This window comes from Dama dama, chromosome 24 (genome assembly GCF_033118175.1).
Source record: "Dama dama isolate Ldn47 chromosome 24, ASM3311817v1, whole genome shotgun sequence".
Taxonomy (NCBI): Eukaryota; Metazoa; Chordata; class Mammalia; order Artiodactyla; family Cervidae; genus Dama; species Dama dama.
Window position 1 is genome coordinate 61,965,788 of NC_083704.1, and position 140,736 is coordinate 62,106,523.

General features: G+C 51.1%; 5 protein-coding genes across 9 annotated transcripts; 3 read left to right on the forward strand and 2 right to left on the reverse strand.

Annotated features, from left to right (window-relative positions):
- Window positions 1-57,614: 57,614 nt before the first annotated feature.
- On the reverse strand, window positions 57,615-65,909 carry LSM3 (LSM3 homolog, U6 small nuclear RNA and mRNA degradation associated). 2 transcript variants are annotated; one of them, XM_061128965.1, is made up of 5 exons: window positions 65,771-65,909; window positions 64,464-64,574; window positions 62,316-62,411; window positions 58,169-58,208; window positions 57,615-58,020 (listed from the first exon to the last, which is right to left on the reverse strand). In XM_061128965.1, the coding sequence occupies exons 1-5, from the start codon at window positions 65,789-65,791 to the stop codon at window positions 57,917-57,919; spliced, it is 372 nt and encodes a 123-aa protein (XP_060984948.1). In that variant the 5' UTR covers window positions 65,792-65,909; the 3' UTR covers window positions 57,615-57,916. The 2 variants fall into 2 exon arrangements, with proteins under 2 accessions (XP_060984948.1, XP_060984949.1); XM_061128966.1 differs by lacking the exon at window positions 58,169-58,208.
- A 114-nt stretch (window positions 65,910-66,023) lies between these two features.
- On the forward strand, window positions 66,024-89,253 carry XPC (XPC complex subunit, DNA damage recognition and repair factor). Its single transcript, XM_061128958.1, has 16 exons — window positions 66,024-66,186; window positions 72,303-72,498; window positions 74,413-74,543; window positions 76,927-77,050; window positions 77,958-78,042; window positions 78,870-79,027; window positions 79,271-79,391; window positions 80,875-80,964; window positions 81,755-82,630; window positions 83,828-83,988; window positions 85,105-85,186; window positions 86,004-86,138; window positions 86,431-86,600; window positions 87,098-87,191; window positions 87,597-87,686; window positions 88,515-89,253. The coding sequence occupies exons 1-16, from the start codon at window positions 66,099-66,101 to the stop codon at window positions 88,719-88,721; spliced, it is 2,808 nt and encodes a 935-aa protein (XP_060984941.1). The 5' UTR covers window positions 66,024-66,098; the 3' UTR covers window positions 88,722-89,253.
- On the reverse strand, window positions 89,131-109,610 carry TMEM43 (transmembrane protein 43). 3 transcript variants are annotated; one of them, XM_061128961.1, is made up of 12 exons: window positions 109,391-109,610; window positions 100,125-100,274; window positions 99,055-99,189; window positions 98,417-98,511; window positions 98,012-98,061; window positions 97,711-97,780; window positions 96,899-96,969; window positions 95,857-95,978; window positions 95,506-95,580; window positions 94,982-95,083; window positions 94,299-94,416; window positions 89,131-90,087 (listed from the first exon to the last, which is right to left on the reverse strand). In XM_061128961.1, the coding sequence occupies exons 1-12, from the start codon at window positions 109,400-109,402 to the stop codon at window positions 89,921-89,923; spliced, it is 1,167 nt and encodes a 388-aa protein (XP_060984944.1). In that variant the 5' UTR covers window positions 109,403-109,610; the 3' UTR covers window positions 89,131-89,920. The 3 variants fall into 3 exon arrangements, with proteins under 3 accessions (XP_060984944.1, XP_060984943.1, XP_060984942.1); XM_061128960.1 differs by lacking the exon at window positions 89,131-90,087 and adding an exon at window positions 90,559-92,436 and having other exon boundaries at window positions 94,982-95,062; window positions 109,391-109,609; XM_061128959.1 differs by lacking the exon at window positions 89,131-90,087 and adding an exon at window positions 90,559-92,436 and having other exon boundaries at window positions 109,391-109,609.
- Window positions 109,611-109,805: 195 nt separating this feature from the next.
- CHCHD4 (coiled-coil-helix-coiled-coil-helix domain containing 4) lies at window positions 109,806-116,182 on the forward strand. 2 transcript variants are annotated; one of them, XM_061128964.1, is made up of 3 exons: window positions 109,806-109,942; window positions 114,383-114,481; window positions 115,153-116,182. In XM_061128964.1, exons 1-3 carry the CDS (start codon window positions 109,921-109,923, stop codon window positions 115,449-115,451), a joined length of 420 nt encoding a protein of 139 aa, XP_060984947.1. In that variant the 5' UTR covers window positions 109,806-109,920; the 3' UTR covers window positions 115,452-116,182. The 2 variants fall into 2 exon arrangements, with proteins under 2 accessions (XP_060984947.1, XP_060984946.1); XM_061128963.1 differs by lacking the exon at window positions 109,806-109,942 and adding an exon at window positions 113,254-113,465.
- A 10,238-nt stretch (window positions 116,183-126,420) lies between these two features.
- On the forward strand, window positions 126,421-127,612 carry LOC133046083 (non-histone chromosomal protein HMG-17-like). Its single transcript, XM_061128957.1, has one exon. It carries the CDS (start codon window positions 126,518-126,520, stop codon window positions 126,788-126,790), a length of 273 nt encoding a protein of 90 aa, XP_060984940.1. The 5' UTR covers window positions 126,421-126,517; the 3' UTR covers window positions 126,791-127,612.
- The last annotated feature ends 13,124 nt before the right edge of the window (window positions 127,613-140,736 follow it).

Here is a 140,736-nt window from a genome sequence, read left to right on the forward strand (position 1 = left end):
AAGGTGCCCCAGCCCGTGTTCTTGGTGGTGACGCTGGGCTGTCTCCCGGGCTGGTCCTCTCTGGGCCCCCTTCCCTCATCTCTGGGGGGGCTGAGAGGTGCAGGAGGCCATGGAGAAGCAGGCCGGGGGCTGGAGGAAGACCGCAGACCACCCAGGCAATCCCATACACCCAGGGTCTTTCTGTCTCCCCCTCCCCCCCCCAAGCAGGGTTTCTCTCCTGGTTTTGGTTGCATAGCTCCCCGCCCCTGCCGTGTCCTTAGTCAAGCTTCAGACAGGCTTTCCCGTGGCACAGAACCGGGCAACGTCCAGCGGGATCTCCCTCGGAAGGGGGCAAGTGGAAGGCTGGTACCGCCAGCCTCAGGATGCAGCCTTCACAGAGGTTCCCATGGCAACGCGGAACCACCTGTGCAGACAGCCTGCTGGGAGAGTCCAGCAGGGGCGGGATAGCTGCAACCAGGGCAGGAAGACACCTGTTTGAAGTCTTGGTGCTCATAGATGATAACAATAATAGAAGGGCTAGCACTTTTTTTTAAGAAAAAAAAAAAAGAAATTGAGATGTAACTGACGTGAGGCCTTGTGTCAGGTTCAGGTACACCCTGAAGATTTGAGGCGTGTATGCGCTGCGCCGCGGCCACCTCCACGAGACCACAGCCTCCAGCCCGTCACCACGTACAGACGCAGGGTCTCTCCCGTGATGACAGTGTTTAGGATCACGTTCAGCACACATCACCAGCCGCAGGGAAGCGCAGAGCCGGTGCTTCCTCAGCACCGAGGCGGGCGGGGCGCTCAGGGCCGCCACCTGCATTTACTCAGGAAGCCCTGCCACTCCTCCGCGGAGGCGCCGTTCTTGCGCCCATCTCACGGAGGGGCACACCGAGTCCTCTTGGCGGCAGCGGGGCGCGGGGCTGCCCTGGGATGGAGCCCCCGTGCACACCCCATTCGGAGGGGACGGCTGGGCTCCCCTCTCCCATCAGAACAGGATCCCCGGAGGAGAGCGCCCCCCAGGAGAGGAACCAAAGGGACACGGGAAAGAACACACAGGGAGCTCATAGAGGGCGCAACGGGAACCCCACGGAGAACCGCCCTCCCCTCCTGAGCCTGGGGAGGACCAGGCCGTCTGATAGAAGTCCTGAGCTGGTGACAGGTGGGGGGAGCGGTAGCAATGGGCAGGCAGCGGAGCGGGAGGGCCGGGAGGGACACCAGGATACGCGGATGCGCGAGCGCTTGGACGGGCAGCCCCCCGTCCGGAATCGCATCCGCAGCCGTGCGGGGCTGCAGTGCGAGGGGGAGGTCTGCGCCTGGCTCTTCACTGCGGTCCTCACGCGTAGCTCACGGCTCGGTCCCCACGGGGGACGGTGAAGTAAACGGTGCTCCAGTTGCACGTTGGCACACGTGCGGCCACAGAGACACACCGTGGGAGCCTTTTACATGCTGATTCGGAACGACCCACAGACGCAGTGAGGTGAGCGCAAGGGGTCCAGTGTGTGCGTGCTCAGTCGTGCCCGACTCTGTGAGCCCGTGGACGGCAGCCCGCCAGGCTCCTCTGTCCATGGGATTCTCCAGGCAGGAGTCCTGGAGTGGGGTGCCATTTCCTTCTCAGGAGGACGACCCCAACCCAGGGACGGAACCTGAGTCTCCTGAGCTGGCAGGCGGGCCCTTAAGTAGAAGAAAGGGATAAACTGGACCTCAGCAAAATGAAAGATGTGTGTGCTGCAGGGGACTCTGCCAGCAGGAAGAAAAGACAAGTCTCCGGCCGGGAGAAAGGACCTCCAACCCCGTCTCTAGGAGACTTGTAACTGGAATAGACAGAGAACGCTCCGAAGCCAACAGCGAGAAGCCTAACAGTTCGGTTGGGAAACGGGCATAGATTCTCGTCACGGAGTTCTCGAAGCTGGATGGCAAATAAGCAGGAGAAAAGAGGTTCCACATCGCTATCCACTGCGGGAATGCAGGACAGGGCTCTGGTTAGACAGTACTGTAAACCTCCTGAAATGGCTTTTTAAAAAAAACTAACAGTTTCAAGGGCTGACAAGGCCACAGAGCAACCGGAACTCTCAAACACCCTGGTGGGTAAGAAGGTACAGCAGTCTGGAAAAGAGCTTGGCAGTTTCTTAGCCGTTAAAACTTAGGCTTACATACAACTCAGCAACTGTACTTCTGGATATTTCTCCTAGAAAAACCAACACTTTAGGCTCATACAGAGACCTGTGTGTGAACATACACACCAGCGTGATTTGTAAGAACCAGAGACGGGAAACCACCCGACTGCTCTTCAACAGGTGACTGAATAAACACACCAGGTGCCTCTACTGAACGGAATACTACAAAGGCATCAAAAGGAACGAATTAGTGATATGCAACAAATTAAATGGCTCTCAAAGGCATTGTGCTGAGCAAAAAAAAAAAAAAAAAAATGCCGAGCTCAGAAAGTTACGTGCTGTATGATTCCATTTATTTAACACTGTCAGAGTGATATAATTACAGAGATAACAGATCAGCAGTTGCCAGGGCACAGGGCTGGGCAAGAGTGTGATTACAAAGCGTTTGATGTGCGAGCGTTGCTTTGTGGGGATTGGAACAGTGCGACACCCTGATGGTTACAACATCTATGCATGTGATACAATTTCACAGAACTATGTACCAGAAAACAAAACAAAACAATTACTACATGTGAAAACTGGTGAAATCCAAATAAGGTCTGATTTTGGGTTAATAATACTGCACCAATGTCAGTTTCCTGGTTTTGACAATGCGCCGTGATTATGTAAGATGTTATCACAGTGGGGAGCTGGGGGAAGCAGGGGAAAGGTCCATGGGAACTTGCTGTACTATTTTTGCAACTTCTCGTGAGTCTTGAAGTATCTCAAAATGGAAAAAAAAAATTAAGTACTATTGTTTGGGGGCTACTTGGCTCAATTTGATTTTCTTTGCTGTAAAAAAGAATAATAATAACAAGGTAAAGAATGTGTGTGGAGCGAGGCCCATCTGTGTGATGTAAACGCAGGATTCCTGTTGGTGACAGAATGTGGTATTTCTGGAAGCAGACACAGGGGCCTGGGAATGCTGGAGCCACGCGGAGGGCAGCTGGATGGCGGGAGTGCGGGGGCATGAGAGAGAGACCTGACTTTTCAGTTTTCCTCTTGAAATGTTCGCCTTTCGTGCTGTGGCTGTCTATCAGCCTTTACAACTTTTCAGGTCGTTTTTTTGAAACCTGAGAGTGGGATCTGTGGTCCTGGGGGAGAGGAGCCATCTGTCTGCCTTCGAGAGGCTGCAAGGACAGCCCAGGATGGACAGAGACAGCGTCCTGGGGACCAAGACTTTATCAGGAAGGTGGTTATTTTACGGAGTTCCCGGGAGGCTGGGAGCACAGAAGAGTAACTGATGGGGCAGGGAGGGCACCCGCTCCTGCGGGCAGGGCTGGGAAGTGATGCTAACCTAAGCGAGGAGAAGTCAGCATCATGGGGACCTCCCGGGAAGAGGGGAGAGGAAGGGTCTGGGGGGCAGGGGTGAGGAGGATCCAGCGTCAGTGACACGGGTGTGCCCAGTTTCAATGACTCGGGCATTTGTGTTCCATGCACTCTTCTGTATGCATGTGAGACAAAAGGTTATAAGACAGAGGCTTTAAAAAAATAAATAAAACGAAAGGAAGGCCACCTTGAGAATGGGAGAAAGTATTTGCAAACCACCTGTATGATAAGGGGTTAATATCCAGCATGTATAAAGAACTCCTGCAACTCAACGACAACGAAAAGCAAAAACCAGACTTTAGAAATGGTCAAAGGAGTTGAGCAGACAAGTCTCCAAAGAAGATACTCAGATGGCCAAGGAGTACTTGGAAAGATGCTCCGCGGGACCGACTGTTAGCGAAATGCAAATCAGTGAGATACCAAGTCCGATCCATCAGGATGGCTACTGAGATACCAGGACAACAGAAGAACAAGCACCAGAAAGAAACCGTTGCTGGGAGCACATGGAGAAACTGGAACATTTGCTCAGCGCTGGTGGGCATGGAAAACGGGATGGCAGTTCCTTAAGAAACTAAAAATAGAATCCTCGTGTGACCCAGCCATTCTACTTCTGGATATGTATCCAAAAGAAGTGACAGAATCTTGAGGAGATGTTTGTACACCCTGTTCATAGCACCATTACTCACAGCCCCAAAGCGGAAGCGACCCAAGGGCGCATAAGCAGAATGTGGGCTACCCATACAATGGAATATTATTCAGCCTTTAAAGGGAGGAAATTCTGACACAGGCTTACAACACCAGTGAACCCCGAGGACATGGTGCTCGGGGAAATCAGCGGGTCACAGAAGGACAAATAGTGCATGATCCTGCTACGTGAAGCCCTGAGAACAGTCGAATGCATAGAGAGTGGACGCTGGCTCCCAGGGGGCTGGGGGCGGGGGTGGGGCGTTAGTGGTTAACGGGGCAGAGATTCAGTCTGGGAAGATGAGAAAGATCTGGAGATGGAGGTGCTGACGGCTGCACAACAGGGTCGACGTACTTAACGCCACTAAACCAGACACACAAAGTGGTTAAAATGATAAAGTTCACGTTGTATCTGTTTTCCCACAGTCAGATTGAGGGCAGGAGGAGACGGGGAGGACAGAGGATGAGAAGGTTGGGTGGTATCACAGGCTTGATGGACACGAGTTTGAGCAAACTCCGGGAGACAGTGAAGGACAGGGAGGCCTGGCGTGCTGCGGTCCAGGGGTCGCAAAGGGTCAGACACGACTGAGTGACTGAACGACACAGAAACAAACAAGCCAATGGAAGGAATGTGGCCTGGCCTCTAACTGGACCGGAAGTGGGGGCCTGAGACCGCCGCGCCTGGGCCTCCTCCCCCAGCGAGGGCCTGTCCGCAGTGGCCGCGTCTGCAGGGCTGGTGAGGGTCAGAGGCCAGGCCGGCCTGCTCACGGGGGTGAAGGTGTCAGAGCTCTCGTGGCTCTGTGAGGGGCCACGGACTTCTCCTCCCAGCCCGAGGTAGGAGGATCTGCGTTCCTTCTCCTCTGGACCCTTCTGCTTTCAGGCCAGAGTGGGGGGTAAAACAGGCCCCTCCTGGGAGGAGCGGTCTCACCAAGCAGACTTCTCAACGCCTTCCCAGGCACACCATCTCCTCGGGGCTCCCTCGACGCTGTGCTGAAGGGGTGGGGAGCTCTCCTCCTGGGAGGATCAGACCCCTCCTTCTGGGCCAGTCTCCCTGCCCTGTAGCTCCTCCGCGTACCCCCACCCCGCGCCCAGCAGTTGGATTCAGGTCCAGACGCCACTGTGAATCTGGAGCCTCTGGCAGACGGCCTCAGCCTCCTGTCCGCGTTGCGGGGGTGAACGGAGCCCAGCCTCCAGGCTCCGCCACTGTGAGGACAGGGATGCGTCGTGTCCTTCAGGGTGTGGACTCCAGGCCGGGATTCTGGGGGTGAAATTCCGGCTCTGCAGTTCCCTGGCTGAGTGGCCTAGGGGTGTGACCTACCCTCTCTAGGCCTCAATGTGCCCATCTGAAAAGTGGGTGTAACTCCAGGACAGACCGGGTCAGGACTGTCGAGAGGGTGAATCCATTAACAGGCGTAAGATTCTCACGGGGTGCTGGCTCCCGGCAAGCACCCAGCAGATGTGAGCTATTCCTTTGTTGTGTTTCGGGGAAGGAAACTGGGGGCGGGGTGGAGGGTGGTCTGTGTGAGGCTCACAGCCCTGGCATTCGCAGTCCTGGCCCGGCGTGCAAGCTCTTTCACCTGCAGCCCCTCTCCCGGGGATCGCAAGCAGGACTGCGGGGTCTCGGGGCTTCTGCTGGCTGCACCCAGCCTCCCCAGGCCTGGTTCCCTGACACCCCGCCCCTTCAGCCCGAGTCCATCTGGCCTGAGCCCTGGGCAGCCCAAACCCTCCTGGAGAAGGACTCTGGCCGCAGCAAGGACCCAGAGCCCAGGGGCTGGGCGGGAGGAACGGGGTCTGGGGAGGTGGGACGGCGGGGTGTGCCGAGTCCGAAGCAAAGGCGGCCCCATTCTCCCTCGAACCCCAGCTCCGCGTGGTCTCCCTTGCATTTCCCGGGGTGAGCCACGCGCCTCGCTGACCTTCAGGCTGCTCCTCTGCCAGAGGTTTGTGCCGGGGAAGGGCGGTCCCTGCTCCTGGTGGTGTCGGCTGGCTCTGCTGCAGTGGGGGCCTGGGAGACGCATTTCCAAGGGGGTGCGTGTGTGCCCGCGGCTGCGGGGAAGCTCAGCGGGAGGAGCGGGCGGGGTCCTGGGTTCCCCACACCTCCTCCTCACGGGCGGCAGGGGCTTCCTCAGGGAGCAGAGGCGGGGTTCCCAGCGCCGGTGTCCCAGAATCCGGCCCCGCGTCCCTTCTGCCGGACTCCGCTGGACACGCAGGAGGGCCCAGGTTCAAGGGGAAGGAGGGTCCACGTCACACCAGGGGTCTCGATGGAAGGGCTGACAAAGAATCCGGGCGTCGTGTCTCCAGACTGACATCCTTAACCTCTGGGGCAAGTCTTGGAGAACATGGGGTTCGAGATGCTCTAACGGGCGGCCATCACGGCGGCTGGAAACCTCCTTGTTGTCTGTGACGACACCAACCCCAGTCCACAAGGGCCTGAGGCAGAGGCCCCCGAGTGTTTGCTCAGGGGCTTACTCTGCTGAAGTGTTGATTTAGCCTGAACGGAGAGATTTTCATGTTAAAAAAAAAAATTACCTACAGTTCTTGAATGGTAGGTTTTACTTAAAAAAAAAAAAAAATCCAGATTTCTAGGAAACCTGTAAGATTTGGTAACACTGGTAACCCTTGTTCCCTGGTGAGGTCACTGGGTGGGGTGAGGAACAGCCACTCTGGTTCCCCACGGTCCCCCACATTTTGAGCTGGCCCCTGTGGGCCCTTGAGCTGGCAAAGTCTGGGTCACTAGTTCTAAGACATCAAAAGAGACTGGGGAATAACCACTCCACTGGGACTCTCAGAGGAGAGGAGTGTGCGGCCGGGAGACGCATGAGGGGCACCTCGATGAAGCCCTTGGGAGAACTTCAGCTCTGTGGGGGGGAATAGTCCTGGAAGGCTTCCCAGAGGAGGTAACCCTGAGTTGAGTCTTGAAAGAACAGATTTGGAAACACTCAGGACTCTAGAAGGTAGTGAGTTTCATCTCCAGGTGGACATCTGAACACTGAGATCACAAAGGACGCAACGGCAAGGCGCTTTCCCTGGGTCCCCAGTCTCTGCGGTCCCCAGTCCAGGCACCCCATTTCCTGGTGAGAACAGAGAGCAAAAACTGGGGCTCTAAGTAGGCAGGGGTTTGAAGGGCACCCAGAGACACAGGGCCCTCCAGACACTGTCCTCCCCGACGGGCCACACTGCCACAGGTCCCCCTGTCAGCACCGCCCCGGAGACTGCGGCATTCTGCGGGGAGCACATGTGACTCATCGGGCGGGGACGTGTGTTTACACAGGTCGCTCATGTGCCTCTGAATATGAGACGTGCTCCGTTGCTCTGTCGTGTCTGACTCTGTGACCCCATGGACGGTAGGCTGCCAGGCTCCTCTGGAGCGGGTTGCCATGCCCTCCTCCAGGGGATCTTCCCGATCCAGGGATCGAACCTGTTGGAAGCCCTGAGCGCCGCGGGGTACCGGGGGACCCAGGGACCAGGAAAGGGCAAGACCCAGGTGGGCTTCGAGCCTCCAGGGCCGCCATTCAGCGGGCGCCCCGCAAGTCCCCGAGTGTCCCTTTTGACTCTGCCATTTCCTGAGGCAGCCTTCTCACACACAGGTCCTGGGAGGTCAGAATCTCCTAAGTCCAATCTCCCAGAATTCTCATGGATTCTAAGAATTCTAAGGATTCTTTATTAAATATTGTCTTTCCATGGTATTTTTGAAAATCACGCAAAGATACTGTGGTTCAAAGATTCCACTTCTAGGCTCCAAGGGTTTAAGACTCGTTCTCCAGGGTCTAGGCTTTTACATCCAGCCCTTGTAAGATTTTATGTGCCCATTGTACTTTCTCATCTAGACCCCTAGCTGGAACCTCACAAATGCAGTGAAGTCAGTGACTTATTTGTATGCTACCCACACTGTGATTTTTCTTTAAACCTAAATAAATTAAAATTGAGTATTTTTCTTTTAATTTCACCTCATTCTAAATAATGACGGTATCTGTGAAATCGTGGATTTGATGTGTGAACCGCTACTTTTCTAAAAACATACCAGAGAAGCTTTGGTAATGTAGACCCTGGCACCCCCTCAAACCACCCCAGGCACCAGCAGCAATTTGGATACCACATTTCAGAAGCCGCCGTGCAGAGCGCCAGCCCCTCATTCCTGAAGGGCAGGAAGCGTGGAAACACCCTCTTGCAAGTGGGCAGCAGGTCGCCGCCCCCTCGGGCAGTTCAGTGGGCACGAGGACGTGAGGCCCACCCATACAGGGGTCTCTGCGCAAGGCTGGGCAGTCCTGCTGCGGGCGGAGGTCAGAGCTGGGCGGTTGGGTGCCCTTCTGAGCTCTCGGCCCTGGGACTGGAGCGGGGCTGGAGCCTCCAGGGGATGCTATGCAATCGCGCCGTCTAGTGGCCAAAATGCAGGCCACGGCGGAGAGGAGCCGGGAGGGGTCAGCTTGAGAGAACTGCAGGTGAGACACGGGCAGGTGATGCAGGCACACAGCAAGCTGGCAGCTGGTCAGACACTAAACGGGCAGGACGGACACAGCTCAGCGTGCCTCCATGGGTCGCTGGTTAAAAACTCACAGTGCAGGCGCGGCCAAGGGTGCTACAAAGATATGCCATGGATACGGAAGGATGCTCAGTTGAGAGGGGAAGGAGCCCCCATCAAAGCAACTCCATGCAGCTTATGCAGACGTGAGTGCAAACCCACCTTGGGTCCATCTAGGAGGGAACGGCTGGTACATCTTCCCCATCCACGCCGCGGCTCGAGCCAGAGCCCAGCACTCACTCAGCCCTCTCCCCCACCCTTCCCCCGGCTCCCACTGCCCTGCGCCTCTCCGCCTCCAGGACCCTAACCTTGGGCAGAGCCAGCATCACCTCAGCCTTCACCTCAGCCAAGAGAGCGGTCCCGAATGCCAGCCAGGGCACGCGGCCTCCGGATGAAGTCCCCCAGCAGGCTCCTGTCCCTCTCTGCCGGCCTGCTCTCGGAGCCCTGACCCTCGCGCTCCACTCCTACCTGCCGAGCTTCCGTCACTTCCTCCAGCCCGCGTCTTCTCGCGTGCTGGCCCCCGAGCCTGAAGCACGCCTGGCTCTGCCCCTCTCCTGTCCGAAACACCTCCTATAACCCACGCCTGGGCACAGTGTCACCTCCCCAGAGGTAATGGAACTTCATCTTCGCATTTTCTGATTTATTTGGGGGAACGAGTGGTATCGTGATATAATGAGAAGAAAGTAAAATTATAAACATTTAAAACAAAATCACGTGTGTAGAGCACTGGCACCCAGTGAATTGAAAGAAGGGAGAGCTCAGTGTGACTGGAAATCTGGGTTCGCAGGGAGGTGAGGACCAGAAGGATGGAAACATTAATCGCGGGAAAGAGCACCACCTTCCAGGAAGGAAAACATGTGAGCAGAGACGTGGGCGGGGCAGCTGGAGGACGCACCTGGGGTTCTGTCTGCCTGGCACATTTAGTTCTGGTGGCAAATCCTCTTTCCCTCTCAGGATCCAGCCTTCCCACATTCTCAGTGTTTGCAGTGAGGCCGATTCGCAACACGGGCGTTATGACTTGGTCTGAGCCAACGAGAGCCTTTCCTGGGATTTTTGCCCTTTTTCGCCCCCTCTGTTAAAGAGGGAGCTGCCTTTCCCCTGGAGCTGCTAAGCGGCAGGATGGATGCCAGATCCCCCTCCCCGGGGCAAAGGCGAAGCCTGAGCGTAAACCTCTGTCTTAGAGGGAGTCGCACGCACGAGAACCGTGTTGGAGCGTCTGGATCCAGACACACCTGAAGTCATTTCCCTCTCGAAGTTTTAGATCTGTGAACCAATAAATGTCCCCTCTTTTCAGGATTGGGCTGGTTTGCCATTTGTTCCCAACACTTGTGAGCTATAGGTTTCTGACTTCCGCGCTAGTCTGGCGTTGGGTAGGGGGGCAGAGGATGGTGGCAGAGACTTGCCGTGGAAAGCAGGGAGGGGGCCGGAGCAGAAGCGGCAGAGCAACAAATGTGGCGGCCGTTTCTTGCAAGCAAGACTTTTATTCCCAGCGGACTGAAGTATCTAGTGTGGGAACTGCAGAGTCTGAACATATGAGCCAACCCAGAAATCTGAAACAACGAAATGCCCTCTCCCCTGACTGCCCACAGGCCACAGTCTCTCTCATCCATCCAGAAATCCTTTGAAAGGACACCCAGGGACGGGAATGGCCTGGGGCAGCTCCCGTTCTTGGCTTCTTGGGGCTCTGGAAGGAAGCCTTCTGAGTCTTCCCAGACCACACTGGGAAGGCCAGGACTCCACAAGACAACTGGGCAGGGGATGAAATGGTGAGGGTGGAATCAGCTGGAGCATTTTCCACGGCTCTCTGCCTGCTCGGGCATCATCTGACTGTCCCCGAGGGCCTCTGGTCGGGCAGGGGGATGCTGTGGGGGTGGACGCTGCTTCTGGCCTAAATCAGGCTCCTCCTAGGAGCTGCGTGAGGGCGTGATGCACAGGAACTCTGCAAGCCCGAGACAGTACCAGGGTCGTGTGTCCCCCACGACGACCAACAAGAGTGCCCGGCACAGGGTCGTGCAAAAGGGATTAGCTTTCTTTCAGAAAACAGAGCCCAAGTCCTTGCTGGGAGTGAGCAGGGCAGGAGCTCACAGGACTGAGGTGGGCGAGCACGCGTGTCACCGCTGACTCTGCAGGGCCCCACACTGCCCCCACCCCCACAGCCATCTCATCCGGCCCCCGCGAGGGCACCACTGCCTCTGAAACCTCCGGCCTGGGGCCAGCCTCAGCTTCCCAGCTTCTAGAGCTGCAGCCGTGAGTGAGCAAAGGTCAACAGAGAGAGGAAAATATCTGTGAAAAGTTGATGCCTATTCGTGATAAAAACTCTAAGGAAAAAATAGTATCAAAGAGAAGTGCCTTAATCTGATAAAGGATATCTGACAAACACACAGACACATACTGACAGATAGACAGACAGACGGACAGACACACACACACACACACACACGTGCACTCACAGAGCTAACATCATTGCTGGTGAAATAGCGAGTGCTTTTCTCCTAAGGATCCCCTAGGATCAAGAAAAGGATGTCCATCACTGACATTTCTCCTCAAGACTGTATGGTAGGACCCAGTCATCTCAACAAGGCAACAAATAAAAATAAAACAAACAAGGACTGGAATGGAAACATACAAACTGTCATTATTTCAGGTGAGAAAACTGTGCGTGGAAAAATCCAAAATAATCTACAAAATATTAGAACGAATGAGTAAATTTAGCAAGGTTGCTGGATATAATCAATGCACAAAAATTAATTGAGTTTTTATAAACTAGCAACATCTAGAAAGTGAAAAAATTTTAAGTCATTTATAATAATATCAAGAACCATCAAATCTTATGAATAAATCTAATCAAAGAGGTGCAAGACCCAACACTAAAAACCATTAAATACTGCAGCCCACCAGACTCCTCTGTCCATGGAGTTCTCCAGGCCAGAATACTGGAGTGGGTTGCCATTTCCTTCTCCAGGGGACCTTCCCAACCCAGGGATGGAACCCAGGTCTCCTGCATTGCAGGCAGACTCTTTACCAGCTGGGTCACTAGGGAAGCCCAGGGAAACTACAGAACACCTAAACAAATTGAGGGCTATATCATGTTCACTAACTGGTCAACTTAATATTATTAAGATGTCAATTCTCCCCAAATAGATTTGTATACAGCTGGTCCTGACTGAGGGTTTTTTTGGACTTTTGTTGTTGTTCAGTCACTAGGTCTTGTCTGACTCTTCACGACCCCATGGATTGCAGCACGCCGGGCTTCCCTGTCCTTCACTGTCTCCCAGAGTTTGCTCAGATTCATGTCCATTGAGTCAGTGATGATAACGTCCATCTCATCCTCTGTCGCCCCCTTCTCCTCCTGCCTTCAATCTTTCCCCACATCAGGGTCTTTTCCAATGAGTTGTCTCTTCACATCAGGTGGCTAAAGTATTGGAGCTTCAGCTTCAACATCAGTCCTTCCAATGAATATTCAGGACTGATTTCCTTTAGGATGGACTGGTTTTATCTCCTTGCTGTCCAAGGGACTCTCTAGAGTCTTCTCCAACACCACAGTTGGAAAACATCCATTCTTCGGCACTCAGCGTTCTTTATGGTCCAACTCTCACATCCATATATGACTCCTGGAAAAATCATAGCTTTGACTGTACGGACCTTTGTCAGCAAAGAGACATCTCTGCTTTTTAATACACTGTCTAGGTTTGTCATGGCTTCCCTTTCAAGGAGTGAGCATCTTCTAATTTCATGGCTGCATTCACCATCCACAGTGATTTTGGAGCCCAAGAAAATAAAATCTGTCACTGCTTCAACTTTTTTCCCCTTCTATTTGCCGTGAAGTAATTGGACCAAATGCCATGATTATAGTTTTTTAACGTTGAGTTTTACAATGCTGTGAAAGCAATACACATTTAGTAGAAACCTGAACTTTGATCTCTGTGCAGGCTAGCATGACGTGGTTATGATCCTCTCTCATGATGCTGGGCAGTGGCGGCTTCAGCTCCTGGTGAGCCCCGCGATCAGGAGGGCGAACAGCCCGCACACTCACCACCGTTCAGTTCTTTGCTTTCAGTGTAGTATTCAATAAATTATAGGAAATATTATCATAAAATAGGCTTTGTGTGATGACTTTGGCCAACTGTAGGCTAACGTAAGTGTTCTGAGCACATGTACTGTAGGCTAGGCTACATGCTGGTATTCATTAGGCTCAGTTCAGTTCAGTCGCTCATTCGTGTCCGACTCTGCGACCCCATGGACTGCAGCACGCCAGGCTTCCCTGTCCATCACCATCTCCTGAAGTTTGCTCAGACTCATGTCCATCGAGTTGGTGATGCCATCTGACCATCTCATCCTCTGTTGTTCCCTTCTCCTCCCGCCTTCAATCTTTCCCAGAATCATGATCTTTCCCAATGAGTTGGTTCTTCTCATCAGGTGGCCAAAGTATTGGAGTTTCAGCTTCAGCATCAGTCCTTCCAATGAACACCCAGGACTGATCTCCTTCAGGATGGACTGGTTGGATCTCCTTGCAGTCCAAGGGACTCTCAAGAGTCTTCTCCAACACCACAGCTCAAAAGCATCAATTCTTCGGTGCTCAGCTTTCTTTATGGTCCAACTCTCACATCCATACATGACTACTGGAAAAACCATAGCTTTGACTAGATGGACCTTTGTTGGCAAAGTAGTAGGTTAGCTGTATTAAATGCACTTTCCACTTAACCATATTTTCAGCAATGCGTTATCAGGAGGTAATTCCAGCTTAAAGTGAGGAAGATCTGTATTCAGTGAATGCCCAGTCAGTATCCCAGCAGGCGTTTTTGAGGAAAATGACATGACACTTTTAAAATTTATATGGACATTCAAAGGCTCTACAGTAGGTCAGACCAATCTCAAAAAAACAAAAACGCAAAGCTGGAGGACTTATACCACCAGATGTCAGGAGTTTTCATAACTCCACAGTAGGTAAGACAGCGTGGGATGGCACAACAGTGAAAGGGACCAGAACACGGAACCCAGAAAGAGCTTGCGGGCAGTTGACACATTCCGTCAGCTGATTTACAGCAAAGACGCGCTACAATCCAGCGTGGGAAAGAGGGTCTTTTTAGTAAATAGTATCAGCTTAGTTGGATATAACCATATGGGGGGAAAAAAATGAACCTTCCTCATGGCACAGACAAATACTAATTTAGCCTTAGATCTACAGTAAAATGATAATTCTCCCAGAAAAAAAAAAAAATAGAATATCTTCATGACCCTGAGGCATGCAAATATTCCTTAAAACAGGTTGAGAGAAGATGCTTGCAGTATATCTGCAAATGAGAACTCACATCTAGAATATATAAAGAACTTTTATTAATTAGTAAGAAACCAGGGAACACCCCAGTTTCAAAAATGAGTAAAAACTTGCACAGCCACCACAAAGATGAGGACACTTGAACGACCGGGAAGCAAGACGCATCGCGGGCCTTCATGGACCCGCTGATTGAATCTCGGTAGGGCAGCATCCCACTCCCCACCACACCGCCCCGCTGGCCAGTGCGTGTGCAGGGCCCGAGAGGTCTGCTTTCCGGGGCGCTTGTCGGTCAGCCCCAGGAAGTGCCCCGCCGACGTCTGCCTCAGCTCCAGAGAGCAGGGCGGCCCACATCCAGGACGCAGCGAGGCCCGCTGTTTCCACCACAGCGGCCGCTGGGACAGGCAGGGTCACCCCGGGGCTCCCCGCTGGCCAATGGGGCTCTGTCGGCCTGCGTCGCCCATCAGCTTCTCCCTCCGGCCCGTTCGGTCCCTCTCCCTTTCTCCTCACAGACGCTGGTCGCTCACAGACGCCTGGCAGCCCAGACTCCGTCACCGCGCCGGCTTGTGGCGGACGCGGACTCAGAGCAGCCGGAACGCTCAGAAGTTCCGCCTGGCTCGGAAGTTACTGCCCCTTCAGAACGTGGTCTGACAGTGTCTACTGAGAGCCAGGGTGCAGAGACACCCTGCGCCCGGCAAACTCCCCCGGGTGGACGTCCCTCTGGAATCACTGCGCTGCCCGCAAAGGCCTTGTCCACAGAGGCTTTATTCCTGGCAGCCCAGACTGGCAGCCTTCCCAATGGCCTCCCGCGAGAGAAGGGATGAATCCACGGTGGCAACGCCTCATCGCACCTAGACAGGAGAAAGCTGTTCTGAACACCACGTGGACGAATTTCACTGGCGATGTATGCTGCCCTGAAGACGCCAGACCCAGGACGGCGTATCAGTGGGACTCCCCTCAGGTGCCGTCGGGAACCAGGCTCACCCCGCCTGTGAGGACAGAGCCAGTGAGGTGGGGAGTCGGAGCTGGGGGGACGTTCTGAAAGCTGGAGGAGCCCCATACCCCGGTGTGAGCAGTGGCTATGCGCACGTGTGTGTGTGTGTGCACATGTGTGTGCGTGCACGTGTGTGTGTGTTAGCTGCTCAGCCATGTTTCAGTCTCTGCAGCCCCATGGACTGTAGCCACCAGGCTCCTCTGGCCATGGGGTTCTCCATGCAAGACTACTGGAGTGGGTAGCCATTTCCTTCTCCACGGGTTCTTCCCGACCCAGGGGTCGAACCTGGGTCTCCTGCCTTGCAGGCGGATTCTTGATAGCCTGAGCCGCCAGGAAAGCCCAGGCACATGTATACACGTGCAAAGGCTGGTGAATCTCTACAACCAAGACCTGTGCCTTTACTGAATGCTGCACCTCGATAAAGAAAATAAGGTCGAAAGAAAAAAACATATAAGAAGGCCCGGGCCTCTATCACGAGCCATGTTTATTGAGAACTTAGTCTGTTCCAGGTCCAGGGCTTGACATGCAGTAGCTCGTATGCTCCTCACACGGACATACAGACACACGGACACACACACACACCCCGACAGACACACCAACATATACTCCAGCATTCACACGCGTCCCTACACACAGAAACACACGCCCACCAGCAACAGGGCACAGCTGAGCGTGCAGCCCCAGAGCCCGCTGTGCAAACGCCCTGTGCCCCTGTCTTCCGTCTTTGATGTGGTCACACACCCATTAGGGGTCCGTGTGCACCCAGGGCCCCCTGCGTGCAAGGACTGGCCATCGGTCAGCTGGCTCTGCAAGGGGAGGACACACCTGCGGGGCAGAGGGTGCTAGGCCGAATGGATGCTGGGATACAGACCTGGAACCCCGGGCCGGGTTCGGACAGGTTTCGGTGTGAGCTTGGATTTCGCCCTCTACAGCCTAGGGAGAGGGGCGACCATCATGCCAATTACCCTCAACCCCTGAGAAACTATGCACCATTCTTGTCCTTTATTTTTGAAACGTGGGGAAAGCCGTGATTCCCTTCACAGGACTGGTGGGCTTGGGGCTCAGAGGACCCTCAGTCACCAAGCTGCGAGAGGCTCCAAGTTGGCAAGTGATGGCTCAGTCACCCAGGGATGGTGGACCAGACCCCACTCAGAAGTAAGATTTTATCTACCCCCAAGACAGCTGTTCACGCAGAGGCCTGGGAAACGAGGCAGGTGGGAGGAGAAGCAAAAAGCAGCCCTGTTTCCTCCCGGCATCTTCAGAGAAGCCCCCCACCCTGCAGACCGAGCCCCGCAGCGCAGCTCCTGTTGAAGGGATGCCGAGTCCTGGCCTGCCTTCTTGCCTGAGGCTGGATAAACATGCAAATAAGAACCACGCTGGCGAATTCCTCCACCCACACTCAGGACCACATCCCCTCCTGAGGGAGCGGAAGGGAACTCAGACCTCATGAGCCCCACCCCCGGGACCCAGGCAAAACACATTCCTGAAGGTCTAGGGCTTCAGGCTGGGTGTCTGGGAACTCAGCGATGGAAAAGTCCCCGATCTCAGGGCCCCTGGAGAGGCCGTGGGCCCCACCACCCCAGACACTGAACTGAGGCATGGCCAGCCTGTGGTTAGGGCTCTTCTCAAGAGAAGCTGTCTTGGCAGGGGATGACAGGAGGTCTACCACAGCCCAGACTTGCTGCCGTCCCTAAGACTGACATACCACTTCTCCTGTGATGTCTTAGGACTTAATCCATGCAGCCGGGACCCCGGGCCCACTGCACGCCTGCAGGGAAGGCGGAGGCAAGAGGATCTTGGTTTTGGTCACCTGGCCCAAGTTCAGCGCCCCCTGGAAAATTGTGTAATACACACATACCAGACCCACGCCTGGTCTCTCTAGCACGCCAGTCCCTGGTCCTCCCACACCTTTGCTCAGTTCAGTCTGAACCCTGTGAACTCCGGTCTCCAGAGGCCTTGGGGTCCACCGGCAGGCTGGTTTTCCCGTGTGGGATCCACGTGCTTTGGCTGGCACCCAGGGTTCCCCTGCTTCGGGTTCCGACCTGGGCTCCCAGGCTTCAGCGCTGCGCCTGTCCTATGTAATAGTACAGTGCCCGGAGGGGCAGATGGCAGCCCCACTGGTGTCTCCCAGCCCCACAAGCAGGAGCTAACTGACAGGGAGGCCCAGGCGGGGGGCATCGTCCCAGACACAGCCAGAGGGTGGGGCTGCCTTGCAGCACCCTTGGATGCTTCCTGGCAGGAAAAATGAACTAACAAATGGACTCACCCAACTGACCCAGGCCCACCAGGACCAGGTGTGGAGTCTGGACAATGAGCCTGGTGATGGAAGGTGCTGGCCTCCGGACACTCCCGGTCCTTGGGGGAGGTCGACAGGCAAGGAAGGAATGAGCACGCAGCATGGGGGCCACTTCTGTGCAAGAAGGTCACCTGGAGAGAAGTGGGCGCAGCTGGAGGTTGGGGAGGTTCAAGGACAAGTGTGGTGTCCAGGCGACCCTTAGAGGGCTGTGGATGTGAACTCCGGGAGCCCAGAGCCCAGCGGAGGGCACGGCATGCAGCGACCTGGGCGCCCTCTTCTCTGTCTCTCTGTCTCTGGGTCTCTGTCTCTGGGTCTCTGTCTCTCCGAGTCTCTGTCTCTGGGTCTCTGTCTTTGGGTCTCTGTCTCTCTGGGTCTCTGTCTTTCTAGCTACAGGGCCCTACCTCCAAAGGAGCCCAGAGAAATGAGTAACTAGCTGTACTCTGCCCCTAAATCCCTAAACTCAAGAGAATTGGAAAGATTTCAGAGAGAATCTAATCCAATCTTCATAAGAAAACTTAAGGTATAACTTACACACAGTAAAATGAATATATTTTCAATGTACAGCTTCCTGGCTCTTACATATGTGTACATGCATGTAACTGCCAACCAGAGGAAGGTATAAAACATTTCCAGCTCCTCAGAAAGTTCCTCGTGTCCTTTTCCAGTCAACTCCCACCTTCACCAAAGCAACCACTCATCTGAATCCTTTCATCAGTTTTGTTAAGTCATTCTGCAAATTCCTTTAAATGAAATTACACAATATGTAGCCGTTGAGTCTGGCTTATCAAGCCCAGCATTATGTTTACGCAATTTCTCAGGACTGTTGCATGTATCTGTAGCTTGCTTCTTTTATTCCTGAGTTGCTGAGTAGTAGTCTATCAAACAAAGTTGTTGCATGGGTATATCTCCACTGGTTTATTCATTCACCTGTTGATGTACACTTAGGTTATTTCCAGTTTTTAGTTATTATGAATAAAGATGCTATGAACTCTTATGTAAAAGTCTCTGTGTGGACCGGGGTTAAAGGACAAAGGAAATATTCTGGTACAAATGGCTGACAACCCCAGTGATGACAGAGGCTTCAGGTATGGCTTGATCCGGAGGCTCACCATCCCACAGCCTCCACTCCGTCTGTCTGCCAGGCTTCCAGCTCTACCTTTCTGGGGCACGAGCCCTTCTCAGCCTCTTGGTCCTCTCCATTTGCACTTAGAGTGTGATCTTTCGCCTTTGCTTATCCAATCAGACACTCTTTATCCAGCAGACGCTGATGCCAAGCGCTGAGCTCCAGGGGAGAACAGTGCGTGAGCAAGCTCTGCCCTTGCCCTCACGGAACTTGTGAGCTAGCAGGAGTGGGAGAAAGACGGACACGGGAGCCCACAGGCAGCTCTCTGTAGGCCAGGAGCTCCACGTGAGAGGAGGCGTTCCGGGAGAGGCGGGGGAGGCTGTCCGTGACTGCCCTACTCGGGGACAATAAAGTGAGACCACAAGGGTGTCTGTTGCTCCCAGCTCTCTGCTCTTTCTCTGCAGTCTCCCCGGGGCTGCCTGGAGGAAGCCTTCCAGATGTCAGAGGTCCACATAGGGGCTGTTTGTTTGCCTCTGATCACAGACTTGTTTACGAAGCAAGGCTTGTGGAAAGCATTCCTTGTTCAAATAGATGATGAAAACCCGGCAGGGGAAGTCCGTGTCCTCGACGGTTGGGGAACTCAGTGTTCTACATCAGTTTTGGTCTCTCCTTAAGAACCTCCCGCTCAGCCACCAGGGCTGGTGGGATGGGTTATCTGTCGGTTGAATTAAATGTGTCCTCAGGCTAGAGTCCTGGGGACTTCCAGGCGGGACCAATTTGTCCCCAAGGGAAGAGTTCTAAGGAAGACGGTGGCCTCTCTCTCCTCCTGTCACTTCAGGATGGAGCCGTTTTGGATGACTGTGGATATTCTGCCCCAGAGAGTTTTTCCTCTCAGGCATCTGTTCATTTTACAACGCTCCTGTCCAGGCCTGGTACTCACCAGGCACTTGGGCCCTGCTCTGGGGCACAGCAATGAACCTGCCTGACCCAACGGAGCTCACAGTCTGGTGGAGGAGACGGACACCCCCAGGTCACCACTCGTGCGTTACATGCGTCAGTTTGGACCAAGCATCTGCCGCGGAAGAGAAGCATGGGGTCTTTGGGGAGCTGATTGGGGTGACCTGGGATCAGCGACAGCTGGGATACAGGGATCGGAAGGATGAGCACAGGTGACGTGGGAAGGGAGGGCAAGCGAGAGGACGGTGCGTGGCTGGCGCTGAGGGGAGACAGGTGGGTCAGGGCGTATCTGAGGGGCCACGAGAACCCAGCGTGCGGGTGCAACATGAGAGCCAGGAGAGAGATTCGGTGGGGACAGGGCAGTCACGCCGGCCCGGTGGAGCCTCAGGCGTGCCGAGAGGTGTGAGGAGGGCCGGACGCATTGCTCTGTCTCCCTCCTCGCGTCACCGCTCTCTGACCCTCCTACTCCCTGCAGGGTCTTCCCTAAACAGCTCTTCGCCCATCACACCCCGCTTAGAACCTGCTAACGGCCCTTCGTGATGGACTGAGTGAGTGAAGTTGCTCAGTCATGTCCAACTCTTTGCGACCCCATGGACTGTAGCCTACCAGGCTCCTCTGTCCATGGGATTTTCCAGGCAAGGGTACTGGAGTGGGTTGCCATATCCTTCACCAGAGGTCATTGGAAGCAGCGGTTTATCGCCTTTCTTTTCCCTTGGGTAGTGTCACGCCATGAGCTCCTGTAGGGCAGGGGTCAGGCTAACCACCTTTTCTTGTGTTCCCGGCAGTGGCCTGAGCTTGGGCCACCACCAGTCCCATCACCATCATTATCATCACGGCTTCCACTAATTAAGGGGGAACCCCACGCCCTGGTCCAGCCCGACTGGACGCGCAGAGGCTCCAGACTCAGAGGAAGTGCTGGGCCCTGGGGTGATGTGTCTGGCTTCCCCAGCGGTCGTCGGAAGGGGGACGACAGTCACTTTCAGGGGAGTTCCGGCTGCAGGGGGTAAATCTGGACCCGTGAGAGACAGGCCATGGAAGAGGCTCCGTGATTGTTCCTCTGCCTTCCTCTCTCACACGCTGCGCCTCCCAGTGCTGTGGGTCCCGTCAGCTCCCCGGGGCCTTCCCGCGGCTCCATGACCTTCTGAGCTCTCTCGCAGCTGTGAGCACCTCAGCAGCGCACCTTGGGTTAGGGTTAGGGTTAGGGTTAGGGTTACCTAAGTTAGGCACCACAGCCTAAGACAAGGCGCAGAAACTGAGCGAGCTGTCAAACCGCAACCACTCAGAGTCAGAGGAGGCCTAGCCTCACGTAGTGCTGGAGACGGTGTGGAGCAGCTGGAACTCCTGAATGCTGCTGATGGGAATGCAATGTGATACCGCCCCTTTGGAAAACAGTTTGGCAGTTTCTTAAAAAGTTAAATACACACCTACCGGATGACCCAACCTCAGACTTGAACCTGAATGTCTTGTTGTTCAGTCGCTGAGTTGTGTCCGACTCTTCGTGACCCCTCGGCCGGCAGCACACCAGGCCTCCCTGTCCTTCAGCAACTCCCGGAGTCTACTCAAACTCATGCAAACTGATTTAGACTAGCAGAAAGCAGGTCAGGGTTGCCTGGGGGCAGGGGTGGGGGGAAAATGGACTGCAAAGGGGCACAAGGAAACTTCTGGGAGGAACGGGACTGTCTGCCATGTTGCTTGTGCTAATGGTTTCATAGGAACAGCTCAATAAAGATACTATTAAAAAGGGAGGGAAAAAAAAGAAAAGGAAAAAATCACGAGGTCCAACCAAAACCATAGAGATATGATAATGCCAATGTTATTTAAGGCATTTTAATGGGTAGAGTAATAAGGAAAGCTTCCAAATTCCTTTTATGCAACCAGCATGATTCTGATACCCAAAACCTGGCAAAAACAGCATGTTAATGAAGGGTGTGTGCACGGGTGGAGTTATTATTAACTGTAAATCAGCTACACTGCATCTGACCTAGTTTCAGAAGTTTTCTTTGTTTTCAGCTTTCACGAATTTAATTACGACGTGGCTCTGTGTGGATTTCTTTAGGCTTCCCCTGTGTGGGGAGACTGGCAACCAGGTAGGGCAGGAAGAGGAGGCACCCTGGCCTCTAAGACTGATGCCGACGACCGGGCTTCTCACTGGGGGGACCCGGAGCGGGAGAGGGTGCTCAGAGCCCCACGGGGGTCCCTGATGCCCCCGTGCAGCCTCTCTGCTCACACTGACCCACGCCCACTCCCCACGCCCACAGCTCCAACCTCAGCATGTACCTCCATCTCCTGCCTCTTCTCCTGCAGTCTCCAGCCTCTCCCTGAGACCCACCCCCACCACGTGCTCATTCCCTGTCCCAGGCTCTGCTCCTGCACGGCCCAGAGGACGAGGTGCACACTTAGGCCCACAGCCCAGCAGGGTGGCCTCCCTCTCCACAGCCCTGTGCCCCGGGGTTCGGATCCTGCCGGGGACCCACCACACCGTTTGTGACGCTGCATCTCTGCAAGGCCAATCGCTCTGCCTGGGGTTCTGCCTTGCCTCTCCCGGGCAGGCCGCGGGCTCTCCCCACTCGGCATGGGACCTGGCAGCAAGCAGATGCCCCTGGAGACCTGTCGGGAGAAGATGCTCCCAGACGTCGCTCCGTGGGGCTGGCCCTGCTCGAGACGCCCTATACCCGACTGTGTTCACAAGGAGGGCACGCTTCTGAGGGACAGGAGTCATCTGAGCACATTATCAAGCCAAGGGGACCATGAGAGCTCCCAGTTTGCAGCGAGCTAGTTGGTCAAAATGGTGACCTGGGGAATCCCAGAGTGCAGCTGGCCTCTGAAGAAAGGTAGTCTTGTTGACGGCTGTGCCCTTTAGCAGTGGATTCTCTAGGTGGCTAGTGCCGGCCCTGCACTGAGATGCTGAAATAGATATTAATATTTTCTAAGTGAAAAGGGCCCACAAGAAGAACCCACATCCTTTCAATAGAATGCCAACTAATAAATGTAGAGTGTATGACTGGAGTGAGAAGATAGCTTGGCAACCATTGCAGGAACAATCGATTTGAGCAAGACTCATCAAAGCATGCTAAACCGTGTGTGGGAACATTCGATGAGGTAGAGGATATTTGCATGGCGGGAGAGTAGTCTCACTGTACAAATTATCTACTGATTACAAAGGGGAAAACCGTAACTTTACAGTGGAGACACCTGGACGACACCATTCTAGCCGAGAGATCAAAGTTAACATCACCGATGATGGGACAAATTCACATCCAGGGCTTCTCGATGAGGTCCCTGGAGAAAGACATCACTCCACTGCAGAGGAATTTCTGTTAGAAAGCATTATCTGAGTCAATCAGAAGGAAACACCAGACAAACCGGGGGACACTTTGTGAAATATTGGCCTGGATTCCTCTCAGGAAAGACAGATTGGGGCTTCCCCGGTGGCCCCGTGGCAGAGACTCCTCCGCCTGCCAATGCAGAAGACACGGGTTCGATCCCTGGTCTGGGAAGACCCCACGTGCCGCGGAGCAACTGAGCCGTGCCCCACGCCACGAGCCTGTGCTCTGCAACTAAAGAAGCCACCGCAGCGAGAAGCGCAGCCAAAAGTGGATAAATAAATAAAACTGTTTTATACAAAAGAAAGAAAAATAAAGGCTGAGAAACCGTTCTGGATCAAAGGAAACTAAAGAGACATGAAAACTAAATACAGTACACAATTCCAGATTAGATTCTGGGCCAAAAAAAAAAATTGCTAAACAAATATTATTGGGACAACTGGTGATATTTGGATGTTTGCAGATTAGATAATATTATCGTCTCAATGTTGATTGTACTGCAGTTAGGTAAATGAATGTTCTTATTCTTAGAAATAGTGAAGTATTTAGGGGTAAAGAGCATCAGGTCTGTGATTTACTCTCAAATAGTTAAGAAGACACAAAATTGTACATGGCAATTTGTTAAATAATAACATATATAATATAAAGTGATATGTATTAAATATATAATATGTACTATATAGAAAGGAAGGAAGGGAGGAAGACAGAGAAACAAAGGAAGGAAGAAAAGATAAGGAAATGGGCAGCACGCGACCATCGATGGGTCTGTGTGAAAGGGATATGGGAGTTCTGGGAGTTCTATGAATTATTCTTGCAACTTTTGGTTAGTTTGAAATTATTTCAAAATATGAAAGTAAAGAAAATAGTGGATACACTTGGCCCCATTTGTAAGTGAGGAAACTGAGGCTCAGCGAGGTTATATATATCAACAGGCCTGAGGATGCTCGGCCGTGGGTTTTGATTTGACTCCTAAGCTTCCTCCCCTCCACACTGGGGTTTGGTTCCAGGGCTGCCAACTGTCACCTGGACGTGAGCACCTCGGAGCCCTGCCCGCTCTGAGTTCCTTGAACCTCTGGGAAAGCTGCCCAGAGTGTTGAGTTGGCCCAGAAACACCATCGACCATCTGGCCATCCCAAGGTTCTCAGTCCTGCCCACCTTTGCGGCTTTGCTCACAACGTTTCCTCTGACTTTTGAAGGGCTGGGCAGCAGCGAAGATGCAGACTCTGAGTTAGGCAGAACCCCAGTCGTGTGATTTGAGTCCGGGGCTTCAGCTCACTCCGTGGACCGCTTATCTGTACCTCCTGGATGGGGCGGGGACTACGCCACGGTGCAGGATGCCCCAGTCACGGTACCCACGAGACCCACGACCATCTTATTAAGAGGCAGATTTGGACTCGCAGGCTCCCAGCTGATGCCGTTGCTGCTGGTCTGACGACCACGCTTTGAGGAGCAAGGAGCGTGTGTGTGTGGTGCCCTCAATGCAATGCCTTGTTCATAATCAATGTTCCACCAGTTCCACGGTGGCTCAGGTAGTTAAGAATCTGCCTGCGATGCAGGAGACCTGGGTTCGATCCCTGGGTTGGGAAGATCCCCTGGAGAAAGAAGTGGCAACCCGCTCCAGTCTTCTTGCCTGGAGAGTCCTGTGGACAGAGAAGCCGGGAGGGCTGCGGCCCAAGGGGTTGCAAAGAGTCGGACACGACTGAGCGACTCACACAACAACAGCAACGGTGGTAGAAACAATAGAGAGAATAATCAGAAGTCACCATCTCTGGAAATCCAGCCCAGGTGTTCGCTCCGACCTCTGGCTTTCTCTGATGAAGGAACATGCACCAGTTTATTAGCAGGGACAGATTTTTTTTTTTTTCCTGGCACTGACTTCTAAGAGAAATCGATCACCTGGATCCTCAGATAAGGGCCTCCGATTAGAACAAAGGACCACGTCTCCAATCCTGCTGCGGAGGCCAGCCACGCGTGAGCCAACAAGAGCGGTCAGGCGGGGTCTCAGGTGCGGGCTGTCTTTGCAGCGCCCTCCTGTCTCAGGGGCCACAGGCTCCCAGCTCCCCGCCTGCCCGCCGCACAGGGGCAGCAGGGCCCTCCCCACTGGACTGTCGTGATGGCCGCAGACGGCACATGCCCATCATGATCACCCGCTCGGTGACAAGACCTTCAGCCTGCACCGGGTGAAACTGCTGAGTGACCAGCTGCTGACGGACCCTGGCTGGAGCTAAAAAGGACATGTGTGATCCTTACCGCAGACCTTGGAGGCAGATGCTGTGTTCACCACCAGCGCCCCACTCTGAAGACGAGAAAGGACCATCCTGCCCCTGGTTAGGCTGCTGGCGGTGAGCACAGCCGGGTTCACCTGCAGGCAGCCAGGTCTTCCTTCTGACGGCGCCTCAGAGAAGACCCTGAATGCGTTTCCTGCCAGTCAGCTGGGTCTAATGCACACCCTTACCAAAGCCCAGGGCCTGGAGCTGACTGTCCTTTGCTGGAGGCATTTCTGCAAGGAACTCAGCCAGTTGGTTCTGGGAACGGTGCTTGCTGGTGATCTGGCTGGAGCTTGAGAAGCTGGAGAGGGAAGCAGGCTTGGCTGGGCCTTTACGAGCAGCCTTGTCCGAGCGGCCCCATCCTGGAGCCTGTGGAGACCCCGGCCCCAGTGTGCAGCCGGATGTGACCTTGTGGCTGTCAGTCTGGCTGAATCGCTGGCCACCCCCCTACACCTTCCTCATCCCAGTGTGGTCCTGAGAATAGCCCTGGCTCTCCCCAAGCCCCTCTCACATAAATCCCTCCCGGGGGAAGGGGGGATTCGGTTCCTGGGCCAGGCACTGTGTGAGCACCAGTTTCATCCCGCCTGTGGCCAGCAAGGGAGAGGCTGTGAGCCCCCAGTTTACAGATGGGGCTCAGATGGAGGGACGTGTGCGCTCTCGTGCGTGACCGACCCAGGTGCTAAGCCCCGGTTCCACCCTCCTCCTGCTCTGCTGGCTACCGTGACCTTGCGTCCACACACCTCCAAGAGCCCACGCATTTGTGTCAGTGGGAGGAGCGGCGCTGGGGCGCTCAGGAGACGGGGACCAGGGCCGTCCCCAGTCCTCGGGGCCAGAGGCGCTGACTCAGCGCGAGTCCACATCTACGCCCAGGGACTGGCTCGGTGACGCCTGGCTGGTCAGAGCTAATCCTGGGCTGCTGCCGGGACCACGGAGAACAGGGGCCCTCTTGCTGTTGAGGTTACCGGGCAGACAGGACGCTAGCCTGCAGCCATGGGGGCACCTTAGCCACCCCACGGGGAGGGACGCCCCTGCCAGGGAAGCCACGCCCGAGGGGAGCGGAGCCAAGGCACAGAGAGACTGACTGCTGACCACATCCTCTAAGGCCCTGTAAGCGCCTGTTCACACTGCCCGCGACACGCAGCGCTCACCTCCCCGACCAGCCCCTGCTGCTCCCAGCTTGAAGCGACTGATTTAATCCTTCCAATCCGAGGGGCGGCAGAAGGCTCTGAGGGCAAGTGGATCTGGTTTCATAACCCAGTGCTGACATTTACTTGTCAAATCTCGATGAAAACTGGAAATATAGCTGTGCAGGAGGGACGCTGTGGGCATGCAAGAGCTATTGCCAGTGCTTGACCCCGGCTAGCCTGTCATATCGTCACTGTGGCCTCTGTTAGCAGACTGAGGCCCCAGACAGCAGGGACCTCAGGTTCCCCAGCACCCAGCCTGAGTGCTCAGGCACCCCAGTCATATATGACTCTGTGCCACCCCATGGACCATAGACCACCAGGCTCCTCTGTCCGTGGGCCTTCTCCAGGCAAGAATACTGGAGCGGGCTGCCATGCCCTCCTCCAGGGGACCTTCCTGACCCAGGGATCGAACCCACGTCTCTTTCTCCTGCATTGGCAGGTGGGTTCTTTACCACTAACACCACCTCAATAAACACTTGTTTAGATAAATCTGAAGTACATTCTGCATCCCCAGCCCCCCGGCAGCAGAGAGCTTCTTGGGGACAGCTGATCCATCACCTCAAGCCTTCTCTTCTCGTCCCTGCCCTCAGCATCATTTCTTTACACAAAAGACTTTTCTTCTGAAAAAAGTACTAACTCAATTATTCTGTGAATATTTATCAGTTACAACCAAAGGAATGAAAATAAGATCCCATGGTATGAAAAACCCCTGATGTTTAGGTTTCTAACATGATATTCAACTGTTTTCCTTATTTGATGTTTTTCTCCAGAAACCGAACAAAACCAATCTGCCCTGAGGTCTGGAAATGTGATCCCGTTCCCACAGTGTCTCTTGCTGTTTGCTGGGAGTGGTGTGGGCACACTTGGCAGTCACCACGGGCTGCTGAAAGGGGACGAGCAGGTAATGGGAAGCAGCTGCTTGGCCTGCACGTGGCTCGAAGCCCCAGATTGGTGACGAGGTGCCGCAGACAAAAGACAGGCAGCTGTGGTTTGGGCGGAGGGCCCCCGAGCAGCCAAGTTCCCCCGGCCAGGCAGGGTCAGCTCGGCTGGCCCCCGTGCACCAGGCGGCTCGTCCCGCGTACATGGTCTCCGTGCTAGAGCCGCGTGCACCCGGAGGCGCTGAAGGAAGGCCTCACTGTCCTCTGGGCCCTGCGGCAGCTTGTAGCTCTCCTCCAAGATGTGACCCACCCGGCGGCCAGAACAACCTCTGCCTGCATCAATTGCACCAGAGGTCATCACATTACCCTTAAAGGGCCAGAGAGTAAGTATGAGAAACACCCAAAGGCTTTGGGGGCCAGGCAGCCTCCGTCCCAACCACCGTGCAGCTCTGCCAATGCAGCCTGCAAGTGGCCACAGACACCATGGAAACGGACGGGTGAGACCGGGTTCCAATAAAACTTTATTTTCAAAACAGAGGCGGCAAGCTGGACTGGGCCCCCCGGCTGTGGTCGGCGGCTCATCGGTGACTCTGTTCAGAACCCTGCAACAGCTCCCAGTCCCCGCAGAGTCAGACCCAGCTCCTGATGGCGGCAGCAAGGAGCCGCAGGGCAGGTGGGTCCCCCAGGGCCACGCAAAGCGCCTTCCAGCCTCCAGGCCTTTACACTGGCTGCTTCCTCAGCCTAGAACACTCTTGGGCCCACTTCTCACTGTTCCATGACTCACCAATCCCATCATTGAGGTCTCACAAAGGCCATTCTTTGAGCCCTCCGAAGTGACCGTCGGCTCACTCCCTACTCGCTTTTTAAAATGTATGATATATTTGTTTTTGGCCATGCTGGGTCTTTGCTGCTGCCCGGGCTTCTCTCTAGGCACGGTGCGTGGGATTCTCACCGAGCGGGCTTCTCTTCTTGCAGAGCACAGGCTTCCGCAGCCGTGGCTCCCAGCTTCTGGAGCACAGGCTCAGGGGTTGCGCCGCACGGGCTTAGCTGCTCGGTGGCACGTGGGATCCTCCTGGACCAGGGATCGACCCCGTGTCTCCTGCACGCGCAGGCAGATTATTTACCACTGGGCCACCACAGAAGGCCCCTGCTAGCTCTTTATCAGAACACCCTGTCTTATTTTCTGCATAGCAGACACCACCGTCTGAATGAATCTCTTCTCTGTTTTAAATTAATTAATTAGTTTTATTTATCTATTTATTTAATTTTTTGGCCACACAGCAAAGCTTGCAGGATGTTCCCTGACCAAAGACTGAGCTCGGGCCCTGGACCACTAGGCCATCCGGGAACTCGGGAATGACCTCTTTCCTTTGTTCACCCTCCCGGAGTCCTTCTCCCGTAGGCTGGGGGAGGGGAGGGAACCTGAGGTCCAGCGGGTCTGCACACAGGCTTGGAGGGCGGCGCTCTGTGCCGGAGGGAGAAGCGGGTGGATGGACAGGCCACCCAGGCCGCGTCCCCATCCTCCACTCCCAGGATCCCACAGCGCTCTGCTGACAGAGCTAGCTTTTACAGTGCCTATCTGTCACCCCCTGCCACTGCTTGAAACCCTCTAGTGACTCCCACTGCTCAAAGTGCAAGCTCCCTGCTGCCTGAGGCCCTGCGCAGTGGACAGCTGCCTGCCTCTCCCCGCCCAACCCTTGTTCGGAAGACAGGTTGCCCTGAGGGTCCACGGACGTGACCCCAAAGGACACCACAAGCGCGGCGGTGTTTTTGCATGATCAGAAAACAGCCTATGTTCCAGGAATTCACTTTGAACAAAAGGATGAGGCTGTGAACACCTGACTCATGACAGGCCGGGAACCCATCCAGTTTCCTCCAGTCACCCGGCCCAGATCAGGCTCTCGCGGTGACGCACTCGGGGCAGAAAGGGAGAACGTGATCTCTTCAGACTGACGCCAAGGCCTGGTGGGGTTGGCAAGGGAGGCGGAGGGGTGTGGAACGCACTGCTTTCAGCGCTCATTCTGGCCTGACTGTCGGGGGAAGGTGGACGCAGAGCGGCAGCCTGGCGCTGTGCGCGCCTGTGTGGCTGTGTAGACGGCACTGTGTGGATGACACGGGGTGGATGACACAGTGTGGACCTCACTGTGTAGACGGGACTGTGTAGACCTCACTGTGTAGACGGCACTGTGTGGATGACACGGGGTGGATGACACAGGGTGGACCTCACTGTGTAGATGGGACTGTGTAGATGGGACTGTGTTGACCTCATTGTGTAGACGGGACTGTGCAGACGGGACTGTGTTGACCTCACTGTGTAGATGGGACTGTGTAGACGGCGCTGTGCAGACCTCACTGTGTTGGCTGCACGGAGGTGAGAGACCAGAAAGCTGCCACTTTAGCGCTTCTTCTCCAATCAGCCTAGGGAGTAACATCAAAGTGGCCTAAATTAGCACTGACTGGCTCACGGATGCTGCCTGACATAGGTACTCGATGTGAGAAGCAACACGACAAGGGCACTTCCATTTCAGGTGTGTGCTGGGAACGACCCTGAAGCATCTGCCCTTCTGAGCTGACGCTCATCCTGCAGTGTCAACAGAGCGCCCACTCTGGGGCCTGATTGAAGCCGGGCCGGTGTACGGGGAATCACGCCTGCCAGGCTTATGAGTGACTACTTCCTGTCTCTGACCGCCGAGCCTGTTTGGCTTCCACTTGCTTTCACTTGACCTCTCCTGCCCTATTGTGAATTCTTATCTCCCGCCCCGAGCAGCTCCCCCTTTCCGATGGTCTCCAGATTGCCCGTGCTGACTCTGGGGTCCTGGCTCTCCTTCTCGGCCTTGGCCTCGCTTGCTCACCCCTCACTGCTGGTGGGTAAGCCGGGCCCCGAGCCCCGGAGCAGGGAGGAGGCGGGCAGTGCTAACGGGACAGATGCGGTCTCCCCACCCGGGCGCCTGCACCTCTTCCAGAAACGCCATCCCTCCGTCACCCCCCTCCACCAGGGCACCCCCAAGGCCAGGAAACGCTGACTTCCTGGGCCTGTCCTTGTCTCTCTCTGACAACACTCTCAGAGAACACGAGCTGTCGAAAGCCTTGAGAGCGGCCCTGAAGCCATCTATTTCCTGCAGGGTGCTGATTCCGGGTGTGAGCTCCGAGGCGGCTGTCAACATCCACTCTGCCTCTCACTTGCTGGGACTGGCGCTGGAGCCTGCCACATAAGTTCATCACTTCCCCTTCTCGCCGGCACAGGCTCTTGTGCTTCTCCTGCCTCTGGCCATTCATGCTCAGCAGATAACTGCGGCCACGGCCCCGTGTGGAACACGGGCAGGGTTCCGAGCGAGCCAGATATAGCCCGTTATCGCTGCGGTTACAGTGTGTGGGCTCATTGAGAAGTTTCAGGACGCTTTATCAATGGGGGCCGCTGTGCCAGGAGCTCTGGCGTGGCTCATGTGAAGGAGCGGAGGTGCAGATGAAGGCTGTGGAGACAGCCGGCCCGCTTATCTGGCGTGCTTTCCCGGTGAGGTCAGACACCAGCGCCACGCCGTCTCCCCTGGTGGAAACAAACCACAGAAGGCCAGAGCCGGATGCCCGGGGAGGCTCCACGGAGGGAGAAAGGAGACCCAGCATGAGGACAGGTCTTGCCCAGGGTCCTGCAGGGAGCTCAGGTCAGAGACTCAGGTCTCAGAAGAGCCCCACTGCCCCTACAAGCAGCGTCAGGCTTCCAAGGAGGAGCAGAGGGTGTGAATGCCTTGCTTTCCTGCCTTTAAAAACATACAGAGGTCAGCAGGAAGTCAGGAGCGAGCTGTTTCTTTAGAATCCCATTCGAAGCAGGACTTTTCATTCCCATCAAGTGTCTGTATTTTAAAAATGATTTCATTCAGGACTTCCCTGATGGTCCAGTGGTAAAGAACCCACCTGCCAGGGCAGGGGACAGGGCTTTGACCACCAGTCCGGGAAGATCCCACATGCCTCGGGGCAACCAAGCCCACGTGCCACAGCCACTGCGCCTGCGCTCTGGGGCCCGTGCGCCGCACGAGAGAGGCCGCTGCGAGGACAGCCTGGACGCTCGGCGCTAGAGAGGAGCCCGCACGGCAGCGGAGACCCAGCGCGGCCAACGCTGAGTGAACAGACAGATGCAGATTTCAAGTTTAAAAAATGATAACTTCACCCGTTTTCAGATTTTCTTGGGTACATATAAAAATAAAATGATATTAGAAGAAGCACACTGAGGACTATTAAGTGACGATAGGTTTTATGTCAATGGCACTGCATGGTTCAAATGGAAAACTGGGTTAACTCCACTGATGTTGGTTTTTTAAAAAGCCAATCCAGTTCACTGATGCTCATCCAGCCAAAGGTGACATGTGTGACAGCTTGTGAAGGCTACTGTAAATTTAAAGTGCAACTCTAGAGAAAAAAAATCATCTGTTTCTGAGGTGATAACATGTACAAAAATTTTATTGGTGCACAGAATCATGATAAAACAACTTTCTGCTAAACAGAACTGCATTGCGGGTGGGTTCTTCACCAACTGAGCTATCAGAGAAGCCCTCTATTCTAATGCTGCTGCAGCTAAGTCGCTCCAGCCGTGTCCGACTCTGTGCGACCCCACAGACGGCAGCCCACTAGGCTCCCCTGTCCATGGGATTCTAATGAGTAGAATTAATCATGGTATACACAGACTTCATAGTTGTCTCCAAATAAGCTGCAGTATTAAATATATGAAGGTTTGTAAGGCCTGTACTTAGGGTAACTATGTTAGAGTATTTTCATGATAAACGGTGAAAACAAAAACAAAAAATCCCCAGGTCACAGCTCTAACGACTAGATGAGTTCCCCAACTATCCGTGAGATCCATGGGGAAGGAAGACATCTGTCTGTGCCCACTGATCTGTCTATAAGTACGTACTGAGCACGCCCACCCATTCCTGCAGCAGCCCTGCTCCGAGCACGGGGGCTGTGGACGTGAACCAGACGTCCGGGTCCCACTCTCACAGAACTCAAGGGGGTGGTGGGTAATAAGCAAATAAGAACAGAGAATGTAGAGAAAAGAGAATTTCGGGTGATGATAGGTGCTTTGAAAAAAAAATTATAAAGCACATTACAGGCACAGAAAGTTCAGAGGACGCGGGTGGTTGTTGATACAGGGCGGCCAAGGGAGGTACTGCAGAGAACTGATGTCTGAGCAGAAGTCTGAGGGAATAAAGGAGCAAAAGCCTCGGGGGCACCGTGGGGAGTCGTGCAGCGCCAAGGGGTGGCCCAAGCTGGCAATGTTGATCTGGGGGCTGCTGACCTACAGGAGGCCTTTAAAACCTTCTAAAAGGCAACAGGATGAAACGACCAAGGGAGTGAGTGTGGCCGGAGCAGAGGAGCTGGGGGAAAGAACGCCTCAAGGAGAGTCAAAGCTGTGTCCGCTGCTGCGGAGTGTCAGGAAAGAATGAGGAGTCAGCGACTCGGAAGCCACTGCTGGCCGTGGTGGACGGTCTCAATGAAGTAACAGGTACAGAGGCCTGACTCTGAGGTCAGGAGGAGAGGAGGTCCTCACCACCTGGAGACAGGAAGTGAGGACAAGTCTTTTGAAGACTTTTGCTATCTAGGGTTAGCACTAGGGTACAGGGTCAAGACAGGAGACAGCTCTCAAAGTTCCTCGAAATACAGCGCCTCCCGCCCACCCCCCACCCCCCCACCCCAGATCCCACATCCCCATGGCCAGGAGAGAAGCCAGCTTGGAGTGCTCTTAGCAAGGCCTCCTCCCTCCCACCCAACCCTCAGAACCTCCCCACTGCCACCCATCTGCTCTGGAGACAGTCAGGGCCCATCGCAACATTGCTGTGTGGTTGTCAAAAGAGAGATATTAATCATATGTATAATATACAATAAAGGTACCAGGACAACTTACTATAAGCACAAAATGGACAAAGTGTCCTCTGAAAGAGAATAATGGAGGAAAATGATTATATTAGAAGTCTTGGAGAAAGGCTTTCTCAGGAAGTGGCTTTAAAGCTAAAATATAAGTAAGAATCTACCATGCAACAAACGATGGGAAGATCACTGCAGTGGAAACGCGTGTGCAAAGGTTCTCAGGTGAGATGCAGCATTGAAAGCTACAAAACTGGAGGAAGACTGGGAGGACGGGGCCTCTGGGAGGTTGGGGTCAGATTTTGCAGGGTCCTGCAGACTGTTGGCGGAGAAGGCAATGGCACCCCGCTCCAGCACTCTTGCCTGGAAAATCGCATGGACGGAGGAGCCTGGTGGGCTGCGGTCCATGGGGTCGCTAAGAGGTGGACACAACTGAGCGACTTCAATTTCACCTTTCACTTTCATGCATTGGAGAAGGAAATGGCAACCCACTCCAATGTTTTTGCCTGGAGAATCCCAGGAACAGGGGAGCCTGGTGGGCTGCTGTCTATGGGGTTACACAGAGTCGGACACGACTGAAGCGACTTAGCAGCAGCAGACTGTCAGAGAAGGCTTTGGGTTTTCTTTTTCATTCCAAGTACAATGGGCAGCCACTCAATGAGCAAACCATTATGTCCATCTAAGCACTCACTATTTTATGCTTGAAAAGAAAGGAAAACAGTCAGAAGCAAGACATGAAGCTTCCTCGAGGAAATGGGGACAGACAGGGCCTCTTCTACTCCTAATACTTGGTTCCCATATAATGGCCACTGTTTCAAAGTGCACACTGAACTATTTTTTTTTTTTTTTTTTTTTTGCACACTGCATCTTAAAAGACAGCACTCCAGAGTGAAAATGGCAGAGTAGGGAACTATAAAATTTCATTATTCCACAAAAGGAGCAAATAAATTGGCAGGAGAACCAAATGTATTGGGACTTGAGAAACTAATGAAACGCTCACAGCAACCAGGAGAATGCTTAATCAAAGAAAAAAACCACCAGAATCTTAATAATAGAGCCTTGTGGTGTTCTGACTTACCCTGACTCAGCAGTGGCCTTGAAAACAACAATCTACATTCCTGGTATAGTGTCTAGTATATAATGGAACAGAATAAATCTAACCCCCAGAGAACTGTGGTTGTTCGCTTTGACCTGTCTTGTGGCTCCCTAAAGGACCAGTTCTTTATTGTAGCTACCACTAAACTCTCCAAGGACTGAGGCAGTTATCCACGGGGCATTTGCCAAAAACATTTAAAGGCAAATGTATTAACTGCTGCCACTTTAGGCAAAGGATAATAGTTGGGACAAGCTGTAGACAAATCAAGAAGCTTAGGAGGAGGGACTACAGACGGAGACATCTTAGGGAAGGGTTTAAAAGCTGGGAATCTAGAAGGTCGCCTGAATGCCCAGGAATGAATGCAAGCTCAGGGGACCTGTCATTGTTGCTGCTCAGTCACAGTCACGTCTGCCTCTTTGTGGCCTCACAGACTGCAGCACCAGGCCTCCCTGTCTTTCACCATCTTTCGGAGCGTGCTCAAACTCACGGTCATCGAGTCGGTGATGCCATCCAACCATCTCATCCTCTGTCACCCTTCTCCTCCTGCCTTCAGTCTTTCCCAGCATGAGGCTCTTTTTCAATGATCGGCTCTTCACATCAGGTGGTCAAATTATCGGAGCTTCAGCATCAGCCCTTCCAAAGAATATTCAGGGTTGATTTCCTTTAGGATTGACTGGTTGGATCTCCTTGCTGTCCAAGGGACTCTCAGGCATCTTCTTCAGCACCACATTTTGAAAGCATCAGTTCTTTAATGCTCAGCCTTCTTTATGGTCCAACTCTCACATCCATACATGACGACTGGGAAAAACATAGCTCTCACTACACTGACCTTTGTTGGCAAAGTGATGTCTCTGCTTTTTAATATGCTGTCAAGGTTTGTCATAGCTTTTCTTCCAAGGAGCAAGCGTCTTTTATTTTCATGGCTATAGCCATCGTCTGCAGTGATTCTGTAGCCCAAGAATATAGAATCTGTCACTGTTCCCACTTCCCCCATCTGTTTGCCATGAAGGGACGGGACCACACACTGTGACCTTAGTCATCTGAATGTTGAGTTCTAACTCAGCTCTTTCACTCTCCTCTTTCACTCTCCCCTCTGGCTGACCTTGAAGCTCTCCACAAGCAGGAGGCAAAGATTAAGGCATAATTGTGAAATACCTGGCTGAGATCTGAAGGTATGGCCCAACACACACATGAAGTCTATTGGCATAACCTGGGAGATTTTGTTGTTGTTATAAGCAAAGAATACAAATTTATGTTTTTTGTCATGTAAGGCTATTGAAATTGGTCAAATCATTAGCTGACCATTGTCTAACAACAGAGACTTCAGTGGCTGCATACAACAAGGAATATAGACTTTACAAACTTAATTCAGGAAGGAAAGCCAAGCACACAAACATCAACAATGACAACGGCAACAGTGAACTCTAGAGAGGGGGGGAATGCGATTTCTAGAGCTGCCACATTGGATTAAAAACGCCCAGTTTTCAGGACTTCCCTGGTGGCTCAGTGGTGAAGAGTCCACCTGCTAATGTAGGGGGCATGGGTTTGATTCCTGGTCCAGGAAGATCCCACACGCCCCGGGACAACTAAGCCCACATGCCACAATTACTGAAGCCTGCGTGCATAGAGCCCATGCTCCGCAACAAGGGAAGCCACCACAAGAAGTCTGTGCTTCACAACCAGAGCATAGCCCCTGCTCAGTGCAACTAGAGAGGCCCTCACATACAATCAAGACCCAATGAAGCCATAAATAAACCAATGAATCTTTAAAAATGTCCAGTTTTCAACAAAAAATTAGGTGCCGTGCAAAGACACAAGACAGCATGCTTTATACACAGGAAAAAAGAAATGAATAGAGATGTTCCGTGAGGAAGCCAAGACTTTGAACTCACTTTAAAAAAGACTATAAGTCAACTATTTAAAAATATGTTCCAAAAAAACTAAAGGAAACACTGAGAATGATGTGTCAATAAATGGAAGCTATCAATACAGAGACAGAAGCTATATGAGAAACTAGAGAGAAATTCTGAAGTTGAAAAGTACAATAACTACAACGAAAATTTTATTAGAGAGGTAAACAGCATATTGGAGCAGGCAGAAGCAAGATTCAGCAAACTTAAAGACAGGGTGATTGATTGAGATTTCCTAGTCTGAGCAGCAGAAAAAAAAAAAAAACAATAAAGAAAAATGAAGAGAGCCTAAGAGACTTATAGTAAAGCATTAAGCATACAAACGTATGTTATGTAAATCCCAGAAGGAGAGGAGAGAGAGAAAGGAGCAGAAAGAATATCTGAAATAATAATGGCCAAAAATGCTGCAGATTTGATGAGACATATGAATATATGTTTCACAAACATCCAAGAATCTCAATGAGCCTCAAGACCCTCACTGAGACACGCTGTAGCCAACTGCTGAAAGCCAAGGGCAGAATCCTGAAGGCAGCTGCAAGAGCTGACTCAACATGTACAGAACTCTAAATAAGATTCATCGCTGATTCCACTTCAGGAATCATGAAGGCCAGAAGGTAGTGGGAGGATATATTCAGAGTGCTAAAAGAATAAAATGGTCAACCAAAATTTCTATACCCAGGGGAACTATCCTTCAAAAATGAAAGAGAAATGAAGACTTTCAGATAAACAAAGACAGAAAGTTTGTTGCCTGGAGACCTATCCTACAAGAAATGCTAAAGGAAATCCTTCAGGCTAAGTGGAAGAACAATAAATGGTGACTTGCATCTGCAGAAGAGAAAAAGAGCAGCAGTAAAAGTCACCGCATAAGTAAATGTAAAAGTCAACTTTAAAGCATTTGTGGTCTGTAACTCCTCTGTTTTTCCTGTATAATTTAAAGGACACCTACATAAAATAAATATATTAATGGGCACGCAGTGTATACAGATATAATCTGTGACAATAACAATATCTATATGCTGTCTACAGAGACCTACTTTGGATCCAAAGACACAAATAGGTTGAAAGTGAAAGGATGGAAAAAGATATGCCACATAAATGGTAACTTAAAGAATCGGAGTGGCTATACTGATATGGGCTTCCCTCGTAGCTCAGTTGGTGAAGAATCTGCCTGCAATGCAGGAGACTCAGGTTTGATTCCTGGGTCAGGAAGATCTCCTGGAGAAGGAAATGGCAACCCACTCCGGTATTCTTGCCTGGAGAATCCCACGGACGGAGGAGCCTATGGGGTTGCAAGAGTCAGACACGACTCTTGCATGTGACTAAACCAGATACTGAAGCAGACAAAATAGACTTTAAGACATAAATTATAACAAGAGATAAAGACTATATGATAGAAGAGTACTTTTGTTAGGTTGCACGCCAGTCTTGTAGTCCATCACCCCCCAGCTGGCATCTTAACTTTGCCTCTAGGAGGCTCTTCCAGCATTCTGGAGGGCCCAGGGCAGCTTCTGGTGACACCTTCCTGTGGAGATCAGTGGGTCCTGGGTCATGCGCCCATTGCCACACACCCTTAGTCATTAAGTGGGTCCCTTGGTGATGCGGGACTTCCCTGGCGGCTCAACAGCAAAGAATCTGCCTGCAATGTGGGAGGCCTGGGTTCAACCCCTGAGTTGGAAAGATCCCCTGGATAAGGAAATGGCAACCCACTCCAGTACTCTTGCCTGGAGAATCCCATGGACGGAGGAGCCTGGTGGGCTACAGTCCACGGAACTGCAGAGTCGGACACAACTGTGTGGCTAACACTTTGACTTTCTTTGGTGATGTGGGGTCTTATGGAGATAAGGCAGACCCTCTGTGAGTGTTCCGATGGTGGTGCTGGCCGTGGGACTGCTGCCAGGGGAGGTGATGAGACGCAGACGCGGCTGCCCTGCCGGAAGCTGGCTCTAGATTCAATGTGCTATAAAGGTCTGATGGGATGAGCGTGAGGGACCAACAGTGCATTTATCAAAAGAGAAGTTTTAACCCGTGAAAATCTTCCTACCCGAGGTATCCTAGGCAAGGCAATGTTAGCACTTCGGGGAGGGGACCCCTGGAAAAATGAGATGTCTTTCTATATCTATCAAAAACAAAGCTCCATTTATGGTGCAACATGGTTAGCACCTGTGTGCACTCTCCATGGATTCTTTTAGATGCTCTTGAGGGTGAATGTCCTCACTGTGCAAATCGAGGAACTGTTGCCTGTAAGGCTGAGTTACTGCCCTGTGACCACAAGACAGAGAGGTGGAGGCAACCATGAACAGGGCTGTTACACTCCGTGATCTGTGCTGCTTCTTTAATGAGGCTTGGGAAGTACACGGCAGGTCTGCCACCGTCACCCACTCCAGTGCTCCTGGCAGACATTATTAATCAGTCACGGCTTCCTTCCCCCCTGAGTCTGTGCTCAGCTTTTGCCATCCTCTGTGAGGCAGCCGCCCTAAATCATAGTTGGCACTTAGGAAGAAAACCCCTCTCCTGGGCTAGCGTCACACACCACACTGCCTCTGTTTATCTGAATTGGCATCCCCCAAATCTACTTCCAGCCAACAGAAAGGCCCAACTCAACCCAGAAGACTCCTCTAGGAGGGTGGCCACTTCTTTTCTGGGTCCAGATGAGGTGTGGTCATGAAGCCTGGGAAGCAGTCGGTCCACTGAAGACAGAGACAAGGATCAGGAAACTGAAAGAAATGGGAGGAAATAAAGGTGGAAGGTGAGGGTCCCAGCCCCACATCTGCTTCGCTTCCAGGAGGAAAGAAGTGACTCGGGCAATGAGACCCAGCAGCTGAAAGGGGCGTGTGCCCTGGGCCAGGCCCAGCATAACGAGTCCTGGGACTTTGTGTGAAAATTTGGGAAGGAGGCAGGACGGCTAGGCCGTGGAAATTCACCTCAGCGCTGCTGCGGCCGTTCAGCCAGCATGCAGGCCGGGTCAGGCTGAGAGCTGAGTCAGCAGCAGTAACGCAGAGCCAGAGGATGGAGCGAGACAGGTTCGTGCTGACACGGCTCTGGCCCCAAACACAGCCATGTCTGGTCAGCTCTCCTGTTCCCGTCTGTTTCCTAAGCCAGTTGGAGCCGTTTATTTGTCAACTGTCAATGAAAACATTCTGGTTAAGATGATCTATTTGTCTTCCAAACCTGTTCTTTGCCTCAATTGTTGTTAGAAAATATGCCTTTATCTTCTTCGTGGCTGGAGCACCTCTCCTCACGTCTTTGCCCGGATCACTGCCCCCGCCTCCCTAGGACTGCTGCACGCCAACCTACAGGCCCTTCCTGGGCTGCCTGCTCAGCGCCTCCGGCTTTACGACACAGCTGCCTCGTGAGCCTCTGTGAGTCTTTTGGAAAACCTCCTTCTTCTAAGACAGGAACTACTGTGTTTGTTACTCAATGTTCCCAGTGAAGAAACCGTGACACAGAGTCCTCTGGGACCGCAGCGCCAGGAAAATACAGGTGCTATTATTATCCCCATTTTCGCATGGGGAGCAGCGGCCCTGGGAGATTAAGTTTCTTGCCCCAGATCACACAGTTGTTTCGTGATGGGGCCAGGACTCATACCTAGGGTGTGTGGCTCCCGAGCTCAGTTCACACTGAAGCACCCTGTCCCCAGTCAGGAAGTGGCTGTGACGCTTGTTACTAACAACGACAATCGGGTGCTGCCACGCGATGGCCTGGTTGCTGGCCCCGCTCCATCTTCCCGCTGCTCCGGTTTGCCTTATGAGAAATAATCTACTGCTGGATAAGAGGTAAAGTGGCCATGTGAGGACCGGTACTCCAGAAGGGAGAAAGTCACCTAGGGTGGACACAAAGTTTCCTTGTTCCACAGCTATCTTCTTCAATATGATAAGCTTCAAAAAGCCAGTTTATCTGGGCGTGCAGTCAGAGGAAACCATGATTCAAAAAGATACATACACCCCAATGCTCAGAGCAGCACTATTTATAACAGCCGAGACCCAGCAGCAAGTGAAACGCTCATCGACAGTGCAACGGATAAAGAAGATGTGGTGTATGTATACATGTATACACACAGTGGACTATTACTCAGCCATAAAAGAAGGAAATAATGTCATCTGCAGTAACATGGATGGACCTGGAGATGACCGTGCTGCAGGAAGTCAGAGAAAGACAAACACCGTACAGTATTACTCATATGCAGAATCTAACTTTTAAAAAATTATACAGATGAACTTATTTACAAAATAGAAATAGACTTACAGATATCAAAAACCTATGGTTACCAAAGGGGAAATGCAGGGGAGAGGATGAATTAGGAATTTGGGATTAACATATACACACTACTATACATAAGAGAGAGAACCAACGAGGTCCTGTTGTATAGCACAGGGCTCTCTACTCAATATTCCGTGATAGCCTATACGAGAAAAGAATCTGGAAAAGAATGAACATATGTATGTGTGTGTGTGCTAAGTCACTTCAATAACATCTGACTCTTGGCAACCCCGTGGACTGTAGCCCACCAGGCTCCTCTGTCCATGGGATTCTTCAGGCAAGAATACTGGAGTGGGTTGCCATGCCCACCTCCAGGGGATCTTCCCGACCCAGGGATCGAACCTGCGTCTCTTATGTCTCCTGCATTGGCAAGTAGGCTCTCTACCACTAGTGCTACCTGGGAAGCCCGAATATACCTGTATGTATAACACAACTCAATCACATTGCTGCGTGCCTGAAACTAACACAATATCCTAAGTCAACTATACTCCAACAAAATTTTTAAAACTTGTTTATTTAGTACAATGAAACCTGGGCCAATCCATACTTTATTACCTGGCTGTCTCTGTTCTACCAATCTTACCTGGCATTACAGGTGACACGAACTATGAACCTGGGAGTTAAGACATGTGGGTTCCAGGCCTAGCTCTGCCATCAACCATGCACGGCTTCAGGCCAGTTTCTTCCCCTCTCTGAACCTCACTTTCCACATCTATAATGTTGGCAGGTGTGTGGGTGTGTCTGTGTAGTCTAACTAGAGTCTGACATTTCCCAAAGGGTTTTCTAGTAGGCAGTTTTCAGAAATTAAACCCCCCCCCAGCCTTCCCCCCACCCCGGTCCAGTAATTCTGGGGACACTCGGTGGGACGAAGTTAAACAACAATGTATTTGCTGTTGGACTTCTTGGAAACTGTAGCTGCTCCTATGCGTTGTGACTCTCGGACAGGAAGGCAGAGGACACAGCAGTTGCCAAACTTAGTAGATAGAGGACATGCTTCTGGCTGCGCTGTCTTACGGGGAAGTTGTTTTGTGAAACAGAATTTGGGGAAAATTAGATTAGGGGATGTGCAGGATCCCTTTCAACTGAGAAGTTTTCACTCAAAATTCACTATTTTGGCCTAGGGCTCTGTGATATGCTAAACGACATGCTGAAGCATGAAAAAAGAGAAATAATTACAGTCAGCAAAGTTTAGGTGGCGCTCAGCTGTAATTTATAGAATTCCAGTTGCTGAAAATGAGAGAGCCCAAGAGTGAATGGAGGTTATGATCCAATAAACAGAACACTGAATGAACTTGGACCATGCCAGTCAACAGAGGGAGCTATACTGTGAGCTGACCTTGCTACAAGTTTCCTCTTTGGAAATTTGAGTATATACAGGCTACTCTTTCTGCACTACCAGAGTCTGGGAATATATAAAGTCACAAATTTGTGGCTTGAAGAAAGTGACTTAGAGACTCTGAGTTGTAAAATCAAATGACTTTGAACCATTTCAGAGAGGAAAAACAACTGTCAGCGTGCGTGTTGTCTGCAGGGAAGCAAAAAAGCAAAATGAACCAACAAGCATCTTGCTGAACCTGCTTGGGGAAGAAATCATGTCTGTAGCAGCCCTGATTGCTAATTATAAAAACACACAATGCAACTTCCATTCTATCCAGGGAGCTTTCTTCACTGTCATATTTTACTGAATATAAAAAGTACTCAAAGGAAAGGACTTCATGGATTCATTCTTAACTGACATCCTCTAAATCTACTTTCACTCAAAACTGAATTCTCTCATCATGGGGTTTTTGAGAGGCAGCGAGGTGTGGGGCAACAGGAACTGCACAGGAGTCAGACACTGACTCAAGGAGTATGTGCTGGGTGACCGCTCTGTGCCACGCACCAGGAATACAGCAGTGAAAATCGAAGGAGTCGGAAATCCCTACCCTGATAGAGCTGCCATCCTGGCTCTGTGACATCAGCTGTGTGAGCTTGGCCAAGTCACTCACTGTCTCTGAGCCTTAGCTCACTGGGGCATGGCCACAGGATTGCTGGGAAAGCTCTATGTCATATTTTGCACGTGGAGTAGCAAGCCTAGGGCCTGGCACCTGAATGGCTTCTAAAGAGGGCAGTCAGGATCGTGGAGCCAGAGGGGGAGAAGGGAGCTCAGATGGTTGCGGGGAGGCTTCACACTACCCCCAGAGCCTCTGAAGAAGGTGCAGAATGAGCTGGGGCATCTGGGAATAACGACCTGCCTCCCCAAAGAAAGCCCCACTCATGTCCCCTGCCTTTCCCCAGGTTTACGACATGGACAGCTGCCGGGCTGGTGACACCTTGACCCCGGGGCCCAGTCTGCAGGTCCACGTCCTCAAGCAGGGAGCCAGCTTTCCGGCCAGAAGTTCAGTCCCCACAGCCCCGGCCCCATGGATGCTCTTCAAGGTCACAGACAGACCTCCTGCAGTCTCAGGGCCGGGCTTCCCTGCCAGCCCAAAGGCACCCGGGAGGTGGTCAGCGCAGATCCATCCCACTCCACCCGAAAGCCATTCACCCGCACATCCTGCCTGGCCAGCCACCATCCTGCCTCATACCCTCGAGTTGCTCGCCTCCACCCCTCGGCCCTGAGCTGGGTTCTCCTCTGCAGGCCAAAGGGATCAGCTCAACCGCCCTGAGGGTGCCGCCCAGCTCTGAGGCTCTACAAGGTTCTTCTCACAAGACATCTGGAGAGATTGGGAATTAGTCAAAACTCAGTTTTCCCTGATACTTCCACTTGCAGAGCTCAGTTTTTCCTGTCTGCAAAATTGGGGTTAATAATCCCTACTCTTCAATCAAGACGGCTGACACAGTGGAGAGAACATGAATGCTGAGTCAGACAGACTTGAGTGTGGCCACTGGTGACACCATTTGCAAGACACATCACTTCTGCTCTCGGGAAGCCTGTGTTTCTTCATCTATGAAACAGGCATATGGCATCTACCTCGAAGAACTGTAGAGGTAAGTCAGGCAGACCATGCACATACCTGCACATAGTAGATGATCAGAGGAGAACTGGCAGCTCCTATTATTATTGTGGCTGTTTTTTACTCTAAAATAAGTGCCTGATTAAAAGCTGACACCATCCCCAATCTCCACCACCGTGCTCACCGTCTCTGGATCTCGGAGGCTGGGGTGCCTTCTGTCTGTAATCAGAGATGGGGCTTCTATGGCTGAAAGCTACATCCAGAGGCATCCCAGTGGCTGCCTCGAATTCCTTTTAGGCTGCACAGTCCATGGTCCAGGCAACACTTTCTATGGAAAGGTGTCCTCAAACACATGTGACGTGCCGTCAAATACACAATGCCCTACTCACCCTCTCCTTCTGGAATCCTAATTCTGGTTCATGCTTTGTAGCAGATATAAAGTCATCTTTCTCTGTCAGATTTGAATCTCAGATTTTCCTATGATCTTACCCTTCATGACCCTTTGTCCCACACGTGGCTGCGGAGCTCAGACTGTCCGTTCAGAAGAGCATGGGACATGGAAAGGGACTAGAATTCCTGAATCTCAGGGTTAGAGGGGATGAATGGCACTGAGTTGAAACCCTCTTCTGGTTTTGAACTGGTGCTTGAACTTTCTCTGCTCCACCCTCTATGGAGGGCTCCTTTGGACCTATCCTTAGTTACCTCCAGTGATGGAGAACTCACTAAACACAAAGGTGGTTGTCTCATCACCCACCTGGTTGCCAGTTAGCTGTCTGGCTTGCTTGAAAAAACAACAGTGTTGCCCCATGGCGACAAAAAGCTTCTCGTGGGTAAATCATCTGTGAAATTGTGGTTCCAAAGAACAACACTACCTGCCTGACTTCGGACTCTACTACAAATCCACAGTCATCAAGACAGTATGGTACTGGCACAAAGACAGAAATATAGATCAATGGAACAGAATAGAAAGCCCAGAGATAAATCCACAAACCTATGGACACCTTATCTTTGACAAAGGAGGCAAGGATATACAATGGAAAAAAGACAACCTCTTTAACAAGCGGTGCTGGGAAAACTGGTCAACCACTTGTAAAAGAATGAAACTAGAACACTTTCTAACACCATACACAAAAATAAACTCAAAATGGATTAAAGATCTAAATGTAAGACCAGAAACTATAAAACTCCTAGAGGAGAACATAGGCAAAACACTCTCCGACATAAATCACAGCAAGATCCTCTATGACCCACCTCCCAGAATATTGGAAATAAAAGCAAAACTAAACAAATGGGACCTAATGAAACTTAAAAGCTTTTGCACTACAAAGGAAACTATAAGTAAGGTGAAAAGACAGCCCTCAGATTGGGAGAAAATAATAGCAAATGAAGAAACAGACAAAGGATTAATCTCAAAAATATACAAGCAACTCCTGCAGCTCAATTCCAGAAAAATAAATGACCCAATCAAAAAATGGGCCAAAGAACTAAACAGACATTTCTCCAAAGAAGACATACAGATGGCTAACAAACACATGAAAAGATGCTCAACATCACTCATTATTAGAGAAATGCAAATCAAAACCACAATGAGGTACCATTACACGCCAGTCAGGATGGCTGCTATCCAAAAGTCTACAAGCAATAAATGCTGGAGAGGGTGTGGAGAAAAGGGAACCCTCTTACACTGTTGGTGGGAATGCAAACTAGTACAGCCACTATGAAGAACATTGTGGAGATTTCTTAAAAAACTGGAAATAGAACTGCCATATGACCCAGCAATCCCACTTCTGGGCATACACACTGAAGAAACCAGATCTGAAAGAGACACGTGCACCCCAATGTTCATTGCAGCACTGTTTAGAATAGCCAGGTCATGGAAGCAACCTAGATGCCCATCAGCAGACGAATGGATAAGGAAGCTGTGGTACATATACACCATGGAATATTACTCAGCCGTTAAAAAGAATTCATTTGAATCAGTTCTAATGAGATGGATGAAGCTGGAGCCCCTTATACAGAGTGAAGTAAGCCAGAAAGATAAAGAACATTACAGCATACTAACACATATATATGGAATTTAGAAAGATGGTAACGATAACCCCATATGCAAAACAGAAAAAGAGGCACAGAAATACAGAACAGACTTTTGAACTCTGTGGGAGAAGGTGAGGGTGGGATATTTCAAAAGAACAGCATGTATACTATCTATGGTGAAACAGATCACCAGCCCAGGTGGGATGCACGAGACAAGTGCTCCGGCCTGGTGCACTGGGAGGACCCAGAGGAATCGGGTGGAGAGGGAGGTGGGAGGGGGGATCGGGATGGGGAATACATGTAAATCTATGGCTGATTCATATCAATGTATGACAAAACCCACTGAAATGTTGTGAAGTAATTAGCCTCCAACTAATAATAAAAAAAATAAGATAATAAAAAACAACAACAACAACAACAAAGAACAACACTGTTTTCCTGTCCACCCCCCTCCCTAACTTTGAACTTTGTGGCCACTGAAAAGATCAGACATTTTTCTCTAGGATGACAAGATTCTGTTAATGTGTCTCTTCTATGCACCCACTCGCTAGACATTCCTGCAAGGAATCTACTTTAGGTGCCCACAAAGAATGCATTCCAACTATGAACATAATTAGCTGGCTTCCAGCAGGAGGAGGAGAGGCATTCATGGGCATAGATAAATCATGTCCTTGGCCAAATAACCTCTTCTATTTTCCAACAGGGGACCCAGGGAAATTTCAGAACACAACTCAGGGGGTAACAGTTTTCCTTGTGCAGCTTCAGAAACCCAGGCACAGAGAGGAGAAGGTCACCCAACAAATCAAGGGTGGAGGCATGCATCAAACCCCAGGAATCCGAGACCTCCCAGTGCAGTAATTGATCCTTTAAGATAAATGTTTGTCTTGCTGACCAGCGAGATTTATTGCGGTCTTTTCACAGGGATTCCTGAGGCTCAAAATTATAAACAGGGAAACAGGGCCAGGTAATAAGTTGAGTGATTAATTGGTGGAGAAAGCTTTCAAAAAGGGAAAAGATCAATGGGCTGAAGAGAAATCAAACATCTTTTAGGACGTTTCCCCACTCTCTTACATTGTTTTAATTCTTCATGCTCGGTCTCTTCATTAAACATTTCTGAAGTGAGTTTTTGTTTCTTTGTTTTTGCTTTTTCAGTTATTTTTTTTCTGGTAAGGTTGATTTTATCTCCTGCTTAGATTATTCCTTAGGTTACACTGAACTTAACCTTTGCCCAGTGAGGCAGAACAGACTCTTGCTTATCTGAAGCAAACGGCACCAAGAAGCCGTGGAATAATCAAAAACACAATCGTAAATGGCTGAGATACGGCACGTTCTATTTCTTTCCGAGGAAGGGGGCACCGTGAGGTTGGGAGTCAAGGTCACAGGAGGCAGGGACGCTGGGGGAGCTCTGGGGGCGTCTGAGGAGTGGGCCAGCTCGCAGCAGCAGGAGCTCCTTGGGGGCGGCCGAGTCCCAGCACTGCAGAGCAGCATGGGCTCTGGGCTGAGACGCTGGTTACCTTCCCAGCTCCGCCCTGAGCCTGCTGTGTGACTTCAGCAAGCTGGGCAACCTCTCTGAGTCCTGGTTTTCTCAGCCAGCTCTGGCTAATCAGACTAGCTACACGGGGGTGAGGGCTGTGCCTGTCATAATAATTAGTGTTCTTCTTAGTGCCTAGTGAGGAATAGGCACTCGATATGCTGTCTGCTAAACGGGTCACTGTGAAGATTAAATGAGAGACTGTAAATAAAAGGGCTTCCCAGGTGGTGCTAGTGGTAAAGAACCTGCCAGCCAATGCAGGAGATGTAAGAGACACGGGTTTGATCCCTGGGTGGGGAAGATCCCCTGGAGGAGGGCATTGCAACCCACTCCAGTATTCTTGCCTGGAGAATCCCAAGGACAGAGGAGCCTGGTGGGCTACAGTCCATGGGGTCGCAGAGCCGGACATGACTGATGTGACTTCGCACGCACAGCATGCAACTGAAAGCCTAGGAGAGTGCAGATGCTCTTTAAACAGCAGTTCAGACTCCTGTCAGTGTCAGGGCCGGGAAAGGGTTTGCTGTTGCACTGGAGAGCGGCCCTTCCCTCACCCTCAGGCCGAGGGGACTGAGGTCTGGAGTCTGTTCATTCACTTCACACACACAGGAGGTGCCTCTGAGCTGGTGGGCCCTGTGCTGGGGGTGGATCAAGACAGATGCACTCTCTATGCTGATGAAGCTCACATCCGAGCAGAAAGAGACAGTAAACGGGTAGACAGGTGTATGAACAAGGATGACTCTACATGCCAACGAAGTGCGAAGAGGACAGGAGTGCAGGTGAAACTATAGAGAGTGTCTGACTGATAGAGTGGTGGCTGGCTGCATCAGACGGAGCGAGCCAGTGGCGGAGACCCGAACGACCAGGAGACCGTCAGACTGAACTTGGAAGCCCGGGTCCTCCGGGTCACTGCTGCATCCGTACTTCACTCTGGTGTTTGTTCTCACAGGTCTTTTCCTGAGGGGAGGGGACAGGACTTTTATTCTGATATAATTTTAAACTTACAGAAAAGTTCTGAAACAGTACAAGGAACTCCCATCTTCTCGATTCACCACCAGCTGTTCGTGTTTTGCCCTCTTCTCTCTCTTCTGTCTCTCTCTACATATATAGCACACGTTACACACATATACACACTCACGCACACACACTTTTTTCTGGACCATTTGAGAGTAAATACTGCAAACATGCTGCCCCATTACCCTATAATTTCTAAGATAAAAACATTCACTTACACAACCACAGTCCATATTTAAATTTTGTCAGTTGCTTCTTTTAAAATGACATATATATTTCCAGGTCCGGGATCTCATACGGCATTGGGCCCTGACGTGTCTTTAGCCTCCTTCAATCTGGAACAGTTCCCTGGTCATCCTTTGTCTGTCTTGACCTTGGCATTTTTTAAGCATGCAGGCTAGTTACTCCATGACCTGTTGCTTTATTTGGATTTCCTGATGCTCCCTGAGAAAGGAATGCCATGGAAGGGACACTGCGCCCTCCTCAGCCCCTCGAAGCAGGAGAGGTGGTGCCGGGCTGTCCCAGGGTGGGCCATGCTAACTATGATTGCCGGATGAAGGGGGCTGCTGCCAGGTTTCCCCACTAATAAATTATTACTGTCCACTTTGCAATTAATAAATCACGTGTGGGGAGGCACTTTTGGAATAGAAACATTCTGTTCCTCACATTTTCACCGTCAGTTTTAGCGTTTGTGGGTGATCTTCTTACTCCATCTTTCTTTCTGTGCTTATTTGCTGGCATTCTACTACAAGGAAAAGTTTCCCCTTCTCTTTCATATTTATACAGTCATGTATTTCCTTTGTTGTACGTCACTCAGTCATGTCTGACTCTGCGACCCCATGAACTGCTGCATGCCAAGCTTCCCTGTCCTTCACTATCTCTTGGCATTTGTCAAACTCATGTCCATTGAGTCGATGATGCCATCCAACCATCTCACCCTCCGTTATTTCCTTACAGCATGACAAATTCATCAGCTTTGATTTTATCCAGCAGGTTACAACCCACTACTGCCAGCCTTTCCTCCAAGCCTCTGGGTGTTAAATTCAGAACGAGCTCTAGGTGCTGGCAGGCTCCTGCTCCCAGGGCGTCACTGCTCTTCAGGTCTCCAGGGGCACGAAGCAAGACAGCTTCTCAAACATTAACGTGCAGGAGGTGCTGGGATGTTAAGTGCAGCTTCTGGTTCACCGGGTTGGGTTCACCAGCTGGGGTGTCAGATTTTGCTTTTCTAACAAGCCTCCAAGGGATGCTGATGCTGCTGGCCCGCAAGCCACCTCTTGAGCACCGAGCATGTGGGACAACGGTTCTCAAGCTTCGGCATGCACCGGGACCTGGAGCGTTTGCTAAAATACATATTCCCAGGTTCTACTTTTAAAGTTTCCACTTCAGTAAGTTTAGGGTTGGGGTTCCCAGGTGATGCTACTATTTCTGATTTAGAATTATACTTTGAGACCCACTGAACAAGGACATTGATTTTGGAACGTGGTTATATTGGAATTCTTGGGAAATTTTTTTGTTTTTGTTTTTTACACCCCAGAGATGATGATTTAATTGGTGCAGAATGTGGCTTGGGCACTGAGAATGCTATGAGTTCCATAAGGGTTTCTATTGCTCAGCACAAGTTGAGAAGATTATTCTAGAAAGAGGTAGGAGTAAATAAAAAGGCCTTTGAGAGGGAGTGAGCTTGCCATTTTCGAGGGCCAGCGAGGAGGCCAGAAGGAAATGAGATCAGAGAGGTGGGCCAGGGTGGGATGGGGAGGAGATAAGACGGGTCAGGCGAGCAAGGTTAGTTACTCTGGTGAGATGGGAAGCCACGGGAGGCTTTAGGCAAGGATGCTGTGACCTGAACGCCTTGACTGTGAGCCTCACCGGCTGGTCCCAAGGCCAGCTCTCCGTATGCAGGTCCGGAGGCTTCCTACCCAAGTGAGTCTGGCCTGTGATGAATCGAGAATGCAGCTCCACAGCCATCTCTTAGTGCTCCCTACACTGTAAGGCTGCCCACGGATATTGTTTACAACTAATTTCTGAGGCTTTGAAATCCTGGGAAAGTAAGTTTAGGCACAGTAATAAAGTATTATGTCAGGGGAGAAAAATGTTACAGATAGGGGATGTCTCTAATTGTTGATAAAGACGTTCAGGAGTGCTTCGCTTTAAGAAAACACAATGTGTGTGGCACGATGTGAACATATCTAACATTACTGAACCGTGCACTTAGTGGTAGATAGTAAATTTTACACTGGTTTTTTACAATTAAAAAAGAGATAATATTCACCATATATGTGAAAGACAAATCTTCAAAGCTCTGAATTCCACAATTTAATTTTTGTTTTTTGTTCTTCAGGCAAGCTATCATGGGTATTTCACTACCATTTGGAAAACTCTACTATACCATTAAGAATAATAAAAAAATTTAAGCCAAGGAGAAAAAAAAAAGAAAATGTATAAACCATGAACTTGGGAAATGGATAAAGTTAGGCATAACCGCTCATTTTAACAAAAGGATTCCTTAAGTAAGGGATTTTGCACCAGCGTCCCTCTAGGGCGCTAAAACTAGGATTCACTTGACACGCAGCCTGGCAGAAACATGACCAGCTCGGGGAGAGAGGCGGACCAGAGGCGTTCCGTAATGTCACTTCCAACAGAGCGATAATAACTTTGCGATTTCCCTTATCTGCTCCGTCCCCTCCAGGCCATTGCACAACATGAGTGTGCTTGGATTGCACAGGATTCCTGGGACACCATCCACATTCTATTTTGATTCTGGCACTTGGTAACCTTTCTTCTAGGAAATGGAACAACCAAAAAGCCACCCGTTGGTGATATTCAGTCGTCCTGAGGAAGCAAGGGCAGCGAGGCCACCTGAGGCTGACTGAGCAGAGGCAGGCGTGGCCCCGGGTCATTTTAGCCCCACTCCGGGCTGACTGATGATGGCCTGCAACCAGCTCTGCCAGCTTGCTATGGAGATGACCTGTCCTCTCCCTCAGTTATTGGAGCCCTAGGTTTTTCCTGGGCAAGAGCTGACAGTGACGTCATCACCTCGTGATGCTGTTGGGTGACCTTGTTCAAAGACCTGGTTCCACTTGTTCCCCCTGGATCCTAAAGTTGTATGAGAAAAACACTACTGAGAACCAAAGGGGGGGGGGGGGGGCGGTCGAAACTCTGCACAGGGGAAGCCCCCTGCCCTTCATCTGACTTCCAAATCCTCATCATGATTAACTTTTATCCAACCCACGTGCTGACAGTCCTCAGCCTGGGAAAGCCTTAAAGGAAAAACCATGGCAGAGATCAATGTGATGATTACTTTCTAAATAATGTGTAGTAGACCCGGCCAGGTAGAAACTATGACCTCATAAAGAAGAGCTCTGATCCTTATTATAAGACACAGAAGTGTTTACAAGTGGTCTTTTGTACTCTGGACGAGCACAGAGTCCTGAAAGACAGTCAGGAGTCAGGGCACATGGCATGGAACCACTGGTTTAATTAGGAAAACAAGAGATACTCTGAGCTCCACTGCCCGCGGTCCTGAACCACATCCCGCGAGGATGTCGGTGAAGGCTCAGCTTCCTCCTGGTGAGCGCAGCTACCACCCTCAGGGCCGGGAGGGGGAAACTGAGGTTCAGAGGCTGGGCCGCTAAGCAGTCGTGCTGGCAAACACACACAAGGCCTCCCGGCTCCAAGTCTCTTCCCCGAGCACACACCGCTGGCTTGCAAATACCATCACCAAAGAGTTTTTTCAAGAACTCCAAACCGAGGCTCTGATGACCGCGGGCCTTCCCGCAACACACAGGGCTTAAGCTGGAAGGCCAGTGCACAGCTGAAGGCCCCGAGGCCGCGCGGTGAAAACATCCCCTCAACGGTGGCAGCCTCCTGGCTCAACCCCCGAGGAGGGCGCTCCGCCCGCCCGCCCACTACAGGCGCGCAGGACAGAGTGCTGACCCAACGCATCTCGCCTGGGATGTGGCCGGGCCGACGGTCGGTCTCGTTTTAACTCAGCTGTTTGTGGGCACACAGGGCGTTTTACCCGACGACTTGCTCCCTGGGGCCCGAGCAGCTCGCGATTTTCTTTCCTTCTTTGCTCCTGGTAGCGACAGATACTGTTAGGCTGGAGCTCCACACGCTGTCCGGGTTTAAGGAAATAACTGGCAGCCGTGGCTGGCCAGCGCGGAAAGATGCTGGGTGCGAACCGAGGACCGCGGCGGCAGAAAGGCACGGAGCGCAGCGCCCCCTGCTGCTGACAGCCGAGGCGGCCGTGCGGCGAGCCCGGGGCGGAAGCCGGGCAGGACCCTCGGCTGCTTCTCTGGTCAGGGGACTGCAGACTCCTGACCGCGCAAAAGCGGCTCCCGGCTCAGAGCCGCGGCGGGCCCAGGGCCCCGGGCTAAGGCTCCTTCCTGCTGCCCGGAGGACAGCTCCAACCTGACCCACTTCCACCGCCACCTGCTCAGCCCCGTCACCTCGCCCGCCACGTCCTGCGCGGCAGCAGCCCCGGGCGCTGTTTGTCTGACAAAGTTTGTCTGACTTTGTCTGACTCACTTCGTCACTGACAAAGCCTGGCACTGAGAACTCATATGAGAATAAATTTCAACTGAGTTAAATTTTTTCACATTCATGGTCCTCCTGAAATCTATCTGGGGAGAAAAAAAAAAAAAAGTGGGAGTAGTTGGAATACAGTGCATGAGTGGCCTGAGCAAACTGAATGGGCCTCCCAGGACTGCCTCCCCTTCTGTGACTTCCAGACCCAGGATCCGTGATGTGTCAGTGACCTCCTAGGCTCCGTCCGGGCTTCTTACAGAGACGCCTTCCAGCCCTTACAGGCTGACGTCAGGGTGTGAGTAACTGGCCCAGACGGTCTGTGGCACAGCTGGGATTGGAAGCCAGGTTTATCTGACCCGGGGCTTCCCTGGTGGCTCAGCAGTAAAGAATCCGCCTGCCAATGCAGGAGACGTGGGTTCCATCCCTGGGTCAGGAAGATCCCCTGGAGGAAGAAATGGCAACCCACGCCAGTATTCTTGCCTGGGAAATCCCATGGACAGAGGAGCTTGGCGGGCTACAGTCCCTGGGGTCGCAAAAGAATCGGACACGACTTGGGGGCTCAACAACAACCAATATCAGAAACTACAGTGGGGTATGCTGCTTCCACATCCAGGAGACTTCTAGAAGCAGTCAAGAAAATAAGAATCTACATGTTCCAGGTACTAAAGTTGGGCAATGGATCTAAAATGAATTAAAAACACTTGGCTTCTTTATTTTCTTGGTGTTAGTTTTCCGTGTAAATTGGTAACTAGTGAGGTATCTACTCTTGGCGTACGCTGTGGTTCTCAGGTAAATGGTAATGGGACAAGATGGCTAGAAGGGCAAGTGTCCACTTGTGGGCAGGACATCACAAGTGTCTGGAGAACAGTAGGCAAAGTTCACCTGTGAAAGAACCATGTGCCCTGAAGGAATAAAGAAGTAGTGATATATGCATATATGTACATGATGGAGTGTTATTCAGCCATGAGGAAAGAAGAAATTCTGCCATTTGCAACAACATAGACAGACCTTGAAGGCATTATGCTAAGTGGAATAAGCCAGACAAACACTGCATGTACCGTATGTGGAATCTAAAAAAAAAAAAAAAAAAAGGCAAAAAGTCAAACTCTTAGAAAAATGGTTTCTAGGTTTGGAGGATGGGGGAAATACAGACGGTGGTAACAGAGTACAGACTTTCAGGTATGAGTAAAATCTGACGATTCAGTATAAACCATGGTGACTAAGTTGACCACACTGACAAAAAGTCCTCACCACAGACACACACAAAGATGAACATGAAGTGATGGATGCATTAATAACCAGAAGTGGGAATCCCTTCACAATGTATACATACATCAAATCATTACAATTCCCCCTTGAAATACCTCACAATTTTGTCAATTTCACTTCAATAAAGCTGAAAAAAAAAGTACCATTTCCAACTGTAGTGTTGTCACTGGCTTTCTTATGGTTTAACTGATCAGCCATTCAGCATTTCCTGCAGACACACTCTTGGCCAGGCCCTGGGCCCAGGGGTTGAGACAATGGTACCAGCTAACAAGAAGCCACTTATTGGGTGGGACTCGTTCTCACATCATGCAAGTAACCCGCCCTCCTCAGAGCTATGAGGACCCCAATACTTACTCTCAGCCCAATACACTCGTGTTGCAGGCCCCCCAGCTCAGCCCGGCAAGGGGACTCCCGCTACTGTCAGGCCCAGTCATGAAACACATCTAAGCTCCACCCACACTGACGCCCCCGCCTCCACCGCCCTCCAGGGTGCTCGAGGGCCTCTTACTAGATTCCAGAGCAATGACTTCAAATCACAACATCTCTGCTATAAAGCGTGTTCCAAAAACTTTGTCACTAATCATCAGGAGGGTTTGTTTTCGTGTACATTAGGGGAGATGGCAAGTTATTCTTACATAACAGGCACTCTGTCTCCAGCTCCCACCCATTCCTTCCCCTGGCTCCCTTGAGAGAAGCACCCCTCTCCTCACTCAGACCAGAGTACCCCTAGGTGGGTGATCTGACCTTTAGTTCCATGATGGGCATGTGGCTCAGGCCCAACCAACCAGTGTGCTCAGTCGCTCAGTGTGTCCGACTCCTGGGCACCCCATGGAGCCTACCAGGCTCCTCCATCCATGGAATTTTCCAGGCAAGAATACTGGAGTGGGCTGCCACTTCCTTCTCCGGGGATCTTCCTGACTTGGGGATCGAATCCGCATCTCCAGCATTGGCGGGGAGAGTCTTTCCCACTGAGTCGCCTGGGAAGCCGTCCTCTGGTAGGTGACCCGCTCTCAGCACAGCTGCCAGAAGAGCTGCATTCTGTTTCACATCTCCTTGCTTCTGCCAGTGTTCCGTTGTTGAATACTTTAAAAACAATGTCTACTAACTGAGAAGGGTCCATTTTCACAGACACCACGTAACTTCTAAAATTTTTTAACCTCTGGGGCACCTTGCCTGATGAAGGTCATATTTATCATCCTTACACTCTCAGGGGCCTCAGGCTCTATATCTGTGTAGCACCTATAAACTTGATAAACCCTTTCTAGAAACTCTGATGGAGCTTCAGTTGGTTTTTATCTCAGGAATTTTAAGTTTGTCCAGGTACCCCGTTGGGTTTTCTCTCAGATCTCTGCACTGTAAGGCAGTAGTCCCCTGACTCGTTTTTCCCCGGATGCAATAGCATAAAGGCCTCTATAAAGTCGTGTCCGACTCTTTGTGACCCTATGGACTATAGCCCAGCAGGCTCCTCTGTCCATGGGATTCTCTAAGCAAGAATACTGGAGCAGGTTGCCCTCCTCCAGGGGATCTTCTTGACCCAGGGATTGAACCCGAGTCTCCTGTGGCTCCTGCATTGCAGGCAGATTCTTCACCGCTGAGCCACCGGGGAAGCCCTCTACTTATGCTATCTTTTCTCTTTTCCCTGCCCTTTTGCAAAACACTTGTAACTGTGAGATCGTGAGTCACTGAGGGGCCATTGCTCTTCTGATCCTAACATATATTGGGTTCTCCTCACCATAATGGCTAGGCAGGGACCAGCACGTGAGCCAGTCGAGAACGAAAGCACGGCAGCTGGCAAGCAGGTAGGCTGTAATCCTGGATCTGCTACTGGGCAGGGCCTGCCCAAGAATGAAATCCACGAAGCTCACCAGAGCCGAGGGACACAGACATCATTGAGCCTCTGGAGCCTGCCAGGGCGACTCCCGGAATTTTCAGTGACCTTCCGTCTAGTGCAGGTGAGCATTGCTCACAGCTGGCAACCGCTCGCCCAACGGAACATTCCTCCCCTCTGACTGCAGGCTAAAATGTAGGTATGTATTACAGGCATTCCTCGTTGATTGTGTTTCACTTTATTGCTCTTATTTTTTTAAACAAATCGAATGTTTGCGCAACCCTGCATGAAGTTTACTGGAGCGTTTTTTCCAACAGCATTTGCTCACTTCATGTCTGTGTCACATTTTCATAATTCCTGCACTATTTCAAACTTTTTCATTGTTATGGTAATCTGTGATCAGTGATACTCCCTTTATTGTGGGGTTCTGGAACCAAACCTGCAATAGTTCCACGATATGCCTGCATCTGTCATAGAAGGATGTGTGAAAACAGCCTAGTTTGGGCAGATCTTTAAGAACCACTATTTAAAATGTGTGAAAAATGCCTATTTGCAGCTGATGCTTTTAGTCTTACTTGGGATGCTCGTTACTCAGTTTTCAACTGGGGCACGTGTCATCTCAAAGCTGTAGCTGCACATTTTGTCCATCCTTGTTTGTGGGAAACCATGACAAGTCAGGAGCATAAGCCACCAGCACGGGGATCCAGGTACGGCATCTGCTTGAGAGGCTTCCCCTTGAGTTATGTGACACCACGTCACAGAGACTACCAGTCCCCAGCTCCAGTGACATCGGGCCATCCAGCTGGCTGGAGCTCAGGGTGCCGTGCAGCCCTGGAAATCCAAGGCATGGCTCTGGGGCCCCCTGACTGCACCCTCTCAGAGGGCAGCACCATTGCAGGCCTGGAGAGGCGGCCTGGAGGGAGGACTGTGGCAGGACACTGCTTGAATGGTGGCCCCTACTGTGGGTTGGGCCCCAGCTCCAACCCTCCAGGCAGGCAGCCTGAGCTCCGTAAGGGCTTGCAAAACTGCCATCTGGGGACATGCAGAGGATTATCCTGCATGTACACTTTTTAAAATATTTATTTGGCTGTGCCAGGTCTTAGCTGAGCACTCAGGAGCTTCAATCTTCGCTGCGGCATGCAGGATCTTTAGTTCTGAGACGTGGGACCTATCTCCCTGAGCAGGGATCGAACCTACACCCCCTGCATTGGGATCGCAGAGTCCCAGCTGCCGGACCACCAGGGAAGTCCCCATCCCCTGTATCTTAGCAGCCAGGACTAAGCACACATCTGTATAGAGCAGCTGGGTTTTATGTGCACACGATCGCAACTGTGTCAGATGGTAAGGTTCATGGTTTTTAGAAACATATTGTGTGTAGACAATAGTCCTCACAGCCAAAAAAATAGTTCTACCTAACCTATCAATTCTAGAAAAAAACAGAAAGATGACCAAATAGAAAAAGTATTCATGAATTAAGCACAGATATCAGATGTCACAGGGATAGAACCGGAGTGGCCACCACGCCAGCCTGTGGTGGACATCAGGAGCCAGGGCTGCCCACACGCTCACCCGGGGACTGCCTGGGACGCACAGGCAAGAACTGAGAGCTCAGACAGCTTCAGTTTCTCGTGACGTCCTGCAGGAGAGCTGTCACAGGGACGTCACGGAAGACGGACACAAAATGCCTCTGCTCGGGGTACTCTGACAAAAGATGCGGCTCTGAGACAAGCGTTCTGTTCAGGAAGGATGATCCAAAGGATCAACCACTCGCCACCATCAGAAACACAGTGCCACTTCTTCAACAGTGAAGAGGCTGCTGTAAACAGGTTCCATCCTGGGACCTCCTAAAGCCTGGACCAAGTGTGAGGGTGGCAGAAGGGTTCTCTCCTGTCTACTGACGTCGATGAAGCCTCTGTCAGCTTGCCCGTACTTGTTTTCCTCTTCTCCATTAACTTGCAGGAATAGGCACAATAAAGAAAATGAAACCACTTTGTACAATGTCTAACGAAAGCATCTTTCTTGCACAAGGCTTAGAACACTGCATGTTAGTACAGTGTACTAGATAATGGATTAACCACCACTGAAGCCCGACCTTAGAAAATCAGGCCAGACAGTTAGCAGCACTGGGCTTCACCGTTCACTGCAGTGCTAGTGTTTCCGATGAGACGTCATCAGCCCCACCACACCTGCCCAGCCAGCTGGTTCTGGCTTGGGCACTGGTCTCTGCCTGCTCACGGCACCCCATACACGCATGCCACCATCAGCATGGCCCTCACGGCCGTGCAGTCACTGCACCTCAACAAGGGGCTTCCCAGAAGGGCCCGTGGAGGGACGCAGATCCACAGAGCTGCAGTTCCCAGGACTCAACTTGGAGCCGCAAACACAGCAGATGCAAACAAGTGTACAAGTGAATGGAAGATGTGCTTACTTTAAAGAATTCACAAGACAGGAGACCACATTAAAAACCAAAAAAGGAAACGACACATTTAATTTAAAGGCAGAAACCTAGAAATTGTCCAGAAAAACAATGGAGCAAATCAATTCTTGAAAAAGCTCTGTATCACGGCGATCACATTTATTGGAAGGGTTGGAGAAAAATAAAAATGCCGTTTAGCTGAAGAACTTGTGAGTTATCTACAAATCAACTTATGTCAGGAGTGGAAGAATTCTTGGTTATTTCTTAGTATCAAGATGTACATCGGTCTCTCTTTTGAATATCTTCCACATTCAAAGACGCAATCACACAGTATAGCCCATCTTCTACACAGGATAAATTCTCTGTTTCAGCCAACTCTCAATGGCGGGGCAACTAGCACAACGCCATCTCCCCGTACAAAGAGCATCGGAATGTTCCGTTTTGTTGACTGTAAGAGGAAAAACAAAACAAAACACAGAACCCATTTATACAAATGTGTAGTAGTGGTGTTCATTTTCTGAGATAGAAATTTGAAAACAAAAACCCACAGATTCATCATAACACAAACAAATGGCTTTAAAACCATGGTCACTTACCTTTGTGACACAAAGAACCATCTCCTGAGTGTTTCTTTTCCTGGAACACAACCGGGGGAGAGGCTGCAGCCATCCACCCAGCCAGTTCTCCCCTCTTCCCAACACACAGCTAGACATTTCTCACTCCCTGCCAACCACATGGCGCCACAGACTGGGTTTTAACCAATGAGAAGTGGACAGAAGTGACAGCTGACCCCAAACCTCCCACAAAGGCCCTCTGTGGCCTCCGCTACCACATGGACTCAGATTACGGAGAACCCTGGGGACGGCAGAGCCAGTAAGCTGGTATCCCTGACTGAGCACGAGGAGGAAAGCTGGTGCATCAAGCTAAAACCTCACTAAAGACTGTGAAGTGAAGTGAAATGGCTCACTCGTGTCCGACTCTTTGCGACCCCATGAACTGTAGCCTACCAGGCTCCTCCATCCATGGGATTTTCCAGGCAAGAATACTGGAGTGGGTTGCCATTTCCTTCTCCAGGAAATCTTCCCGACCCAGGGATTGAACCCAGGTCTCCCCCATTGTAGGCAGACACAACCGTCTGAGCAACCAGGGATGTCACTAAAGACTGTGGGCACAAATAAAATCTTTCCATGTTGCTTCACTGTGGCACTAATCCACTCATGTATGGAACGGGTTATCTTTTGTGTAAGCCCAGGCGACAAGCCTTAGGCAGTAAGGAAACAGATATGGAAGGTGTGAAATCTTCTCATGCCTCAGTAAAACTTTTTCCCTAGAAAGTAGCTAGAAAGTAGTCTAAAGACATCCCAAACCTAGGTTCTGGGGAAAAGGTTGGAAAAAACCAAACACTGGTAGTGTTGCCGTTAACCTGATGCACTGGGCAGGGCAGTGTAAGGAAGAGATGAGTTTACACGAGAACTAGCAGGTTTTCAAGTAGCGATAAGAAACAGCATTCATAAGGTCAAAAAAACCAACTGTTTTTAGACTCCAAACTGGGGACAAAAAGCAAGAAAAACAGTTCTGAGGGGAAGACGAGATTAAGGGTGTTGCCTTCCCATTCAAGTTTATGTTATCAAGTGACCCAGGGTAGCCAACATTAATTTGTATGAGAGGAACTTACACATGTTAGAGGTGGGTAACTAAAGAAACAAGTGAAAGTGAAGTTGCTCAGTCGTGTCCTTCGCGACCCCATGGATTGCAGCCTGCCAGGCTCCTCCGTCCATGGGATTTTCCAGGCAAGAGTACTGGAGTGGGTTGCCATTGCCTCCTCCCAATGAAAAGAAACAAAGGCATCTGCAAGTTTCGTCTAGAAAAGGACTCTGAGGTTACTGGCCCAAAGAATGGGTTGGAAGTAAACAGACAGGAAACACAAGAAGTCATAAGTTTTAAAGAAATAGCACTGACCAAGGATCCACTAACAAAAGCGTTTGACAAACTGAGTATGCCAGCACATGTGAGTGTTTCTGTCAACACTCTGCAGCTCCCATATTTAACAATAAAAATACAGGTAACCAATAAAGAGTTCTAGACAAAGAAAGAATAGTTTTTTTTAGTGTAAGTATGTCCCAAATATCGCACAGGTCATACCTGACCTAAACAAGGTTTCTTTCACTACTCCAGCCTCCCAGGGGACCTGTCACTGAAGGACCAGTGACTGCTCAGGGTCCCTGCCCTTCCCTTCTCTGAAAGGGCGTGTTTATGGCGGTGGACACCCTGTCCCTGCTCTGCTACAGTGCCGGCGGGGTGGTGACAACCCACCCTTCTCAGCTTACAGGAGTCTGTACAACTGACCACATGTAGCTCTGACGGAGAACTGTTTCCGTGCCAGGCAGACAGTACTGGAAATAATAGCTAGGTTTCCAGAACTTTTTTAACATGTAAAAACTGTTTTATCAGCTTCTTAGGTACTGGAACATAAAAAGAGAACCGTGAACAGTAAATTCAAATAATAAAACTTAGTATGTTAAATCCAGTATACGTATCTGTCAGCCATGAATGTATCTAACTCTTTGTATCTCTCAGGGTTCTCAAGTTTTACTGTGCATAACATCATCTGTTTAACAGCTTTTAAGGCTGTTTCCTGGCTCCATGCCTAGAGATCCTCACTCCAAAGGCCAGGGTGGAGCCTGTGAACCTGCATTTCTAAGAAGTTTTGGGTCTGCCCATATTTCAAAACCCTTGAGGAAATTAGTCCTTCCAACAACCATCAAAGTGAGCTTAGCAACGGAACCTTCCCAATTGTAGTCTTCAGATGAGACCCCAGACCCTGTGCAGCCTTGTGAGAGACCCTAACACAGAAGACCCAGCTGAGCCTGGACATCTGACCCCCAGAAACTGTCAGCTGGTAAGCGGGTGTGCTTTTAAGACACTAAGGTTTTGGCTGACTTGTTACACAAAATTCTGAGATAAAGGGTTCGGATAACTGAGAAAGTCAGGACGGGAACAAGGAGTTGAGAGTGGCCTCATTCTGAAGGTGAACAGCACCAGGAGCCTAGTCTCAGACGCGCCGAGTCTGAGGTGACGTCCAGAGCGGGTGTCTGTGCAACAGGAACATTAGACAAGAGTGATGCTCAGGAAAGACACAGACGCATCCACAATCACAATGGCCACCGACCACCACCTGCCACCAGCTTTACAAGCACCAAACTCAGTGCATCTTGGAAGGCACAATTACTGTGCTGGCACTTTACTGAGGAGGTCCTCGAGGCATAGAAAATTTCTAGAACTTGCCCAAGGTCACACAACTAATCAGCAGCAGCCAAGATGTGAACCAAGATCTGTTCGCCCAGAGCTCAAGCTTTTGTGCTGTACTATTATTACAGACTGATGGCTTACGACAAAGAGTAACTAACAATTAACACGTGAGAGGGAAAAATGCGTATTAAAACACAAATAAAATCCATGTTCAGAAGGAAAAAGAAATCTAGCCAAGGAATCAAGAGTACCTGAAAAGAGGCGGAGAGCCAGGATAAAGCAGAAGCACAAAAACCAAGAAAGGCTAACACCTGAACACTTACTATGTGCCTGTCGCCATCTGAAGGCTTTTCATGGAATCTCTCAATGAATCCTCAACAGCAGTATGAAGTGAGTTGGTACTACCATCCCTATTTTAGAGGCATGGAAACTCAGTCAGACAAGTTGGGTAACTGATAAAATTATAGAGCTGGTAAGCAACAGAGTCAAGGCCTGAATCCACGCGGCCCTGTAGCCTGAGCCTACATCGTAAAGCAGGACACTAGAGGAGAGTCAGAGACTGGCTTCTAAATACTTACAAGACTGAAGAATAAAATGTGCCAATATTTGGAAGATCTGCATAATTCAGTGAACTAAAATTTCCCAAATGACCAGAGTTTGATGTAACAAAATTACGCTTATACACAAGATCCATTCCAAGTGCAAGGTAGACCAATGAACTTACATATAACAATATGGAAAGTTCACTGATGTAGTTTTAGATTCCACACTACAACTTATCTTTAAGAAACTACTGCTTGTTGAGTTTGGGTGTAGCATCAAAGGCAAATATCCACAAAAAACACTCCTCCCTTTTCCAGTTAACCTATCTGTGTGACGTTCAACCATAACGTAGCACAACAGATTAAATGCAGGAAAAAAAGTGTAATTAAATGCTGTCTATTAAGTCAAGCATTTGCAAAATGTAAAACAAAAGACACTTCTCATTAAATATTTTGTTTCAGAAAATACAGTTAGTATTTTCAGAAGAATGTTACGTATGTCAACATGTAATAGGTTTATTATTTTTAACAAGTTAGTATTTTTTAAATTTCTCGGTTTTAGTTTCCAGTAGGTACTGACAGATAAATCTACACCAAACAAAGCGCCATCCTGTATAGCTGTTATACACAGCACACAGCGGCCTCTTATACAGCCATATCTCAATGCATCCTGGCAAGCCAAACAGAAGCGACCAGGATTCCTGCCCACAGGTGAGGAAGTTACGTCTGCAAAGGTACTCTCTGCCCAACATACCCAGATAGGAAGGGGCCAAGCCAACACTGGAAACCCAGGTCTGTCCAACTCCAAAGCCTTTGCTTTTAACTGCTACACTCCACTGAGCCCATGAATAGGTATCAAAACATGAAACGCTTTCCATAAACAAGTATTAGTTTACTGGATTCTGAGAACAACTGACATTTTGAAAGTGATGACTAGAACTGCATGACTTACTTTATATATCTCTTCGTATGTTTCTTCATCAATTTCTATAGTTGTCACAGTTTCTTCCACATCTCCCAATATCATATTTAAATGCTGATCATAAGCCTGAAGTGGGAAAGTGAGGGACCAAGAAATTTAATAAGCAAATTAGGAAAAAAATGGCTCAATTACAAGTAACACATAACATTAACACTTACACCACAAACTTTTACACGCAAATAAAAAATAACCCTGCTGTACAATATTTCTTTGCAGATCATCTCCCGTGATTACTTAATTGGCCCAACACAAATATAAAACTGTTTGTGGTCAAAGATGAACTTACTCAAAATAATTTGAAGTTATATATAGTAAAGGAAATAAAATTTAACTGCTAAAATGACAGCACTAGTCTCCTAAAGGCACAAGACACAGTCACTCAAACCTCCCTGTCCCAGACTAACCACCACAAAGTAAACTCAAGTAGAGCAGCACCCTGCATATTTTACAGCCTTGCCAGAATTAACTGCTCAGCACAATCAACAAAAAATGCAACTCAGGTATTCAGGGATGTCCTCAATTCAAGCTCCAAAGCTCATGCATTTGACCAAATGGTGAAGCTCCAGAGCGGGGGGCAGAGGGTCTTGCCTAGAACCCACTTGAGTTACTTTTAGTCAAGGGTTAAATAGGTCACCAGCTCACATCAAAATAAAAGCAGCCAATTAGCAACACAGGGAAGTGCCAGGCAAAGCACACAAACAAGAGCAAAGATCCACAGATGAGAGCCCCAAAACAAAGGCTGGGGGGTCATTCAGTGCAGAGGCAACTGATTCCACACAGGGGACTGAAGAAGCCTTCAAGAGTTAGGGCAACATGTCTGTCCAGGAGGGCCTGTCTATGTGCCACCGGCCCAGGTGATTAAGCTCAGTTCTATTTTTCTCTGCAAAGTTGTCACTATTCCATGTCCTGGGGCTCATCTTCCTTTCTGCAATTTAAGACTTAGGTCTCCACTTCCTTTCCAAGCACAGGAGGTTTTTGACCTTTAGGTTTCATTAGGTAGAATCATGGTACTCAAGAGACAGCGGAAGTCAGACGGCTTAGGTTCCTAGTCTGGCCCTCCTTTCTACTGGCTGTGTCACCTTTCAAATAACTTTACCTTTCTGAGCCTTAGCTTCTTCAAATGCAAAATGGGGATATCCACACTCATAGAATTGTTTAAGAGATTAAATGAGATATTACAGGCAAAACACATAGAATAACAGTACCTGGTTTAGTGCTGGATAAAAACTAGCTATTTTTAATCACTTTAGGGTAGAATGGCAAAAATAAAAAGAACACACTCAGCAAAGTATTAAGCTATCAAGGAGAGAAAAAACCTTTAATATACTCTCTTTATGAATAAATGGAATCACCTCAAGGGCCCAATCCTATAGAAATATTGATATATACAGATATAAACAAAGGTCCACACATAAAAATGCTTATTGCAGCATTACTTTTAGCAGCAAGAAATGGAAAACGACTTTGGTATCACTACTACCACATAAAGAATTCTGCAAAGTCATTAAAAAATAATAACGAAGAAGGTTTAACATGTACTCATGATCAATAATTTCCAAAAAAGATTAAGTGGAAAAAAAAGGTTCTTCCAAAAGGTATAGAAAGATACCACTTATTTTTTTAGAGATGGTGTATACAGTGCAAATATATACACACAGACACATATTCATGTATGTAAATACACAGAAAAGACCTGAAAGACTATAGACCCAATAGAAGGAATGGCTACCGGTAGAAGAAATGACATTCTACTTTTTACTCTATGTACATCTGTGCTATCTAAAATTTTTCACAACAAAACACAAATTAATATATATACATGTCAGTAGTTTAAAGAACACTTAAATGAGAATGGAGAACAAGTAAATGTTATTTATAAAAAAACAGAAAAGAAAAAATGAAAGAAATGACAGTGTTCTTTAATAAACACACTATTTCCATTAAGAGAAAAAAATGTTAAAAATATGAATAAAATACCATCGCATTTGGCCTTTAGAAATATGGGTGCCTTTCCACCTCCTTCCGGTGGACAGTCAACATGCTCTTCCAGAGCGGACAATTTCCACCTTTCAAAGGAGGAGGGGGAAGGAAAAAATCTCAAGGAGACAGCTTACTCACATGTAACCTGCCTCGAAGCTCTCTGTCATTTCTCATCTTCACGTAGATGCGCTCGTCCAGGCTGAGCCGGATGAGATCCAGGGGCTCTTCCACAGTGTTGGTCGTTTGTTGCTGATAAAAGAAGCAGGCTGAGTGACACTACAGACTAGAGTGAAGGGACTGAACCTTCCGCGCCCTGCCTGACTGTGGGCAAGTCACTTAACCCCTCTGTGCCTCAGTCTCCTAATCTGTAAACTGTGTGTATCAGCAGTGCCTACCTAATACTGTTGTTGTGAGGCTTAAAGGACAGTGTATGAAGGTGTAGAACAGTGCCTAACACTAAGTGCTGGATAAATGGGGGCTGAAAAGTACGAAGGAGAGAGAGAGGAGTTAGGACAAAATGATCATGACTCTGTTCCCTCAAAATCCGAACTGTCTGACCCCATTTCAGGGTGGAGGGAGTCACTCTCTTACGGACTTCACCTTTATTTCAAGTATCATTTAGTAGCCTGAAGACCATACATTTAATGACTACCACATAAGAGAGAATGCTATGTAGAGATCAATGTTTGAGGGAGGATTATGACGTCAGTACAGGGCAGGCTGAGTTTAGGGAGCCATTTGGCCAGTAAGATGAATATATTAGTATTTTGCAGATACTATAGAATACTGGGTGAAAGTACTGTCTGTGACTCTGGGAGTGTGGGCTCAACTCCTGACTCTAACACTTACGAACTGGGATTAAAAATCGTGCCATCTCTAATTCTCAGTTTCCCTGTTTATAAATGACTGGTAAAGAATCCGCCTGGCAATTCAGGAGACGCGGGTTCGATCCCGGGGTCGGGCAGAATCCCCTGGAGGAGAAAATGGCAACCCACTCCAGTATTCTTGCCTGAGAAACCCCATGGAGAGAAGAGCCTGGAGGACTGCAGTCCACGGGTTCGCAAGAGTCGGACACGACTTAGCACCATCCTCCCTTCGTGATTATTGTGAGGAGCAAAAAAGGGCTAAAGTATTAACTTGATGTATTTGAAATAGTATCTTGGCAAACAGAAACATACCCAAGAGAAAGGAAACGACGAGAGTGAGGAATAATTAGTTTTCAGCGGGTTTGGAACAGTAAAAGATCTCAAGGCCTGACGTAAAATTCGGAGGGGGCGCGGTTAACCAAATTAGCAGATTAAGGCCTTGAAGACCCAGAAAGAGGCGGCATAATTAGCCACCTTCCCGTGAGACTGGAAAAAGCAAACCTGGTAGGCAAACCCGGGCACAACCAGGCCCGGGAATAAGTAAGCCGCTGCTGAGCTAGCGCTTCAGAAGACACTCACCTGGTCCACGTCGTCCGCCATCTTTCAAACCCTGCGCTCTTTCCCGCCTCTCGCGAGAGCACGAGAACCCCACCCCCGCCTCCGGCCTCTGGAAACGCGAGAACACAACGCACCGGAAGTAGAAATAAATCGGTTTTGCGGCTTTTCGCTTCCGGCATTCGGCGTTGGCACTTCGGGGCTGGGGCGGAGCTTCATGGAGGGCGGGGGGGTGTGGCCTCTTCGAGGGGCGGGGCTGCACTCGCCCCGCCTCGGGGCGGAGCCAACTCTCGGGCAGCGTCCGGCGCCGGCGCGGTGTGTCCCTCGCCAGGCGAGTCTTGCCCGGGCAGAGATGGCTCGGAAACGCGCGGCTGGCCGGCGCCCCCGCGGCAAGACGGCCAAGGGCGAGACCAAAGCCCGGCGCGAGGAGGAGGAGGCGGGTGAGAGCGAGGCCGAGCCGGGCTTGGCGGGGAGAGGCTGGAGGAGGGCAGGAGGCAGGCCGGGCGCGGGGAGGGCGAGGCCGACCTCCCGCGGGTGCGGGTAGGCAACCCCGCGCCCACCTGCGCGGAGGAGACCGCGTCCCGGTGACCGTGGGAGGCAGGCGGCGTCCGCCCCCCCCCGGGCCACCTCGGCGTCGCTGCGCCTTTGCCCTCCGTGCCGGATGCGCCCTGAGCGGTTCCGCCGATCCTGGCCGGACCGCGAGCTCCCCTGCGCGATCTCTTCCTGCGTCCTGCCGCCTGCAGGGTCAAGTCCGGTCTCCTGGCAGATGCAGAGGGTGAATAGGCAGAAGGCACTTGTTTTGTGCCCGCACAAGGCCAGCGGACCCGCACTTAAGAGTGCGGGAGTGTGCTGATCTCCTGAAGCGTAGTTGTTCAGTCGCTACGTCGTGCCCGACACTTTGCGACCCCAAGGCCTGCAGCACGCCAGGCTTCCTTAACGGTACCTTCAGCTAAATCGCACCCTAGAGCCCCAGATTTCGGATCCAGTCGACTTCTCCACGTGCATATCGGATAGTTTTCTTATCTTTGTCCTGGGCAAACTAAACCTGCCCCTTCCCCACTTGTCCCCATCTCACTGGTCCCTTCATCACTTGTTAGAACAAACCCCTCTTCTTTACACTGCACACCTCCAGCCCTTCAGCAGGTTCTGTCAGTTCCACCTCAGAACCCTGTCTCAAATCTCCTACTTCTCTATATTTTCCTGGCCACACCCCCTGTCCAAGCCACTTTCACTTTGCAGTTGAACGACTGCAGTGGTCTGTTTACTACTCTGTACTTCCTTTCATCCACTCACCGAGTTCTCCCTGCGGCAGCAAGTGATCTTAAGAAAAAAATAAATGAGATCTTGCCACGCTCCTACTTCAAACGCTCTGGCTTCCCATTGCCCTTGGCATATCATCGAGATTCCTCACATGGCCTACAAGACCCTGCATGATTCCGCTGCTGCTACTACTTGTGCTGCCTGCTGCTGCTCTCTACTTTCCCAGATAATCTCCTTGTTGGCCACGTTATTTCTCACCCGAGCCTTTGCCTTTGATGTTCCTTCTCCCTCGAATGTTCCTCGTGGCTTTTGCCATGGCTGCCTTCTTTTCCTGCAGGTCTCAACCCAGGCACTCCTTGAGTGTCTTGCCTTAGGTGGTCTTTCCCAAGTACACTTCATCACAGAGGATCTTGGTAATTTATTTGCTTCCTTTTTGACCTGTCTTAACCAGATAAGCTTATGAAAACATGTCTTACTTTTTGCGGTATCTCATCTTGTCCTCTCCACTTCCCTGCATATACTAAGTGCTCAATGAATAGTATAAATAACTGTATAATGCATGTGGTAGAAGGAATTTCTGGGGTACCTCACATAACTGAGTAGACGATTGGACCAAATCACCAGTAAGGCCCCCTATGACATTAGATTGAGTAATTCTGTGATTCTGCAGGGTGGTGGTGAGTTTTCAGTGAGATGCACATCAGGCTCTGGGCCTGGTCTGGGTGAGGTGATCAGATGAGCTAACTCATATCATTCAAACTACGAGTAGGCAAGGGGTACACTCAAGCCTCACACGCACTCTGCGAGCCAGTGGAGCTGCAGTAAGTTTCCAAGGCAGCTTCCGGGAAGAGCTGTTGTCTTTGCTGTGGTTGGTGGAGGAACAGTTTGGCTGTGGTTTTGGCTGCAGCTGAAATTGATTTGGTGACTGGTCAGTGTAGTGTATAACAGCACCACAAAGCATGCAAATAAGTGACACTTGGCTGCTTTCAACAGCCAACTATTTGTCTTCCCATTTTATCTTTGTTTCTGTTAGGGCCCCTCTAGTTTCTACACATTTAATCTTAACAGTCCTTCTTCGATTTCCTCCTCCATCATTAACTCCTCCAGCAGATACTTACTGAGCACCTGGCTATTTTCAGGCCCAGTTATAGGCACTGGAAGGGTAGCGGTGAACAGGACAGGCAAAGTTCCTGCTCTCATGATGCTTGTAATCTTTGGGGAAGGGGAGATAGGACTGACAAGTTAAAAAACAAATTCCCATGGTGATAGGAACTATGAAGAAGGCAGATCTCTGTAATAAAACTGACATGGGGACAGGGAACACAGAGCAGAGTCAGAATCAGTGGTCAAGAAGTCCTGTCCGAGGACGTAGTGCTTTTAGCCAATTACTGGCTGTAATGAAGAGGCCTTTTGTAGGATGTGGGCAAAGAGAGCTCTGGGCAGAGGAATCAGTAAGTTTAAAACTCTTATAAAGGAATGTTTTAGAATTGAGGTGAGAGAGGTAAGTAGGAACCTTAGGTTGGAGACCAGACTAAGAAGTGTGTATTTTCTTCTTAGTGCTAGGAGGTGCTGCTGGCAGTTCTAAGTAGGTGGATTTTTTTCTTGTTGTTGTTGTTGTTAAATTAGCTGGCCTAGCAAGCCCAGTGGTTAATTCATGCTGAAATAACCAGGTTATATAACAGTGTAGTACAGCCAGCCCTGCACAGGTTGCACATCTGTGGATTCAAGCAAAGTTCAATCCAAGGTTGGTTAAATCCACAGATTTAGAACCAGGGGATACAGAACAGAGGGCTGACTGTAGCAGACAGCTCTAGATCTTGGAGAGTCTTGGAAGATGGCCTCTGTTTAAATTACAGTTGACTTATTATAGCATTAGTTCAGACGTACAACAATGACTGGATATTGGATATTGGACTATATTCCATATAAGGGCTCCCCGGTGGCTCAGACAGTGAAGAATCCGCCTGCAGTGCAGGAGACCTGGGTTCAGTCCCTGGGTCAGGAAGATCCCCTGGAGAAGGGAATGGACACCCACTCCCGTATTCTTGCGTGGAGAATTCTATGGACAGAGAAGCCTGACAGGCTATAGTCCATGGGGTCACAAATCAGACATGACTGAGTGACTAACACTTTCACACTTAATACTCCATATAAAGTTATTACAAAGTATCGACCATATCCCTGTGCTATACATTACACCCTTGTAATTTACTGATTTTATACCTACCACTTTGTTCCTCTTAATCCTCTTCCCCTATCTTGCCTCTCCCCCGACCCCTTTCCCCACTGGTAGCCACTAATTTGTTCTCTGTATCTGTGAGTCTGTTTTTGTTTTATTTGTTCATTTGTTTTATTTTTTAGATTCTGTATATAAGGGAAAACATGGTATTTGTCTTTATTTCACCAAGCATAATATCCTCCAGGTTGTTGCAAATGGCAAGATTTCTTTTTTATGACTGATATTTCTGATTCCTTTAGATGGTAGGTTAGGTTGTTTGAGACTTTTCCTGTTTCTTGAGGTGGGCCTGTATTGCTCTAAGCTTCCCTCTTAAAACTGCTTTCGCTGTGTCCTATAGATTTTGTAAAATTGTGCTTTTTATTTTCACCGTCTTAAGGTATTTTCTGATTTTCTCTAAGTATCATGAGTCATCCGTTGGTTGGTTGTTTTTTGTAGCATCCTATTTAGTCTCCCTGTGTTTGTGTTTCATTTTTCTCCTGTAATTGATTTCTGGTTTCATACTGTTGTCATTGGAAAAGATACTTAATAACTTTTCTGTCTAGAATTTGTTGGGACTTGTTTTGTGGTTAGCATGTGGTCGATAGATCCTGGACAATGTTCCATGTGCACTTGAAAAGACTATTCTGCTGTGTTGGACACAGTGTCTTGAAGTTATCTATTAACTTAATCTGGTCCAATGTGTCATTTAAGGTCACTGTTACCTTATTGATTTTCTTTTTTTTTTTCCATTTATTTTTATTTACCTTACTGATTTTCTTTCTGCGCGATCTGTCCATTGATGTAAGTGGGGTGTCGAAGTCGCCTACAGTTATTGTATACTGTCAACGTCTCCCTTTATTTCTGTTAATATTTTCTGTATATATTCAGATGCTCCTCTGTTAGATGCATATGTGTTTATCAGTGATATCATCTTCTTGTATTGACCCCTTTATCATTACATAATGTCTTTTTCTATTATTATAGACTTTGTTTTATGGTCTATCTTGCCTGATACGATTACTGCTGTCTGAGCTATATTTTAGTTTCCAATTGCATGGAGTATCTAGATAATAGCCTCTTGATACTCTGGCACACACACAAAACACACACGAAGAATTTAGGAAAAAATGTGAAATCCATGTCTACCATTCAGAAACCACCACCACTGAGTAACACTGTGTTTCCTCCTAGCTTGTGTCTTTTTGTGTAGTAGAAACTATACAAACAGCTTTGCATTCTTAGCATTTTATCATATCTTTTTCCTTTGTCTTAAAAGATAACTGAAATATATATCATTGTGTGACTATACCATAATTAATGATTTAATTAATGTCCATTTAATGGATGGGTATTCAGATTTTTAAAATTTTGGATACTTTGAAATGATACTATGAACTTTTTTTTTGATTCACAGTTTGTTTCCCTTGTTCTCACTTTTAACTCCTCTGTTTCTCTATTCAAAGCACAGACATGCACACCTCTGCCTTTTAACCGACCAAATAAGTTTAGAGAGGAATAAACAGTGCTTCTGAAGCGGCTTCCCACCTGCATCTTTAGTAAAGTATTTAGCATTTTATTGACAGAGGGCTAAAAACCACTGTCAGATCTAGAAATCCTGGTTTTCAGTATGCCCTACCAAATTGTCAGGTCGTTAATAAACTTTTGGCCTTGAAATAAGAAATCTGAAGAAACAGAACTGAATCAGTGATTTTAGCCAGCATTAAAACAAATGCTGCTATAAGGTGAAATTTATTAAAATTTAGTTATGATTTTTTTTTTAAGCTCAAAAGGTAGAGTCTTTTTCTTCCATGCAAAATTGTGTTCTTGGGGACTAAAAATATGTATCCAGGGAGTTAGCAGTACAAACCATAAATAAAAGGAATGAATTAATTTGATATTTTAGGTAAATATCACAGCTCCTTTTGGAACCTCAACAAAGGTTAGAGTATTTTTGTTTTGCAATGTTAATTGAAGCAGTCGTGCAGAGGAAAAAATAAGATGATTTATTTCAGATTTAAGATAATCTGAGGGACTATATTTCAATAGAAAAATATTTTCCCCTGTTGTATTAATATATTATAACATACATAATATATGTTAAGAGACCATGGTTTTAGATACCCTGGTTGAACTAAAATGAATAGTGTATGCATTTTTTATATCCCCTTTTAACAAAATTTTATTATTTATTATTAATAATGGTTAGTTATTAAAATAAAGTTGTTTTTCAATTACTGCTGACGTATTCCAACCTTAAGCTTGGAATAAGGGGCTTCCCAGGTGGAGCTAGTGGTAAAGAACCCGCCTGCCAATGCAGGAGACGTAAGAGACAGAGGTTCGATCTCTGGGTCAGGAAGATCCCCTGGAGGAGGGCCTGGCAACCCGCTCCAGTATTCTTGCTTGGAAAATGCCATGAACAGAGGAGCCTGGCGGGCTACAGTCCATGGGATTGCAGAGTTGGACATGACTGAAATGACTTAGCATACACGCAAGCTTGTACGCGTGACATTTGGGTTAGATTGGATAGATTTCATAAAGTATGTGTTTTGAGTAACATTTGGTTTTAAAAGACAGCAGAAGCTTAGATTAGGGGAAATCATTGTTGTTCAGTCGCTCAGTCGAGTCTGATTCTTTGCAACCCCATGACTGCAGCATGCCAGGCTTCCCTGTCCTTCCCACTCAGACATGTTTATAAACTTCAAGCTTTTCACTTAGTAGGAGTGGATTATCCCTAAAATAGTCTCAGCAGGTAGTAATAAGCAAGGTGTTAATTGCTGGACTGATGCTTGTCCTTGCTGGACATTAGGTAAAATCTAAGGTTTGCAGTTTAGGTTTTATGGGTCGTGTGCTGGTGTCTGTATAGCCTCAGGAGGTAGAACAGAGTAACTGATGAGGAGGCCTGTGGTGTGCAGACCAGCTGGAGTGGGACGGGCTGAACTCTGGTTGCTGCCTGAACATGGGATGGTGATGGGCGTCTGGGGAGAGGTCGCCAGGGAGGACTTCTGTGACCCTGCCCATGGACCTGCAGTGTCTCCTCTCTCCTGTGTGTCTCCTCTCATGTTCCGTGTGGTCACCTAGATGTCTCCGAGGATCAGAAACCGCTGAAGAAGAGCCCTCCCACAAAAGTTTCCCGAGGAAAGAGGAAGAGGGGCTGCCGTGATGCTGGGGGCTCAGCGGACGGTCCAGTGAGAAGGAAGGCGGCCAAGGTTTCAGTGAAATCTGAAGAGCCCCAGGTTATAAAGGACGAAGCCCTCAGCGATGGGGAAGATTTCAGGTGAGACGGCAGAAAGCGTCTTGACCGGGTCTTGGTTGTTCCCACCAGGGAAGTACAACTAAGAAAACCTGCTCCTGTTGCTCGTCTCTGGGGTCCGTGGAAAAGGTGGGATCTTTAAACACGCCTGGGTAGTGCTCGGGCCACTGGTAAGACTGGAACAGTCGTGGTGACCGTATAGTTTACCTCCCAGCCTCCGCAGATGAGGACCACCGCTTGCAGAGAGTGACTTATAGGGGCCACACAGCTAGATGGTGGCAGAAGCCGGGATGAGACGCAGGTCTTCTGCTCCTGGCCCAGTGCTGTTTCTACCACACAGACATCACGTGCATGAGGCGTTTCCGCGATGTCCCAGCCGCGTCCTGTCCCGCTCCCCTCGGGTTTGCTCTGCTCCGGCCCAGCCGGACGCCCCCCGTTCACTCGACACGGGCTCATGGTCTGCCTGCAGCCGGAAGCGTTCTGCCACCTTGACGAAGCAGAGCAGAACTCACCTGCCCCTCAGTCCCAACTGATTCCTCCTCTCCTCCGCTGGCTTCTTGCTGCATCTCTAAAGAGTATAATCACCTGCTTTGTGTTACACTTGCTTGTGTCCACGCCACACACCCCTGTGAGCTCTCAGACGGCTGGGACCACGCCGGCTCCTCTCTGTATGCCCCGTGGCATCTAGGGCAGGGCCTCTCACAGTGACTGAGCACATTGATCATGTGGTGAACCATGCACGTGAACCTCGTGAACACTTGGTCATCTGCCTCCGGGGAATGTTGCGGAGGGGTTGGGGGTGCAGGGAAGAGGGCCCACAGGCCGCAGTTCCCACTTCACATCAGAGAGAAGCCTTTCTCTCAGTGTGGGCTCTCCCGGCAGCCCCAGTCCTGGCTGGGAGGTAGCCCAGGACACGGCCGCTGTGGGAAGGAGCACGGGAGGCACGTGGACTCACCACCGTCGTTCACCTCCTCTCCCCTCAGACTCATCCCACTTCCCGCTCCCACCTGCTGGATTCTTTCTGCAGGGAAGTCCACACACAGATCAGCCAGGACGGTGCCAGGGAAAGCCTGGCTCCCCTTCTTGCCTCTAGGCTGGGAAGTGACATTTCTCCCACATTTACTTTTAAAGGGGTTCTTTTTGTTTCTATGCTTTTGAAAGGAAGCAGCAGGCTAAAAAGGGAGTGTCTTGTCTTTTTAGAGCTGAAGTCTGAAGCCTGTGAATTTAAGTATCTGTGCTAAAATCTTGGGTAATATTCTCACTGGACAGCATGTGTCAGATCTTACAAAAGCTAAAAGGAACTCGGGGCTCTGAAGATGTTTTATGTGTGAATTTGCAGAGATGTTAATCCACTGCCCGTGAGCAGGCACGGAGCCCTGAGCCAGTGCGTAGCAGCTGCGCGTCTAGACGGTTCTGTGCCTCCGCTCCAGCGGAGCGGAGCATGTTCCTCACGACACACCCCCACGTACCTAGCAGTTAAACTCTACCGGCCTCAGTCGCCTCTTGTCTTCCCTCTCAGAGCGGGGGAGGGTCAGCCAGTGTGAATCCTTCCCTCTTTCTTGCTGGCATCTGGCTGCACACATGCACACAGGCATCACGGCTTCTCCTTCTGGGACCTGCATTCTCTTCGTGGTCTCATCTCCCTTTCCCGTCCGTTTGCAGACAGCTGTTTCCCTTCACATGGCCTCAGGGTGCGGGTTCATCACGCTCCTCCTGTTTCCGAAGACACATCTAGTATTAGACCCCTGATCAGAGCCCGTCCTGGTGGGAACCCGAGGCCTGGGCTGATGGAGGGCGTGAGGCTCAGAGCTGCTAAATCACCTTCAACTAAGGGCAGCAGATTCACAGTCAACAAAAGGAGTCCTGATAGGGGAGCTTAGGGTCCCCATGACCCCGGGACGTGCGCGCTTTCTTCACCTTCCTCTGATCTCCCCACAGTGACTGGCCGAGCACCCGCAGGAAGGGCCAGCCCCCAGAGAGACAGGCCGCTGCGGACAGAGGCGGCTGCGAAGGGGACGCCGAGGGGGACGCCGAGGAAGACAGCGAGGAGGACTGGGAAGAGGTGGAAGGTACCGCGACCCCTCTGCTCCCAGAACGGGTTCATCCTGTCCTCCTGCTTGGTTCTGTTTGGGGTCATGTCACTGCAGTCCTGTCCCTTTCTTGGAAAAAGAGGAAGACCAAGATATGGTCGCAGTAGGGACTTGCTTTTGATGCAAGGAAGAGTGTACGACCAGGTCACCCCAGAGGGCTGTGCCTTCTCTTCCTCCGGAGGCACTCGGTGAGAGACGTGTGCTCACGCGTGCCTCGGGCCCAGCTTTGCCCTCGGGCACCCTGTGGGTGAGCGCGTCCAGCGGTGCAAGCTGAGCTTGCTCTCCAGGACGGTCGGTAGACTCTGCGCAGGCCCTGTGAGCCGGGGGCTTGTGGGAGAGCGTGACGGGCCTGGTGCATCCTGTCCTCGCAGCAAACAGCGGCCAGGGTCTCCGTCCTTGGGCCCTTCTGCCTAGCAGGGCTTTTCCTTTTGAAAATGTTCAAACCTACCAAGAAACGGAGCCTGTAGTCCAGGCATCCCCTAGATGCACTGACTTGACTGTTGGGCCGTAGGGAACGTGTCTCTCTTTCTGTAACTCTGCTGGTGGGACTAGTGAAAGGAAGTCACGGACATCCTGACTCTTCAGGGTAAACACTTCGGCATTTATCTCCTGAGGGTAAGGCGCTGTCCCACCTGATGGGATACTGTCATCACCCATTTAAGGCCCTGATGACTGTGAGAGGGTCCATTATAGCTGCCTTTTTTTCTTGTTTTTTTTAATCCCCCCAGTGCAGAATCTAATCAAGGTATTTGGTCTCTTTAATCTAGAGCAGAGACTCCACCCACCACCTTTTGGCTGGGGAGGGGGGTGGTGCCCACACTGCACAACATGAAGATCTTAGTCCCCTGACCAGGGACTGAACCTGTGCCCCCTGCATTGGGAGTAAGGAATTTTAACCACCGGACCACCAGGGAAGTTACCCCCCGCCCCCCCGCCTCATTGTTTTGCTTTTCATTGTTTTTCAGTCATTAAGTCACGTCCAACTCTTTGTGACCCTACGGACAGCAGCACGCCAGGTTCTCATGTCCTGAGCATCTCCTGCAGTTTGCTCCAGTTCATAGCACTGTTTTTTGTTTTTTTGGCAGAGTCCTGGCCTCTTGTTCTGTTCAATGTCTCATGTTCTGCTTTATAATGGTGGTTAGCTTGTTGGAATGCCCCCCTGCAGGTCCTATGAACCGTGAGTCCAAAGACATGGTTGCCTTTAGAGTGAATGTTCTTTGGCAGGAATACTGCCGATGATAATGCTCAGTATTATCACTGAGTTCTCTACTTCCTAGCGCATCCGCTAAGAGGCACCTGACCCCAGGTGGTCCTGCTGGTGATGCTAAGCTCGACCATGTCTGGTCCCGCCTGACTGTGCCAGTGTAAAGGTTCATTTTCCTTCTGATTCTCTGTGAATATCCTGTGCCCCAGTCACTTTCTACTTAATGGTGTTGGTGTGATCTTGACTGAACCAAAGATTATTATAGTGAGCATGGCTAAGTGGCAATATTTTGATTGTCATTTCACGTATAATTATTAGCTGCCTTTGACCTGTAAAGCAGAAGTCTCCCCTTTAAGGACTGTTTTTATTTAGTCACTTATTTTGGGTATCACTGTGGACGTAAAAATTCAACTATGTCAGCAGTTATCCTCTTTACCCTTTTGACCTTCAGATTGCCCCCACATTTGGCGAGCAGGGACCCCTTTAAGCAGCCGCGCTGTGGTGTCTGACGCGGCCTCAGTAGTTTCTGAGAATGTTTTTGTTCTTTGGCGCAGTGAGGAGTTCCAGGGTCTCCCTGTAGTCTCCCTGCAGCAGAGCTGGAATCGGCCCTGTTTCATTTCAGTAGGAGCCGGCACACAGAAACCAGGGTCTCGGCACCGGCTGTGGTCATTGCTTCTGGGCCCAGAGCTGCTTTGCAAGGACCTTAGCTAGTGAAGTTCACCGTTCCATCCAGTTCAGCAGAGTTAATTTCGGCCAGTGTTTATAAGCAGCGTAGCGGAGAAGGAGATGGAGAAGATGCATGCCTTGCCCTGTGCACCTTTACAGTCGAGGCTGGAAGTCATGCCTCTAGGAAGCGGACCGTGGGGGGCTTCACTAGAGTAATGCAGAGAGCAGGACACTGCTCCCGAGCCCTGGCTCCACGGCACCGGGGTCCGTGTCTGAGGGTCCCCCCAGGGCTGCTGCTCTGGGTGCTCGTTGGGCGTTGCAGGTTAATGAGACACTTGGCCGTGAGCGCTCAGGGCCTCTCCTGGGAACTCAGAGCAGGGTCTCGATGGTTTCCTGCCTCACTCCCTCCCAAGCAGAACCTCACTGTTTTTCAGTGCACTGCCTCTTATAACCATAATTGTTATCACTGATCTAAAAAATTCCTGTTGCTAGAAGTGGGTGAGCCCATGCCGGGTGACGTGGGGGAAGGCGCAGCCTTCTCGGCATCCGCCCTGCCCGTGAAGCCGGTGGAGATAGAGATCGAGACACCGGAGCAGGTGAAGGCCAGAGAAAGAAGGTACGACCAAGCACTTGCTTCTCGATTTCCTCATGTCTCACCAGCGGCAGCTGCTCCCCAGGGAAGCTTTTGAAGAACACATAGGAGACGCGGGCTGAGTGTCCAGGTTGTCAGGAGCCTTAGGCGAGAGCGCCCTGGGCTCACCTTGAGGACTTGAAGGCGAAGCCTTTGTGTCCAGGCAAGCACAGACGTGCCAGGGGTTGTGCAGGCCGCCTGTTAACCGTACTGACTCTTGAGGACAGCGTGTGAACGAGGGCCCGGAGACTCACAGCTAAGCAGCGTTGCAGCTGGGCGTGGAGGAGCCCCGATCTGTGTCTGTCAGGCTGACCCGACACCCCGGCTTGTGTCCCGCGGCACCGCGGCAGGGCCCGCGGCAGTGCTCCCCGTGGCTGGGGGCCTCCCCCGCTCCTTCCGGGGTCCCCGGTCCCTCTGCAGCCCCGGCGGCCTGGCCGTATGCGGCGCATCTCCTGGTCGTTAACTGGTCCTGAGTCCCCCACGTGATGAGCACTTTATCAGGCGTCAAGGAGGGAGATAAAAGAAGTCGTTCAAGAGGTTTTCTTAAAGGGGCTTGGGACAGAGACGAGGGATCTCACGGCAGAACAGCGTTGCACAAACAAGTCAAACAGTTGCGCTGACTTAACGCCAAGGCAGTGGGCCCCAGGGGGTGGGGCAGTCGGGGTGGTCAGAAGGGGCATCCCGGGGCACCTGCTCGGGAGGCGTGGCAGGTGCGGGTCGGGGAGGGAATGTTCCGGGCCGGGGTTTGCGGGCGGGGACGCGTAGGACCGGCCAGTGGCAGGTCTGCTGGGTAGCAAGGCCTGAGTCACTGCCCCCGAGAGGCGTCGGCAGGGACAGGCGAGTGGGGTCAGGCTCCCCGCTCCACTTCGGGATTGTTCAATGTGCATTGCAGCGAAAAGATCAAAATGGAGTTTGAGACGTATCTTCGGAGGATGATGAAACGTTTCAATAAGGAGGTCCACGAGGACACGCACAAGGTATGGGCGGTGGGCGGATGCGCTCCGATGAGGAGGCTGGTGTGCGGGGCACTGGCTCTCTGTCAGCCACGCCGCCGGCTCTCCTGAAGCGAAGTCGGGGTGGTGAGGGGGTGATAACGGCGCCTGCCTGGAGGGGGTGTGAGGAGTGCGCGGGGAGGACGCGTGGGGCGTCAGCTCAGCGCTCCCCGCCCCTCCCTTCGCTCAGCCGTTCAGTAACACTGGGTCGGGCCTCAGCTGCAGGCGCGGCGGCTCCCGACTTCAGCTGGCACTTACTGGACACGCTGAGGCCTCGCAAGGAGCCTGGTGTTGTGGGGAAACTTGCACGAAGCTTGTCTCCTACCGTGCAGGACTTTCTGTCTCACAGACGGAACAGCAGAGACCTCAGAACAGGGAGACTCAGGACGCAGAACGAGGGGAGATCAGTGCGGGCCCCAGCAGCCAAGGAAGACCTTGTTTAGGAGAGGGGTCGGGGAGGGTCAGGGGGAGACGGCGCGGGGACAGGCCACGCCGACGGTCCTTTAGACCCCAGGCTTCATAACGTTTCATCTGCAGGTCCTTCAGGATGCACTTCCGAAAGACAAGACCTCTTAGAGAAAGGAAGTTTGTATTTTGCAACTTTGAGATTTGATTGTTTCTCTGAGGGAAGAAGCATCTAGAGAGAAGAGGGGGGTGAAAGACAGAGCCTTGGGAAACGGCAGTGCTAGGAATTCTCCTTTTCTTTTTTTGTATATAGAAATGACAGCGGGTATTTCCTGTCCTCGAAACGTCTTTGAATTTGGCAGCCAAAATCCCTCTGGTTTTCAGGCTTCCCACTTCCCTCTTCCCAGGTTCACCTGCTGTGTCTGCTGGCAAACGGCTTCTACCGAAACAGCATCTGCAACCAGCCAGACCTGCGAGCCATTGGCCTCTCCATCATCCCAATGCGCTTCACCAAAGTGCCACCCCGAGACGCGGACGTCCTCTACCTGTCCAACCTGGTGAAATGGTAGGGCCCTCAGGCCTGTCCTGCAGAGTGTAGGGCAGGATTTGGGTCTCAGGGGCTGGGTGCAGGTCAGTCCCACAGACCCTCCTCGAGGGGAAGGCTGAGCTGGGCCTTCAGGAGTCAGCCAGACAGGCTGGGCAGGGGGGCTCCTGAGCCCCTCTCGAGGCTCTCCCCTGTGGGTTCTGGCCGTAGGAGGACAGGGCTTTTCTTTACCCTGGCCTCTGAGAAGTACCTGGTTCTCTCCAGGTTCATCGGAACGTTTACAGTGAACGCGGACCTCTCCACCAATGAGCAGGATGGCTTGCAGACGACGCTAGAGCGGAGATTTGCTATTTACTCAGCAAAAGACGACGAGGAGCTGGTCCACGTGAGTGACGCCCCAGGCAGCACTGTTTTATAGGTCTGTGAGCCAACGACAGTGGCGGTCAGGTGCCACGTACCATTCAGGCTGTTTTACATACACTTCCTTGCTCAGCTCTCAGAGGATAAGAACAGGCACCGGAGCTCAGAAGCGGGATTACTTCCTTAGGGCCATTCAGTCTAAGCACTGGAGTCAGGATTGGGACCAGCCTGAGAGCCAAAAGCTGCCCTGTCCTGGAGTAGTAGCGCACTTAGGTTTTGGTCAGGTGCCCTCAGTTGCTTACGGTATTCAAGAGGGGTGTTTAAAGGTCCCAAGCAGGGACTTCCCCGGTGGGCAGTGGCTAAGACTGCATGCTCCCAGTGAAGGGGGCTTGGGTTCGAACCCTGGTCTGGGAACTAGATCCCAAATGCCACGAATAAGACCCAGTGCAGACATAATAAATAAATTAAAAAAAAAAAAAAAGGCCTAATGTTGGCTGCAGAAATCCTTAAGAGTGTTTCCTTACCTTGCACATTGGACAGTGACCTGGCAGACGGCTGTGCAGCAAGGAGGGTTCTGTCCAGGAGCCGTAGCGAAGAGCTTCTGTGCAGACAGGGCTTGTCACATGCTCAGAATCCCCTCAGGTAGAGCTCCGCCTCAATGAAACAGGTAGAAACGTGGTTTTATCCTCGAAGATTCCTGTCAATGCATATACTTGTGTCTAAGCCTCAGATTCTCTTTAGGGGGACATTTTGTATCTTTAGAGGCTATAAGACCGGCATCTTTACTTTCTCTTCCGATTTGGCTCGAAAATGTCTGAGTATCTGGCCAGGAATGGCGCTGTTAGACCAGCAGCCAGAGGAGAACAGTGGTGTTTCAGCATCATCCTCCCAGACTCTGTTCCTGTGCATCTGTGTACGCATTTTCTTCCTGCAGTTTTATTAAGTGAAAACAACAGTTGTTTTTTATTTACAAAAAAAAAAAGAAGTGAGCAGTTCCGTTCACAGCAGTTCACACTGCCTGTCCCCAGACCCCATCTGCTGCCCCCGCAGGGAGCCCCGTGCCCACGACACGGTCGCTCCGTTCCCCCTCCTCCCGCCTCCCCGGGAGCTGGCACCACCGACCCGTGTTCGGTCTGTGGATTCACATAGTGTGGACCCTTCACATAAAAGACATCACAGTGCAGTCAGCCCTCACTGTCGGGCACCTCCGCATTCACAGTCAGCTGACTGCTGATCAGACGTCTCTCTGCAGGGGTTGAGCCCCCAGAGGCGGGACCCGAGGGTAGGGAGGGCTGGCTGCTGTCCCCTGCCGTGGGGCGGCATCACGGGCTCTGGAACCCAAGCGGGTCCTGGGAGCCGTCCTCGCAGATAGCCGAGGGACAGCTCCGTGTGACCTTCCGCGTCTGGCTCCTTTGACTTTCCATGTCTTCATGTTTATTCACCACACGGGATCACTCCAATCCTTACTTCTTTCCCGAGGATAAGCGTGTTGTTCTTTCTCATTCTAGATATTTTTGCTGCTTCTCCGGGCCCTGCATCTCCCTACCCGCCTCGTACTGTCTCTGCAGCCAGTTCCTCTGAAGTTATCAGCAGCGAAGGTGAGGTTCCCGGGCCTTCCAGAGGAAAGGGTGGGTGGTCAGGGAGGAGGGAGAAGTTATCTGAGACTTAAGCAGACCTGCTCGTTAGACTGCTTTTAAAGGCAGCCTTCGTGGAGCAGCCTTCCTCTGAGCGGGCCTGGCTCAGGCGCTGTGCGGGGAAGCCGGGTGCAGGGCGGGCATCTCGCAGCCTGGGCTCTGTGTGTGCAGAGGGGCCTGCTGGCCACGCTCCATGCTGCTCTGGTTTCTGGTCTGTGGGTGGCTCAGTAAAGAGGTGCTTGTCCTCCCCAGCCGTGTGGGTGAGGATGGGAGCCTCTGAACTCCGCCGTCATCCCGGAAGGGGGATGAACCCTGCTCCTTGGGGGTGCTGGCACTGTCTGAAGTTCGGTCCAGAAGTTGTTTAATTTCTGAACTCTTAATAATGTGATTTTGCTTGCCAAGTGCTTTATGTGTAAGGTGGGTACTCCTGCTGAGGAAACTGAGGCTCAGCAGTGACATGGTCTATCCAGATCAGATAAAACTGAGACGCGGAAGTGGGATTTGAACCCGGGTTTGTCTGTGCCCGCATCCTGGGCTCACTGCACAGTGAGAAGAATCAGACCGGGGGCTCCTCGGGTGCTGCAGAATCTAGTGAACGCTTTCTCACACCTGCTGGAGGGCAGCCAGCCATCACGGAGCCGGGGACGTCTCGTGTGTGCTGGTGCTCCAGCGGGGCTTAGCCCTGTTAGATGGCAGACCTTTTATCATGTCATTGTTAAAATAGAAAAAGCAGAAATTTCCTGTTCTGTTTAAGGGGAAGAAACCTTGCAAGGGAAGATCTACAGAGGCGCCTGGGGGCTCCTCAGAAGCTTCCAGCCACGCTCCTGGAAAGCCCAGCGGAGGAAGCCGAGGAGAGGACGCGTCTTCTGAGGGCGCTGGTGGGGCACGTGCCAGAGGGAAGGGCAAGGCGGCCGCAGGCAGGAGGCCGCAGGGGGAGTCCCCGTCCAGCGGGGAGGACACGGGCAAGGCTCGGGGGCAGAGGCGGGAGACCCAGAGGCGAGCACAGGCCCGGAGACGGCGGGCGGCCGCCAGGGTGTCTTACAAGGAGGAGAGCGATAGTGACGCGGCCAGCAGCGGCTCTGACTTTGAGCCGTCCAGCGAGGACAGCTGCCGCCCGTCCGACGAGGATTCCGAGCCCGGCCTGCCGAGGCCGCGGAGGGCCCCCGCCCCTCAGAGGACAAAGGCGGGGTCCAAGAGCAGGTCCAAGTCCCAGCACGGAAGCCGCCGTCCGCCCCCTGGCTTCGCAGAAGCAGCGGCGAGCGCTGCGGGCAGCAAGCCGAAGAGAGGCAAGAAGCCGTCGGGGGACGGCGGGAAGGCAGGCGGACAGGGAGCGGCCGGCGTGGACCAGTGGCTGGAGGTGTTCTCGGAGCGCGAGGGGAAGTGGGTGTGTGTGGACTGCGTGCACGGCGTGGTGGGCCAGCCCCTGACCTGCTACCAGTACGCCACCAAGCCCGTGACCTACGTCGTGGGCATCGACGGCGCCGGCTGCGTGCGCGACGTCACGCAGAGGTACGACCCCGCCTGGCTGACGGCGACCCGCAAGAGCCGCGTGGACGCAGCGTGGTGGGCGGAGACCCTGCGCCCCTACCGGAGCCCGCTGGTGGACCGGGAGCAGCGGGAGGAGCAGGAGGTGAGGTCCGGGAGCGGCGCCGGCCGCGCTGGCGGGTTCAGACTGTTGCCTCAGTTAACGGTCAGAGCGGCTGGGGCGCTCTGGGGATTGAAATCAAGCTGGGGTAATCGCAGCCTTGATTTCACCAGCCACACATTTAGGCTCCAAGAGATGAGCTGACTTGGTGTTGGAACCCAGGTTGCTCTGGCTCCAAAGCCTGTGTACTTGCAGTTATTGCCCGGTTAGAAATGTGGAGCTTGACGTAAGTCAGGTAAGTCGTCCCGAGTGAAAGAGGAAAACACCCAGTGTAGCGGTTTCCTCCCCCCCGCTCAGCGTGCGCCCGCGCACAGGTGTGCACGCCAGCATCCCTGCGGCGACCCCGGACTCTCAGCTTCCGGGAGGAGCACGGAGGGCTTGTTGCAGGGCGGCCGGGGCGCTCGCCCAGGACGCGGCTCCGCGGTGACGGGGTCGCAGCGTTCGTGCGGAGCCTGTTGTGACGCACCTAGTTCAAGGCTTGCTCAGAAGCTGGCCGCGCGGGGTCCCTCCCGCCTTCCCACCTGCTGGTCCTCCCCTCTGTCGGGGATTGGAAGAGACGCTGCGGGCAAGCGCAGGAGAGCCGGGGGAGGGATGAGGGTGAGAGCGGCGGGGCTGCCGGTGAGAAGCCAGGCCCTGGAAGCCGTGGAGGAGAAGCTGTGGGCGTCCTGGTCTCTGTGGGAGCCGGGCCCCGGAACCCACATCACAGAATCGGGGTGTCACTAACGGTGCGACCTTCCCCCAAGGAAGGCTCTGCTCGGGCGGCCGCGCTGTCGGAGGGCAGGGGTGACTCTTCCAGCGCCGGGAGCTGCAGAGCCTCCAGACTGCAGAGCTCTCGACACAAATGCGTGTGCAGAGCAGAGCGCCACAGGCACAGCACAGGCAGCAGCGCGGGGCCCCCAGAAGCTCCCTGCCACCAGCTGCTACCCGAGCAGGTTGTTTGAGGGTCGCCCCCGCCAAACCTGGGCCTTCCCCAGAGGCTCAGTGGTAAAGAATTGGCCTGCAATATAGAAGACGTGGCTTTGATCCCTGGGTCGGGAAGATCCCCTGGAGAAGGAAATGGCAACCCACTCCACTATGGCTGGGACAGAGGAGCCTGGCGGGCTACGGTCCGTGGAGTTGCGGAGACTCAGACACGACTGAGCACCGTGTGGCACGCCCGCCACTTCTCTCTGGCCTTTGCAGTTTCAGGCGAAGCACCTGGACCAGCCTCTGCCCACCGTCATCGGCACGTATAAGAACCACCCTCTCTACGCCCTCAAGAGGCACCTCCTCAAGTATGAGGCCATCTACCCCGAGACGGCCGCCGTCCTCGGGTACTGCCGCGGGGAGGCCGTCTACTCCAGGTGCGGGGCCGCCTGGCGGCCAGGGGCTCCCGGCCTTCCGAGGGTCGGGAGGCGAGCTTGACCGCGCGTGCGTGCCGTGTGCAGCTGCGGGGCTGGGGCGCGGGGGAGTGTGTAACAGAGCTTAAAGCCTGAAAGTTAAAACCACAGGGATTAAAAGATCGGGGGCAGGCCAGTCTTATAGGAGGAAAAATAAGTAGGGCAGGTAAGGTTTATATGGGCAATAAAAAAAAAAAAACACCCCCCAAAACTGAAGTCAAACAAACGCATGAAAGGAAGGAATAAAGGATTTGATAGTGAAAATTAAAGTGACCGGATATTTTAATGGGTATAGAGTTTCAGCCTGGGAAGATGAGAAGTTTGGGAGACGATGCTGGTGACGGTTATGTAACAGTGCCACTGAGCGATAACCCTGAAAATGATTCAGGTGGTAAATTCTATGTTATTATGTGTTATCTTTTCTGCGGTAAAGAGAAATTGCCAAAGAGGGGAAGGAGAAATAAACATGGAAAATGAACATAAATATATATATATATATAGTTAAGACTGAACAAAGTTTTAATAACAGGAGTAAAACTTAACAACCAGAAGAAATTTAAGAAATGGTAATAGAAAATATTAGTGACTTTTTAAAAACGTTGACCTGTGAGACCAGAAAATAGAGCGTGTTCTTGGTAAACGGGAAAAGAAAGGCACAAAAGGCAGCCCCAGGAGATGCACAGGAGCAGGTGTTTCAGGCCCCCTGCCCGGGGGCTACTTGCTGTGGCTGAGAGCCCCGACGGGCTAGGGTCTGTGTGGGAGCCCCCTGGCCCCAGCCGCCACCTGGACCCTCGTTCCTCTCTCTCTGTCTGGTGTTGAGCAGCCAAGTAAACCCTGAGGCGGGGGGGACGCCGCCCACCTGCACTGGGGGGGCTCTCTGCCACTGACCCGGCTGCCGGGGCCTCCCCGTGCGGCCGTCGGGGTTGGGGTCTACGAGTGGACGCGTCCCCCACAAGACGGCCGGGCGCCTGTCGGCCGTGGGCCTGACGGGGCCTCCCCGGTGCCCTGGGCGAGGCGGCGGGGCCCTGCGGGCGGCTCGGGGGGGTGTGAGCAGCCCTCTGTCTCCCGCCGGCTCCTCAGGGACTGCGTGCACACACTGCACTCCAGGGACACGTGGCTGAAGCAAGCGCGGGTGGTGCGGCTCGGAGAAGTGCCCTACAAGGTAAGCGCCGCGGGACGGAGGGCGGCCACGCGCCCCGGGGGTCGGACGGGAAGGGCGTGGGCGCGGGGCTGTCTGCACCGAGGACTTTGTGAGAGACGGGCCTTCCCCGGGCACGCAGGAGGGCTGGGCCGGGAAGCAGCCCTCTGACCCTGGTGTGTGCCTGAGGCCCTGGGGTCAGATCTGTGTCCCCTGCGTGTCCAGAGAGGCTGCGGCCCTGCCTGCTGTGGACACGCCCACACCAGCTCTCTGCGGTCTCTGCGTGGCGTTAGCGTCACGCATGAGGCCTGAGCTAGTGAGTTAGCGGCCCCCCTGCACCAGCCTCCGTGCTATACTGGGTCGGTCGGCTGCCCAGAGGCACGTGAATTCAGCACAGACCTCGAGGCGGGGACGGACACGGGCCCGGTTCAGCCAGCAGAGGACAGTGGGCAGTCATGAGCCACGGGCGCTTCTGGGAGATCCCTGGGAGGGGCCCTTTGGGTTGCTGAGACCTGGGGAGCTGGGCCGGGTAAGGGGCCTCTGGTTCGTGGGAAGGGATTGAGGCGTAGGGAGCCGGTCATGGCCCAAAGCAGGCCTGTCGCTCACCAGCCGTGGGGACATCTCTTGAGTCCACTTTCCCCTTCAGTGATGGACACAGGACACAGTTGAAGGCCGTGACGGGGGGTGAGCTGCTCACACCTCCTAGAGTGCTCCCCTGTTAAGACGGAGGTGATCCTAATGATGCACCCCACCTCCGGGTCTGCTGGAAAGGCTGCGCTGAGCGCAGTACCCGGTGCGCTGGGAGCGCGTGGTGTGAGCGCTGGCTACTCCCTCCGTGCAGATGGTGAAAGGCTACTCCAACCGGGCGCGGAGAGCCCGCCAGGCCGAGCCGCAGCTGCGCGACTACAACGACCTGGGGCTGTTTGGCAGATGGCAGACCGAGGAGTACCAGCCGCCAGTGGCCGTGGACGGGAAGGTAAGGAGGGCCGTGTCCGCGGGGGCCGGGGGCCGGCCGCCCACCTCTGCGGCTGCCCGGACCCGGCCGCCCCCCTCTGCAGCTGCCGGGACCCGGCCGCCCCCCTCTGCGGCTGGCTGGACCCGGGCGCCTCCCTCTGCGGCTGGCTGGACCCGGCCGCCCCCCTCTGTGGCTGCCCGGACCCGGCCGCCCCCCTCTGTGGCTGCCCGGACCCGGCCGCCCCCCTCTGTGGCTGCCCGGACCCGGCCGCCCCCCTCTGCGGCTGGCTGGACCCGGGCGCCTCCCTCTACAGGTGCCCCGGAACGAGTTTGGGAACGTGTACCTCTTCCTGCCCAGCATGATGCCTGTCGGCTGCATCCAGCTGCACCTGCCCAACCTGCACCGCGTGGCCCGGAAGCTGAACATCGACTGCGCGCAGGCCGTCACTGGCTTCGATTTCCATAAAGGCTACTGCCATCCCATGTGTGTGAGGGGCGTCTGCCGAGGTGGGAAGGCGGGGTGGCAGGTTCTGGAGAAGGCATGGGGGACTGGTGTGGGGTCAAGGCCCCCGGCTCTCACTTTCAGGGTTTTCCTCTGGATTTGCAGGATCGGCCTTGATCCTTGACCTTTTCACACTTTCATTCTGGGCCTTCCGTCCAGAGGCTGCAAAGCCAGTGAAACAAACACCCTGAGGTGCCGGGTTAAGCGCTGTCCTGGGGGCGCTCAGGGTGACCGAGCAGTGTCAGCATGCTTCCTGGCTGGTGGCCTCTGCCCGCTCCCACGGTGGAGGAGGGTCTGGTCCACCGCCCCGCCTTCCGCACGGGTGGTGTCTGCCAGCAGCCCTGGCCGGGACGGTGGACTGCCAGCCAGGAAGTCCTTCAGGGCCCGAGTGCTCAGGGGCGGCCGGCTGTCCCCCGTGGCGGGGAGCAGAGAGGCCAGAGCAGGCGCGGGCTCAAGGACCATGTGTGCTGACCCCGCAGAACCGACGGCTACGTGGTCTGTGAGGAGTACAGAGACGTGCTCCTGACCGCCTGGGAGAACGAGCAGGCGCTTGTAGAAAAGAAGGAGAAGGAGGTGAGCGGGCAGGGCTGGGGGGCACGGAAGGGGGGCTGCTCCCCCCAGGCCGCCCCGCACGGCTGCCAGGAGCGGGGAGCTGGGCCCAGCGCGCTTTCTGGCTCCGACTGCCTCCCTGGGGGCGCCGGGCGGCCGGCACTGAGCAGCTGCCTGCCCGCCCCTCAGAACCGGATCTCGGTCCAGCTGCCGACACCTGCCTCCTAAAGGGATTTGCCGGGGTCCAGGGCCCTCCCCATCCTCAGAACACCTCAGCACCGGTTAAGGAGAGGTGTCTGGCTTTGGTGCCTCTCCCGTGTATCACTTTATGGGTCATAGGCCGAGCGACTCTGCCCATCCGCTGTGTCCCCTGTATCTGTTCCTGAATGGTCGCGCTCAGCGTCTCCTGTTCTCTGTCCGCCTCTGCAGAAGAGGGAGAAGCGGGCTCTGGGGAACTGGAAGCTGCTGGTCAAAGGGCTGCTGATCCGGGAGCGGCTGAAGCTTCGCTACGGGGCCCAGGTCAGTGTGGCCCCGGAGGACGATGCGCCCAGGGGAGGGCTTGGGAACCACGGCCACTTCTGCCCGGAGCTCAAGGCCGCTGTGTTCCGGTGCCGCAGACCTGTCTCCCGGGCCCTGCGCCCGGTCTGTGTTGAGAAAGGTGTCCCGGAGTCAGGCCGTGGGCCCTGCCCCGTCTGCACAAGGGAGCCCGCCGTGGGCTGGACCTGGCGCTGAGCCCCCTCGGGCAGACAGGTGTCTGCACCTCCTGGCCTGGTCCTGCCCCTGGGGCTGTGACCACCCCCGCTGCTCATTCAGGCCCTTCTGCAGGACTGCGGCCCCTAAGGGCTCCTGCTGGGGGCACAGACGCCCCCAGGCATAGCCACACGGAGTGGTCGATCAGTACTGGGTCAGGGACGTGGAGACGTGCTCTGGGAGCATCTGACCGCACCCCCCCCCCCCACCTGCTCCCTCCTCAGATCCCTGATGCCCACTCTCCCGGCTCCGTGTTCCCACGGGCTCCTTCCTCCCGCCCAGGCTTTCTGCCCCTGCCTGCCCAGACTTGAGGCCTCCAGGGCTGCCCCCTCGGAGCATCCGACACTGAGTTAGTGCTAAGCGTTTGGGCACTTTTTTGGTTCAAAACCCAGGAAACAAGTGCAGGGCGCCACTGGCAGTCACCTCCCGGGCTGGTCGCGGGACCAACCTGCAGGCAGTCCCTTGGCCTCAGCTCCCGCGTCCCACGGCCGCGCTCCACTGCGGGACCCGCAGGCCAGGCCCTGTCCTCCGGGTCACGCCTGGGGCTTCCTGACACTGCTTCCTCCATTGTCTCCCCTGCCCCGGCCCGGCCCCCAGAGTGAGGCGGCTGCTCCCCACACAGACACAGGAGGAGGGCTCTCATCAGACGAGGAGGAGGGAACCAGCTCTCAAGCGGAAGCGGCCAGGATCCTGGCGGCCTCCTGGCCCCAAAACCGAGAGGCCGAGGAGCCGAAGTGCCCCAGGAGGACCAGGAGGGAGAAGAAGGGAGCGACTGCCCACCTGTTCCCGTTTGAGAAGCTGTGACGCGAGCGGTCACCTTGGCGGCTCGGCCTTGCCCCAGACCTTGCTCCCAGGCGGAGTCCTCCTGTGTCCGCACTCCAGCCGCTGCAGACGGCTCAGGTCCGGCCTCGGGGGGCCCCTTGCGGTTGCCAGGCAGGCCCTGACGCTGCATGCAGGCGGAGCGGGTCAGCGCAGGCTGCCTCAGGGGACACCGCCGCCTGCTTTGCCAGGAACGCTTCAGGGCGGCAGAGGACTAGAACAAAGCTACAATAAGGAGAAACTACGAGACTTACACATTCCTAAGAGGCTTCCCAGGAGGTGCTGGTGGCACAGAACCGCCTGCCAGTGCAGAGACGAAAGAGACACGTGTTTGATCCTCGGGTCAAGAGGACCCCCTGGAGGAGGGCGCGACTTAAACGTTAGGAAGAACGGATCAGTGTTTAACTAGATTTTACTCATTATTGGATACATTTATAAAGCCCTATATACTGTAGATCTTTAGGAGAAATAACTTTTATAACATTTTGAGGAAAAAAATAAAGCATTTATCTAGAAAGGCTTGGCTCTGCGTTTTCTTTCAGACTTTATGTCAGTTGAGAACACCTGGGCGACAGGGATGTGTACACAGGTGGCCTGTGTTCCGTCGCTCAGTCGTCTGAGTCTTTGTGACCCCACGGACCACAGCACGCCAGGCTCCCGTCCTCCACTATCTCCCGGAGCTTGCTCAAACTCGTGTCCATTGAGTCGGCGATGCCATCCAACCATCTCACCCTCCGTTGCCCCCTTCCTTTGCCTTCAGTCTTTCCCAGCATCAGGGTCTTATCCAGTGAGTCGGCTCTTCGCGTCAGGTGGCCCGAGTCTTGGGGCTTCAGCATCAGTCCTTCTAGTGAATAGTCAGGGCTGATTTCCTTTAGGACTGCCATGGCTCACAGCTCCACAAATCTGGTCCGTGAAGCGGGCACACAGATCAGGACTACACTAAAGATCGGAGTTTGTTTTCCTGCAGGCTGAGAACTTAGCGTTACAGACAGAGGAATATTTTTCTGTTTAGTCGAAGAGGTATTACTTAATCTTGATAGTAGCCATTAAAAATCAGTCTGTTTTATCCAAGGGAAACAAACAAAACCCTTTGGAGTGTGACTCATGTGGCAAGAACTGGCAGGAAGGCGCTTGTTGAGAAACACGGGGGTTGCCATGGAAACACCGCTCTGGCTCTTCCTGCATCAGAGCTTGGTCTCCCCCGCCTGCAGGTGAGCTGTTTTCTGGGCGTGGAGTCGAGCACTGCCCGGTTTCTGCAGGGACAGCCTGTTCTTCAGGCGGACGGCAGGCAGCTCCTGGAAATGGAGCCAAACCTCCGGTTCTGAAAAGTCGGCACTCACCGCCTCGAATGCTGTAATAACGGGGAAAGAAGTTCAAACTGCGGGGTGGACGCTTGGCGGCCTCCGCTGCTTCAGAGCAGGGGCTCGGGGGCTTCCTCTTGCTCCGTGCTCACCACCCATAGGGTAGACACCCCCCACGTCACAGGTGAGGGAGCTGAGGCTCAGGTCACCGTCGTGGCCAGCGCCACACAGCTCATCGGCCGAGGGGGCGCCTTCTGCACTGGGTCCCGCTCACTCCCTCCCACCTCCTAGAACCACCTGCAGATGGGTGCCACAGGAGCCACAATAAGCCCACACAGAACAGAGTAGGTTTCCAAGTGCTAGGAATATCGAGGTGCCTTTTTTAAAAAATGTAAACCAATTTTAACTGCTAAAAGCAATACATAAGTTGCAAAAATTCATAGGTTCTAAATAAACCCTATGGCTGAATTCTTATGAGATAGAAATTTCAGAAAGAATGCAAAAAAGGGGGATATGGCAAGTTCTATATCAAAAGATGTTTAGAAATTTATTTTGAATTTTTAATCAAAAATACAAAGATAATACAAGTTTCATTATGATGTTCCAAATGCTTGAAATATTTAACATTCTTTTGTTCTTTAAGAACACTTGAAATTGGCAGTAACTTAAAATTTGTACTAGGAAAAAGTTACACAAATGTCAAGGATTTTGTATTTGGCCATCATTTTGTCACTGTGCTTTCCAAATGCACCTTTAGGAGCTGAGAAAGTCAAAGAAACCATTGATTTAATAAGCAATAGTGAACACTATTTCAATCCTTAAACCCAGATAACTCATCCCTGGGGCTGGTTGTTTTGAATAGGAAAAAAATCTCAATTTACACAAGTCCCCCAGGACAGAGACAGATTACTCACTCACTGAAGCAGCCACCCCAGGAAGGCAGAGCAATTTCCAAATAGTCAAAGGACGCACCGTCTTTTAAGACATCGACGTTTCCACATACTTTATCTTTCAAAGGGTGTGAAAGCAGTTAGGAGACTAGAAACTCTGGGAATTAACTGTGGGTGGATTTGAGTTAGGATAAAGCTGTGGACACTGAACACATAAACCACCCAGAAGCAGCCACTTGGGGCCGGGTGCTAATGGCAGAGCGTGTGGTGAAAAGAGCCAGGCGAGAGCTGTCCAACACACAGCCTCTGACGCCTGACTGTGGTTGATCTGGGGTGTGTGTGCGCGTGTGTGTGTGCAAGGGGGGTCACCATGAAGGAACACACTTGGGATAGTTGAGTAATTCAAAATCACCTTCAAGAAAACAGTGCATTTTGATGCCAGAGAAGAAAGGAAATGCCTTTCTCTCCGACGCAGAGACCCCCATCTCCTCTCAGAGGGAAAACAAGCCTTCTGCTAACACTGGTTTCAAAGAACCTGAAGCTTTGAAAACCTTCCCAGGGACCCAGAATACAGACGGTAACTTCCTCAACCAGGTTAAGTCACAGCCCCACCGAACGTCCGTGCTCTGAACTGACTTCAACAGACAGATCACAGAGGGCTTTTGTGTAACAGTCAAATATGAATCATTCAGGAGGTGTTTTGTTTTTTAAGGCTTATTTGAAACAACCCCCACTTAACAACCCCCCACACAATCCCCTGTCAGGGAGTTTCATGCAGGGACATGAAGCATAAGAAACCTAAGTAACCAGACCTTTCGAAGGTCCTGCACCCCAGAAGGATTCTGCCCAACCAACAGGCGTGCAAAGCCTGACAAACACCCACGGTCATCGGGACACCCCGTGGGCCTCTGAGCACCGAGCTGAGCTGCACGTAGATGGGGTCTGCGGTGCCCGGGCCACCGTCCTGGAGTCAGCGTGGCCGCGGCTGTGGCGGGGCCGGGCACCGTCTCCGGTCTGAGCGTCACCACCTCTACAGACATCAGCTAAGAGGCACAGGTGGCCACGCGGTGCCCAGAGAAGGAAAGGAGACAAGCAGGAGGGCGGAGGTCACGCTGCCAGACAGGAGCTGCCCCTGCCAGCAAAGCTGCCCTCTGGCAAGAAGGGGCGTGAAGGGCTAACTGATGGACACCAACCCGCCAGCCGTGTGCAGCCAGGGCGGGGCGCGTGTGGAATCCAGGACCCAGGAGGGTCGGGGGAGGGCGGCCTGGGTCCGAGGCGCGGGGGTGTCTGCGGGCACCGTGCCCGCTCACTCCAGCTTCTTGGCTGGCACCCGAGTCCGAGCAATGATGATGGGCACCAGGGCCAGGCCAGCGATGCCAAGCGCCCACAGGGGCCGGTAGAAGAGCCAGCCGGCGGCCACGGTCAGCAAGGTCAGCGAGGTGGCCACACAGAAGGCAAAGGCCTTCAGGCCGATGTTGACCAGGTCTCGGAAGATGGGGAACCAGTCCACTGTGGGGAGAGAGCGGCAGTCAGGGTTCCCAGGCCCCCAGCTCGGTTCCTCCGCTCCCCCGCTGGCAGCCTGCCTGTCTCTGGACCAGGTGCGGAGGGAGAGGCAGCGGTGGGACACACGGCCCGCAGCGGCTGGGACACACAAGGAAGATGGAAGATGGGCAGGCCCAACCCAGCCCCGGCATGAGGCGTGCCCTGGGGCAGAGAGATGCTGGCGAGCACCTCTCTGCTGCCCGACAAAGCAGCGGGCTGAACCCCGCGGGCCTGTGCGGGCCGCCCAGCCCTTCCCGGAGGAGCCTGTCACTCACCCGGGCTGTTACGGATCACCTGTGTGCCAGCTCTAGGAAGGACCTGTGAGGGCTCGATGGACCTGAGGAGCCGCCCACCCAGAGACCCCTGCAGGCCACACCCAACGTGGGCTCCATCAGCCCATCTGCAGTCACCCTGCCCTGGGCCTGCGGACCGCTGAGGGAGGCCTTCTGTGGCCGGCGCGCACTGGGGGACCTGCATTCAGTTCCCAGGAGGCCGGCGGTCTGGTGCGGCCACAGGCCGCCTGGGGGCCCATCTGGGTCCAGCCCCACGCGGGCCCGGCTCGGCCCCCGAAACCAGCAGGGCTCGTGCGTGGGCGCTGGCCGGGGGGCCATGCATCTCATCAAACCCCGCCCTCCTGTCGGCTGGTGCCGCTCCTAACCTCGGTTCACCCACAAGACCGCCGAGGCCTGGCAGTTGAGTTTACAGGCAGAAGGTGCCAGAACCACAATTTAACCTCCAGGCTGAGTGCAGAGCCTCCGCTTGGCCACCGCGCTGAGCCCAGAGGACAGGGACCCTGCCCGTCCTGCTGGCGGCATGGCCTCTGGGGACCCTGCCCGTGCTGACGCAGCAGGCTCTCAGAAGGTGCGGAGGGCGGGGGGTGGACGGGCGCCCTGCGGCAGCGTCCTGCGTCCCACGTCCCCCCGCACCGAGTCCTCTGTACCCTCACTCCGTCCTGACGCTGGAGGCTCAGCCTCTGGCGTGGAGTGAACCGGTCAGAGGGGAACCCCGAGACAGACCTGACGAGGGGGGACTGGGCCCCGAGAGCAAAGGGCCTACCCGAGGTCGTGGCCACGATGGGCCCAGTGACCACGCAGGGTGCGTTCCTGGGTGCAGTTCCACCATCTGGGGGAAGCAGCCTCCCCTGCCCCCCACTCCTCAGTCTTCCCGCCTGTAAAATGGGCTGATCGTCTGGGGGCTGCAGCCAGACTCTCCCAGCTGGCAAGGCTAAGTGGGGGAGGGGTTTCCGGGAACCATACCCACCTGGCTGATGGGGCTCAGTCCCCCGAGTAGCCCCATCCTCCCGCACAACAGCAGGCCCAGCGCCAGTCACCCACCCTGCGGTTGGGTCCCGAGCCGAGCACCTGGGCTCAAGCAGGCCAACTCAGGCCCATGAGCAGCCCGGCACAGCCTCCCCTGCGCTCCAGGCCTGCTGCACTGTCTAAGTCTCGTTCAGGGTTCGGGGGTGGGGCGCGAAGGGCGACAGCTCTTGCATGTTCCTATTTACAAAACTCAGCAGGCTAGGCCTGAGGAAACCTAGGCTGGGGCAGGAAAGGAAGCGGGAGCTCTCCCGGCCGGCCAGCCCCTCAGCACGGCTACACAGCTGGGGGTGAAGGGGTGGACGCTGAGGGGATGGGCGGTGGGCAGAGCGGGGAGACTGCAGCCTCGGGGGTCAGTGTCCGCCCCCGCACCCTGGGGCACTGTGACCACGTCCTGCTTCCCCGGCTCACCCGTCCCAAGGCCCTGAGGTCACGGGAGGGGCCGAGCGCACCCAGTGGGCTGCAAAGACGGAGCGGCGGTGGGGGCCAAGGAGGCCCCGTCCGCCCACCTACCCAGCGTGTAGAGGATCCGCGTCATGAGGTTGAGGCCCATGAACATGGCCACCCAGCCGGCCGCCCGCAGGCCCCACGTCTTCAGCGAGTTGCTCTTCTGTTCCCGACGAAACACCTCCTGCAGGACAAGCAGGGAGGCACGGTGGTCACACCCCACCCTGCGGGGTCAGCAGCCGCTGGACTAGAAGCAGCTCTCTGCAGCCTGTCCTCGGAGCGTGTGTGCGCCTGACCCTCTGTTGTGGACGGGGGTACCCAGGCCTCCTGGGGGGCGCCCCCGCCCTCACTTACCTGGTTCTGCACCGCTCACCCCTTCACCCGAGCTCACACTCGGCCCTGAGGGGCTTCTGCCTGCCCCTCCGTGCACAGGGCCACCCGAGTCCTGGCCCCGGCAAGGGGGGCCCTGGGCTGCGACAACTGACCCACCCGGCTCTTCACTTGGGACTCAGCAGAGAAGCCGCTCGCCACCCGCTGCCACAGGAGGCTCCTGTTAGCACGTCTGTCACCTCCGGGCATCCAGGAGATTCTCTGCTTTGCTCACTGCTCCCTCTCTCGGAGGGCGGCCGGGCCGCACCGCAAGAACACCTCACCCCTTCCGTTGCCTCCAGCCCTGGCTCTGCCTCCGTGGGGGCGGCTGGTGACCAGAGCACTGGAGGGCAGCACAGAGGCGCACCGCGGCCGCTCACCTCTGCCGAGAAGTCCCCGTGGTGCAGCAGAAGCAGAGTGTCCCCCGCCTTGGTGGAGTAGGGGACCAGCTGGTCACCTCGCTGCCGGGCAATCACGGTGACCTGGTCAGAGAGCTCTGGCTCAGAGCCACAGGGCCATCTGCCCGGGGCCCGCGCCCGTCTCACTGTGTGCCAAGGCAGCAGGGGCCCCAGGCCGCCCAGCCCCTGCCTCCGCGTGGGCCTGGGTAGGCGCTCCCGCTGTGCTGCTCCCTCCAAAGCCCAGGGGAGGACCCGGGGGGGCGGGGGTGACAGGGTCAGGAGCGCAGGACGAGCATTTACAGGGCAGAGGTCAGCACTCAGGGACAGCAGCTGCACAGGCCTGGAAGAACCTCCTCAGGCGCTGCGCTGAGACCCTCAGGGCCACTCCCCGCCTGGGGCCCGAGGACGTGCACACACGAGGGGGAGGGGTGCGCCCTAAGCGTGCGCTCAGGCCTGGGGGTCTGCACCCGGGAAGGGCCCCCCTCTCAGCCTGGGGAGCCGCTTACCACGTGAGCCGGGCCCAGGTCGGGGTCGTCGCCGCTCAGCCCCGCGTAGGAGAAGGAGACACGTAGGTCTCCAACCTGGGGCGGAAGAGAGGCAAGCGAGGGAGGTGGGAGTCCGAGCTGGGGTCCAGGGCGCCCACCTGCCCCGAGGGGGTCACACCAGCCCCACCCACGCCCAGGCAGCCCCACTGCATGGAGAGTCCCTCCCTGCAGCCTCGCCGGCGCCGGCCGAGAGCAACCACGATTCATGGAACCGGATGGAGCTGAAGCGGGGCTCAGACTCTCACACACTGTCGGGGGCGGGACTCCAGGGCCCCGACCTCGGCCATCTGAGCGCCCGAACCCGCTGCGTACCTCGGGGTACTTGGGGTTTTCACTGTGGTAGAAATAGTCCCCCCGGCGAATGATGTCCACATGCGGGTCCTCCAGCTTAGACAAGCTCAGCGTCTTGAAGTTGTCCACTTTGTCGATGAGCCCTGAGAGGCAGGTGGTTAGAAACAGTGCGTGTCCACTGCAGCCCGTCTGCAAACCTGCGGCCTGACGGCCTTCCTAGCCCGCCCCACAAGCCCAGCCGCGCGGCCACCTGCCAGCTCACCCCCCAGGGCCTCTGCACGCCCGCTCTCCCACCCGGAGGCCCTGCTCCAACTCCGTCCTCCACAGGGCTAGCCCCTTCAGCCTCCAGTGCCTCCAGGAAGCCGTCCCCCGTCAAGCAGTGACCACAGCCCCGGGAGGGCCTTGGTCCTGCGGCCACTGGTCCCCAGGCCCAGTCACCTGCGTCCCGGCCTGGCTCCCAGCTGCCCCGCAGCATGAGGCCGGGCCGCCTGGGATGGCTGGCACCAGCTGAGGGCCAGAGCACGCGGCAGACAGGCCAGGCCCTGCTCACGCGGTCTCTCCCCTGCCCCCCGATGCTCTGACCCTAAGTGTCCTCTCTCCCTCCTCAGGTCTGGCCCAGGGCCAAGCCCCAGGAGTTTCGATGGCAGTCTCACAGCTAGGCTGTCCCCTGCAAGCCCCTCTCTGTGGCGGCCCTGCGGGGTCTGTGATGAAGCAGCCCCTCCCGGGCTCAGGAGACCTTTTGTGCGCTGCCCTCCAGGGCGGCCTGAGGAAGGGCTCTCAGCCCCGCCTGCTCAGCTGGGCGAGGACCCACACCCGGCAGCTGCTCCCTGAATAGGTTTCGGGGGGCTCCACACAGGTCCCCCTTCCTGGGGACACACCTACCCTCTGGCCCCAGTCCAAAAGGATGACGCTGGAGAAGTGCTGGCTGATCCCTGCCCAGGGCAGCGGGAGACCCCTTTAAGCACCCAACGACTGAGGGCAGGGCCCCGGCTTCTGGGAGGCGACCAGGTGGAAGTACAGGCTCCTGGGGCCACGGGGGCTCACCTAACAGCCTGAGACTCACCCGCCGAAAGGAAAAACCTGCCGATCTGGACGAAGGGGGCTGTTGCGGTGAACGACTCCACGGCCATCGCGCTGGGGAGAGAGTGGGAGCTGTTGGCGATGTGGGGCGCCGGGTGGGAGCTGCCTGGGTCCCGGGGAGGTGCTGGGCAGGGTCGGCACCCAGGGGCCTGCTGCCAGCCCAGCCCAGCCCAGCCCTGCAGTCTTGTTCCCCAACCCCATCCCCTGCAGAGGAAGGGCAGCTTCCACTGGCTTCCCGTCCCCCAGAGCCTCTCAGGATTCTGCCAGGACCCCTGCCAGCCTGTCCCACCGTGCCCCCCAGCCATCAGACAGCCCGGCCATGGGCTTCACACCCTCGCCTCCAGACCCTTCCCGGTCACCAGCATCCAAGCCTCACTGGGAACATTCAAGGCCCTTCCTGGCCCCACCTGGCTCATCACAGCACACAGCCCACATGGGCCCTGCCCAGCGTCACACCCGTAACCACACCCTCACCCCTGCCCCTGAGCTAACCATCCTCTGTCGGGCCCTTGAAGTGGGGTGTCAAGTGCGGCCGCTCCCGAAAGCCCTGCGACCGTTGCCCCACGCCCACCGCTGACCACCCCTCCGGGCACTTGGCCCAGCCCCACACCCAGGCCCTGTTGGAGGGATGGTCGCCCAGGGCCATGGGTGTCAGGCCCCACCTCTGCTCCTGTTGCCGGAGCAGGCCTCGGAGCCCCGGCCCACATTTCATTAGCCCGCGAGACAGAAGCAACTCAGCTGCATTACCCAGATGAGGACACAGAGGCTGGGAAGCTGCCAGGGGCTGGTTCTCACCTGGGGTTTTTGTGGCCAATCTCTCGGTCAAAGTTTCTGCTGTTGACAACCTCCGACCTCCATTCTGTGTCTGTTTTGAGCAGAGGGAATAACGCAGAAACCATGGGAAACCTCAGGTTTGAGGCCTGCCAGCCCCACGTCCTCTGACCCAAGCCGTGACCACCCGAGGGCCCATGGGGCAGCTCCTGGAGCCTCGCTGGACAGACAGGGGAGCAGGACTCTGAGGACCAGCACGCCAGGAGCCTGATGCTGGCTAAGGAAGGACGGGGGCCACAGGGAGCAGGGAGGGCCCACGACTCACTGTAGGAGTACTTCCTCTCCGTCTTCACCTGCCCGTCCTCCGTGTACTCCCTGCGGGAAAACACAGGCGGCCCGAGTGAGCCCACTGCTCCCGAGGCGGCCCCACCTCTAGGCGTCTCTGGCCTGAAGCGGCCTCGGGGCTCCCAGGCCAGACTCCCCACACAGAGCAGGCTTGGTCCACACCAGCCCAGACACGTGGCGATCCCCGGGAGCCAGGCCAGCCACTTTCTTCCCCCAGGCACTCTGCAGGAGACCCCTGCCACCTCCAAACGAGACCATGGGCCAACCCCTGGGGGATAATCTGACATTCCTCTGAAAAGAAGACTTCCCACGGTGACCTTCAGCAGTGCTGACGTGAAGGCCGGCCGCACGTCCCCCTAACCCCGTGCCTCCCATGGCCCCTCACCTGGACTCCTCGGTCTCCACCCACTGGTACATCTCCACGTGCCGCCGCAGCTTCACAGCCGGGAGGTGGACCCCATAGTTAGGATCAGACAAGAGCTTCACACAGAAACAGGCCAGGAAAACAAAGGACAAGAACGCTCAGCTGAGGGGAAGCCAGGCTGGGGAGAAACAGGTCCAGAGGGCAGGACAGCCTGGAGAACCCCGCAGCCGTTCGCAAGGGAGCCGGGGGAGCACCCGCCCCAAGAGCGGAGCCTGTGACCCAAGCTGCACGCACGGCTCAGGCTGCAAGCCCGGGGGTGCAGGGCCGGGCAGCCTGAAGGGTGTTCAGACAGGAGACCCTGCCCCAGGCACGCACGCCCGTCGTCACCACTAATGCGCCTCTGCGTCAGGCTCCGGCCAAGGGCCATTGTGCCAGGAGGGGCGCTCCTGAATCAGGCCGCTCCGCAGAGCCCCCTCGGGTTGTTACAAGGCTTCTCCCCATTTGACAGAGGAAGACTCTGAGACTCGGGAAAGACAGGTCCACAGCCGCCGAGCGGTGCAGCGGGACTCACACTGAGTCTCTGCTTCCGAGGCCCAGGCCTCCAGACGACGCCCACGAGGGGCCCGAGCCCCAGCGGTCAGCGAGCACTGCCGGCCTACCTTGGACGTCCGCAGAGCCCCGATGATGTGCACCAGCCTCCCCTCGTTCTCCGGGGCCACGCTGTGGATGCTGCTGGGGGACACCACCAGCGAGAGCCCCTCGGCCAGCGAGGTCGCCGTCTTCAATGCGCGGCCCTGTGCATGCCGGAGAGAGGGGATTTCAGCTGCTGGACACCTGCTGCCCTGGGCAAGGAGAACCCAGGACGCCCGCTCTCCAGGCCTCCCCGCACCCCACGCAGCACCACCGCACCAGGAAGAACGGCGGCTGCCTCTGCCCTGCACCCCTGCCCCGTTTTTTCTCTAGCTTCTCCTCCCCTCCATCCATGTGCCTCACTAGGGCTGATCGCACAGCTGTTCAATGTGACCCAGGCCTCGCCAACCGCATCCTGTGTCCACTGGCCACAAGGAGTGGTTCAGAGAGGACGGAGGACACTCAGAGATCGCCCTGCGACTTTGCCTAAACTGATTTAGAAGTAGAGATGCTTCCTCTTTCTCTCTGGGGTTGCTACGCTGCTTGGCTGTGACACGAGAGTTGCTGAGCCACCTTGGCCACCACCGGGGGAGAGCCCGCTGAACCGCAGAGAAGAATGGGCAACAGATGGAGAAACAGAGGCTCCTGGTGACCCAGCATGAATGCCTGGATCCAACTACGCCTGAGGCTGATGCTATCCCCATTTCTGGGCTTCCCTGGTAGCTCAGTTGGTAAAGAATCCACCTGCAAAGCAGGAGACCCTGGTTCAATTCCCAGGCCGGGAAGATCTGCTGGAGAAGGGATAGGCTACCCACTCCAGGATTCTGGCCGGGAGAATTACATGGACTGTAGTCCATGGGGTTGCAAAGAGTCAAACACGACTGAGCGACTTTCACTTTTTCTTTCACCCTCATTTCAGGTATGTGAACTGATCCATTTCCCCTCCTGCTTCTGTTAGTCATGAGGTGGGGCACAAGAGAAAGAAATGACTAATCCAACCCTCATCCCCATAAAATCTTGACCCTTATTGCCATATCCAGCCTCTGCGTTGCGATACTGCAGGGACCCTCACTCTGCAGAGGGACCCCGAACATTGTACCTCATTGGTGAAGATTAAGTAGAAGGAGACCAGGAAGGTCACGAGCCCCACGAACATCCCACCCGAGGTCTCGCTCAGCCGCTCCAAGAAGCCCGGCTGGGACTTGTTTGTGATTTTCACGTGATCTTTCTTGTTACTCACACTGGAATACTGAAAAAACACAAAAAGAAAACTGGTTTCAAAAAACAAGCTGCGTTTACACTCAGCTCTTACTGAGTTTTAATTCTATATGTTAAAAGTGCACAGACTGTGTGTTCAGTTTTGACAAGTGCATAGCCATGTTCATCAACACACAAACACGTCGCTCACCCAAAGCTCCCTGTGCCCCTACTGTCCTTGCCAATACTCCGCCTCCCCACCGCCCAGAGGTAACAGTGAGCTGCATCTGTGTCTCTACGATTTAGTTCTGCCTCTTCCTGAGCGTGCTACAAACGGATCACGGCACAGCATGAGCTCCTCTGTCCAGATTCGTGGACTCGGCGTAACGCTTGGGGTCATCTACGTCATGGTATCAGTAGTCTGCTCCTTTTAATAGCCGAGTAGAATTCCACATCTGTCAATTTACTCACCAGTCAATGGATACCTTGGATATTTCCAGTTCCTAGCGATTATGAACAAAGCTTCTATGAATACTCATTTACAAGCTGGTGAAATGTAATTTATATGTGAGGGCAGGACATGAAAATTCAAACATAAAACTCTGTGCCGTGTGGGCCTCCTCCCTCCCTCACGTGCAGTCTGCATCTGCATTACTGACCAGACCTTCTCAAACATGGGAGCGCCTGCTCAACCGTAAGGACCTTTTCCCCTTTCTTCTGACGTCAGCAATGAAACTTCTTAAAACAGCAGTGTTCTTTCTCCACTCTGGAAAGAGCCATGGGGACTTGCTGCTCGCTTTGTACACACGCCTACCTGGACTATGTATCCCTGGTGAAGCGTAAGTAAAGCATCAGTATGCCATTTTCACGTACGATCCTTTGTCCCAGAAATGCTCACAACTGTGTCTTCAACTTCTAGCAGGTGGAAGTTCTCAGAGCTTCTGGGAGGCCGTCTCCAGGGTTATAATCCTGTTTGGCTCAAATAAAATGCCCTTTTTTCTTCTTGATTTGATTGTTAACTAAATTTTCATCCACATTTGATTGGCGTAGTTGGGGGACTGTCAGACACATCCACCAGAGGACACCTGGAGTCCACCCCAAACCAGGCCCTGGTACAAGCACCGGTCCTTGGAGCACCACCCGCTTCTCTGCATTCCTTCGGGGCTTTCCTGAGTTCTCCTGACACCTGAACATCGTTGCTTTAAATCCCACTCTGAGTTTTACTCAAGCTGTTCCTCTTGGGACTTGGAGTCTTAAAGGGATTACTGGACCGTCTCCTAGGCAGAGACCTGGGATGTGCTTTGGGGTGAATGGGGCTCACTGGTCTTTCTTAACAGACTGACTTAAATTGGAAAGACTGTTGTATACACAGCGTGAACACACCGCCAGTGGAAGGAGACTGAGCCCGCGCAACTCCACGTGAAGGGACACTTGCTCCTTCAGCCAAGAGCAGTTCTCAGGCGGCGGAGACCCCAGTGGAAGTGCCTGAGCATCAGTCCTCGAGACGAGCAGCGGTCCCACAGGGAGCCCCACTAGAACCACTGAGTGCAGAGTGCATTCTGCCCGCTGGGGAGCACCGTGACGCTGATCAGCCGGCACTCCCAGCACCCACAGCGGTTTTAACTGTTGGAAGGAGAAGCCGAGACACGAGAGTCAAGCCAACCCCAGGGGAACCCCTTAGGGAGCCAGACGCACATTCGTTCCATCACGGGGCCCTCAGAAAGTTGTTGAGATCTTATCTGAATCAGGCTGCCAAAGTAATAACGGGAAACCACCCCTCAAAGGCGAACGGCCTCTTGGCTGGCTTCATGACAAAACCAATGCCCGCAAACACTTAACTCTTAAATGACCAGGAGGGAGCTCCTTAGATATTCCAACACTGTAGAGAAAGCTGGCTTGACAAAAAATTCAGAACTTGAGGGAACAGAAGTATTGCTAGGAGAAAGCCTGAAGTTATAACCCGTATCATGTTCTTAGGAACACAGCCCACATTGCCTTGAGTCTATTGTCTTGGCTTAATTGTTGTGGTTCAGTTGCCAAGTCATGTCCAACTCCTTGCAACCCCATGGACTAAAGCATGCCAGGCCTCTCTGTCCTTCACCATCTCCTGGAGTTTGCCCAAGTTCATGTCCATTGAGTTGGTGATGCCATCCAGACATCTCATCCTCTGTTGCCCCCTTCTCCTCCCACATTCAATCTTTCCCAGCATCAGGGTCTTTTCCAGTGAGTCAGTTCTTCACATCAGGTGGCCAAAGTACTGGAGTTTCAGTTTCAACATCAGTCCGTCCAATAAGTATTCAGGGTTGATTTCCTTTTGGATTGACTGGTTTGATCTCCTTGCAGTCCAAGGGACTCTCAAGAGTCTTTTCCAGCACCACATTTCTAAGGCATCGATTCTTTGGCACTCTGCCTTCTTTATGGTCCAACTCTCACATCTGTACATAACTACTTAGAAAGACCATAGCTTTGACTATATGGACCTTTGTCAGCAAAGTGATGTCTTTGCTTTTTAAAACACTGCCTAGGTTTGCCACAACTTTCCTTCCAAGAAGAAACTGTCTTCCAGTTTCATGCTGCAGCCACCATCCACAGTGACTTTAGAGCCCAAGAAGAGGAACTCTGCCACAGCTTCCGCCTTTCCTACCCGTCCATTTGCCATGAAGTGATGGGACTGATGCCATGATCTCAGTTTCTTCAATATTGAGCTTTCAGTCAGTTTAGTTGCTCAGTTGTGTCCAACTCTGAGACCCCATGAACTGCAGCATGCCAGGGCTCCCTGCCCATCACCAACTCCTGGAGTTTACTCAAACTCATATCCATTGAGTCGGTGATGCCATCCAACCATCTCACCCTCTGTAGTTCCCTTCCCCTCCCGTCTTCAATCTTTCCCAGCATCAGGGTCTTTTACAATGAGTCAGTTCTTCGAATCAGGTGGCCAAAGTATTAAGCCAGCTTTTTCACGCTCCTCTTTCACCTTCATCCAGAGGCTCTTTAGTTCCTCTTTGCTTTCTGCCTTTAGAGTGGTATCGTCTGTTATCTGAGGTTGTTGATATTTCTCCTGGCAGTCTTAACTCCGGCTTGTAGCTCATCCAGCCCGGCGCTGCATGAGGGGTGCTCTGTACGTAAGTTAAATAAGCGGGCGACAATAATCAGCCTTGTCATACTCCTTTCTCAAGTTTGAACCAGTCAGTTGTTCCATTTAAGGTTCTAACTGTTGCTTCTTGACCTGCATACAAGTTTCTCAATAGACGAGTAAGATGGCCTGTTATTCCCATTTTTTTTTCAGAGTTTGTCACAGTTTGTTATGATCCACACAGTCAAAGGCTTTAATGGAGTCAATGAAACAGAAGTAGATGTTTTTTTGGAATCCCCTTGCTTCCTCTATGACCCAGTGAATGTTGGCAATTTGATCTCTGGTTCTTCTGCCTTTTCTAAGCTGGTACATCTGGAAGTTCTCAATTCAAGTACTGCTGAAGCCTGGCTTAAGGATTCCGAGCATAACCTTACTAGCATGGGAAGTGAGAGCAATCATTTGATAGTTTGAACATTCTCTAGTACTTTTCTTCTTGGGAACTGGGATGAAGATTGACCTTTTTTTCTTCTTTCCAGTTTTAGAGTCTATTTGGCTTAAGTAGTAGATTCAAAAGAAAAAAGGGGTGTGTATGTGTGTGTGAAAACAGATCTTTGTAAAACTCAAGCAAGACAGCTATTTCTGTGTGTATCTGGATATATGTATGTCTGTATATACAAGTATGATCCATCTCTAACTTCAGTGGTTACTATCAACATTAATGTAAAAGAGTTCTACTTAATTGACTTAAAAGTAAATGTTTACAAATCAAATATTTCACTTAAACTAGCCCAAACTGTCAAAGGATCACATAATCTAGGATTAATCTTTAATGGAAGAAAACAAGTTAAAATTGATGGTCTAATTAATACAGACATGGCTTTACAGTCATCATTAAGTGTAACGTTTTAACTGTACCCAGGTTTCCTGAAAGTTAATATGCTCACATTATCGTGGTTATAAAATGTGTCAACAAGAAAATTAACTTGGTATGGTAACATTTTCATAAATAATGAGTAAGTTTTGGGGTGAATTCTTTAAGGGTAATTTTCTTTTAGGGTATGTGTACCTGAAAACAGGGCTTCCCTGGTAGCTCAGTTGGTAAAGAATCCGCCTGCGATGCAGGAGGCCCTGGTTTGATTCCTGAGTTGGGAAGATCCCCTGGAGAAGGGAAAGGCTACCCACTCCAGTATTCTGGCCTGGAGAATTCCATGGACAGTATCGTCCATGGGGTTGCAAAGAGTCAGACACAACCAAGCGACTTTCACTTTCACACCTAAAGACAGTTTCTCCCAATTTGGGGGGGATTTGAAATTTTAGAGTTATCGAGTTCTGCTAAATTAAGTCAAATGATGGAATTCACTGAATGTCTAGTTCATTTTCTTAATAAGAAAATACTGAAAGAGTAATTGCTAAATAAGTCTTTAATTACCTACTTTAATGGCAACCCACTCCAGTGTTCTTGCCTGGAAAATCCCATGGACGGAGGAGGCTGGTGGGCTACAGTCCATGGGGTCGCAGAGTTGGCCATGACTGAAGCAACACACACACAGAGACTAAACATGCTTGAGACTATGAATAAATATACTCCGCGCTTTACTCAAAGACTGACTATAAAGTAACATATATTTTTAAAAATTAATTTTAAAAAGGGAACCCTGAGAAAAGTTTTGTACATGGCCAGGACTTACTAAGATCAGACTGAATTTAATTAAACGAATGAATTTTAATAATAAAGGTAAAATAGTGAAAACCAACTTTTTTCTCTGTGAAAAAGACAAAGCCTTCTCAAAATACTGCTTTTGGTAAAGATCATAAAGTTTCTTCACCTCTAACTTATCTGCTGTAGCTTTCTGTTATTTACTTTTGAAATCTTTTTATCATCATTTTGGTTAAGCGAATAAATATTGTTTCATAGTGACTTATGATCCTACTTAGTCAAGCATTTAAAACTTTTTGTTATCTTTCACAAACTTCCTCAAATCAAATTCTTAATGAAGCTTTTTTGACCTCCAGCTAACTTTGGGATGCTTCAGAAAACCCCTGAATATCTCAAAGAGAAATATTAATCTAACTGGGCCCATTTGATATGTTACATTATATGGGAAACATGGAGTAATGATAAATTCTTAGGTCATATTGTGTGGATAAATATATTAATATAAGCATTCTAGAAATTGTAGGAATTTCTTAAAATTGGAAATCTCCTGGTATGTGTCACTCATGATTCTAGCTACTCTTAAAATGTTGTATGCTGTAGAAATGGTTTCCTTGACAACTATATTGTAATCAAGTCTTTAACCCAGATTTTAAGTCTTTTGTCATTTATACACAGTTACGTCTCCACAGTAAGTGACGCTTTCACAAAACTGTTTCATGACTTGCTTTAGGCTCTCAAACTAAACTGGACTCGGCAGCCAAAGGACTTCCTCCTGCACAAGGGCTGCTCCAGTCACAGCTCTCCCGTAAGGCCACCGCACACCAGAACAGGGCTCCCTGCTCGGTCTCTGGCCCGCACTCAGGAGAGTTTCTTTCGCACTCTCACCGCCCTCAGCACTGCTCTGGGAGCGTCGAGCTTCCCGGGAGGTGTCGCTGCTTCGCGCTACCTGGGTTCCATGTGAGAACCCTGACCTGCAGCTCTGCTTCTGGCGCCACAGGAAGAAAACAGCCTCGACTGCATTTTGTGAACCGGTTAGGTCATCTTCTTGTTCCCAGGAACCCGTATCGATAACACTGATCTGATTTAATTTACAGACGGTCCTACTTAAGGGAGGAGCAGGGACGTTACCAAGATGGACGTGCAGTAACGCCCACAGTGGACATCACTAAAAACTGTCATTTACCAGAAACAAAGCAGAAGCTGAATGAACTGCCTTAACTCTAGCTAACGACCCCGTGGCACCATCTACGCTGCCAGCCGCTGTGCCTCAGGAGTGACACACGACTCGGGAATGCTATGGAAACAGTGAGGTGTTTAACCTCGTCAGGACAACCTAACAAAAGAAAAGTAGAAGAGTTATTGTCATACAACTGCCAAAACAGTTAGTAACTACTGAAAACACTGGGCATTCTCATTCAATGCTATGGAAGCTAAAGGCAATCAGCTCGCTGAGGCCGTGACGCTGCCCCATCTTCATGTGAAGATTTAAATCCTCATGCGGTCCACCCTTCAGAATGTCCACTGCTCTCAGGGAAGGCTCCTAACCCAGCAGAAGCGTTCCTCCCACAGGCTCACGAAACTGACACTACAGAAGAGAAACAAACACGGCCCCGAAGAGGGGAATTTTGACCCCACCACCCAAATGTGGTTTAGACCTAATTTAAAAAGCAGACAACACACAGCCTCACGCCTGGGCACAACTGCCGTGACTCCAGCAGGTATCTTCTTTAACTCACCGTGCACCTGGGAAAATGGTTCCTGGGGAAAACAGTATTTTCGGAAAGTTTCCTACATGGTGGCTCAAGGGACACATTACATTATTGCCAGGGTCTTATTGAGACACTTAAAACAAAAAATTGGTAACAAGTTCTTTTTACAGTCAGCTTCCAGAAAACCCTACAGATCACGGATTATAACAGAAATTTTGTCTATTGGAAAGGACATCAAATAAATGATTCTTTGCAACCACGACAGACAGCAGTTGCCTTATCTGTTGTTAACTTATCTCTGCTCAGCCAAACTGAACATTAATTCATGGATTCAAGTCTCTCATTTTGAAAGGCCCCTCCACCTGAATGGACTTCGACCCCTGTTTCTACACCCAGCTTCCTCTAACACAAGCATGACTTTCCAAGCCATATGGAAACGTGTCAGTGGAGCCATTTGCTGCAGGAAGACAGGTGACCATCAGCCATTATGATGATTACAATGGCAAACACTCCAGTCTATCAGAAGCCAGTCCTGCAAGAGCCAAGGAGGTGGGTGCTCTCACGACTTCATTTCAGAGATAGGAAAACGGGGTCAGCACTTATGGCACCAGTCTACATCACACAGCCTCTAAGAGGCGGACTCAGGATTCATATCCGGGCAGACTGGGGGCCACTCTCTACCACTCTACTCCCGACTGCCTTCCTCACGCCTAGGGCCACAACAGGAGCTGAACACTGGGAGCCCGAGGCAGGCATGCAGGGCAGGAAAAGAAGCCAGTCCCCAACTTGGGTGCAGGAAGGCCTGGCTTCCTCCTGGGCCTCACCCCAGCCACCCCTAACAGCCAACATCAAGACAAGGGGCTCAAAGATGGCCTTGAAAAGAAGAAAGAAGGTGATCCTCAGGCTGGCATGACACACCCGGCCCACTAGACCAAATTCCCAGTAAACAAGGACGGTGGTGATTTCCTCCCCGCCCTCTCCCCTACTCCAGGCTTAGAAGCAATGAGCTTCTAAGTGCATCGGGAACAGAGGCTGACCTACAGGCCCTGAAAATCACCTCCTGTGTAACCCTGGGTAAGCTTCTACCCCTCTGATCCTGTTGACTCATTTATAAAACACAGATGTCAACAGTAACTCCATTACTGGACGGAGGTTACAGTGATTAAGAATCCTGTGTCCTTCCTGCTCCAGCCCACCATCTTCAGATCTTTCGGCACGGGGCCTCCCAGTCCCTGTAAATGTGCACCCCACTACTGGGTGAATCAACGAAGGTTTGGTGGCAGAGGACACCCAAATTCATCTACACTCCTTGGCAAAGATCAGGACCCTATGTACCCAAGAGGTTCTCCGCCCATGAGGACTGAAGATAAACTGGTTTTTAACATATTAAGTACCTACGGTGCGCCAGGCGCTGTGCTAAAACCACAGTCTTCCTTAAACTTCACAGTAACTCAGCCCGTGAGGAAACAAAAATCCCAAGAAATTAAGGCCACATAGCTTCTGAAGAAGAATCTGGATCTTTCCCCAGGTGGGCTTGACGCCAGAGCCTGCCACACCTTCACATGACCCGCCAAGCTGGCTGTGGGGACCCTGGGCAAGAGCGCTTCCCTGCTGGGAAGTTCGCATCTGTAAGATATCGTGGTGGTGGTCTGGGGGCACGCCTGTCTCCTGACATAGACCAGGCACACCCCTCCCCCGCCCCCGCAGACCCTGATCTGGGGGACGGCCACCAGGGGCACCACTTAGGGCTTCTCCGTCTCCCGAACAACGAAACCAGGCAGGGTGTACTGGGGCTGCGGGTGACGAAACCCTGGCTTCTCAGGGGGTGTGGGAGGCAGAAAGGACGCTTGGGGACAGAGGAGGAGCCTGGAAAGGGTGTAACAGAGCTGCGGAGAGTGGCTAGGACACTCAACCAAAGCAAGAGGGAGGGAGTGCCCGGCCTGGCAGGGCTCCGAGCTGGCTCCAGACACTCACAGAGAAGCGGAGCCTGAGTCACCAGCTCCTTCTTCGTCCAACACCCTGGTGAGACGTGCCCCTCAGTTTGTTGAATGAATGTTTGGCTTAAACAGAAAGGTTCCTGAAAAAGGCTGGCTGCTGGCAGGAGGCCAGCAGCCTTTCCAGGGGCACCACCTTCAGCGAGGGGCTCTGCAACTAAACCCCTGCTAGGAGGACGAGCGCCCGGCCGTAGGGAAATGCCCTCCTCTGCCCGCCTCCCTGAAGTCTCCGCTCCCCACCTAGCCTGCGCTCCTGTGCATAACAGCCCCGGTTTTACACACCCCGCTGGGCACGGAGCTCACCGCCCGCCCCGGACAGCACGTCGCTGGACAGCTCCACCCGGGCGGATCGGTTTCCCCACCGCCCCCGTGGACTGGCCACCTCTCTGCGGCCCCGTCCGGCCCTCCAAGTCCGCACACGTGACAACCCCGAGGGTCCAGGAGGGAACCGGGAACGAAGGAAAGGGCTGCGGGGAGGGGCCGCGCACCAGAGGACCCCGAGCCGGAGCCACGGACCAGAGGCCCGGTCCCCAACACCGCGGGACCCAAAGAGTCGGGCCGGGCTGAGCAAGACAGACGGCACAGCTGCCGGAAAGGGCGAACAGGGGTGTGAGAGGGAGGCGGGCGGGCTGGACGGAGGGGACCGCCGAGCAGGGAGCCGCCACACGGCCGCGGGAAGAGGGGGCCGGAGGACCGGGAGGCCTGGGTGTGGCCGGCGGACCCGGAGACACTCACGTTCGCGGCCATGGTGGGGCCCGGTCGCAGCCCGCCTCGCTCGGCTCAGCGCGGAGTAGGGTTTACGGCCGCAGCACTGAGTCCGCGACCTCTCGCCCGCCGGAGAGCTGCAGACAGCGGCGCAAACCCAGAGCCCGGGACGCGCCACAGAGCTACCGCCCAGGACGCCCAGGCTTTTTTGGCTCTCGCTCGCCGTGCCGCACTGCCTCCTGGGAAACGTAGTCCTGGGTCGGGTGCTTTCCGAAAGTTGCAACCCACCGACACCTCACTGACGAGCCCGCGCACTGCAAGCCATTCTGGGAAATGTAGTTCCTACTGTCTGGGGCGTGGCCGCGAGGCGCGCAGCCTGCCGGGAAATGTAGTTACAGGCTGAGAGCGCCGAACTGGAAGCGCCAAGGCAGGCGCGCGGCGGGCAGGCCTGGGGGGCGGGTCCGCGCGGGCCTCCGAGCCGCCCGCCCCGCCGCGGAGAGGTCACGGCGTGAGGCCGCCGCCGCCGCGATCGCCGCGAGGTCGGAGTGCCGGGCTGCATCATGGCCTACTGCCGGCAGGAAGGTAGGAGGGCGGGCTGCGTGGAGACTGCCTCCGAGGGCCTGCAAGGGACACGCGGTCCGTGCAGCAGCCCCACTGAGGGCGCGGGGCACAAGTTCTTGGGAGGAGGGTGCGGGTTTGCGGCGGGGTCGCCAGCACCACTTTTCGGATGAGAAAACCGAGGTCCGCGGAGGAACAAGGCTTTCCCGGGTCGCCGAAAGGCTCGAACCCGGAACTCGGAGGGGACAGCACGTGGGGGTACTCGTAACCTAGGCCCGGGGGTTAGGGCCGCGCGAGTGCGCTGCCTGAGGCTGGTAACGGGAAATGCGCTGATTACTAATTATGTTGCTACGCCGCTCGCCACACACCACGTGTTCCCGTTTGCACCGCCTCTAACTGTCCCGGAAGGTCGCCCCTCGGTGGGCGCGGTGCTGGCGGTGGGAGTGCCGCCGGCGGGCACGGGTCAGGCCCTGCTCTTAACCCAAGAGTAAACCAAGACGCAGAGGTGACTTGGCTGAGCCACGCGGCCGGCTACTCGCGGAGCTGAGGTTGGAGACTCGCGGTCTGATTCCAGAGCTTCCCCGTCTGGTGCCCAGTGGACTCCAGGGAGCCCTCCGCTGGGAAGACATCCCGCAGAAAAAAAACAAAAGTTGGTCCCCGCCTGCGGTCTCTCACCTAGGAAGTCTCCGGCCCGCGGTCCGAGGGCCTCCCCGCGCAACCACGAACTGTCCCTGAGCTGACACCCAAACCCTCCAGGCCCCGTTGCCCAGTCTTGTAAAGGGAAGTTAGTCTTCATTCATTCCGCAGATATTCATAAAGTACCTTCTCCATGCCAGGTGAAGGGGAGGGTGGATATCGGGGACTATGAAGTTCCAGAGAGAGGTGGAACTCCCTGGAAACTCTAGTGAATACTCCAGCTCACTCAGTCATTTCAGGAAATCCTGAGCCCAGAGATGGAGGTGACCTGCCCAAGGTCATGCTTCAGTTAGGAGAAGCCTGTCAGGCTTCAGCTCACAGCTCGATTTAAAATGCTAAGCCTTTTACCAGTGGCCTCCCCTGGTGCCTCAGATGCCAATGCAGGAGACTGGAGTTCAATCCCTGGGTGGGGAAGATCCCCTGGAGGAGGAAGGTGAAAGTCGCTCAGTCCTGTCCCACTCTGTGGGACCCCATGGACTATACAGTCCATGAAATTCTAATAAGTGGCAACCCACTCCAGTATTCTTTCCTGGAAAATCCCATGGACAGAGCAACATTCCATGGGGTTGCGAAGAGTTGGACACGACTGAGCAACCAAACAACAGTTTCTCAGTACCCCGTTCTGCTTCTGGAACCCTCCTTCCCTGGGTCACAAAGCCATAATACTCAGTGATGTCTCTGAGAAGTAGTTTCCATTGATTGATATTGAATTCTGCCATGAGCAGAAGTCCTCTGTCCTCACCAGTTTGTTAGAGACTAGGTCTCTTTTTATTTCATCTTTCTGAGTCTAATTTACTGCTTTATGTAGCAAATGTTTTTTTTAGCTTTCTGGGTATAATGAGGCTATAATCCTCATTCTTGTGGGTTTCTAGGAGTCGCATGTTATCTGGGAAGCAGAGGTAAGTGTTCAGACCTGTATCTTTTCCTGGATCAAAGATCTCTTTCTTTGGGGATAAGAATTAAAAGCACTCACTTCAGGCCTTGCCTAGTTTTTACCTATCCATGCCACTGTCCCCTCGGTCCCGTTTTCTATGCATGGATTCTTTATGCTTCCCATGGGACTTGGAGAACCGACCCCAGCGCCGTCCTGATGAAGGCTTATGTGATCGAGGCCTGGCCTGGCTCCTGCTGGTCTCTACGCACCTGTCACTGTGCAGCCAGGCTGGCCTCTGGCTGTTCCCTTTGCCTGGTGCATCCCTCCCCCAGCTCTTCCCATGGCTACTTCCTCATCCTTTAAGATTCCGTGCAGATGCCACCTCCTCAGTGACGTCTTCCCTGGCCTTTGTGTCTTCCACAGCCTAAACTCTGAAATTACCTGGTGTATTTTTGTTCTCTTTCGGCTTGTCTGCGTTGCAGCAGGCTGAGAGCATTAGATGGGCCACATCCCCTGCAGCGTTACCCAGTGAACTGGTACACACGGCTGCCCTTTTCTGAGGGAATCACTTGCCCATGCACTTGACTTCAGGGGTCCGCCCCCCAGCCTTGGGGTCAAAGGCCGTAGCTGGTCATTCAAGGTGTTAGGCAGCATGGACTCAGGCTGGCTCCCTGGCCCAGGGCCACGTTGCTCCCGTCTTTGTTCCTCCTTTTCTAATGCTGGTCCTGCTCTCTCCTGTCCTGTCAGCAGACAGTTACTGGGCACCTGTGATGTGCCAGCCCCGATCACATGGCAGAGGCAGTTGGCAGAGGTGGAGGCAGTGGAGGGGGCAGGTTGGATGTGCCAAGAGATGATGTGTTCTAGGGGAAATGAGACCACCCAAGCGAGGTTTTATTTTCTCCTGTAACCTACTTCATGGTGATAGCCATCCATCCTCCATACTCTGCTGGGTCTGGGGTCTTCATGTCTGAATTCAAAGTTCATTTCCCCGTTCACTTTTCCAACAAATACTGATTACTCACTCGGTCGTGCACTGTACTAGGCTCTGGAACAGACACATCCTTGCCCATGAGGAGGTGACATTTCAGTCGGGGAGATGGGTGGTAAACAGACATGTAACTGTGGGTGAGAAAAGGCGGGTTAAGGGCAATGGGGAGAGATGAAGGAGATGCCATCTGAGCAGGAGGGCTGAAGTCAGGGAGACATGGCTATGAGGGATCCAAATACGCTCCTGGATGACAGAATGGCCTGGCGGCTTCCCGAGGTAGGCATGTGCTCAGCATCTTTGCATAGAAGCAAGGAGATGCTGAATGGAGGGAGTCATGCAGGTGAGGGATGTGGGTCTTTGCGGATGGACTTGAAGGCAGAGCCCGCCGGGCGGAAGAGGGAGGAGGGAGAGGACGACGGGAGTCGGTGTGGCTGCAGAACACGGCTGCATACCCGGGGCGTCAGTGTGCCTCGCCGCTCCGTCCTTCCTCCGGTCCTCAGCCACCCCGAGCTCCTGCTTTCAGGGCCCCGGGGCCTCCGACTGCCAGTCCCGCCAGGCTCTGGGGCCTGCCCCTTTGGGGGGCTCCGCGGGGCCTTTCTTCAGTCTTTCAGGCTACCCACTTTCCCACTTCCAGTCCTCACCGACATCTCCAGCCCCGTTCTCTCTTCCCAGAGATGTTTGTCATTTGATGCTGCTGAAAAAGTTACTGTGTTTTGAGCAGAATTTCAGGTGCACCTAGAAACTCACTTCACTTCCTTGTTTTCCAGAGTCTCTTGACCCTTGCCCGAACCAGGGAGGGGGATGGGCTGAGCTGGGAGGTGCCTGAGGTCACATGGCTGTTGTGCTTGAGCCCCGGTTTGAAGCCCAGCCCCGAGCCTCTGGGATGCTGACGGCACCGGGAGCCGGACCCTCCCGAGCCGGCCTTACCTCTCCTGTGCGGGGCCGCGCTTTGCTCTTCCCGCACCTGGTGTCGAGCCCTGACTTACCAGGTCTGTTCAACCAGCACGAGGACCATCGGGCACCAGGGCTGGGGGTACAAAGACAAGTCACTGTCCAGGCTTGGACCCCTTGGCTCTGGGCCGAACACCACCCTCCGCACTGGGCTGGGCCCGGCTGAGATCTTGGTAAACAAAACTGTCAGGGCTGAGCTGAGCAGTCTGTCAGCTTATGTCTTCTGCTTAGCACAGCACTTCTGTGGGCTGCTTTCGAGTGTTCTGAACTCTGGTCGGAATCACTGAGGTCTTTAGGTTCTTCGGCGTGCCCCCGGGCCATGTGGGACAAGCCGCCCTCTCTGAGGTCAAGTGTGGGGTGCTGGAGCAGACACCCCGGGTGTTCTGGAGCAGGCCATGGCCCTGTGTGTGGGGAGTGGCAGCTGTCATCGCTGTCGCCGCCTGGGGGACATTGAGGGGAGGGTGTCCCGCCCCCACACTGTCCTCACCTGCATACCTGTCTGAGCTTCATACGGCCACCCTGGTGCTCTTCCCAAGCCTCTGCCGGAGGAGCCTGGCAGGCGGGGTGTCATCTGAGGGCACCTGCTGGCAGGTCCCTCGGGGCCTGGACGAGGTGCTCACAGGCCACGGGAAGGAACAAAGCTGTGGAGCCGTGAGAGTTCTGAGCAGGGCAAGACCGGCCTGTCAGGTGTCAGCAGGCTTCGGGACTGACGGCACCTGCATCTGAGGGGCGGGGCGCCTCGTCTCCCTCCTCCCCATTCCAGCCACAGGCACATGGTGCACTGGTGGCCGCTAGACGGTCCCCCAGGTCGGCATCAAGGGGAGGGGCTCCCCAGGGGGAGCGCATCAAGGTTTCAGGTGGGACAGGCTTCACACGAGGCTTCCGTGGCTGCTTGGGTTCAGGCTGAGTCACAGCTCCTGGTGCAATGTGGCTCTCTCTGTTCTCCAAACTCTAGGGAAGGATCGAATCATATTTGTGACCAAAGAAGACCACGAGACTCCAAGCAACGCAGAGCTGGTGGCCGATGACCCCAATGATCCGTATGAGGAACATGGTGAGCGCGGGGCTGGGGTTGGGGGGCAGCAGTCTGATGTTCTGGCCATGGCTGGGTGTCCACCTTGGCCACCCGCTCCCAGGACACGAGTGTGTCTCCCTCGGGTGGGAGGGGCCGTGCGCTGACCTGGCCATCAGGCCAGACCTAGGAGTTGCTTCTGAGCTTTGAACGGTTTTCCACTTTGTCAAAGTGGAGCCTCAGTGCTCTGAGACGCCCCGCCCCTTGGACACCGTCCAGCCTCACTTTTTCCAGTCCTCACGCTGTGCTGAGCTGAGAGCAGCCGAGGAGCAGGACGGGCTTGAAGGGAGGGTGTGGGGGTCCCGACCATCCGTGTGGAAGGGGGAGACCAGGACTCGCCCTTCAAGCCTTTGGACTAAACGGTTTCCCCCGTGTAGTCCTGAGCACAGACACCGCCACAGCCCCCGGGGGCGCCTTCACACACCCGGCAGAGCTGCACTGGAGAAAGCCGCCCACGGTGACTTCTGTCCGACTGAGCTGGGAACGCTTGGTGGGTTTATGCTGGGAGTTTAAGCCCCATCCCGAGGGAGAAGCAGGGCCGCGGCCAGTGTCGGCCAGGCAGCAGTTTGTCTTACCATTATGCCTGTGAGGCTAGGCTTGGGTTTGCTTGTTTTGAAACCTGTCTCACTTCCTTGCCCATCTTCCCGTCCCAGGACTGATCCTGCCAAACGGAGACATCAACTGGAACTGCCCATGCCTTGGTGGGATGGCCAGTGGCCCGTGCGGGGAACAGTTCAAGGCAGCCTTTTCCTGCTTCCACTACAGCAAGGAGGATGTCAAGGGGTCGGACTGTGTGGACCAGTTCCGGGCCATGCAGGAGTGCATGCAGAAGTATCCAGACCTCTACCCCCAGGAAGAGGAGGAGGAGGAGGAGGAGAAGCCAGCAGACCCCTTACAGGAAGCAGCTGCCTCCGAGGCCAGTGCAACCAAAGAGGAGGCGGCGTCGAGCTAATGATGGCCGGGGCACTGGGCTCCAGCCGCCTTCAGAGCCCAGACGAACGTCTCCAAGAACGTGTCTTTTCCCTCCGTTCCGTGCACTGTAATGTACAAAATAAGTTATTGTGCTGACTGGGGTCTTGGCCCCTTGCCGTATATACACTGAAAAACGGGGTTGTGTGTATGTGTGTCTCACATGAACCTGTTGGTGAATGTCGCTGCCACTTTTGAGTCCTCAGATTGTCCTGAATTTTGCCACTTGGAAATAACGTGCTGAATCATCTCAGCAACCAGAAATCACTATCTGGGAGTGACTCTTGTGAGTGAGCTGATTTGTTTTGATTCTTCGTGTTCCTTTTAGTAGATTTTATACCCAGTTGGAAAGTGAAATAGAAACAGAACGTTTTCCCTTACAAATGCTGGAGTGGGGCCATTCCTTGTAGCAGAGCGATCAGAGGGCGATCAGCCCTCGAGTATTTGAGGAGGCAGTATGCTTTGCTTCTGGTTCCTTCTGGTTTCCAGTTTTGCCTTGAGCTCCAGGTTTTCTGCGGTTAGAAAGCAGAGCTTTGGACTCTGAGTGAATCCCTTTGTAAGTGAAAAGCTCTGCTCTGGGACCGCGTTCACACTGGTTCTGTCTCAGCTTGTCCGGATGCAGTGCTCCTGAGAGGTGGGGACCTAATCATTACCAGAGTGCGAGGCAAGAGAGGAAACGGTGTCAATTAAAAGGAAAACATGGTTTTTACCTGATTGCGAGCATGGCTTCTGTTTTTACTAATTAAAAATATTTCTGATAGAAGGAAATAGGAATTGTGAAAAACTCAATTGAAATTCTCTGAAGACACCGGTAGATCAGTCTGAGTCAAGTTTTCCGTGTTGCATTCAAACAAAGCTCAGGTGATTTTGTCTGTGAGCAGAGGCTCTCACATGGGCATCGCTGTCAACGTTTCTGTTGCATTTGTCAGAAGTGAGTCACAGCCCACAGTGCCCAAGGGACATGGGGACACAGCACAGGAGGCTACCTCTGACACCAGACAGTAAGCCTGCAGGCCCGGCTCAGGGCGAGGGCGTGGGGGCATGAAGCTGGAGTGGCCAGGCTTGGAAGCCGTGACACCTGGAGAAGCCCTGGGACTTCTTTGAACCTCAGGCAGACCCTTGCACGTTTAACAGACATACTTTTTCCGGAAACATTTTGACCAAGACATCCCTGATCTGTGACCATGTCTTGGATCCCCATGCATTCCATGTATTCAGGGAACCTCTACGGTCCATGTCCTAGGGACACGGGAAGGTGACCCATCTTGTTCCCAATTGCATGAAGATACAGTCCAGCCAGGGGTCAGCATTTACTTAAAAGCAGAAAAGTAAGGAGAAAGGCAGATCCCGGGGACTAGGACAAAATGGCCAAGTAGAAGGACCTGAGCTCACCTTCTCTCATGAAAACACCAAAATCACAAATAACTGCTGAACAACCTTCGACGAAAAAGGATAGTCTATGTTCAAAGAAAATGAAGCCACTACAAGATGGTAGATACTTGATATAATCAAGTATCACACCCACTGAATAGGTGACGTACAAACTGGAAAAGAATATATCGCAGAGGTTCTCCCACAGGAGTTAAGAGTTCCAAGAGCCTGGGGGTCTGGCATTGGGAGGAGGAGCCACAAGAACATTTGGCTTTGAAAGCCAGTAGGGCTTGATCACAGAGAAGGCAATGGCACCCCACTCCAGTACTCTTGCCTGGAAAATCCCATGGACAGAGGAGCCTGGTGGGCTGCAGTCCATGGGGTCGCAAAGAGTCGGACACGACTGATCGACTTCACTTTCACTTTTCACTTTCATGCATTGGAGAGGGAAATGGCAGCCCACTCCAGTGTTCTTACCTGGAGAATCCCAGGGACGGCGGAGCCTGGTGGGCTGCCGTCTCAGGGGTCACACACAGTCGGACGCGACTGAAGCGACTTAGCAGCAGCAGCAGCCGGGCTTGATCACAGGAACTCCATAGGACTGGGGGTAACAAATGCCACTCTTAGAGGGCAGACACAAATCTCAGGCACACTGGGACCTGGGGGAAGAAGCACTTCATAGGAGCCTGGGCCACACCTACCTGCTGGTCCCGGAGGGTCTTCTGGGAGGTGGGAGGTGCTGTGGCTCACTGCAGGGACAGGACACTAGGGACAGAGGTACTGGGGAGTACTCATTGGTGTGAGCTGCCCTGGAGATTACCGTTTTGGCAGAGACCTAACTCCACCCATCAGCCCTTAGGCTCAAGTGCTGGGTTGCCTCAGGCCAAACAACCAACAGAGTGGGATCACAGCCCCAGCCATCAGCGAACAGACTGCTTAAAGTCTTCCTGAGTGCTCAGCCACCTCTAAACAATCCTTGACATGACCTTGTCCGCCATGGGGGGTCAAGACCCAGCTCTACCCACCGGTGGGCAAGCACCAGTCCCTCCCACCAGGAAGCCTGCACAAGCCTCTCTGACTAGCCTCACCCACCAGAGAGCAGACACCTGAAGCAAGAGGCTGCAGAATGGAGACCACAAATAAGACGGCAGAGGAATATGTGTCAGATGATAAAACAAGATAAAACCCCAGAAGAATGACTAAATAAAGTGCAGATAGACAATCTACCTGAAAGAGAATTCAGAGTAATGATAGTAAAGATGATCTAAGATCTCACAAAAAGAATGGAAGCACAGACTAAGAAGATACATGAAACGTCTAACAATGAGCTAGAAGATTTAAAGAACAAACAGAATTGAACAGAACTGTGATGCAAAATACAGTAGAAGGAATCAATAGAATAAATGAGGCAGCAGAATGGATAAGTGAGCTGGAAGACAATAGTGGAAATCACTGCTATGGAACAAAATAAAAGAAAAAAAAATGCAATGACAGTTTAAGAGCCCTCTGGGACAACATTAAATGTACCAGTGTTCACATTATAAGGGTCCCAGAAGGAGAAGAGAGAGGGAAAGAACCTGAGAAAATACTCAAAACAGATAATAGCTAGAAACTTCCCTAACTGGGAAAGGAAATAGTCACCCAAGTCCAGGAAGTACAGATAATCCCAAGCAGGATAAACCCAAGGAGGAACACTCTAAGACACATAGTAATCAATTGCTATTAATAAAACTTAATGACAAAGAGAAAAATATTAAAAGCAACAAAGGAAAAAGAACACACAAGAGAATACCTATAAGGTTAACACCTGGTTTTTCAGCAGAAACTCGGGCTAGAAGGGAGTATTGTTTACTTGCTCAGTTGTGTCCAATTCTTTGCGACTCCATGGACTGTAGCCGTCAGGCTCCTCTGTCCATGGGATTTCCCAGGCAAGAATACTGGAGTGGGTTGCCATTTCCTTCTCCAGGGGATTTTCCTGGCCCAGGGATCAAAACCCCATCTTCTGCATTAGCAGGCAGATTCTTTCCTGCTGCTGCTGCTGCTAAGTCACTTCAGTGATATTCGACTCTGTGCGACCCCATAGATGGCAGCCCACCAGGCTCCCCCATCCCTGGGATTCTCCAGGCAAGAACACTGGAGTGGGTTGCCATTTCCTTCTCCAATGCATGAAAGTGAAAAGTGAAAGTGAAACCGCTCAGTCTTGTCCAACTCTTCGAAACCCCATGGACTGCACCCTACCAGGATCCTCCATCCATGGGATTTTCCAGGCAAGAGTACTGGAGTGGGTTGCCATTGCCTTCTCCTCTTTCCCGCTGAGCCACAGGGAAACCCAATAGAAGGGAGTGGCATGATATATTTAAAGTGATGAAAAGGGAAAACCTACAACCAAGAATACTCTACCCAACAAGGCTCCTGTTCAGATTTGATAGAGAAATCAAAAGTTGATACAGAAAAGCAAAAGCTAAGAGAACTCAACACCAAACCAGCTTTACAACAAATGGCTTCTGGAGAATGGCAGCTCAAGATCAGCCGACTTGGACGTGCCGGTTGCCCAGTGTTTTGGGTCAGTTTTATTTTGTGACGTAGGCTAGTGCACCGGCCAGGCTTCTTAGCAGGACACTGAATTTTAAGTCCTCAGGAAGTTATGTGACTGCACACATTTTAACTTAGTAATATTTTAGTAACCCGTGGTGTCTCAAATGATTAGAAACTACAGACCTCATGTAAAATAAAAGGTTCCTCACTCACCTGGAAGAACCAAAGAGAAGTCATGTGTGCCTGGATGGTCTCACCGATAACTTTCAGGGTCCGCTGGGCCTGAAGAGCTTTTGGAAGACACCTGACCATGGGCTAAGCAGACAGACTTCCTCCTCTGTTCACATGAACGAGAAAGGGGACACTCAGTTCATCCAAACAGGGCAGGGAGAAAACAGAGTCAGGGCACTATGAGCGGGTTCCTGAATCATTCTACGTTCCTACATGTCTGAAACTTTGCATAGAAAAAGTTAAAAAAAGCATATGCTAGGCGATACCGTTTAACCATGCTGGTGGAGGTCAGGGCCACATTGCTCTGTCCCACACAGTGGCTGCCTGAGCTCAGCTATAATTAACACTCCAAGCTTCAAATCAAGGCTGATGGGAAAAGTTGTTTAAAGATACTGATGGATTAACATCCTTTTAGTCCCCATTCCTGTCCTCTGCGTCTTCAGATATAACTTATAATTTAGGCTGTCTTTCCAGTCTACATTTTTCTGATATTTTTAGATTTTTTTTTTAAATGTGCTGGGTCTTCATTGCCGGACACGGTGTCTCTCTAGCTGCAGCAAGTGGGGGCTGCTCTTTGCTGCGGTGCGAGGGTTTCTGATCGTGGAGGCGTCTCTCGTTGTGGAGCACAGGCCCCAGGCACACAGGCTTCAGCAGGCGCAGCACGCGGGCTCAGTGGTTTGCAGGGCGTGGACTCTGGAGAGCAGGCTCAGCAGTTGTGGCCCACGGGCTTAGCTGCTCCGTGGTATGTGGGATCTTCCCAGACCAGGGATCGATTGGCAAGCAGCTCTGAACCACTGGACCACCAGGAGAGTCCCTATTTTCCCGCTTTTTAAAAAGCTGTGGAAAAATAAACATAACAGAGTTTGTCATTGTAACCTTTTTCAAGTCGGTGGCATTAAATCCACTCACACTGTGGAGCCGGCATCACCATTCATCTCCAGGACTGTTTCATCTTCCCACGCTGAAACCCTGTCCCCATCAAACACCGGCTTCTCTCCCTGCCCCTCCCACTGTCTGTGACTGTGGCTCTGACTCCTCCAGGGACCTCACGTGAGGGGGTCACGTAACATTTGTCTTCCTGTGACTGGCTTATCTCACTTGGCACAACGTCCTCCAAGTTCACCCGTGCTGTCTCACGGACACTTGGGTTGTTCCCACCTTTCGGCTTCTGTCAACAGTGCTGCTGCGAACATGGCTACACACCTCCCAGTCTATTTTTAACACATCTGTCACCAATACTAAATGTTTAAAAATCTGACACTAACACGATAGACACAATCAATGTCTTACAGCCAACTTTTATCATTCACATTATTTCTAAAGTCTGTGTACTGCTGGGTCATTTTGAGTAAATATGGCATTCTTAGGGTCTTCCCTGGTGGCTCAGGTGGTAAGGAATCTGCCTGCAGTGCAGGAGACCTGGGTTCAATCCCTGGGTGGGGAAGATCCCCTGGGGAAGGATATGGCAACCCACTCCAGTATTCTTGCCTGGGAAATCCCATGGACAGAGGAGCCTGGTGGGCTACAGTCCATGGGGTCGTGAAGAGTCGAACATGGCTGAATGACTAACACTTTGACTTTTGATGACATTCTTACAACATAAGTATGTATTATTTTAATATATTTATTTAAAATAAAATAACATTTTAATATATTAACATACCTTTTAAATGTTATGCATCTATTCTCTTGATGGCTTCAGATGGTCTCTAACTTATTTCTAGCCCACTGAAAGCCATGCTGGTGGGGACACCCTTGTACAGTCTCCCTGTGCACAGACAGCTCTCCAGAGACAGAAACACTCAGTTTTAGAATGCACACATTCCCATTTTATTTGATTTTCTGAATTTCCCCATAAAGTCGCTCTGCCAGTTTATATGGTCAGATCTTTAGAACCAAGAAGGGAAGAGTCTCCATTATGATGACACTATTATAGTGACTCCCCCTTATCTGCAATTTCACTTTTTGCTTTTAGTTACCACTGTCAGAAAGTGAAGAAGAACTAAAGAGCCTCTTGATGAAAGTGAAAGAGGAGAGTGAAAAAGTTGGCTTAAAGCTCAACATTCAGAAAACTAAGACCATGGCATCAGGTCCCATCACTTCATGGCAAATAGATGGGGAAACAGTGGAAACTGGCTGACTATTTTGGGGAGCTCCAAAATCACTGCAGATGGTAATTGCAGCCATGAAATTAAAAGATGCTTACTGCTTGGAAGGAAAGTTATGACCAACCTAGACAGCATATTAAAAAGCAGAGACATTACTTTGCCAACAAAGGTCGATCTAGTCAAGGCTATGGTTTTTCCAGTAGTCATGTATGGATGTGAGAGTTGGACTAAAGAAAGCTGAGCGCAGAAGAATTGATGCTTTTGAACTGTGGTGTTGGAGAAGACTCTTGAGAGTCCCTTGGACTGCAAGGAGATCCAACCAGTCCATCCTAAAGGACATCAGTCCTTGGTGTTCATTGGAAGAACTGATGTTGAAGCTGATACTCCAATACTTTGGCCACCTGATATGAAGAGCTGACTCATTGGAAAAGACCCTGATGCTGGGAAAGACAGAGGGCAGGAGGAAAAGGGGACAACAGAGGATGAGATGGTTGGATGGCATCACCGACTCAATGGACATGAGTTTGAGTAAACTCTGGGAGTTGGTGATGTACAGGGAGGCCTGGCGTGCTGTGGATCATGGGGTTGCAAGGAGTCAGACACGACTGAGCGACTGAACTGAACTTAACTACTGTCAATCTCAGTCCAAAAGTATTAAATTAAAAAATTCCAGAAATAAAAAACTCATTCATAAGTTTTACACTGTACACAGTTGTGAATAGCATGATGAGATTTTGCACCATCCTGTCCCCCTGCTCAGGACGTGAATCACTCCTTTGTCCAGCACATCCATGCTGGTTACCTAGCAGTCTCTGTTATCAGATCCATGGTTATCACAGTGTTTGTGTTCAAGCAACCCTTATTTTACTTAACAATGTCCCCAAAGTGCAAGAGTAGTGATACTCTGGCAAATTGGATACTCTCTTACTATGTCTAATTTATAAATTTAACATCTTCATAGTTATGTTTGTATAGGAAACAGCATAGTTATTGGTAGGGGACAGTACCATTCATGATTTGAGGCATCCACTGGGGGTCTTGGCATATAACATTCCCCACCCACTTAAGAGTGGGACTAAGTCATTTTCTTCTCCTTCAAAATCACTTAATGGAAAACATGCTTCATTTACCTGATTTATATATCCCAAATTTGAAATCTGTGATAATTCAATGACTGGATTAAAATTCTACTTAACTAATATTTTGGGAAGAAAGTTCTCAGTGAGAACATCATCACTTAAAATTTGGGAGGAAGGAGCAGTGAAAAATCCTTTAGAAGATAAATGATTATTGAGCAAGAGATAAAGTAGGCTTGTCTAAACTATGGTAAATTTTCTTATTTATTACAGAAAATTCAGTGAGACTACAACAAAGAAATTTCTTATTTCTAGAGACTTTAATAAATTTAATGTAATGAAATCTTTTAAAATAGTGTCTGGAGTTAAATTCAATATCCTCCCCTCCATGATTACAAGTTAGTAAGGAATAACTCTAAGGTTAACAGATCAGCTAAGAGAAGATGCTGTGTGTATGTATGCTCAGTCGCCCAGTCGTGTCTAACTCTTTGCGACCCTATGGCCTGTAGCCCACAAGGCTCCTCTGTCCATGGGGCTTTACAGGCAAGAATACTGGAGTGGGCTGCCATTCCCTTCTCCAGGGAATCTTCCCAACCCAGGGATTGAACCTGAGTCTCTTGCATCTCCTGCATTGGCAGGAGGATTTTTTACCACTAGCACCACCTGGGAAGCCCCAGATATCAAAGAAAAATTTCCCCAAGGACATATAAAATGTAGTTAGATAAATGGACCCCTGTGCTTATCTATGATAATATCCCTATGCTGAACCATGAAAAATACCATGTTTTATTTTACCCACAAATTTAAACTTAATCTACCATTTCAGCATCTCATTACATCCTGGAATGTTTTAAAAAGTGTAATATGTGCCTGGCCTAAGTTTAAAAAAATATCTACGTGGTAGTGAAAAGCCTTCCCTGGTCGCTCAATCAGTAAAGAATCTGCCTGCAGTGCCAGAGACCCAGGTTTGATTCCATGGTCAGGAAGATCCCCTGGGGAAGGAGATGGCAACCCACTCCAGTATTCTTGCCTGGAAAATCTCATGGACAGAAGAGCCTGGTGGGTTACAGTCCAAGGGGTTGCAAAGAGTTGGACACAACTTAGCAACTAAACCAGTGAAAAGGAAAATGAAATCATTCTAATATAGAGAAGCCAAAAACATTTTATGAGAATGCAATGTCAGTTTCATGAAAATACATTCTATACAGAAAATCAGATTACATTAATAGCATTTTTAGTATTCAGGTTTCTCTCTGAACTTGTGAATTACCAAAACAGGATATGAAAAGTTTTAAGTCATAGAAATGAATGTAAGCCTAGAATTCCTGGCTTCTTGAAATGGTTTTACTTACGTGAGCCTTTATTCAAGAAGAGTCACTCATCTGAGACAAGCTTCACTAAATACTAACGCTATCAAGCGTCAAAGACATTCTGTGGTGCACCTGAGAGATAAACACCAACGTCCGGGTTCCGATTGAGGGAAGTCAGAATTTAGCATGCCTCCTTAGCTTCCTCTTCCACTTAAGACTTTCCAAACCTGAACAATCAAGAGACACTCAGCTGGGTCTCTGTGCGGAGGCCGCTGGGTGTGCTTATATGGAAAGATGGCTTTAGCTCATCTCTCCACAGACCAGGAATCTTACTGTTGCATCAACAGTCTGACAGTACCTGTCATGTCACAGGGAAAGAGGGAGTCCCCAAAGTAAAAGACTTCCTTCATCCTCAGAAAATGATAAAGAAGCAACATGTGGATGAAAACTTTTTTGTGTATAGTTCTCAGTTTCCAAGGCCATATGAATCTGGGTTTTTCATCAGGGGCCAATCAGGGAATATTCTCCAGTAAGTGATTTTAGACCCTCGGGTGTCGCAAGCTGCAAAGGGAGTGGCCAGCTCTGGCTGCTGCCACCCAGCAGAGCAATCCCAGCCTCAGACTCCAGGTGGATTCCTTGCGTAAAGCACGGCCTCCATGAAGCATTATTGCTGAAAGGGTTTAACTTGATCCAATTAAGGCTTTAGCTAGAGCTTTAATTGTTTTATCTTCTTCTAGAAGATAGAGGAGGTTGATTATAGTAATTAGCTGATATGTTTTCATTATTAAAGAGAAAAACCATTACAGAAACTACATCAGCCAACTTTGCTCTTTGAAAGAAATTCACCAGCTCCTGGAGACTCCAAATGAGCCCAGAGCGGGTGTGACAGCCCTGGATGCCAGTCACCCGAGACTCTCCCAACAGCACAGTCACAGCCTAAGAGTGTCTTTACTTCCCTGCTGGCTCAGGGGGTAAAGATCCGCCTGCAGTGCAGGAGACCTGGGTTCAATCCCAGGTTGGGAAGATGCCCTGGAGAAGGGAAAGGCTACCCAGTCCAGTATTCTGGCCTGGAGAATTCCATGTACTGTATAGTCCATGGGGTCGCAATGAGTCAGACATGACTGAGCAACTTTCACTTACCTGTTAACACTGGCAAAAAAAAATGTAAGGGAAGCTAATGGCTAGCCCAGTTTCCCAGGTGGCACAGTGGTAAAGAACCCTCCTGCCAATGCGATTCCTTGGTCAGGAAGATCCCCTGGAAGAAGAAATGGCAACCCACTCCAGTATTCTTGCCTGGGAAATCCCATGGACAGAGGAGTCTGGCGAGCTACAGCCCATGGGGCTGCAAAGAGGCAGATACTATTTACTGACTAAAACTAGAGTGTAAACTGTAAAAATGGATTTGGTTGACCTGATGATTAGAAAGGGCCAGCAAGACCTCAAAGGGAAACTAAAAGGAAGGCGGAGTTTGTGCAGGTAACCGAGGCTCTATACAGTCACCTGTGTTCACTGGGCAAGAGCTGGTCCTCAAGTTGTGTGTGGCCAAGCCGGGAATTCTCCTAAATCTGCTATATTTAATATATGTTATTTTTTTATTGAGATATAATTGACATAACATTAGGTTGGGCTTCCCCGGTGGCTCAGTGGTAAAGAATCTGCCTGCAGTGAGGGAGCCCCAGGAGACACAGGTTTGATCCCTGGGTCAGGAAGATCCCCTGGAGGAGGGCATGGCAACCCACTCCAGTACTGCTGCCTGAAGAATCCCACAGAAAGAGGAGTCTGGCGGGCCACAGTCCATGGGGTCGCAGAGAGCTGGACACGACTGAGTGACTGAGCATGCATACATGCAACATTAAGTTAGTTTCAGGTGTACAACATAATGATTGGATATATGCATATACTGTGAAACGATCACCACAGTAAGTTTAGTTAACACCCAGACCCATAATTCTTACATATTTTTTTCTTGTAACTTTAAGTTTTAAGATCTACTCTCAGCAACTTTCATCAAATATGTAATACAGTATTATTAACTACAGTCACCATATTCTACATTTCATCTCCTGCATCTACTTTATAACTGGAAATTTGTATCTTTTGATCCCTTTCACCCATTTTGCCCACCCACACCCTTGCCTTTAGCAAGCACCAGTTTAGAAAGATCAGTGAATCCATACAGGACAAATACTTAACAAGCAAACTGCTTAAAACTAAAGGCAAAGAAAATATTTTGAAGTCTATCAGGGGAAAACGATGCATTTTGTATAGAGGAAACAATATTCAAATTACAGTGTCCTTTAAGAAGTGAATGCATGGAGCAGTGAGAAGAAGAGGCGAGAGCGACCCCTGGACCGATTTAAAGCCAGCGCGCCACTGCAACCCCGTGTCCAGCGCCTACGTCCCGCCGCCGCAGCCACCATGCCCAAGAGAAAGGCTGAAGGGGATGCTAAAGGAGATAAAGCCAAGGTGAAGGACGAACCACAGAGAAGATCTGCAAGGTTATTTGCTAAACCTGCTCCTCCAAAGCCAGAGCCCAAGCCTAAAAAGGCCCCTGCAAAGAAGGGAGAGAAGGTACCCAAAGGGAAAAAGGGGAAAGCTGATGCTGGCAAGGATGGGAATAACCCTGCAGAAAATGGAGATGCCAAAACAGACCAGGCACAGAAAGCTGAAGGTGCTGGAGATGCCAAGTGAAGTGTGTGCATTTTTGATAACTGTGTACTTCTGGTGACTGTACAGTTTGAAATACTATTTTTTATCAAGTTTTATAAAAATGCAGAATTTTGTTTTACTTTTTTTTTTTTAAGCTATGTTGTTAGCACACAGAACACTTCATTGTTGTTTTTTGGGGGAAGGGCACGTCACTAACAGAATGTCTCCGAAGCTGAATTGACGTGGGGGAAAAAGACCTTTCCCGTCTAGTTTTGAGAGACTTCCTCTTGGTTCCCAGGAAGGAGGGATTCCTTGATGTTGACACACATTAGCCACCTTGGCACAAACACCTTGTGGTGTGGAGAAACTAAAATTTAGTTTTTATGTCCTCTCTCCCTCTCCACCTCAGCATAGACTTGACTCCCCTAAACCCAGAGACCTGTTGGAACCTGAACCCAGCGACCCCCCAAAATTGATGACCAGTATGTCAGGCAATCTGGACTTCCTAGTGTCACCATTGAGATGGCGTCCTTCAAAAGAGCAGCGGTTCCTTTTTTAAACTGTGGCTCCTCAGAGTGGTACTTCGGCCATTTCCATTTCCATTTCCTGAAAGTCAGGGTCGGCTTGTGAAAAGTTGTTAAACAACATGCTAAATGTGAAATGTCAACCCTCACTCTAAACTTTCCCTGTTCAGAGCATCACATGAAGATTTCATTGGGTTTTATAGTGGCTTTCTGATTTTGGTAGTCCATTGAAAAAGGGAGTTTGAAAGTTGTATACTGTTAACGATTGTCTGCCCATGTCCTGCCTGAAATACCATGATTGTTTATGAAAAGTATCTTTAATAAAGCTGGATACAGTTTGGCTTGGAAAAAAAAAAAAAAAAAGAAGTGAATGCATGAACAAATTGTGTTATTTTACTTATAACTTCTGAGAGCTTCTTTGAGTCTATAACTTCAATATCTGTGTTATCTTGGGTATGGCATCTATGTATTTATTGTGCCTTAGTATATGGGTCACATTTTCCTGTTTCTTTATATGTTGAGTAATTTTGAACTGTATTTTGGACTTCTGAATATTGTACTATGCTTTCAGGCCTATTACAATCCTCTGGGGAATGTTTGTGCTTTTGTTTTAGAGGAAAACTGAAAGTTCTGCTTCATCTTCTCTTTGGCCTGTTCCAGTCTCAGCTGTGTTGGTTCGGGTCTGTCCAGTGTGTGTGCCCAGCTGTGCTGAGACTTGTGAGGGGCACACACAGAATTCAGTTCAGTTCAGCTCAGTCGCTCAGTTGTGTCCAACTCTTTGCAACCCCATGGACTGCAGCACGCCAGGCTTCCCTGTTCTTCACCAACTCCCGGAGCTTACTCAAACTCATATACATTGAGTCGGTGATGCCATCCAACCATCTCATCCTCTGTCGTCCCCTTCTTCTCCTGCCTTCAATCTTCCCTAGCATCAGCGTCTTTTCTAGTGAGTCAGTTCTTCACATCAGGTGGCGAAAGTGTTGGAGCTTCAGCTTCAGCATCGGTCCTTCCAATGAATATTCAGGACTGATTTCCTTTAGGATGGACTGGTTGGATCTCCTTGCTGTCCAAGGGTCTCTCAAGAGTCTTCTCCAACACCGCAATTCAAAAGCATCAATTCTTCAGTGCTCAGCTTTCTTTATGATCGAACTTTCACATCCATACATGATTACTAGAAAAACCATAGCTTTGACTAGACAGATCTTTGTCAGCAAAATCATGTCTCTGCTTTTTAATACACTGTCTAGGTTTGTCACAGCTTTTCTTCAAGGACCAACTGTCTTTTAATTTCATGGCTGCAGTCACCATCTGCAGTGATTTTGGAACCCCTAGAAATAAAATCTCTCACTGTTTCCATCGTTTCCCCACCTATTTGCTGTGAAGTGATGGGACCGGATGCCATGATCTTTGTTTTTCTAATGTTGAGTTTTAAGCCAGCTTTTTCACTTTCCTCTTTCATTTTTATCAAGAGTCTCTAGTTCATCTTCGCTTTGTGCCATAAGGGTAACGTCATCTGTATATCTGAGTTTATTGGTATTTCTCGCTGCAATCTTGATTCCAGCTTGTGCTTCATCCAGCTCAGCATTTCACATGATGTATTCTGCATGTAAGTTAAATAAAAAGGGTGACAATATACAACCTTGACATACTCCTTTCCCTATTTGGAACCAGTCCATTGTTCCATGTCCGGTTCTAACCATTGCTTTTGACCTGCATACAGGTTTCTCAGGAGGCAGGTAAGGTGGTCTGGTATTCCCATCTCTTTAAGAATACATAGAATTAGAAAGGCCCTTCTCTGGTGGTCTCCCCTGTGGGGTTCCCTCCGACAGTCTCTGGCCCTCACAGGCCCTTAGCCTGTTTCCTCTGGCCAGAAGTATATTATTTCTGTTACCATTGTCATGTCGATCCATGAGATCTTCAGAAGTCCATGTGAGAAAAGAAGTGGAAACTGACACCTATGTAGGCTGCATCTCCAAGATTTGACTTCTTCCACAGTTAGCTTGTTTTTGTGTACTTATCAGAGTCCTCAGCTAGTTTTGAAAAAATATTTTGTCCAAATATTTCAGCCACAATTAACAAGAGGAATGGGTTCCACTGGTCTAGAACTGGATAGTATTTTTAATTTCAATTTATAAACATTTCATGTCTAGGATTTTTATGAGCCCCTTTTATTCCTCTAACAGGTGTCATGTTCATATTAGATTGGTGGTTATTCCAGATATACAACCACAGTCAACCCCCAGATTTCCTTTGTGCCCCTTTGTTTTGTCTTCTTTTTGTTTCTTCTTGGCCCTTTGTCCATCTCCAGACAGTAATTGTTCTATTTTGTCTCACTTTAGAGCTTGAAACTGTGTTAAGAGCTCTGTCTCTTAGGAGACTGATTAGAATTAGAAGTTTGTGTTTTTGTTGTAGAGTTACATTATCTACTAGGTACTTGTCAGCCACAAATATAAACTAAATACATTTAGGAGAAAAAGCATAACTCCATACATTTAAATTATTCAAGACAGCATATCCTGTACACCACCATTAATCATTCCAAAATGGTGAATTGGCTCACTTAAGACAAGTTATCTGTCACTGAATAATTAGACATTTACTGTCCTTCCCCTTTATGAATTTTAAGAACTTGATCCTTCGTTTTTCAGTGCGGATTAGCACAAAAGGACTGATGGTGGCATAGCCATTGCCCACGAGCATCTGGACAAAAAGAAGACCTGGGTTACTCTTCCTCAACATTCCTGAGAAGGAAGTGACCATGCAGTCCAGAAAGTACATGACCAAAAAGAAACTCATGAGCAACAGAGTGGTCTGGGTGGCCCTTTCCTCTGGGGAGACTTTCCTTAAAACTTGGCGCTGTGAAGGGGCTGTGACTGCCTCTTGTGCCTATACAGGAGAGTCACCATGTGTCCACTTGAGAGGGCCATGAGCCCTATAAGAGAGACATCCCAGAAGGTCACTAGGGGGAAATATATGTACCTGAGGAAGTAACTCAAGGTCCAAAGAGAGCAGGATTCAGTGATAGCCAGAAAACTGTCCGAGGTCACATTGGGTGTGGCGATGGTTGAGACTAAATAGTGACTATTAATGGACATGTTAAAGACCCAGAGGAGGAGAAAGCAACGTAGGTTGTGATTTGACAATTTAAGTTTGAATTTTGCCAAACAGGAGTTTCTGAGGTTGAGGGTGATGGCCTGGAAGACACTCAGCAGACAGGTGGTACAAATGGAGAGGTCCCTTGTCATCCTGTGTAAGTAGAAAACTGATTTACATTTGATGTCATCCCAAGCGTTCTGAGACCCAAAGATGTCTGTACCTATGAACCCCACGGCTACTAGCATGACTATGTGGATTAGGGCCAGGTGACTAATCATCAGATCAGTGGGCTTGGGTCTGTGCTCGAGAAGGAAGGTGTGGACGTGGAAGACAAGAAGGATAGTATTGGCTGAGATCCCAATACCAACCTCGCAGAAGAATGCATTTCTTATAGCAATAGAACCGGAGGGTTTATCTTTATCCATCTCTATGGGGACATCTATTTATAGTAAATGGCTGAAGAGAAAAGCAAGAAAAATTCTCTTTACCACAAATATTACCTTCACCATTTTCAACCAACACTATTACCATGATCAAAACATGTGGATTGATCCGAATGCATCCATTTCAATGCATCCATGGACGTGATACTCAAGTCTGCCTTCACGCCTACCTGGGTGTCATTATGCTTGTCTCCCCCAGCCCACCCCTGTGCAACCCACCCACGGTGGATAATGTAGCCCATTACTGGGCTGGGCTCTAGCGGTACTGCTAAAATTAACTGTCATACTTTATAGAAGTTAGTTGCTCACTTTTACCTTGCTTTTTACTTTTCACAGTCAATAGTCATTATTAAAACCACTGGCAAATCTTTCTCTATAGGAAAATTCCATAGTAGAAGCAGAAAAGTTGATCCAGGAAGGTGACAAACAGTAACACAATCAAAAGCAGCCACTTACATTAGCTGGCATGGAGTGCCAGGAGAGGCAAGAGGAATTATGACACTAACCATCCAACTACATCCAGACTTCAAGGTTCATAGACAACTCTATTAGTGAGAAACACACTGCAAATATGTATTTGTTTATTTTTACATAAATATGATAAAGAAAGATCCTGAGTGCCACAACTAAGACCCAGCGCAGATAAATAAATAAACATTTTTTAGAAAAGAAAGATATATACCTATTTCTGTGCTTCATTAGAAAACATATTCTGGAAATACGAATATTTCATTAAAATAAGCTAAAATAAACCCTATTGTGTGTGTCCTTGCACACCCATGCTTCATCACACTTACTGCTTGAACTGCACACCACTGCTCAGGAGAGCAGTGACAGAGCAGAAACTTTTCCCATCAACAGGGTGACCTGTGAGACCTTCTTCAAACAAGCCTCTTAGCGGTGACTGATGTTCAGTGGTATCTGGCTCTCCTAACGTACCAAGCACAAAAAATCTCATTTATACACCCGAGATGCCCTCAAAGGGGCTTGATCATAATGACCTAAGTCACAGGCACAATACCATAAAAGAAAATTCTGAAACAGGTCATATTCTAAGAGGCTACACTGAGAAAGAGGAAAGAAAAGCTATGTGGGAAAATTAGGAAACAAAAACAAAAGATAAAACAAGGAAAACAAAACAACACATAAATGGAGTGATACATTTCAATGAGAAACAGGCATTCATTTGGGAAAATTACCACTAGGAGCTGCTGTAACTGATGGCACAGACTGAGGCTCATAGCTGAGGTTCCTTTCAAAAACCTGATCCAGGAAGCAATCACTTTAGACACTGTATCACCGTGCAATTATGTGATTCACTGTGCCATCCAAATGGGCCACACACTACTGAAGAATGTTAAGGTCATTTCACTCGAGCCAGGGGTCAGAGAAGTGATTGAGTGTGAGTGGGAAGAGGACACCCCGCACCAGGCCCCAAGGTAGACGTGGGTGTTGTGACCTTGTGGACAGATGACGGTGAAGGAAAGGGGAGAGCATGTGTTCACTGTACCACACAAGCAGAATAATCCCCGGGATGGAGATAAGGCATAAACAGTGTGATTTATGTTCAGCAATATGCTGTGTGCCGCAGACACATGAAAGAGCGTATCTTGGTTTCTCACTGTATAACGTATCACCTTCACTTCCATCGTTGCTATCCTCTTTTATAAAGTAGGAATGAACAGAAAGGATCTGGGAGGAGAGAGTGACAATATGCCGTGTATGTGGGTTTGGAATGTGGGTGTGCTAGAAAACACGTTCCACCTTGTGGCACATTCTAGCGGGAGAACTGGGAAGAGAAAAATGGAGAAAGAGCCTGAAAAGTCAAGGATGCAAAATCACCACCATCCAGATGTCAGTGATGGGTACAGAGCATCTGAAAACATATGAACTTCAGGAGAATGAAAAAGAAACCTGAGTACGGTCGAAAATGTTAACAGCAGCAGTTTCCTAAAACACATGGGTGAGAATTATCTACTGTTTTTACAGATTTCAAGGATTGCAAAGTATAGCTCAGGATGGTTGCTTACACATGGCTGGGTATTTACAGCATCGATATTTTTACATCTATTCTGTGAAAAATCAAAACAAGAGTAATCATTATTCCAAATACAAAGGAAAACCCCAGAGGTACTTTATCACAAACCCAAAAAGTCCTACATGAGAATGGGTCTGGTTTACCTGCTTCAGAGTTTTTACTTTTTTTTTTTTTTAGAGTTTTTACTTTATCATCCTCTTCTTTGTACTTCAGTAACAAAAAAAGATCAATTCACATTTCTCTCATAATAAATTCACAAGATATAGTTTGGAAAAAAAATCTAAAACTCAAGCATAGAGGTCAGGGCAGATGAAAATGGTTTTTGTTCCAAATTTTCCTTCTAATGAAATGGGTTCTGGCATAACCGAAATGAAAGGGAACAGATATTTTTAAAAAGAATAACCTATGGAGAAAAGAGAAGTAGACACAAAGTCTTTCTCCTCACCAAATACTGTTGATTCTACATTAGGTCTCCAGTAGACAGGCAGCACTGTTTTCTTTATTTTTTATGTAATCACAGCCTCATTTTCACTGTCCTCTGATTTGAAATTCCCTAACTGCTGGAGCATAGTCCTATCTACATTAATTTGAAACTCATGAAGGTAAAACTGGGACAAGAAAGATCTTCATGAGAAAAAAGTGGTAAATATTTTGTAGGAATGTGAGGTTAAACTCTCTTTACAAAGTCATGTTTCAAACAAAGAATCTGGTTTCCTTCTAAATGCTTAGTTTTTTTTTTTTAATAACCCAAACCCCACAGGGCACTTATTTTTAAAAGCTCTAATTGATTTATGAAAATGAGAGAAATGAAACTGAGCATATTTAACGAAAACCCAGTCAGAGCTAAAAATTTGTTCCTTTAAGAAAAATATGATTATATTAGTAATACTTTAACATAACAGTATAATCTCTTCCTTGAGAACTGAAATAGCAAGTAAATAAAAGTAATTTTATTCAGGGAAAAAATACATATCAACAATTAACTAATTTAGTATTTCACATGAAAAAACCCATTAATTTTATGAGTCACCAACTTAAAGGACTAACTACACTAACAAGAACATTTCTCCACTCCATTAAAGAGAAAACCATCCTCTGACCTGGGAGATGGTTAGAATAGAATGGTTTATCTGAAAAAAAACATCACTATTAGACCAAATTTGCCTCTTTCTCCAGCCTGCCTACAAGGCCATCCATGCACTGGTTCTAAGTGTGTGGAACAAAGAGGCACTTACCCAGATGGGTGTGTGGGGTGATCTGTGTATGTGAAAGGGACTGGAACAATTTCAAGGCAAGGATGTCATTAGCTCATCTCTCTGCAGGCCTGTAATTTTAGTGTCTAGAAAGGTGACAAGATCCAGCTGGGGACAAAAGAACCATGCTGTCCCCAGTGGAACATTTTACTTGTCTATTAATTTTAATTTATTCTCTCCAGGAAAATAAATATCCGGGAAGATCTGTACTCAAAACTTTTCTGTAAATTCCCTTGCCACATCTGAGTGGAAGGATCAAAAAGGTAACAGTCATGGTAGAAAATACTAGTTCTCTCATTTTGCTCCTAAGATCAAATTAAAATAATCCCATTTCAACTCTGTAATGTCCTTCTCCGGGGTGAGAGATTCCTGATCCCTCCAGTGAGTTCCAGTGGTTCTAAGTGTCCTCCACCTAGAGCATGTGATGGACACCCTCACCCTTAGGTCAGTTCTCAGGTGGGGCATGTATTACCAGATTCTGAGTATTAGTACTCATATAGTTCGTGATTTCAAAACCTTCATTTATGTTCTAAGCTGTGAGTCAATCTTAAAAGTGAACTGAAAGGAAATGAAAGAAAAAATAGAAAAAAAGAGGCAGAGCTAGAGGTTCAGAGCTGAGGTAACAACAGGCATATTGAACATAATTAAGCTGAGGTGTCGCCTACCTCAACTCAACTGTATGAGGGACCTGAATGACCTGGCCCTCTTCCTAACAGAGGCAGCCGAGAGTCTGCACTTTCTCTGAAGTAAACAATGTCAAATTACGCTTCAGTCTCAAATGTAGTTTACACAAAATTATATAAACAACTATAAAACGTGTGACAAAATGGGGCCCCGTAACTTATAATCAAAAGGAAACATAATCTCTGGAAACAGACCCACCCATGCTCTAGGTATTAGAATTAGGAGACAGTGCTTTAAAACAAGTGGGGCTTCCCAGGTGACGCAGTGGTTAAAAATTCGTCTGCCAATGCAGGGGATGTAAGAGATGTGGGTTCAATCCTTGGGTTGGGAAGATTCCCTGGAATAGGAAATGGCAACCCACTCCAGTATTCTTGCCTGAAAAATTCTGTGGACAGAGAAGCCTGGCAGGCTACAGTCCATGGGGTCGCAAAGAGTTGGACATGACAGAGCAACTGAGTGCGCGCACACACACACACACACACATACACACACACACTTGAACACAACTACATCAATATTTTAAAGGTTAGAGGAGATACAACAGATGAAAAGACTGTTTCTGTAGAGACATGAAAACCTAAAAGGAACTAAATAGAAATGTAAGAAATTATATATATATATATATAATGTCTACAATCTAAAATTTCAAATGGGAGGATTGGACACCACAGAGAAAAGCTTCAAGGAACTTCAGAACAAGTTAACAGACATCCAAACTCATTTAGGAAAGGAAAAGATTTTTTTAACGAAATAAGCATAAATAGGGTAATAAGCATTCTATAATATGTGTTATTAGATTCTCTGAAAGAAAAGAAAATACTGGGAGAAAATAATGGTCAAAGTTTTCCCAAATATGACACAGACCAAGAATCTGAACAAATGCTAAGAAAAACAGAAAGAAAACAAGCCCTCAGGGACCTCCCTGGTGGCCCAGTGGTTAAGAATCTGCCTTGCAATGCAGGGGACGTGGGTTTGATCCCTGGTTGGGGAGCCAGGACCCCAGAGGCTGCAGAGAAACGCAGCCCACGTGGGGAAACTACTGACTCCAAGGGCCACGACTAGGGAGCCCACGAGCATGCAGTGAAGGTCCTGACGCCGCCACCAAGACGCGACGCAGCCAAACAAATGAATAACGAATGTTAAAAAAGGGAACAAGACTCAGCACAGCACAGTGAAACTGCTCAAAAGCAAAGAGAAAAGGGGAAACCTTAAAAGTAGCCAAAACGAGAGGCATTTTAAAAAGGTGAGAAATGACAAAAATCAGAGACGTCAGCCTATCAAAAATTCTGCAATCAGAAGACAATGAAACATTATCTGAAAAGTTAAAAGCTTTTCCTACAGATTTCTATATCTAGTGAAGATCGTATCTGAAGATGAGAAAAATATTTTTTAGAAATATAAAAGTTGAGAGAGCTAATCAGTAGCATAAACAAATAAATGAGATATAAACACATATAACAGAAGGTTCTTGAGGATGTAACCAAGAAATAAGTGATTGAAACATGGATCCACAGGAAGAAATAAAGAATAAAAATGACAAATATGTAAAGAATACAAAAAACTACGCTTTTTTTCTCTTAATTAAAAAAAATCTAATGACTGTTTAAAACAAAAAGAACAATAGATTGTGGGATTGATAACATTTGTAGAACTAAATTATAGGACAAAGGATAGAGGAGGGTATAGGTGCAAAAATCCTTAACAAAATATTAGCAACTCAAATCCACCAATGCATAAAAAGATACAAACAGCAGGACTAGGTGGATTCATTCCCACCTAGGGTGGGTCAACATTTGAAGACCAGTGATCATAATCCATTATATCAACTGAGAAAAAGAAAACATCATATATAATAACTATATCAACAGATGTAGAAAACACATTTGACAAAATCCAACACCCACTCTTGATAAAAGAAAAAAAAAAAAGAACTCAAGAAACTAACATGAGAGGGGGAGTTTCTTTTCCTGATAAAGCGCAACGACCAAACATGTACCATTAACATCACACTTAAAGGTAAGACGTCTTCCCTCTAAGATCAGAAACAAGGTAAGATAATAACACTCTTTTACACATTCAGTAGGATATATGAAATTATATACCAAACAACAAACATGTGGCAAGGATGTTAACCAGCTAGAAGTCTCAGACATCACTGGTGGGAATGTAAAATGATAGGATGACTCTGGAAGGTTGCAGCAGTTTCTTATTGAGTCAAACATAAACCTACCCTTTTGCTCCACAATTCCACATATTAATATGCATTTATCCCAGAAAAAATGCAAAACACATCCACACACACACACACACACACAAAGACTTGTCCATTCATGGCAGCATTCACGGTAGACAACAGTTGGAAACAATCCAAGTGTCCTTGAAGAAGTGAATGAACGAACAAATTGTTCTGTTACTTCAGCGTGATCCTGCTCAACAATCCAAGTGACAGAACTACTTCCACAGGCATTGTTATGCCAAATAAAAGAAGCCAGACTCACCGAGCAAGTACTGCCTGATGTCATATGTTCCAGTGAAGTCAGAGTTGACCTAAGGTGAAAATGAAACCACAACAGTGCTGCCTGTAGAATGTAGAGGGACTAATTGTGCAGGCACCTGAGCAAGTCTTCTGGGAAAGTGGAAATACCCTATACTGTGATTGGCTTGGAGGTTTCACAAGTCCCTCCATTTGTTAAAATTGTATGGATAAGGTTTGTACATTTCAACAATAAGTTGAAACCACTAGTGGAGGTGACGGAATTCCAGCTGAGCTATTTCAAATCCTGAAAGATGATGCTGTGAAAGTGCTGCACTCAAATTTGGAGAACTCAGCAGTGGCCACAGGACTGGAAAAGGTCAGTCTTCATTCCAATCCCAAAGAAAGGCAGTGCCAAAGAATGCTCAAACTACCGCACAATTATTCTTGCCTGGAGAATCCCATGGACAGAGGAGCCTGGTAGGCTACAGTCCACGGGGTCGCAGAGTCGGACACGACTGAGCAACTTCACTTTCACTTTCACACACTAGTAAAGTAATGCTTAAAATTCTCCAAGCCAGGCTTCAGCAATACGTGAACCGTGAACTTCCAGATGTTCAAGCTGGTTTTAGAAAAGGCAGAGGAACCAGAAATCAAATTGCCAACATCCGCTGGATCATCGAAAAAGCAAGACAGTTCCAGAAAAACATCTATTTCTGCTTTATTGACTATGCCAAAGCCTTTCACTGTGTGGATCACAATAAACTGTGGAAAATTCTGAAAGAGATGGGAATACCAGACCACCTGACCTGCCTCTTGAGAAACTTGTATGCAGGTCAGGAAGCAACAGTTAGAACTGGACATGGAACAATAGACTGGTTCCAAATAGGAAAAGGAGTATGTCAAGGCTGTATATTGTCACCCTGCTTATTTAACTTATATGCAGAGTACATCATGAGAAACGCTGGGTTGGAGGAAGCACAGGCTGGAATCAAGATTGCGAGGAGAAATATCAATAACCTCAGATATGCAGATGACACCATCCTTATGGCAGAAAGTGAAGAAGATCTAAAGAGCCTCTTGATGAAGGTGAAAGAGGAGAGTGAAAAAGTTGGCTTAAAGCTCAACATTCAGAAAACTAAGATCATGGCATCCGATCCCATCACTTCAAGGGAAATAGATGGGGAAACAGTGGCTGACTTTATTTTTCTGGGCTCCAAAATCACTGTAGATGGTGATTGCAGCCATGAAATTAAAAGATGCTTACTCCTTGGAAGGAAAGTTATGACCAACACCAGTTCAGTTCAGTTCAGTCACTCAGCTGTGTCCGACTCTTTAAGACCCCATGAATCGCAGCATGCCAGGTCTCCCTGTCCATCACCAGAGTTTACTCAAACTCATGTCCATCGAGTCAGTGATGCCATCCAGCCATCTCATTCTCTGTCGTCCCCTTCTCCTCCTGCCCCCAATCCCTCCCAGCATCAGGGTCTTTTCCAATGAGTCAACTCTTCACATCAGGTGGACAAAGTATTAGAGTTTCAGCTTCAGCATCAGTCCTTCCAATGAACACCCAGGACTGATCTCCTTTAGGATGGACTGGTTGGATCTCCTTGCAGTCCAAGGGACTCTCAAGAGTCTTCTCCAACACCACAGTTCAAAAGCATCAATTCTTCGGCACTCAGCTTTCTTCACAGTCCAACTCTCACATCCGTAATGACCACTGGAAAAACCATAGCCTTGACTAGATCGACCTTTGTTGGCAAAGTAATGTCTCTGCTCGTTAATATGCTATCTAGGTTGGTCATAACTTTCCTTCCAAGGAGTAAGCATCTTTTAATTTCATGGCTGCAATCACCGTCTGCAGTGATTCTGGAGCCCCCAAAAATAAAGTCAGCCACTGTTTCCACTGTTTCCCCATCTGTTTGCCATGAAATGATGGGACCAGATGCTATGATCTTAGTTTTCTGAATGTTGAGCTTTAAGCCAACTTTTTCACTCTCCTCTTTCACTTTCATCAAGAGGCTCTTTAGTTCTTCTTCACTTTCTGCCATAAGGGTGGTGTCACATGCATATCTGAGGTTATTTATATTTCTCCCAGCAATCTTGATTCCAGCCTATGCTTCCTCCAGCCCAGTGTTTCTCATGATGTACTCTGCATGTAAGTTAAATAAGCAGGGTACTACACATGGACATCACCAGATGATCAACACCAAAATCAGATTGATTATATTCTTTGCAGCCAAAGATGCAGAAGCTCTATACAGTCAGCAAAAACAAGACCAGGAGCTGACTGTGGCTCAGATCATGAACTCCTTATTGCCAAATTCAGACTTAAATTGAAGAGAGTAGGGAAAACCACTAGACCATTCAGGTATGACCTAAATCAAATCCCTTATGATTATAGAGTGGAAGTGAGAAATAGATTTAAGGGACTAGATCTGATAGACAGAGTGCCTGATGAACTATGGATGGAGGTTTGTGACAATGTATAGGAGACAGGGATTAAGAACATCCCCATGGAAAAGAAATGCAAAAAAGCAAAATGGCTGTCTGAGGAGGCCTTACAAATAGCTGTGAAAAGAAGAGAAGCAAAAAGCAAAGGAGAAAAGGAAAAATACTCCCATCTGAATGCAGAGTTCCAAAGAATAGCAAGGAGAGATAAGAAAGCCTTCCTCAGCGATCAATGCAAAGAAATAGAGGGAAACAACAGAATGGGAAAGACTAGAGATCTCTTCAAGAAAATTAGAGATACCAAGGGAACATTTCATGCAAAGATGACCAACCTAGACAGCATATTAAAAAGCAGAGACATTACTTTGCCAACAAAGGTCGGTCTAGTCAAGGCTATGGTTTTTCCAGTGGTCATGTATGGATGTGCGAGTTGGACTATAAAGAAAGCTGAGCGCCGAAGAATTGATGCTTTTGAATTGTGGTGTTGGAAAAGACTCCTGAGAGTCCCTTGAACTGCAAGGAGATCTAACCAGTACATCCTAAAGGAAATCAGTCCTGAATATTCACTGGAGGGACTGATGCTAAAGCTGAAATTCAATACTTTGGCCACCTGATGCAAAGAGCTGACTCATTGGAAAAGACCCTGATGCTGGGAAAGACTGAGGGCAGGAGGAGAAGGGGACAACAGAGGATGAGATGGTTGGATGGCATCACCGACACAATGGAATGGGTTTGGGTGAACTCTGGGAGCTGGTGACGGACAGGGAGGCCTGGCATCCTGCAGTTCATGGGGTCACAAAGAGTCAGACACGACTGAGCAACTGAACTGAACTGAACTGAAAATGAACTGTAAAGTGGTGATGAATATTGGGGTGGTGTGCAGTGGACAAAGATGCAAATGACAGAAAGAGCATAACTATCAAAGCTGTTAATAAGCGTTCACTGAATTATTCTGCAGGTTTTACATTTTAAATCTTCTATAATAAATTGTTAAAATAACATCAACACTGGAATGCAAGAATAATA

Excerpts from the sequence above, each read along its gene's own strand:
- LSM3 (XM_061128965.1), bottom strand. The coding sequence starts at position 65,791 with ATGGCGGACGACGTGGACCAG. Across the intron at positions 58,209-62,315 it reads CATACGAAGAGATATATAAA|GAAAAGAAACACTCAGGAGA; the intron begins GTAAGTCATGCA and ends GTTGTGTTCCAG. Across the intron at positions 58,021-58,168 it reads TGGTTCTTTGTGTCACAAAG|TCAACAAAACGGAACATTCC; the intron begins GTAAGTGACCAT and ends TTCCTCTTACAG.
- XPC (XM_061128958.1), top strand. The coding sequence starts at position 66,099 with ATGGCTCGGAAACGCGCGGCTGGCCGGCGCCCCCGCGGCAAGACGGCC. Across the intron at positions 83,989-85,104 it reads GGGGAGGCCGTCTACTCCAG|GGACTGCGTGCACACACTGC; the intron begins GTGCGGGGCCGC and ends CCGGCTCCTCAG. Across the intron at positions 85,187-86,003 it reads TCGGAGAAGTGCCCTACAAG|ATGGTGAAAGGCTACTCCAA; the intron begins GTAAGCGCCGCG and ends CCCTCCGTGCAG.
- TMEM43 (XM_061128959.1), bottom strand. Across the intron at positions 97,781-98,011 it reads GGAGAGGAAGTACTCCTACA|ACACAGAATGGAGGTCGGAG; the intron begins GTGAGTCGTGGG and ends TGCTCAAAACAG. Across the intron at positions 96,970-97,710 it reads ATTGGCCACAAAAACCCCAG|CGCGATGGCCGTGGAGTCGT; the intron begins GTGAGAACCAGC and ends CTCTCTCCCCAG.
- CHCHD4 (XM_061128963.1), top strand. The coding sequence starts at position 113,309 with ATGGCTGTTGTGCTTGAGCCCCGGTTTGAAGCCCAGCCCCGAGCCTCT. Across the intron at positions 113,466-114,382 it reads GTCGAGCCCTGACTTACCAG|GGAAGGATCGAATCATATTT; the intron begins GTCTGTTCAACC and ends TCCAAACTCTAG. Across the intron at positions 114,482-115,152 it reads TGATCCGTATGAGGAACATG|GACTGATCCTGCCAAACGGA; the intron begins GTGAGCGCGGGG and ends TTCCCGTCCCAG.
- LOC133046083 (XM_061128957.1), top strand. The coding sequence starts at position 126,518 with ATGCCCAAGAGAAAGGCTGAAGGGGATGCTAAAGGAGATAAAGCCAAG.